The sequence below is a fragment of the Cryptomeria japonica genome, chromosome 4, assembly GCF_030272615.1.
Source record: "Cryptomeria japonica chromosome 4, Sugi_1.0, whole genome shotgun sequence".
Taxonomy (NCBI): Eukaryota; Viridiplantae; Streptophyta; class Pinopsida; order Cupressales; family Cupressaceae; genus Cryptomeria; species Cryptomeria japonica.
The window spans coordinates 250,073,865-250,218,043 of NC_081408.1; the positions used below are offsets into that span (position 1 = coordinate 250,073,865).

The 144,179-nt window shown below is 35.8% G+C and overlaps 1 protein-coding gene across 3 annotated transcripts; it reads right to left on the reverse strand.

The window, feature by feature from the left end:
- Positions 1-29,892: 29,892 nt before the first annotated feature.
- LOC131065537 (protein transport protein SEC24 A) lies at positions 29,893-86,218 on the reverse strand. 3 transcript variants are annotated; one of them, XM_058000059.2, is made up of 14 exons: positions 86,065-86,218; positions 85,541-85,643; positions 74,786-75,792; positions 74,527-74,665; positions 57,038-57,228; positions 48,952-49,059; positions 48,496-48,699; positions 48,141-48,372; positions 47,892-48,041; positions 47,581-47,737; positions 42,476-42,603; positions 41,931-42,253; positions 41,605-41,802; positions 29,893-30,533 (listed from the first exon to the last, which is right to left on the reverse strand). In XM_058000059.2, the coding sequence occupies exons 2-14, from the start codon at positions 85,608-85,610 to the stop codon at positions 30,297-30,299; spliced, it is 3,144 nt and encodes a 1,047-aa protein (XP_057856042.2). In that variant the 5' UTR covers positions 85,611-85,643; positions 86,065-86,218; the 3' UTR covers positions 29,893-30,296. The 3 variants fall into 3 exon arrangements, with proteins under 3 accessions (XP_057856042.2, XP_057856041.2, XP_057856040.2); XM_058000058.2 differs by lacking the exon at positions 86,065-86,218 and adding an exon at positions 85,758-86,064; XM_058000057.2 differs by lacking the exon at positions 86,065-86,218 and adding an exon at positions 85,735-86,058.
- Between the last annotated feature and the right edge of the window lie 57,961 nt (positions 86,219-144,179).

Here is a 144,179-nt window from a genome sequence, read left to right on the forward strand (position 1 = left end):
TTTGTGTCACCTATTCTTCTTTCTCAATTCTTATCAATAGTGAGCTTTTAAAATTATTTGGAGCCTCTAGGGGCCCTCTGCAAGGTAATCCCCTTTCTCCTTATTTGTTCATTTTAATGGTTGAATGATTAGAGATATTTGTTAGTGATTGCATGCAAAAAATATCAATTATATGCAGATAAATATTAAACATAGGAATGAAAAACACAGAAATAATAACAGCGAAGAGACAATATTTAACGTGGTTCATCCAATCTCGGGCTACATCCACCAAACAGAGATTCCAATATTGTTATCCAGTAAATCAAAACCGATTACAGCCAGCAATCCCTTGCAACTCAATACCGTTGCAAAATACTATAGAATTCTCTACAGAAAACCACTAACCCTTAGCCTTTTTATCAAGACTTATGTTGGCTACAAAATTAGGGTTACAACATGTCAGCCAATAGAAAAATAACACCTGATGCCTTTATAAAATAATATAAGTCTTTTTGGCCTCATGGGGCGCTGCCCCTCGACCCCGCCCTGTATCGCGACAGGGAGCGTGCAAGGGGCGATGCCCCTTGACCCCACCTTGGGGGCGCTACCCCCAAACCCCTGTCGAAAAATATGGGGAGAAACTATGTCAATAGAAGTAGGGAAAATTTAACCTCTAATTCTGATTACGCTCCATATAACAACGACATTTACTAGGTCTCATCTCAAACAAGGTATAATCAATGGATGGAGTTGGGGTAACAATTTGACTCCTTACTTTCATTTGCATTTTATGGATGACACTGCTCTAATGGGTTTAGCTAGAGTTAGTGAAGCATTAAATCTAAGAAAGACTTTGGACATTTACTTAGCTACTTTTGGGCAGAGGATTAATGAGGATAAATTATATTTTATTATTCATTACTTTGAGGCTTATCTAGATCAATATTGCTTAGATTCTAAGATATTAGATTGACTCCCTCCCATTTTTTATCTTGGTATTCCCCTTGATACAAGGCCTCTACCTAGGAAGTTGTGGCATGATGTGTTGGATTTGTTTCGTAAGAGGGTGAACCATTGGAGTTTTAGGTGGCTTTCAATTGCTAGGAGAGTTGTGCTCTTAGAATCTATGGTTTGATCTTTCCCTATCTATAAATGTTTTGTGTTAACTACTCCTTCAAGTTTCATTAAGGATTTTGAGGCTCTCTCTTGTCAATTCATATGGAATGGCAATTTTCTTTTGACAAAGTGGAGCTTAGTTAAGTGGGAGTCTACATGTGGGCCAAAGAAGGAGGGTATTCTAAGCATTTGTCAAGTTGGCCTCAATGCGCAAGGTTTGGTAGCCAAGTTCTACTAGAGGTGGTGCTCTGATCAAGATCAAGACCATGCTAGTATTTTTAAGGGTCTAGATGAGGTTGATAAAGAAGATGTTCTTGATACAACCTCATAGGTAAGGGTTTTATGATCTGAAACACCCTCAAGAAAGTTACTAAGTTAATTAAGTGTGGATTATTTTGGATCTATAATAGCAGCTCTAAGGCTCTCTTATGTTTTGATTCATGGGATGGCCATCCTCCTATCAATTCAATGTATCCTGATTTTTAGCCTCTTTGTGATAGATTTATTGAAGTTGGTTGGAGTAGAGTTGAGGACTTTGAAATAGTCTTGGTATTGAATCAAGTGGAGATATTCAAATAGAAAGAACTGCATGAGTAGCCTCTAGGAGGTTCAAAGGAGGTTTTTCTGGAGCTTTATAGGATCTTGGCTGAAAGAGTATGTAATTCATTGAAAGGAAAGGATGTTCTTGCCTAGGAGAAGCCAAATTCACAGTTGCCTCAAGGTATCAAGAGTTACACAAGAAAATTCATCAAAAAGTTGTTCCTTGGTGGAAACAAGTGTGGAACAAGTTTTCTTGTCCTAAATGTAGTTTCTTTATGTGGTTGGTCACACAAAATAGGTGCTCACCTAGGAGAATTTATGAAAGTAGATATTCTGAGGTCCTTTCCTATGTGTTCTTTGCAACATTAACAATGAATGTGTCTCACATATTTTCTTTTAGTGTTCCTTTGCTAGAGAGATTTATTACTTTTGGTAGGAGGCTTAGAAGCAGGTTTACGTTTATGTTTCTTCTTTAGTTAATTTTTGGATTAGTTTGGAGAGGTCCCCAGCTAAGACTCGATTCCTTCATGTTTCTTGGGATGTTGGTTCCACTTTCATTATTTGGCAACTTTGGCTAGAAAGGAATCATAGGATTTTGGGGAAATCCTGGACATGTTGGGATTGGAGGTATTAATAGAGATGGTTCTGGAGATGTCCAAATTTTCTTTTATATATATATATATATATATATATATATATAGAGAGAGAGAGAGAGAGAGAGAGAGAGAGAGGATAGGATAGGAAACTAATAATTCTATGGAGGCTCTTGCTAGTCTTTTTGTGTTGGAAAGCAGTTGTGCTTTGGGCAAGCATGGGATTGTCTATGAATCAGATTCTTAGATTTTAGTTGACATGTTAAATCTTCAAAGGTTAGATCCAAGTATATTGGTTGTTGGTCTTGTTGTTCAAACAAATCCTTAGAGTGGCTATTTGAAACATCTATCAATTTTTGTCACATTTCATAGGAATGGAGAAAAGTGGCTACTTTATACACCTAAAAATGGTCTGAAGATAGTTAATTAAATACGCAGTTATTTGATTAATTCTCCTTCCCAATTAATTGAATTCACAAGCAATTTAATTAATTTCTCTATTCATCTACTAGTAAATAAATCTAAATGATTTATTTATATAGTTCATCTCATATCCCCCTTTGATTAATTAATTCTAAATTAATTAATGTCTCCCCATATTAATCAATTCTTCTAATCCCTAATTAAGATTAACAAACTCAAGTTTTTTGAGATTAATTACCATTTTCTAATTATTTGAATTTCTAAATTCAAATGAGCACATGGCTCCTAACTTTTAACCACCTAACCTAACCATCCCCTAGCTAAACCCATTCAATCTAATCTTGGGTCTAACTAACCCTATCCTATCTTACACATTCTAACCTCCCATGGTGTGGATATTCTCTCCTTGAGACACATGGCACTTTTGCCATATGTCTCCTCCCTTGGACACTTTCCCTCTCATGAGCAAGGCTCCTTGACACTTGTCACCACAGAGATGACAAGTGTTCCTTCCTCCAACCTCTTCTCCAACTTCCTCAATCTTGGCCCTTGATATCTTCAAACTCAATCTTGACTGTTGATTCCTGCCACCTCACCCCTAGCCTTGGAAATCCTATAAATATCCCCCATTTTGGAGCACAAAGCACCCCATCTCATATAAATTTAGGCATCATTACTATAGGTAATTTACATTTCAATTATCTAGCATTTAGCTTTTGGATTTATCATAGCATGTTAATCTAGTTTCTTAAATCATGTATTTCATATCATCTCTATAGTCAATCATGATCAAATAGCTACTCAACTCTTGAGTTGTCACTTTGGAGGTCATTGCTCCGCTGAGAGCCCATCAATCCAACACCTTCAAGGTCCTCAAGAATAGAGGAAAATGGGACATTTCAAGGAAGGCTTATGGTTTGCATTTCTAATCTAGTTTTCAATCAATCTTTTCATTTACATTTTATTGACTCATTATATGTGTATGCCTCTTATATACCACATTTTTAGCATCACAGATGCATATTTCATTAAATGGGATCTTGATCAAATAGATGGTGGAATGTTAGTGAATGGAGTCAATTAACCCTAGAGTATTCACAAGATTTAGAGAAGTTAGTTTTGGAAGACATGTCAAGTTAATTGTTGGGCTGCCCTGAAGTCTCTTTGGGTGGGTGCTTTGTTATTGGTTGTAGGTTTTTTCAAATCTATTGTTCTTCATGTTTTGTGTTGGTTCTTTCTGATTAATAAATTTTTACACCTTTTTCAAAAAAAATGTATTTAAGGTAATATTTTACTAGAGTAAAAGTTCAAAACTATCACATTTTTCATAAAGAAATGGTTAACACAAATATAATTTTCTTATTTGAATTTTTAAAAGAGTAATATTAATGTTTTAGATTGTATAATGATTTAAATTAATGCAATTAAGAATTCTTAATTTTTATTAAATTTTTATTTTATGTAAATTAGTTGGATATTTTTTTTAATATATTTAATAGTTCAAAATTTTAATTATTCTAAATTTTGAAAAAAATGAGATCATGGAACATCACAAAAGAAAAAATCTTGGTTTTTTCGATAACTTAAAATTTAATGGATGAAAAAAAAATCAATAAATTCTTATTTCTTAATAATTTTTTAAAGTCGTACTTAATTCTCTCTACTAGTGCACCATTTTATTTTTTTTAAATTAAATTAAATATATTCTAATATTATACTAACCTACTTGTAACTTTTTTAAAAAAATTATAAACATCTAATTAAAATATATTAAAAAAAGGATAAAGCTATTTTCATAAAAGTGCCCTTGTTTGTAATAATCTAGTGTTGAAGTTTATTTTTAGTTGAGTTTGTCTCAAAAGAGGGGCTAAACTACCACATAAGAATCCACAAAGACAATTTCACGAATACTCTCACCTAGAAATGTTGTAGTTAAAATATTACATGCAAACTTAGCTTACTTTGAGTTTTAAAATTGAATTATATCTATTTAGTGGTTTTGGAGAGTATGTGTATCATGTAGATGTGAAGTATTTTAGACAAAATTATTTCATCTGAAATTGTTTAGGGCAAAATAGTTTCACTTGACATTGTTTACGTGAAATAATTGAAATTGTTTAGGGCAAAATAGTTTCACATGAAATTATTTAGAGTGAAAAGGTATCACCTAAAATTATTTAGAGTGAAATAGTTTTGTTGATGGAAAATGTGACACGGCGAGTCAAATTAAAACATATCAATCCATCCCAACACAAACTAAAATCAACTCCATTGATAATTTAAAGATAACTATTTTTAAGATTTTATTTTCATCATTCTATATATCATCCAAATTATTTAACTCTACGTAAGAACGATTGATATGGTTTCGGTTCAACATCATATTCATTAAAACTATATTAAATATGTTTTCTGATCTTAAAATTTTCTATGTAAAAACCAATAATGTTTTGTTTTCAAAATTTATTTTGCAAAAACTAATGAGATTAACTAAAATCAACTTCACTTGATGAGAATTGATATGGATTGAATTCAATATAACATAAACTAATTAAATAAAGAAATAAATGTTTATCCAACCCTAAATGAATTATATATTTAAAAATGTGCATGGTTGGATCTTGCATCACCTCAAACAAGCTATCAAAATCCGAACGGCTTAAATCACACACTAAGCTTTGACTTCTAGACTGAAAAGTGTTAAACACTCAGAATTGACTCACATTCTCTAGACTTAATATGTTACTTAATGTACGTAATTTAAGACTCGCCATCAAAATCTAACAATTGACTGATAATCATAGTTACTAATATCAACTTAAACTTAGCTTCAGGATGGTTTATTTGGAGCTGTGAGAGATTCAACCAAGCTCCATTACGTTTCAATTTTGTAAAGCTTCAACATCACTTAGGCAAATTCCAGAATGGACATCACATCCAGAGCCCCACAGATGTGAGATGATCCTTTCATCTCAAATCCAATGGGTCATCCTCACGGGCAATCAAGATTACTAGATTAGATTGTGGCTTCTCTGAGTGGCAGACAACTATCACAATCTCATGGCGACCCCATGTAACAACACATGGGTAGCTCACCCGCATTCAAAATTTGACTCAGACGATCCCAAAGCCTGGTCAATTCAAGGGAAGAGACTCTTAACAGCTTTAAGCCCAACGAAGAGGACGTATGCCCAACTCTGGTTTTGTCCCATCTCCATAACTCTAGCATCATTGATAACGTTTAGACTAGCTCCAAAACTTCAAGGATTTTACCAAGGCCTTACCATCTTATTCCCCTTTGAATTTCTAATCACATAATATGCTTTACAGACATTCATGAATATATAATTAAGGAAGATTTTATCTCTTAGGATAATATAAATTGGACCCTTTCCAATTTCATTTTTTGTTTATATATATGATTATGAAACATGGAGGAATCTCGACTCTTCAATTTATCTCACAATCTTTAACCTTCTTTTATTTACTCCATCCATTCTCATTTGCTTACGTCTCCTTCTATCTTGCATTTAAAGAAATCTCATTCATTCATCAAGCATATTTCACCTCCTATTTGGACCCTTTTCAAATCCAAAAAGAAAACAAATTTGGACCTTTTATTTTGACACATCCCTTCAAGTTATTTATCTTCACTCTTTGTTTATATATATGACTAGGGAACGTGGAGGAATCTTGACACTCCATTTCATCTCACAGTCTCCAACCTCCATTTATTTACTCCATTCATTTCCACTTGCTTACATCTCCTTCCATCTTGCATTTAAAAGAAATTTCATCGATTCATCAAGCATATTTCATCATCAAGCATATTTCACCTCTTGCCAGTTGTTAAGAAAGTAGGATGCAAACCCATGCAAAGCAATCCTAGCACATAATTTCGTCCTTCAATCTAAGCCCTTCACTTCCAACTTTGAAAGTCAAATTAAGAAGGCTTACCAAATGATAGTTGCATCCTTCATTCATAGTGCTTACATGCTATCAAAATGTGAATAAGATCAAAGCAAAGGAGGCCCACATTGCAATAATTCAACATATGGAGTACATTACAAATATTAGTGGAGGTATAATGATCTTTTTTATTGTCATTTTAACTTCAATTTTTGCTCTAATTTGAGTATATATGTCTTATATGAGTTTGAGTTTTATTGCATCTAACTCTCTCATTTTAGCTCAAAATTGAAGTCCATATTTTTAGCATGTCTGGAGGGTCCCAATACTGATATTTATTTTAGAGCCTCTTTTGTAATTTTTTAGATGGTTTTGATGTTCTTAGATGCATTCTAGGTCTACAACTTTTTCATCCTATCTCATTGTGTTTGTGCCTAATACTTATTTCGACCTTTCAACACAAACATGTTGCATGGTTCCCTTTCACAATTATAGCATCTACATGGACAATATACATGTGTGGCACCTATGCCCTAGCCTGTGGTGCATATGTAGTCTTAACATCCTTGTTTCTCTTAACCTTTTTTGGAAGGATTTCAATCTCCTAGGTTTCGCTATCATTTTTTTGGTTTCTTATACTTTTATTGGAGTATAGTAGCTATTGTTTATCATTTTGTCACTAATTCATTAGGCTTTGTAGATTCCCTTTTACAACCTTTCACTATCATTTGGTTGTATTTTATTTTGCACTAATCTTCATAACCTTTTTGCAATAATTGAAATGATTTTAAAAGCTACCTTTAGCATCGACAAATTTTGAGATATTTTAGGGTAGACAACATGTGTAAAACCTATACATTTACAATAAAGTTTGTCCTCCTCTATGGCACCTCTACATTTCCCATGGTGTTTATGTCATTCTATGATATTTAGTTTGTTTATATTCATCTTTGCATAATATTTCCTCTTGGCATGCTTTATTTCCTATATTTTATCCTTGATAATCTTTCTAACCTTTTTTTGTGGGATTTTAACTAGTTTTATAAGCAAACCTTCATGTTTAGAAGCTTGTGGACCTTTTAGTGCAAACATTTTATTGTGGTATCTATGCCTATCTTATGGTGTTTTTCATTCATTTGTGGCATTTGTGCTTATCATATGTTGTTTCTACAGCTTTCATGGTATCTATGCCTTTTCTAACTTTATTTTGAGTCTTTGTTCTTTGGTTTCTTGTTTCCATTTCAAAGTAGTGCATGTACCATGTGTATTTTATATTGATAAAATAGGGTTGAAAGGGCGTGATCCTTTGTATAATAGAACAATCAATTGATAAATTAAACAAGTACCATGACATATAGACAACCCAACAAGATAAAAAGTGAGACAAATCTACAACCAAGCTACCGTACACCACATCAACCAAAGAAGATATTAAATGGGGCCCTAAGGCTCCACTTAGACAATTTCAAACCCAACCCTATTCAATCTCACACTCTTCACACTAGTATGAGATTGTCAAATAGATTTAGAAAGACCTTTCTTCTATCTTGATGCAACGGTCCATGAAATACTATCATCGAAGTCCTCAAAACAAGAGGCAAGGTGATTCCTTTATAGAGGGACCATCTATGTGCATAGAGAAAACAAAAAAATAATGAGGTGGAGTAAAAAAATTACAAGCATCTACCACATGATAAAGTTGAATTTGAATCAATGTTGAACACATAACATTCTTGATTACCAAAGTAGGAGGTTGTTGGGACTCTCTAATGGGAGTTAATAGAATTTTAGAAGCATAACATTTTAGAATTGCACGGAACAAGAGAACTAACAATCTAAGAAGAATCATCATCCTAAATGGTGCTATCAACCAAATAATTAAAAGCATGAATAGGTGCCCTATGCAAGTGCCTATGTAATTTTACCATATTTTCTAGCATTAATCTTTACTATTTTAGCTGACCCCTTTTTCTATTGTGGATTCAACTATCATGAATATCTTACTATGAACTTGTAGGTTCAATTAGCAATAGTCTATGCCATTAAAACTACTAATAGGTGGCTTGTAGGTTCACTTGAAAAGAAGACTCGTTATCAAACCCCTTTCTTCTATTTTTGTCTAAACATTTCCTTTAAGGGTTAAACTTAACTTGTGTATTTGTACAAAGGTTTTTTTAGGTTTAAAATTAATTTATGTGGTGTGTCTTCAATCATTTCCCAAAGTGTGTTTTTTATTCTCTCTCCTCATGCCTTAAGCAAACTTAGAGATAAAAATGAAGCTTTAGTTCTTAACTTTCTTTTTAATTGGTTTGCCTTAGATTTCATCACCAAGTGGATATACTGAACCCTCAAAATCCACTGATGTTTTTAAGTTTGAGAGAATAAATAGATTCTCCCATCGAGAGGGCATTCATCATTATGAATAAACTTGCAAGAACTTTATACCTTGCAAAGTGAAGGTGGAGAGTGGGTTACCCTCTCACATCAAGTTGCTAGACATAACTTTTCATTTCGTGAACTTGGACCTCAGGTACCTTTGAGTTTATCAAGGATACCTTTAGAAAGCCATGATAATCCTAGATAGAACCTTTGATTGTGTTTAGTTTTAATACATTAGTAAGTAGTTAGCCACAAGAAGTTACTCACCATGTACCCATATAATTATGTGTTTAGGTCGTGTATGCTCTATTCCCATACAATTTAGCAATATTTAGTATAAAAAAATTGGCTAGTGCCTCATTGTGGGCCCTACATTCCATGCTTAGAATGGCCTAGACAAGGCATATTGGTGGGATTGTAATCACTCACAAGCCAATTACTTAAATTATCCAAATTATTTAAGTATTTACTTTGTTTACAATTGTGCTAAGAACATTCTTATCTTCAAAACTTATGAAAAAATATCATTTTAACATCACATCATAATCTTACCAACAAACATCCAAAACCAACTTTTCTAATCAACATTTGAATCCAAGGTCCTTAACAAATATCCAAATAAAATCCACTTTTCAAACCCTAATCCAAACTCAACTTCAATATGCAATTGTTCTTAAATCTATCATCATACTCCTAGTCTACCAATCAAATTAATTATATCCCTAAAGCCTTAGTCTATCTCCAACGTCAAAATATTGCATTTCAAATTGTCCATAGCCCTAGGTGACATCCTAATTAAAAACATCACTATCTTAAAACCCTTGGAAATTTGAAAATCACCTATATATCCTTAAAATCAAGACATCCAAACATCACATCTCTATCCTTAGGACCCTGCATCATTCATAGGACTCAAATATATCCTTAAAATGTTGCATTATCTCAGGTTCCGAACTAAATAAATTCAAAACCATACCAAGGATTAAATGTTTTAAACATCCTTAAAACCTAGCATTATCCTAGGTTCCAAGGATCCAAAGTTTGAAATATCCTTAAAAACTTGCATCATCTTAGGTCCCAAGGATCCAAAGTTTGAAACATCTACTCGATCAAGTCCCATAACTTGTCAACCCAATAAAATATTCAAATTACAACCATCAAATCCTATCCTTGGAGCCTTCAAAACCAACCATTAAACAAAACCACAACAATAAATATCTTCCTAGCCATTCATAGAATCCACCACCCTATTTGATAAAATCATCCAAACTATGCAAATCACTGAAAAATTATCCAAAATAGTTGTCTAAAATAAATCATCCCATTTTAGTCAATCTTCATATTCCTCACCCTTCTCAATCCAACCACCCAGCCATCGTCACTGCCTATTTGATTCAAACGAGACTCTCCGTCAAAACTCATTATCCAAATCCAAGATTTATTATCTAAAGATCATCTTTAACAAATTGAATTGCACCAACCACAAGAGAAATGTCTAGGCTTGGAATAATTGAAGAAAATACCTTTCCTATTCAATCTATAGTAGCCTAGATTGCCTTTTAAGGAGAACCATCTCACCCACATGATTGAAACAACAATGTGATGAGGCTTCTAATAAACCCAAATAACAAACATACAATACTTTGAAAATTAATTGGATTGGGGGCAAAGTTTAAAAATATTTATGACCTAACCAATCTTAATAATATAGTTCACTACAAGACCCCTAGCCACCATCATGACAATGGAGAAAATATAACCATTATCCATGAAACTCCAAATCACACCAATGATCATACCAACCTTCATCTTGATCATAACATGTGATCTCAATACAAAATACCCAATTTCATCAAAGGAAAAAAAATCCCCATGAGGACTCAACCCAACATACAACACAAAACCTCTCATAAAATCAGCCTTCTAAGCATTTCATCAACCCACCAACGAAACTCAAACTGGAGCTAAAAACTATTAAAATGTTTCAATTGGGGACAATACCAAAATTAGTAAAAATTTTAAGATTTGTTCGATCTTACATATCTCATTCCCCCCTTTATTTGAGATTCCAAAGTTCAATAAATACAAAGGTAAGAGTGACCCTGACAAGCATGTTATGGAATTTTTCAAGGATTGCCAATAGTGACCCACAAAGACACATACTTGCTTCACCTTTTCCCCAAATTCTAGAGAGAAAGAATTACAATGGTTTAACACCAACCTATAGGGTCTATTGCTACCTTCATCTATTCTATAGAAAAATAGTCTCAAACAATTTTAATATAATTTTGAGCATGAACTAACAATTATAGATATGTGTAATTTTCAACAACAATCAACAGAAGTATTAATATCCTTTCTTAAATATTGGAGAGCACTAGCAAGTTGATTCCCTTATCAAATATAAAAAATACAACTAGAACAAATTTTCATCACAAATCTTAATGTAGAGTTGGTATTCCATTACAATTAGATTATGTTTCCACCTTTGATAAAATCATTGAAAAAAAGTATTCACGTTGAAAATTCCCTCATTGCTAAAGGATTGATTAAAAATATACTCCAAAGACCAAAACTAAAATTCTTTATCAAAAATAAGATTCAAATAGTGATGGGATCACGAACTCTAAACACATGTAAATTCTATAACCTCCACCATCCCTCATTATTCCCTTCAAAAAACCTAAACAATAAAAGAAAAATACACAAACACATCATTGCGAGAACCCATCAAGGTGGTCTTCCACAAAATAATCAAGGCCAACAAAGTCTCTTTCTTTTTACAGAACCCTTCAATGAAATCCAACGCAAGCCCTCTTAATATAAGGAGGATTATTATTGTGATTATAATAAGAACAAATGTCATGCCACAAGAAAATTCATGAAATTGAAAAATTATATGCAAGAGCTCATTGATCGAGGTAAAAATTAAAGTTAAAGGACAATCTAACTCATTGCCTAATGAACAAATGGTAACATACCAAAATCCATTCTCTAAACATAATCAACAATACCCCACTCACAATATAAATAAATAATAAGATCCTGCCCCCATAACATCCATTAATATTGTAAAAAAAACCCTTAATTATGCTTCTATCCATTCAAAAATTGAGCAATCTAGTGGATGGGTTCACAAATAAAAAATCAAATATTTTTATTGTGTTGTCATTATACAAAAAAAAAATCATTATGTAAGGAACCCCTTCAATCAATTAAAAAGAAATATGATCTCATCAATTAGGTTGAGCAGGTTCCCACTCAAATATCAATCCTAGACCTCATCTGCACATCTCCCACTCATAGGGATGTCTTGAACCAAGTACTTCGAGAATCAAGAGTGCCTAATGTGATATACTCCTCGCACTTCCAAACCCGCATTGATCACTTCATTATTGACCAATGTATCACCTTCAATCTTAGTGATATGACTCCCTTTGACCCTTCACATAATTGTCCCTTCCATATTCAAATCATCACTCCAAATATAAAATAAAACACATGCTCATAGATAATCAGTCAAACCTAGATAAATGTACGTTCATATTGGTGGATTAACTTGGTTGTTATACAAAGTCTTTGCACCCAAAAACCATCACTATCAAATCCTATGATAATGTAGAAAGAGAATCAATTGGAGGCATTCACCTTCCTCTCAAGATAGGTCTCGTATTGTAGAAATTCTTATATCATGTGATAAACATGGAACTCCATATAACATCCTCTAGATCACCCATGGATTTATTCTATGAGGACCATTATTTCCACATACCATCAATGCCTATTTTTTCCCTATAATGTTGATAAATTCACCATGTTCCTACTAAGCCTCACCCCTTTTAGTACTACAAAATGTTAGAAGGCTAATTTCAAAAACCCCACAATTTTCCAATCTCTAGGATGAATCCCAACCCAACTTCCACTAAATCCACATCCTATATCAACACCTCCAATATCCCCTCCACTTTCTCCAATTTAACCCCCAAACAAGGAGCCCTCAAATCCTCCTCTAAAATTATCTTTAAAGGATATAGAGAACACTAAATCCACAAAATCTTTTGCATATCCAGGGTTCATGTATCCCCTCAGTCCTACAAGCAACCATGTCCAAAATTAAAGGATCCTTCCCCAACGATGCAACACAACCCTACTACCTTCATCAATGATGCAAAAGCATTTGGGAGCATGGGCAATCATGCACAACCAAAAGAAAATGTTTTCTTTATTTGATCTCTTATGTATTTTTTGTTTTGTCCTTGTAGCGAAGGTTTTCAAGCATCCTTTGCACTCAACCATCATATTGAGATTAAATTTGTAAGATTCAAAGGTTATATGGTTTAAAATTCTTTGAAGAAAATATTTTAATGTCTCTTATTTCTGAAGTTTTTTCTACCAAAAATGAATGGAATAAAACCCAATGCCCAAGAAAATAGTGGGCAATTTATTGCTTCTTTATGCTCAAAATCCAAATTCCAATGACCCTATTTTGGGAGATATTCTATCTCAAGCACCTAGAAATGACAAGAAAGTGGAGGAGTTGTAAATGAATTAGTGGGAGGAGTTACAAATAAAAGAATGTCAAAAATTATTAAGAAAAGTGGCCTAGTAGTTTCAATGCCTAGAAGGAGGAGGAGAAAGAGAGGGAAAATGTACAAATTTGAAGAAGTTATTGAATGCCCAGGAAGGAAGAAAAATATAGAGCTAGAAGTAGTGGATATGAAATATTGTTAAGAATGAATGAAGGTAGAAGAAAGCCAATGCGCAAATTGAAGAACTCGAATCAAAATAATGCATGGAATGAGATGTGTCTTAATTGTTGAGAGCATCATTATTATATTTGTAATGGTTTTTGGGTTGTTGAAAATGTTTTGAAAACAAAATTTGGTTTGAGGAAGCAATTTTTTATGTAATTTTTCCTTTAGCTTCTAAAGATTGGAGAGAGTTTTATTTGATTTTATGTCAATAAAATATTGTGTGTTGCTATTGTAGAAATGAGGTTTTCAAAAGGTTTCAGTTTGAATATTAGCTTAGTGGTGCTAGTAGAAAAAAATATAGTGAGCATGTATTTCTATAGATGAATATGGTAGATTTCATTGTACAGTTTTTTAAAAGAAAAGACTTTCATTTGCAAGTTTAAATTATTTTTCAAAGAGTGGTTAGTCACAATTTTTTGTACCCATTTTTAGAATTTTAATGAAGTTAAATTAATATTGTTGTCGATTCATTCTATTTTTTGAAAGTGTTCCTCTTACTTGAAAAATTTGAAGGATTTGTGTAGTGGTTGTGAATATCAACGCTCCTTTTTGGAGTTATTGATCTCTGATCTACATCAATCCATCATGGCTACTTAGCCAACAAGGATATTGAATGCTCCAATGACATATGGCTCTACAAAGAAGAATATGTTATTTTCTTTAAGGAAAATAAGTACCCCATTACATTGTGCATGTGTCAAAGGGAAGGATCTTATCATTCACAAGTTAAGAATTATTGATCTTTTACACCCAGCATCAAATGATAGCACTCATGGGTTAAGATATGAATCATGGGATGAGTACTATGATGCTATTAGTGACATACCTAATACCATAGAACATGTCTTTCCCAGTTTTGACAATGATGAAGAAATTTTCATTCCTAGTCCTTGTGAAGAGCTTGCCACCACAAACCTCTAACATTATTACCAACCACCTTGATCTTATTAACTAGGACCAATGAGATCTACCCTTCTTTGGCAAATTTCAAAATGATGAAGCAATTCTCAAGTTCATTCAACTTCATAATCATATGCCCCATGGAGACCACAACAAAGTATTTCAAAACCTATTAGACAAATTAAATACTTTAGAGAACAATAAGAGTTTCCCTATCCTAAGGAATCCCTCAAGACACATAATTAGAATGGAAAAAACCCCTTGATTTATCATCAAACTTTAACACTTCCAAAGACAATAGTATACCTAAATTGCACTCATTATGAATAAATCCATTTGCCTCTGGCACTTGCACCTCTTCAAGATAGGTTAGTCCACCTAATTGAGAATCCATTTACATCAACTTGGTAATAGAATATAAACCTAAAACTACACAAATAGGAGTTTCTCTATAACCCAATAAAGAGAAGGCATTCTCGATGTGCTTTGAGACTTCCTTGGTATAATGGCATGGTCCTTTTTTGATATGTCATGCTTAGATCCATCCTTATTCATCCATCATCCAATGATCCAACCAAATGCCAAACTAGTATGATAAAAGCTAAAAACTGCATCCCAAGGTTTCCCTTTTAGTCAAGGGAGAATTGCAAAATCTATTCGACATAGGGTTCATTTGGCTTATTATTATTATTCTCAATGCATTTTTGATGTGGTTCCAATAAACAAGAAAAAATGTATTTCCATCTATGTTGAGTTTTGAGACATTAACAAATCATCCCCCAAATAACTTTTCATTATCAATAGCAATATCATATTGGAATTGCTAGTTAGGCATGAAAATTTGTCCCTCATGGTTGGCTTCTCAAGATATAAACAGATCCATATATGCCTAACAATCAAAATAATAAACAATTCACTAGTCCATAGAAGCATTTTACTACAAGGTTATGCGTTTTGGGCTGAAAATGTAAATGCAACCTGGGCTGAAAATGTCAATGCAACCTCCTAACAATCCATGATTATCATCTTCATTAATATGCAACATGAATTCATTGAAGACTATGTGGATACATATTAGGAAATCCAAGGTACAAAGTGGTACACTAAACTATCTTATGCTATATATTTCAAAGAGTCAAGGAATATAAGGTTTGATTGAATGTTGAGAAGTGTGTCTTCAAAGTGACCTCAAGAAAATTTCTAGGTGTCATTATTTCTTGATGTGGCATAAAAGTAAAACTTGATAAAGCAAAATTCATTGCAAAAACTCCACCCTCAAAATAGATACACAACCTTCAATGGAAACTTTATTTTATTCAACGATTTATTGTCCAACTCATGGATAAATGCTAACCCTTTTCACATTTACTTAAGAAAAGTGTCAGCTTTGAATGGGATGAACAAAATCATCAAGTGATTGATCAAATCAAACAATATGTCACTAATCCATTACTCCTAGTGGTGCCCAATATAGATAAGCCCTTAATATTGTACGTTTCAGTAGCATGTCTTAAGTTCTCTAATAGTGTAACATGATTATCAAGAGCACAAAAGGACCATCTATTATCTCAAAAGACTCTAGTAAGATGTGAGGTTAACTACACTCTTATGAAGAAGGCATGCATATAAGATTCACCATTACATGATTAATGTTTCAACTCACCTTATTACCGAAATCATCCCCCTCAAGTATCTACTATCTAAAGAAACTCTTGCTAGTAGAATGGTAAAATGGGTCATGCTTCCTACTAAGATTGATATAGAGTATGCAAATCAAAAATAAATTAAAGGACGAATTATCATCATTGACCAATTGATAAAATCTCCAGTTCAAGATGGTCAACCATTAGCAATATGATTTCCAAGTGAATCCATTCTTGATATTGGGAAACAAAATTATTTACATTATACTTTAATGGTTCTTTCACTACCCATAGTTTCGGAGAAATCATCTTATTTATCACCCCCCAAGGAAATATCATCCTTTAATAATTTTGAATAGGGTTTGCACCAATAATATTACAAGATATGAAGCCTTTGTCTCTTGCTTAAATCTTGTAATACAATGAAATATTTAGTGTATATAGGTATTCAATGACTAATTTGTAATCAACTAGGCTACTCATTTATTCCTTATAAAAATAATAAATGTTGACTTATAAACATATGGTGGATATTTTAAAATAATACTTGCTATCCATATTGTCTGCATAAATCTCATGCACCAACAAGATTTTTTGATGACATGGCTATCATAGGATCCCTCTTGAACTTGAATACTAATGCACAAGAATACAAATTCCTTATAAATTAACTTTTAATCCCCACATATGATATCCTTTGAAGTAAAAATAGTTTGTGAATTAGTTAGTACCAATTTCTCTTGGTATATTAACATTTACACCTTTGTCCACAACCAATCCCTTCTACATAACTTTTCCTCCAACCAAAACAAATCCCTTATCCAACATAACTCTCGTTTCATCCTCCTATATGGAATTCTCTATTTTAGGTGTTATGATGGAACCTTTCTTAGATTTATCAACTCATAAAAGGTTAACCTAGCTCTTTAAGAGGTTCATAATAGTATATGGTAGACTCACAACAACATGGTCCTCGCCAAGAAGTTAGTCTACATAGGCTATTATTGACCCACCATGGGAAATGATGCATGTCAATATGTAAAAAATCGTATATCTTAGTAGAAGCATGGAGACATCTTTCATGCACTATCATAAGTTCTTTATATAATCACCATTGTGATTCCCTTTTCTACATGGAGCCACAATCTCATTGGCGAGATAAACCCATCATCCTCTAGCGGACAGAAATTTATTATCACTCACACAAAATAGATCAAATGTATTTCACTCACATATATTGCTAGACTACAAATATCCAAACTTGTCATCCATCACATCATTTGTCACTAGCATACACATTACCGTCATCATTAATAATAACAAATCCTTCCAACAAATATGAAGTGCAAACCATTTACCAATAATTCCATACTAAGCCCAAATGTTCCACACCATATTTCCTATAAGGAAAAGGCCAATCGAAGGATTCAAGAAAAAATGCTATATAAATCCTAAAAAATATTAATATTGATGTTGGTCATGACTAGCACCTCTAGGTCAATCTCACCCTATTGGCCTAGACAACAATAGCATCCACACCCCCACTAATATCATACCTTACTCCCTCGTCTTCAATGTCAAATCCATCTTTCCAATCAAGGTCAAGTTACCATCCATAGAAAATCGTATTTCAACTAAGGAATGTATAGTGGTAGGTTGAATGAGCTTAAACTCCTTGATGAGAGCCAACTCAATTCCCTAAACAATGTACAAGCATATTAAACATTTGATTACATCACAACTACAATAAGTTCATCCAAAACATGGATAGGCATCATGTGTAGAGCCATTTTTTACGATAGCTTGGGCAAGTAACATGATAAAAACCTAGAAAATAGGTGTTATATGTAGCGTCGTTTCATTATCTATAATAAAACCTCACATCTTCCCCTTCCTCATCATTCACCCACATTGTCACCATCCTCATATCCCAGCCCCATATTTCTACTTATTTCCCAATACCCTCCATCCTAAGTCATTTTCTCAAGACCACCATCCTCCCCCATTATATCTCATCCATGCCCCCTTATTCTAGCTTCCCACTACAACAAATAGCAGTTTATGCCCCCTTTCATTGGGATTTTCTTTTATACCCTCTCTATACATACCCCTCATTCATGTGTATGATTTTACTTATAGTTACCCACCACCTACTTTTCTTGTGCTCATCTTATCTTCCTCCACCAATGCATGTCCCTCTTTCCTTGATTTCTCTCTAGACTAGGGACATTCTCTTGCTAACTTATGTTTGGAATGGTTCTCATAGATATATCCCCTCTCTCATGGCATAACATTACATTCTTCCGCCATGTACCATCACCATATCTCTTTCAAGTTAGCCTACCCCCACCTCTCACTATTCCCTCGCCACTTAACCAAATGCAGTGGATTCCTCTCATCCACTCCCATTTGAAAACCACTATACTTTATATGTATCCCTTACCTCATCCCTAATGATTTTCTCTATCACTAGCATTTACACCAATTATTAGGTCATTATTTCTTGCATTTTTTTTATTTTTATTTTTTATCGGTATGTTTTTTTTATTATATGTATATATTTATTTCTTATAATTCAAGAGCTTCATTCAACAAACCATATATTCCCTCCTTTAGGTATCATTGACAATGTCCAAATGAAGTCTTGAACTTCAAAGATTTTACCTAATGTCTTACCATCTAATCCTCATTTTAATTGATACTCACAAAATTGTACACTTTGCAAAACATCGTGAATATATAATTAAGGAAAATTGTGTTCCTTTATATGATTATTGATGAGACTTACATAATTTATATCAACATAAATAAATAATTTCAAGAAACTATTTATTCTGTATATATATTAACAAAAAATGTAGAACATTAAAAATTGGCTTGCTAATAAAATTATGTGACCCAAAAGACACTAATAAAAATTTCAAAGCTTAATATTCAATAAATTATATCCCGACACCATAAATTATATCCTGACACCTAACTAATTTATCTCGATACTCAAATTACAAATGTTATTTTACTATTCCTTATGAATAGCAAACATTGATAATATGAATTATATAAGCCAAGGACATTATATAATACCATTTGAAATCCTATCCACTCATTATTAACTAAAATAAAGAATTATAGAACTTATGTTTTCAAGAATAGTTCCACAAAAGGGGACAAGTTATAATGACAAGTTAAAACTATGTATATTTTGAGTAGGTTGTGTGCCTATAGTTGCAATAAGTTGTTGTGGATCATTATAAGGATAGAATCTTGGACAAATTATTTTCAAGAGAAATTGTACTTAAATTTTTTTACATTTGAATTTTTCAAGTTTTTGTACTACTTGTTTCTAAATTTAGAGTAAGGATGTTTTTAAAATTGTTAGTTTATTGTCAACAAGTTCGAGTTATTAGTGCACAACTAATAAATTTTGATTGTGTGTGATTTGCTTGAATTAGTTGTTTAGCTTAGGCTTGATCTTGTTTGTATTAAGTGGTATTCAATTTGGTCAAGATCATTGGAATCATTGAAGGAGTCAAACACGAAAGCTTTGGGAATTTTGTTGACAATAAGACATGGCTTTTGGAATCGCTTAGATGGAAAATATGTTAAGTGCCATGGAAACAAGATTATAAGCATTGGAAATGGCACAAGGTAGAGGTGTCCATGTTGAGGACATAAGCACAAATCAAGAACCACTTGATTACGAAGAGAATATGAACAGGCTCTTTATAAAATTTGTCACTTATTGGAAATCAATCGTAAATGGGAACTTCATGTTACAATGGGAGTTTTAATGTTGAAGATCTCAAGGATAGATTTGCAATGATCGATAAATACTTCGATTATGAATCCATATAAGACTTCAAGAAGATGAATCTTGCTAGTACATTCAAGGGTCATGTATCCCTAAGGCATGATCATATACAACTAGATAGAAAAAGGATGGGAGAAGATAATTTGATTTTTGGATTGAATGGTGGCAATGCTAAAATTATTATTTTAACTACATATTATCCCTTGAACTCACTAAAGCAATTGCAAAATTTGAAGCAAAGAAAGCTAAGCACAAAGGCTTTCATAGAAGAGTTTTATTTGCTTAACATTTGATTTATCCATGCTGAAGGTGATGAAGGAAAAGTTGCACAATACATCAATGAGCTTCACATGATTGTTTATGAAAAATTTAGATTATCAAAGTGAAATCAATAGTATGTATTAATGCACCTTAAGAGTTGAATAAAAGATCGTCAAAAAGCAACAAATAAATCCCAAGGGAAGAGGATGACATAGTGAATAAAAGATAGGAGAATAGTAAGGAGGAGTCTAGCACTTCCAAAATGACGATTACAATCAAGATAGAAGAGGAAGAGAAAGTTTTAAAAAAGAAATGGGAAGAGGGTTCAATATTGTAAACAATTTGGTCATAAGACCTTTGAGTGTCAACAAGTGCAAGACTGCCAAAGAATGGGTGAAACACAAAACCACATTATAAAAGATAATGAAAAATATGTAGCACTACCTTACCATGTAGAAGAACTGAAAAAAGGAGAATCTCTCATGATGAAGAGTGAATTGTTGGTATCGGAGGAGCATGAGCTTGCACAAAGGAAAATTATTTTCAAGATTATATGCCAACCAGAGGGAAAATGTTGGAAGGTTATTGTTGACAATATGAGCATGGACAACTTAGTGTTCGGTGAGAGTGGAGAAAATTGAGCTAAAAAGGATCCCTCACTCTAGGTCATACAAGGTATCTCAATTACAAAGATAATACCAACTTCTCGTAAGTGAGCAATTCTTAGTTGATTGGTATATTGAAGCTATGGATACATTTCCCATCCTATTGAGTAGCCCATGACAAGATGTAAAGAAGGAAATGCATGATGGTAAGAAGAACATCTACACTATCACCAAGGATGGAAAAGAATACGCATTGAATTCATTGAGTGGAGAACTAGAAAATTATCCAGAGGTATGTTTAAATTTAGGAAAATAGTTTTAAACAATTGTAAAGAGGAAAAAAAGTGAAATGATCTTATTCCTAAGCTTACAAAAATTAGTCGACGCCATTTGTGGTGTTCTCATTGCATATATCTTTTCAATTACGTAATTTTTTTTCAAAAAACCAACTAGCTCACCAAATCAAAAGTTATGGCCTCCAAATGTTTGCATAGGAAATGTAAAAAATTATTAGATGTATAAAAAAGTTGTAAAAAGGCCTTGCACCTATTGACCAACTTATGGTGCATATTATGACACATAATAAAAAATGTTTAATTGGGAGATAATTTGGACAATTTTTTTGTGGTGTTAACTTATAGGTTATTAACTAACATTTGATTGTTCCAAGTTTTATATCTCCCCTATATTAGGCATTTGACATGGAGGTTGTGTGTACAGTTTTATAGAAATTGTAAGTTGTAAAAATTCTTCCAAATTTCTAGTTGGTGATACTCTTATAAGACCTCCTCTACAAGTGTATTATAATTATGATTTACTAAAACATGCATTAAGCTACTTTGGAGTGAGGGGTTTTCCTCTTGAAAATGATTTCCTCACATACACTTGTGTTATGGTATATATTATTTATTTATTGTTTAAATGTATTTCTTATTTTTATAATTATTAAAATATTAAAATTTGTACAACAATATCTTCAACAAATATTAGTGTGGGAAGTAATTTTGTGTACCCTACTTCCTTTTATTTGGTATCATAGCCTTATCACCTCATATTCTAAGTGTTGGATGTAGAGTTTTTGTACTAATCTTTATTTGAGTAGGAGCTTGCATAGAGAGAGTTTTGATCGTACTATAGAAAGAGATGGAAAGCACATAAAGGATAGAAATTCTCAAATACAAAATTTGAGTTGTGGAAGCTCAAGATAGAGGATGTGCTCATAGACCAAGATCTACGAATTATATTATTTGGATATAAACCTATATCTACATTATAAAAATACTTTGACAAGATGCATAGAAAAGCAAAGGGTCTTATTAGACTCAATTTATCTAATTCAATGTTGTTTAATTTACATTAAGAGAGTAACATAGAAAATCTTTCAAAGATGCTTGGACAAATTTATCAAGCTAAATCCCTAGTGAATAATCTTTTCTAGGAAATAAGTTGTGTACCCCTAGTATGGAGGGTGGTGGGCATGTGGTCAGACATATTAATGCTTCAGTAAGGTGGTTACTTATTTACACTATGGCAGTGAAAATGGATGAGGATCACTTACAAAGTTTCTATGTTATTTTCTAGATTTGCGAGACCACCTTATTATGACCATTAGGAGCACTACCACCAAGTTCAAGATGGACAAAGTGGTTGCATCTTTCCTTTTAGAATAAATGAGAAGGGAATATTTTTTAGTTGATTAAAGAGGCCCTAGCGATTCATGTAAGATCCAATTAAGGACAAGAAGAAGGAAAAGAAGCAAGATAATTCTCAATCCAAATCCCATGGGACATCCAAATCTCCTAGTAAGTTCAAGGGAAAATTGTGAAACTATAGCAAAACTAGACATATAATAAAATATTGTGAGGAGAAAAAGAAGAAGAACGTAGATTTTAATGATGAGCCTAAGAGACCTTCCTAGAATGAAGGTGTTTTTTCCATCGTCTTGGCTACTCATGCATCAAAAGGTGCATGGTTGATAGACTCTAATGCCTCTTTCCACATGACCTCACATCAAGGTTGGTTTATAAAATATGAGGAGAGGTGTACCTAAGAGATGATTCTCATTTGAAGATTATTAGTTGTGGTAAAGTCCTAATTCGATTCCATGATGGACAAGCGGGATCAACGGTGTGATGTGGATCCCTAGTTTGGCATGAAACCAACATTATATAAGTAAAATTAATGATGCAAGTGTACAATTTATTTTCTCAAGTGGTGGGTGCAAGATGGTCAAAGGAGCTACGATTCTTGCTAAGAGTGTTTAAATTGGCACTTTGTTTCAGCAAGATGCATGCACAAGTCAGTGTAATAGTTCTGCAATTCCTACAATGTAGAGATATACGATAATTAAGAGTTAGAGGGTGTTTTTGAATATAATTGTGTATGTATCAATGATTTGCATCATGCTCCATGATCCATCATCAATCAGAAAAAAGAATAAATGTTGATACAAAAATCACAAACATTGTTATTACCAGAAGGACCCTCTATCAGTTACATATCATCTTTTAATATTTAGGAGATTTACACCTATAGAGTGCAGTAACCTTGACTTCTGCAATAGTAAAAAAATCAAATCCTTATGTATCCAAAAATACGAGCCAAGGAAGGATGACAAAGTCTATAAATACCCATTGGCTTCAAAGATTTGTGCTTTATAAATTTCAAATTTATCTCAATATGCCCCCATAAGAACCATGCCACACATAAGTTGGCACAGCCCCATACATGACATGATAACTTCCACCTGGTCATGCATCAAGTATTCTGCAGAAATGCATGAACACACCACTCTTTGACACTACACTCTAACTAACAACAAACACACACTGTAGCTTTCTTAACTTTCTGGCACATTCTTGCTAGGTTGCTATCTGCACTACTTCCAAGCTTCCCTCACTTTGCTATCTTTACCCTCCCAAATTCCAAAAGCCCACATCTCTAATTTGGACTGAGTAATTATCTGCATGGTTCCCGTCCATTACTAGAGAGAAGAATAAGCATTGGTGATCTGGAAATTGAGGTCAAACCCAAGCCATACGAGCATAAATAAGATACATTTCCAATTTATAAATCTTCATGTTTCCAATAACCAACATGTGGCACCTCCTTGAGATACTCAAAATGGTCTCCCAAAGGAGTAATCAAATATGCAATTTCACAAAAAAGACATTCAATTTTGAGTCCGTATGAAAAGGTTGTGACCTCTGTATGTCATAGGTCTCTAACATGACTTAAACGAGTTCAAGATCTCAAAGTATAATCTGATAAGCATGGCATAATTTAAAGGAGTAACTTCAGGCAACGATCTTCAAAATGTCCACTGAGGTAGACAGCATATGACACTGGTTATTTTTCCAACTACAAAATGACAGTTGTAGATGCAAATATCTTAATCTGTTAACTCTATCATATGCAATGAATAATGGACTTTCAAGGTAACACATTATCCAAAGGAATAACTGGGGGAGCCAAACTTGTGTGCACACAAGGAATCCTTCATCAAATAAGCAAATTGCATGCATAGTTCTTTTTAATTCTCTATTGAGGAAAATTTGAAAGATACTCAGTTTCAACACAAGAAGTTGAACACGGAATGCCATATCTTGGCCTCACATTTCAGAAGTGGGAGTAGAACACAAGGAGCAATAGCTTCTATGGAGAGATAAAACTATTGATATATTGCAATTAATTTATTTTTGTATAAAATTGCGACATGCAAAAACACAAAAGAGCTTCTATCGATATACTCATTCAAAGCATAAAATATTTCAACCTTTGCATTCCAGCTATAGAAGACAATCCAAGAAAGACAATTTAATAATTATTTAAAATGAAATGCTCTATGATTGTGCAGGGCAATAACCTGTTCACCCCGGAAACATGTTTCCTCCCTCAAAACCTTGTTGGGCCCTACTTGTGAGGATGGCTAGGAAACATACCCTAGTGCTATATTTCGTATACCAAATTCTCGGGGAGACATTTCAAAACATCCCCCAAGTTTTCTACATTTTGGAAACCCCTAGCCATCTTTAAAACAGTCGGGTTATAAACTGTTTTAAAGTGGGTGGAAAATAGTAGGGCACAGCAAACTGTCCCTTAGCCATTTAGGCTGTATCCTACCATCCTCAACAGCAACACACCCCACAATCAAAAAGAAGAAAAAAAAAACGTATTTATGATAGTATTTTTGAGGTGTTCTTTTTATTTTATATTGAAATCTAGCTCATAATTAGGAATTTTTCTTTGCATCGTTTGAAGATATGTTGTTGTTTGGGAAGAAAAAGGCATGGACAACACTAGCAAAGAGGATGAGACATGGATTCCTATACCTACCGGTTCCCATCAAAACCGAGGGGAGCAAATTGAAAATGGGACTGAGAGTGGTGTGGATGAAGAGGGAAGTTCAATTGGGAAACAAAGCCAACTTGATTGTCCCTCCTGCTTAGTAAAGTCTATGCAAAAAGAACCTTCAATCACAAGAAATGTCCTTCCCAATTTGTTACTAAACAAAAAAAATCAGTGGCTCGAACACTACCTATGCCACATGCAATAAAAGTCTCAAGGGGAATTACAAAAAGATTAATACACATTTGCTAAATATACCTAAAAAAGAGATGAAGCTTGACTTTATCTCACACTTGACCAAGGAAATTAAGATGATTACAGATTCTGCATATCTACAGATCCTTTGGCTTTGCAATATCTACTCCTTTTTGTTATTCTAGCCAATATATTGATCGCGCTCTTAGTGTTGGCCAGAGAAGTCTCAATCAACCTCTGAATACTATACCTATAGGAAATCATCCCAGTGAAAATGAAAGCCTATTGGGGGACCTGATGCTATGATAAACAGCCAAACTAGAGAGATTGGGAATGATACCGTTAAAAAACTGTTTTTTGCCGATGGCATCTCATCCTATGCTGCCTAATCTCCTTACTGTCAGGAGGCATTGAGGAAAGCAACAGTTCAAGTGCCTCATATGTAAATCCAGGAGAGCGTAAGCTTATGACCTAACTTCTGCGCAAAATTATTCAAGGGTAAATATAATGATGGAGAATATGAGGGAAATGTGTAAAGACAAGGTTCTCAACCAACATTGATGAGTAGATGGTTATTAGGTACCAACCACTCATCAATGCCATCGTTTCATGTCAAGTTGTTCCATACTTCATGTGGGTTATTGATTGTTCAATAAATCATAAGGATGTTAATTTTCGATTCAACATTTTGAAAGATACCCTGGTTAAGATTGACAAAAATATTTTGAAGTTTTGTCATTTTTGTAAAAATAAAAAATTAATTTGTTTGTATATTTTGAGTTCTCATTATAATTCTGAAATTATTATTAAATTTCTTAAACTTTAAATATTTCTAATTGTTTTCTTTTTAGTAGGTAGTCACAAATGCAGCTCTAGCCTACGCACTACTTATGGGCATATATTTTAGAACACCTGTTTTCATGTATTCAGAGACATTGGCAATATTGATTGGGTCAAACAAATAGCACCTAACCATAGAATCAAAATTTTCAATTATATTCATTTTTTTGTGAATCGTTCTTGCAAACAGTATTTTTCCCCAAAATAAGCCATCTATCTAAAAAACTTTTGATTGTGACTTTCAACAATTTTTTTGTATTTAAATTGCATCTAAAACCTTGATCAATCCACTACCAATCCATGAAACCATCGAATCATACAAAATATTTTATGAGTAACGCAATTGTGCAATATTTTTAGGACATGACTACAAACAAGAGCTCATCGAGATGTAGAAGGTGCAACTAGTTTTAACTTGAAGGGAGTTGGGAGATGATGCATTTGAATCACAGATAGACTATTTTTTGAAGTAACATTGTTGCAAATACATTCCATAATTTCATGCCATACAAATAGTGTGGTTGTATTGTTGAGCAAAGTCTTTCAACTGCCCAAAGCTACCATATTTGAGGATTGAATGTATGTGTGCATTGAAACCATCATGAAAAGCCAAAGCATGCTACACTAGGCCAGGTTTATAAGTGACAACATACAAAGACAAATTATGAATTTTTAAGTGCAACATACATTTTACATGACATTGTACTTGGTATATTCATTTGCTGCAAGAGGAACATTTGTAGGACTTCAAAAGTGGGAACCCTAGGAGCCAGGCTTTGCGTGAAACATGGAATATGATTATTACTCTTAGTTAGAAGCCAAGAAATCTATAATCCATTATCAGACTAATGTTTATATGTAACTCAATATTGCACCAAGATGTCCAATCTTTGTAACATCAAAATCTTGGTCATTGTGATTTTGTAAGATTATTTTGCAAACATGCATATCTTATCCTAAAATGTGTTTTTGTGTCTATCTACTTCTACCATATATATGTCAGTACTTTGACAATTTTAAAGATTTGGTTTAATAGCAAAGCTTTTGAATGTGATTTGGTTTTGTTTCTTGAATCTTGGAAAATACATAACTCATGCCCATTTGACTCTTACCTTTTATGAGAAATGGTTTCTCTTTTATCAATTGATTAGATTTTTATTTGGAAAATATATTATTTGAAGTTTCTCAATGATAAAATGTTTATTTATGTTATCCTTCTAGGATGCAAACATGTTTATTATAGTTGTTTTGAGGTCTTACTACATTTTCAAATGTTTCAGAGTTTGAAATGATAGCACGATCTCTGTGATTAAACATTCTTTTAATATTAATATAATTTGGAATGCATTGTTGTCAGTAGCATTTTACCTTCCACTCACATCATACAAGGTTGAAGGATTACTCACATATCATTCAGTGAAATGTTTTTAGCAACAAAAAGTTCTCAAGTTTCAAGTTTGACTGGGTACCTTGATGGTTCAGGTGTCTTATGTTTTTTGCCATGTGTTGATTGGTTCAGCAAGGTAGATTTGTTCATGTTACCGCTTCTTTGCTGTCCATAGCCTTCATGTATTGGTTTTCATGTGTCTCATGTATTTAGCTGGATCAGCGGACTTGTTTTTACATTTGTATAGTGAGCTGGTGTATACATTGTAATCATCCCCTTTCTCTTCTCTGCAGTCACTTCTTGGACTGCTATTTAATTTTTTATTATTGTATTCTCTTTTGCTTTGTTCAATATAAAAAAAAAATGTTTTATAGTTAATGTAGCAAAAAAATTATCAACTTCATACAAAACTTAAAAAAGAATCATTTACTGGCAAAGCTTACATGCTACAGCGCATTCTACTATTTTAGACAAACTTTTCATTTAGACAATTCATGGACTGAACTCTCTATTTTAGACAATGCATGGTCTGAACTCTTTTACTTTTAGTTTGCCAATTTTTCCCCCAAAAGATTTTTCCTGCTATAATACTAGGGATGTGCAGTTGTTTATTTGCATCAACCACAACAGACGTTTATTTGATACAGCCACACATCATTGACCCTGTCCAAATCTTTTGTGAGGAAGGAAATTCCCAAACCAGCCAAGACATGTTTTGTTGGTTGCTGCATCCTGTTGGAGAGGATGATTGATTTCAAGAAGGCATTGTAGTTGATGATCATGCATCGGGAGTGGTATACATGGGAAGTGTCAAACACTAATATCGAGAGGAGGGTAAGAGTTTGATGGCTAGTAGTGATTTCTGTAAACAAGTCAAATATATTATTTCATTTCTTCCCCTGCAGTGGGTGCTTGTTAAGTGAACACGATGAGGAAAGTAGAGGAGCAGTTACCAACTTTAGCATTCTTTAATGACCATCTTCTCGTTCTTCATAATTGATCAGAGAAGATGAACTCTCCTATACATATGCTAGAATACGCACTAAATGCCAAGAGGTGAAAGTTAATACTATCAATGAAAAAGAGGAGAAGTAGGGGTTTATATGGACCTTACAAAATGTATATTCATGAGTGGCAGAGATTGTGAGAACTGCAGTTAAAGTTTGCTGATCTAAGTGATTTTTAATGGTCAGTAGAGAGGATAGGCATTCGTTTTCCCAGACATGAAAGGCCTACTATGCCCGTGCATGCTTAACACCCCCACAACCTATCACAAGTAACAAGTTTCTTTGCTGCTGAAATCGCCCACTTATAGTTTCATCTACCATATCAAGGAGGAATAGGCTAATGTGTCATAAAGAAAAGAAGCTAGTATCTTTACATGGTGCCTTGCATCTCTTGGATCACAAGATGATCAAGTCTAGAGAGACTTTTGTAGCACGATGGGATGTTTAACCCAAGGAACCTTCACAAATTGATGAGGATAATGGATAGCTGGGATTAGTTGGTGCTGCAATGGTATGAGTTATGTAGTTCAGCATCTGAAACTAATACTGATAATTACATTAACTGAGATTGGACTCGTTTTGGTCATGAGGTACAAGATATAAATTAAGTATCAAATTTTAATAATACATTGAGATAAAATGAAATATGGTCTAACGGATGGTGGAACAATAATTATGGTTCACAAAATAGTTACCACAGGATTACGATTGAAAAACAAATAGCACATGCACCACTTGTGGCAACCAATTTGAGATGGATAGTCCCAGTGTAGTCAGTTCATGATCATGCGCATTGTATGTACAGTGTATGCCAATGCAAAAGGATACTCAGTTATATAGATTTAAAGATAAGAAGCATCGGTTCATGTTGTGATTCAAGCTAGATTCCAAACCATAGAACTTTTCAGCCTATTAAATATTTATTAGTGAAGATAAAATTAACACAGTAAATGTGTCCTATTCTTACATAAATCACAATTACAACAGTTCAAAAGATTGATTTGCATAAGAGAAATAAATATTATTGTGAACAGTGGAACAAGCTATCAATCTTAAAAATACTAACTAATTAACTAGGCACCACACAAAATGTTAATGTATGCAAGACAGCCTACCTGACAGCTTGCTTTAATAGTTGACTAATTTAAACAATGCCACTTATAACTCTAAGAGTATCGTTGGAAGGCTTCAACAAGCAAATCGAACAAAACATGTACAAATAAATAATCATAAAGCATAAACAATCAAAATTTTCCAAGAAGTGTGGTAGTCCTTTTTCCAGGTACACTTTCTGCTCACTTGCACAGGATTCGTTAATATGAATTCCTAGTAATTAAACAGAGACTTGAGTTATAACCAAGAATAGACAGTGAAATTGTAAGAGAGTAACAAAAAGAACGACTAGACTCTAAACGGAAAATTAGAATGTTCGAAAAATTGCTTCTTGATGATTGCCTCCAAATCATAACTAATAATAAACTAAAACAATCAGCTCAATTGCCCAGATGGCTGAGTTACCCAGATTTGCAAGCTCCTTAGAGAAAAACTTGTACAGAAAATTTGAAAGCATAAGAGAACCGGCCACCTCAATGATGATTTTTATATCATTTTCCCTTTTGCTGCACCTGGCGATGTATCTGAAGAAGCCATTCTACGTATCCACTCGTTCCTGCAATCTGATCTTCTACTAGGTTGAATAATAGAAGTAAACTTTCTCTCGGTTGCTCACCTTGTCTCAATACATAACAATGCTGATAAAATGCAGGGTCTTTCTCTCTTAATATTTCCAAGGTGGCAAAGAATTTTCTTGAGAGTTCATTATTCTGCTCAATTACCGGAACCTGTTGAAATATTGCATCCAAATCCAAATGTCAGATATTGCATAATTATTAATATTACCATTACATACTTTTAAAAAGGCAAAAGCCTCACATTTTAGAATGATGACAAATTCCTTCCAAATCCAAATTTCAAAATAAGAAAATTATTTTAAGTCTCGTACATAAAAAAAAATTATGTCATCAATAAATTAAGGCTAAAAAAAATTTCTGAACATAAAAATAGCAGGAAAACCAAGTAAATAACCCCAATTACCACAACTATTATAGAAATCATAATATTTTATCTCCCAGAAAAATATCATTGTGAATCACCTAATTGGAAAACTAAGTATTTCCCTTGAAAACCAAAGGCCATGTAAATAATAGCTTAGCTTTTTGCTTTCTGAGACTTTTTGTCTTCCTTTAATTAACTCCGTTAAAGCATGATGCAAATAGCACTAATGATCTGATACTCATTAATACATTATTCCATACGTTGTGGACATTTGTGAAAATGCATCTTGATCTAACAATGGCAAAATATTTATATTCTGCTTGTTAAGGCAATTTACACCATGTAATAATAGCAGGATTGCTAGCATCAAATAAATAAAACAATTGAATACAATCTGTCAAAATCTAGTAAATGAAATTCTATACTTACTGGCAAATAAATAATATGCTTTGTACCATATAAAACAGTAAACTCTTTGTGATGGTTGAAATAAATAAAAAATTGTGGCCCTGAATAACTGTATTGATTGGCAAAATGACATATATCTATCATTATATCTACATTTCAAAAACATTCAAAAAAATAAAGTTAGAGCAAGCTGTCAACTGATTGAAAAGAGTGATAAAACTACCTTTTCAATTCAGGATAAGAGATGACTTTTATGGAACTCGAGGATCAAAAGATGGTATATGAATAAGATTACATGATGAGGTTTTGCATTTTGGGGCTGGTGCCCCTACTTCTTCCTACATTAATGTAGAGGCACCTTCTATAATCTTCAACTTGGCCATGAGAAGGGCATCATATGTCGGGATCTTTGTTTCTTTTTCGGTGACATGATTTTTGGGACTTCAAGCTTTGGCATAGATAACAAACACCCAAGTCCAATTTCAATGCTGGTCCAATGAGCAGCCATGGGGACTCTATGAATGCAGGACACCATTCTTATAGTATATGCAGAAACTTGAGAATAAACTTTCTCCAGCATATTTACAAACACCCACTTTGCTTAAAAGTGGGTTTCTTAAGCTTCAAGCAAGAAATATGAGATATACTGTCCAAATTAATATCAATTGCTCAATGAGACATGTAAATAATGGGACAAGAGTGAGATCAATATAAAAAAGCTTAAAATAGGATTGAAAATACGATAATAATGAAGAGGGAGTGCAAATTCTTAGAACAGGCCAGACACAATGACCAAGCCATACTCCTAGAGCAGATCAAACAACCTCGTTCATTGATAACATTGTTAATGGAACAAAACTATAAAAAACAGTATTGGATAGAAGAAATGAAATCATTAATTATAAGACAAATCAAAATGCAATGGGAAAACCTTCACAGCATGGGCAGGAAGTATCAGTATGGAGCAACCTGCACACCATTATGAAAAATTGACGTGCAAAGTAATATGATAGACGGGATGATTTCCAATGCCTATTAAAAACAAATACGGATGACACAAAACTGGGATGAAGTTCCTAGTTATAATAAGAGAAACAAGCTCCAACAATCCTTTCCATGGCATTCATATTCAATGAATGATTTTTGATGGTGTATGTTAAAATTAAGTATCATCGCAAACTACATGACTGATGATTCAGCACCCTGAAAAAGTTGTGTTTGGTCATCCCAATAATACAAGTAGGGAAAATATGCCATCCTCAACATGCATAGAATGCCTTCCACATTGTTAAATCTGCTGGAATTGGCTACCAATGAAATGTGTATTGCCCTTGTAGAGAATAGCATAATCATTTTTTCTTTCCAGTTCATCCTCACATAATCATTAGCTTCCAATGTAATCAAACCGGACAGGTCATTGCTCTTAACCGTTCTAAATATAACTTGAATGTACTTTTGAACATCAGTTGGGAAGAGGTTCAAATATCAAGCTGTGACAACACACAGAAATATGACTCGATTTGGCCTAAATCCACAATATTTATTGAATGTAGACCAGCATGTACAAAACATTAGTGTTGAAGATGAAATACTAAGATATGGCTTCAAAGTTTAAAACAGTAGTCAATTGCAAAAATCCTCAACAATGCAAAATGGAATGAGAAAGGTGGGAATGCAATCATCTAGTTTCCAGTAATTTAATAAACCATTTGCAAATGTTTATTAATTGAACACGGCTTTGAGATCAATTGATATGAACTGAGGAGAAGCAATATAGTAAATATTAAACACGCCTTATAACTTGCAAAAAAGGCACAAAAACCTTCATCAAAAAGACTTAAAAGACTAATCTTGGCTTTTTAATTGACACTGAGTATGTGATACAAAATAAAATGTTGAACTGCATCTGTTGAAAACTTTAACAACTGAAACAGATTCCATACTGAATTGTTAAACCCTAAATCCACCTGCGGGGGGTACTTGCAAACTTGAAGCATTCATTAAACCAAACCATTTTTTAAACTGCTTAAAACAATATCTCATTCATTGTTCATTGATTCTGGATATTCTTTGTTTAAGTATGAAATATCTTTTTGATTATAATGTGATTGGAATGCATTTTATCAGACAAAAAATAAAATTATAATAAACTAAACATGGTAACTTCTTCAATTACAGTTTCATTTCTTACACCAATATAAATCTTTGAATCTCTGTCCGTGTCCGTCACATTAATGTGTTCCTCTATATTTTAATGGTTATGGATTGTTAATTTATGCTAGTGTCTAACCGCAGCCTCTAATAGAATGTCAGCCTCCCCTAGAGTCGCCAGAACAGCATAAAGTGTAAACATAAGAACAAATGGTAATGCAACTGATCTTCTGGCATAAACACTCAAACCAGACGCACAGTTCTTCACTAGGCTTTTCTAAAAACAAAATGCATGTTACTAAACTAGTAATTCTTCAAGCTAACTATTGTCACAAAAGTTTGCACCCTTGCTGAGCTATCAACTCAGCAACCTTGTGAAACATGGAAACAACCCCAAAGTGTGGGACCTTGCGCAAGGGGGTTGAATCTCAGGAGAAGGCCGGTTTCCTTCTCAATCCAAATGCAAGTGTTGAACCAACTCAACACTCCAAATTCTACTTAACCTATCCTAACAGCTTGCAAAGGAAAAGGGAAGAAGGAAATGCTAAAATGAAAGGAGGTGATGCACCAAGATAAGAGATGTTTCTCTCCCTACCCAGAAATGACACAAATAATCAATCGAAATACCTAGAAGATGCACAAATTTTAGTTGCATAAATGACTCCGAACACATGTATGGGGATTAGAATTTACTGAATGTCAAAAGGGGAGAAAGTTTCCCACAAGTCACACTCAGAAACAAGTTAACACAACATATATGTAAGAAAAAGCCACAAAACATGCACTTACAATGAAGGTAAGAAAATATACACAACATGCATAAGTTGAAGGAAGGCAAAAATGATAATTTCAATTCATTCTAAGGTCAATGGCCAAACTTACAGTTGCAGAAATGCAAGAATATACAAATCTTCAAGAGAAGTGAAAGAGCAAAGAATAGCTCAAGCCAGCAGGGAGAGAACCCTTTACAATGAGGCCTAATGTAGTGCCCCTCCCTGATTTATCTTTTCCTTTTGTGCTTCGATAGACTATTTTGTCAAAGCATAGACATTCTTGTGATGCTTGGATTAGACTATTGTGGATTTATATGTGGTTTAGATGCTTTATCATGGATATTGGACATATTATACTGCATTTGACATTACTATTCCATGTGGATGATGACCTTATGGATTGTTATATGGGTTATTATGATGGTAAGTGCTCATTTGATGACTTATATGTACCCATTCTATGTGTTGTTTATACTCTCTTACGATGAGTTGATGATATTTTATGATGTACTAACCCTAATTCATGATGTAAGATCGATTATTATATTGCTTGATTGTTTGTGAATGTCTTCTACTGTCTTTGTGATAGGGACAATGTCACATCACTCATTGCGAGTGGGATGTGCCATTGCGATTCTCTATCACTTGTTTGTATTATATATTGTATATGTTGTATCGTGGCTTTGTGGATGCACAATTTGCAGGTACCAAACATCGACTCCACCTGGCTTCACAGGTCTAAGCGTGTCTTATCCCAATGGCAAGTTGATCAGAGTTGACATAGAATCCCACTCTACACTCTAGGTTTAAGATTGATTACCCTTGTCAGTCTTTGTGTGGGTAGTTGTTTAGTGTCAAGTGATCTCTTGAGTTGCCCTTTGTTATCTTGCATGGCGTATTGTGTTTATTGTTTGATTTAATTATTATTAATTAATTAATTAATTGAGTTATATAGTTTAATAATGTTAAATTAAATTAATAGACTTATATAGTTTATAATAAAATAAGTATACATAGTTGGTAATAATAAGATAAATAATTAATGGAAAAAGAGTAATATTGGATAAATGATTTTATATCATGTTATTTAATTATTGATTTGGAAATAATATTATCATTTAGTAAGAAAAGGCTTTGTTATTAATTAGAATATTTAATTATATAAATAGCCTTTGATTTATTATTGAGGCTTTAATTTATTATAGCTTTGGTTTATTTCTTTATTTATTGGGCTTTGTATAAATTGTGCCCATGGTTTAATCTACCCTTGGTTGCCTATATTATTTACCCTTTTATCTTTTTGGGTTAATTAATATATTCTTTCTACCTACCCTATTATACTATTGGCTGTGAGTTTGGGGTGAGTTGATAAAATAATATTTTATTATTCTTACCTTAGCGTTTGGGAAGGGTTGGTAAGAAATATATTTTAATTAATTTTAAGGCCGACGTGTTCTATAGTTTTATTTTTAGATTTCTATTTATTTTCCTTCCTATGAGATCACGGGGGTTGGCTTTTCAAATGCATTTTTGCTGGAATTGGATTTTGGATCTTTGAAGGAATTTGGATTGCCTGGCTTGTGGATTTTTTCTTCATCAAATTCTTCATTTCTGCTTATCACCAAGTTGGAGGTTCTTACTTCAGCATTCTCAATTTGGAAAAGAATGTCTTCTCCGTGTATTCTCGGGAATTTGGGGAAAATAATTCATTAATATAGTTTTGTATAGTTGGCTCATTAAATATTTCCTTGCATAAAATTTTATCCTATACTTCAACTTTAGAAAATGGGAAAAATAAATTGAGGATATGGTTGTTGTCGTGAATATACGGCTTTGTATTTTTGTCTGTAATGGAATCTTGTTCTTCTCTCTGAGATATTGGTTGGATTTGCATTCTCAATAGCATGGTATGATTTCAGCATTGATTCATAGGTGTTTGGGAATTCTCTGTGAGTTCTTCGGTTTGGCATTGTCGTAAGAAGAACTTCTCAAAGTTTTCTTTTCCCTTTTGCATCTATGTGTATATATTTGATTGGAATGTGTTTGGTTGTGGTTTTGATGGAGTATTGTCTTATCTTGAGTTCGCTATGGGTTGCGAGAGGCTTTCAATGACTCCATTTTTGTGAAGTTTGGGTTATTGTTGTGAAGTTTTAAATGGAGAATTTTTCCTATTTGATCTATGTTATTTTGATTTGATTACACCCTTACATTGGTATTTTTTGGGCATCATTGCTTTGCTTGGTTTTGGAACTTAATTATGTTTTAGTGATTTTAGATTTGAGATCGCATTTGAGTCCTTTTCCCATGACTTTTGAGTCTATGGTGTATGCACTAAAACTGTCAGTATATGCGCTGTAAGATTTGGTAAATGTGCTACAAAATGTAACATATGTGCCATTCTATTTTACTTATGCACTGCAGAACTGAATAAATGCGCTACAAGAATGAGTAAATGCACTTCAGAATCAATCAAATGCGTTGCAGGGTCACACAAATGCACTACTCTGCTAAACATATGCACTATTCTGTGCTGTTTGGATTTATTTGTTTTCTGGTTCAATTTTCCAAGTTTTAAAGTTTTAGTTTGATCTTTTTGGATTCTCAGCTTGTTTAGGAGGTCTGCCCAGACGCTGTGTTGTGTTCTTGAGTGCTCTTGGATGTCCGAAGTAGAGATTTGCTATATTATTTGTTCATTTGTATCGTTGCAAGATGTATAATACCCTGCTATGTTGATGGTTCTTTGCTTTGTGAGTTTGTATGATTTATGTAGACTATATGGATTATGTTGTTGGCTCATTATGCATTTATGAGACTTTATCTTGGATAACCGAATTGTGTTTTGTGAGCCTTCTTGTTTGAATTCATGTGTTGTTGAGGCCTAGGTGCATGGTTAGGGGGAGTGGGCTTCCATGAGTCTGCTGACGTCACGGGGAATAGACTACTAGGATTCTTGAGTAATAGAGTCGGGGTCTTGACCATTTGGATAGCTCATTGGAGGTTTTCTTGTAATCTAATAAGTGATAACAATTAATCTTAGGTGGGCTGGGTAGAGTAACTCATCTAAGCAAGATAATAAATGTGTTTTATAATACCCATCTCATGGAATGGAGACCGGAGAGAGATGGTAGATCTGGTAACCGAGTAAACGTACTACCTTGATTTCCTCAAAGGTTGAGACGGTTCCGCATGTGTATCCTATGTGGTAGCATGTGATAACACTCTTTACCTACATGTTGGTCCTAGTTCCTTATGTCTCGTTGTTGAGTTGCCTCTGGAGGTTTCTTGGTTGTTTGGTATGTTTTCCTTGGTTTGTGTTAGAGTTGTTTCCTCTTTGGTTGTTAGGTGTCAGCTTAAATCTAGAGTGTGTGTGGGATCTTATGCCATCTCCTAGCACGGGGGGTGGTTCCTTTGGTTCCACATGGTCGGATGGTTGGTGCCTTTCTTCCATTGGGATGCTTTTCTTGGATGCCTTGCGTGGATGTGGATCTCTTATCTCTTCAGCTCGTGGATGGATATTCGTAGCAGATTATTGTACATGATTCATTTGACATGCATATGTAATTGTATTTTAAAACTATGCTCATTGTTGTAAAAGACATTGTATTCATGTATCTAGTAGATGTTATTAGGGGAAACAATGATGTAACATGTGTATCTTGAGAATGATTAATAATGAGAATAAAGGATATTGAATCTATGGATGTGTACTTAGTGCTATGCTTGTGATGATGTAATTAGTTCATATTGCTATGGTTTAATAATGTGGTAATTGGTATTGAAATGGTTATTTGATGTTAAAAGAAATGAATGGTTGGGTTTAGGAACATCTTGTATTGGTGTTTTAAAATGAACCTCATGGGATGGTGTGAGTATTCATGGATGGATGTAATCATTCTAGGTTAAAGTAATGAACCATATGTGATGGTGTGAAAGGAATTAATGATAGTAAGTTAGTCTGCATTTGGATTATGGAAATAAATATGTTATCATGTTTAGGAATTGCTAAGTGATTAGCTTAAGTAATGGCGTTGAGATACCCTAGGGAGGATAGATGTTCTTGATGTAACTATGTTTATGTCCACTTGCGTATAATGTTGATGATCATGTTTATGTTGCATTAGTTTATGTGATGTTTTAAAAAAAAAAAGTTATCTTTGTTTCCCATGTTAGTTAGTGTATTTCTCTAGGGTATTTTGGCAGACATTACACCTAACAACCTATATATAGCAAACTGGTCGCAAAGGAGAGACCAATGGTCAAGGAGAGGAAGCCTTGATCATGGCGAGCAATCTAGCCATACCTTGACAAGGCAATCCCAAGAAGAAAAGTACTTCTTGAAGGTGGATTGTCTGACATTCCAAAGTCAAGGTAGGCAGACCTAACATTAAGGCCATCAAGTAACCATCAATAAGCATGGTCCTGGACTCCACTTGATGGCAACCATGCAAAAACATTAAATGTGCCCCTGTAGCTCCATGAATGAAAGCAGACAAGTCACAGGGATTCGTGGATCATTAGGAGCCTTGAGTGTTGATCACGCCATCTAGAAGTGTCGTAAGACATCGAAAGTCGGATGTCCAGCACAGCTGCAAGGGGAAAGGAAACGGGAACCCCAGAATTCCAGGATTCTAGAAGGAAAAAAGCTTGAGAACTTGAAATTTTGGGATTACGGGATTCCGATTTCAAAGAAGGAAAAAGGCTTGAGAACTTGGAATTTCGGGTTCAAGAAAAAGAAAGGCTTGAGAACTGGGAATTCAGTGATTCCAAGTTCATGGAGGAGAAAAGCTTGAGAACTGGGAATTCCAAGATTCCAAAATTCTAGGTTCAAGGAAGGGAAAAGGCTAGAACTAGGAATTCCGGGAGTGACTAGGAATTTGGAATAACATATCAAAGCCTAAGTTATGCAACCACAAAACATAACAAGCTAAGAAATTAATCCTAATCCATTCAATGAAAGAAGATAAGACAAGATTTCAAAACAAAAGCGCAAACCACATGTAAAAATCTCCTTCCTTGACCTCCATTGTTTCTTTTTTTCCTCCAAATGTGTTGTGGATATCACCTACAAAATGCAAGTGTGACAGTTGCAAGATAATAGCAAAATTGCCAACGTGAGGATACTTGAGATGTGGTTGTTGAAAATGAGCAATGAGAGCTCAATTTATAAAAAAAATCGGATTGATTGGATGGCCAAGATTGATTTGAGACTGAAAATAATCAATGGATGAAATTGAGTGTACAACAAAGCTGCCATTCGCGGAAGGATGAAGATAGAAGAAAGCAAATGAAAAGACATTATGAGAATAAATAATAAAATCTTTAATTATCTTCTCATAAATACCAAATTAGCAAGTTGAAAATATCAGAAAGATTTTAATAATTCAAAATTATTAAATATCTTCATTTGAAAAGATAAATAGAAGGAAAATAAATAAATAAAATATCCTCTTATAAGATAATTAATAAATAAGATTTATTAATTATCTCCTCACAAGAAAAGCAGATTTTTGAAGATGCATACCTCATTTTGGAATTTAAAATTAAGATTAATGAGATTATTTGAAAATCAAGGAAAGATATTAGTTTCCAAATTTGAAAATTAGGAGGATTTTATGAAAAGATTTAATAATTAAAAAATTATTAAATATCTCCATATAAGAGGATAAAACAGAAAAATAAAAAATTAAGAAAAACAAGAAATAAAGATGAATTAATAAATAAATATTAATTATCCTTATTTTGGAGGAAGATAAATATGATAAATTAATAAAAATGATTTATTAATTTATTGCTCATATTTCTGAATTAGTTAATTAAATGAAATGAATTTATTTAATTAATGGACGAAAGAGACAAATAAATAAATTATTTAATTTATTTATTTAGGACTTAGAAGAATTGTTAGTAAAAGGGGGGTTTAATTAAAAACTATGCACATGATATGTTAAAAAATAGGAGACACACTCGTTGACCATTTTTTAGTGTCTACACCGAGATTTCAGGATTTCGAGTTAAAGGAAGAAAAAAGGCTTGAGAACTGGGAATTCCGAGATTTCGAGTTCAAGAAAGGAAAAGACTTGGAACCTAGGGGTTCCGGGATTCCAAAGTCATGAAGGAAAAGGCTAGAACTGGGAATTCCGAGATTCCAAGATTTGGGGTTCAACGAAGAGAAAAGGCTTGAAAACTAGGAATTCTAGGATTCCGAGTTCAAAGAAGGAAAAGGCTTGGAACCTAGGGGTTCCGGAATTCCAAAGTCATGAAGGAAAAGACTTGGAACCTGGGTCCTGACAAGACAACACTTAACACTGCATGACCATTGGCTTTGTCCTTGATCAATTGGGCAGCACTGGTCCATGGAACATATCTCTGATCAATTCTCACTGATGGACCAAGGGTGTCATTAAATGACAACACTAACACAAACATAGTTCTCAATGTTTTGCTCATCCCAAAACCCCTATCTCTATTGCTACTCTATAATTTTTAATTTTAAAAGTTCTATTAAAAACATGCAATCAACGTCCCTTTCTTATGATTCTTTTTGCTTCTTGTTCAGGCTGCACACATCAAATTCACCAGAATGTTAGTTTTGTGATTGTCTCTAATCGGGTTGATTGGTACTCATTTTTGGTGCTTAATCTAGAGCTTTGGCTCTACGACACTGTGTCAAAAGGTAGAATGGCATCCATCATCATTAAAAACATTTTCTTGCTTCTTCAAGCAATGCTAACAATATTTTCATTATAACATTTTGTCTGTTGCTGCTAAGGAAATCGTCAATAGAAAACATGTAAAAATAAGCTCATTACATAATAAATTTTACACCTAGAATAAACATGGTAGAAGAGACATGAAAATGAGCTCACCATGTAACAAGTTTTACATGTGGAATGAACATACGAAAATTAATGCACAATATAAGAATGCAACCCCCCCACCCCAAAAAAAAAAAAAAAGCACAATCATTACTATAGAAAATTGAAATCAACAAATATTTCAGACATCCTAAAAATCAAGAACCTAACTTGGATAGATCCAAGGGACCAATCCAACATTTTCATCACAACGTTCTGTCTGTTGCTGCTAAGGAAACCAATGATAGAAAAGATGTAATAATAAGCTCAATATGTAACAAATTTTAAACATACAATAAACATGATAGAAGAAACAGGCAAATGATCTCCCAAACTAACAACTCTTACATGTGGAATAAAAGCAATCAATAAATATTATCACAGTAAAAAAATAAAGGCAATCAATCCTATAAAACATTTAAGTCAACAAATATGTTAATCCTCCTATAAACAAAGAAGCTGGTTTGGATAGATCCAAGGGATCAAACAATAGTAGCAAAGAAATTTAAACCGAGTACCTCGTCTTGCTAGCAAGTCTTGCAAGCAGAATGAGAAACGAAACCTTTAAAAATGATTTGAAATTTCTATACATCAATCTAAAAGAAAAACAACATCCCACCAAACATTGTATATAAACATTAAAATCCTTTTATAAAATCCATGAAAATTACCCTTGACAAATCACGGCTACTTGCTGCTTCAACTCCAAGCAAACTCAACACAAAGTCCACGGACAACACTTTTCCCAACCAAAGAACAAAACGAAAGCCATCATCATGCAGGAAAGCCCCCCTTGGGTCCAATTTATCAGCAGATGATGCCATAGGCTGAAGCAAATCTTTAATGTCAGCTCCATCCTTAATGGGACCCTGTCATTATGAAAAGTATGCATTGGTTTCTCATTTCAGGTGATCACTCAATGTTCAACAGAGTATGAAGATTCAAAGAAAGGAATTCAAAAGGGTTTGCACATAAATAAATACATAGAGAACTATACCTTTTGCAAATATTCATCTAGGCGGACTAAAGATGGATAAAGCAGCTTTAATAACCTTTTAACAGGTATAATCATCATATTGAAGCCAGCTGCACAGCGCTCATCAATCTGGACATCTGTGTATCCTCCTCGGAGAACTAAAGATTTACACAGAGCAAGTCCATACAAGGGCAAGAATTTCAATGATTCAGGATATATAAGCCGTCCAGCCAATCTGTGTTGGACAGCATATAGGTTACGATATTCTTGTAAACTTCTTACAATTCTCAACTGTACAACTTGTCGTGCATCTTCCAACTTATGAGATAAAGTCTTTTCAAATGCTGCAAAGCAGAAGATGAGAATCATATCAGAAATATATTTTCATGTTTCAACATTTCTGAATATAATTATCAATTTAATAGCAGAGTACTGTACTGCATTCATTACCATAAAATATTCAAAATTGAAAAAATTCCACTGTACCAGATATCTACATATCTTTTATAACACAATTGCCGATCAGTAAACAACAAAATTTGTCCTAATCATTAGGTGTTTCTTACCAAGTCTACTCAATAAACCCATTATGGCCCCTGTATCTGCATTACGATACATTTCACCAAGCTCTGCAACTACAGGGACAGCTATTGTATGCACTCTGATACGTCTTTCACCCAAGGATGATGTATATCTGTGATTTGTTAAGGACAAGTTTTTTATTTATTAAGTAACCAATCTTAATAAACCAACCAAAATCACAGCACCAGATAACGATAATACAACTTATGTTGATCACTAGAAGGCACAGACAATTAAATTAGCTTGGCAAGTCCAAATCCACATGTACAAGATGCATTTATTATCCACAGCTTAATAAACAGCCCAAAATGCAGATGTAGACAACGATTCAGACTGAAAATACACATGATTAAAGGTTGATAACAGTGCTGGAATTGTACATTTGCTTGTTGGTGCTCCAGCTTCTACATTCTTCCCTCTGTATTGAGCCTTGACAAGGGTATTGAGTATTCAAATCAGGGATTACAAGAATGCCTAATTTGTAGAAACTACATATAGGTCCTCTGTCTATAATAGTGTGGGCTTAAATCAAAGCTCTCAGTCAAGCCAGGAGCTCCCAAGTCACAAAGTATATTGCTAAACCCTTAAATCTCTCCTGGAACATGATCAATGTATTTATGCACATTTTCTGGAACAGGGATCTATTCACTTCCATAAATTGTTGTAATTCCTGCAATCAATCTCCTATTATCCTATCACATTATTCAATCATTCTTATTTGGTGTATAATACTGTCAAGACAAGTGCCAAAGTCTTCTCCCAGGTCCTATCACATTATTCAATCATTCTTATTTAGTGTATAATACTGTCAAAACAAGTGCCAAAGTCTTCTCCCAGCAAACCCCCTATAATGCGGTTTCAATCAAAGCTAGCTTCAGCAACAATCTAAACATTGAACCTAGCACAATGATTTTAGGGATAAGTGATTACTTATGTCAGAGGTGAACAAAAATGAGAATGACCTTCTAAACATCTGTGTGCTAAAAATAATCTTTTTTTTACAAATGATTTCATGGCAAACCAGCCACAATCTACAGAGAGTGCACAAGAAATTTTGTAAATGTCTCCATCATGAGTGCATTACAAGACACATCTAAACAACAGAAGGGTCACAAGCTGGGATTTATGTGTACAACAATAGAAGCCCTGACTTTAATATTATGTTAAACAGGGAACTCTGAATGAACAATGCAATCCCCAGGCCTTTCTAGGTGATTTAAGTCGAGTAAATTTGTTGCTCAAAGAGGAATTTTATCTCCATAAATATAACTAAATAGTCAACGGGACTGTATGGAGATACAAGTAAAAAGTAATACAAAAATAACTAATAAGACAATGCACATTGCACAATGCAAATAGAATTTATAAAATTCAAGGTTGTAACGAGTCTTGAGTGTGTTAACAATCAGAATAATCCATTTTCCAATGTTTCCATAGTAAGTTTAGCTGTCATCTACAGAGAATGAAAAGATATTTCAGTGAGCTGTCTCCATCATGAATGTGTAAATAAATACATCTAAAGTACGGGGGCTTAAGAAGATACGCTTTCTGTGCACAACAAAAGCTCTTTGTTTCCCTGTTTAATAACATGTTAAACTATATTAAAGCAGCAAGCTCTGTGATACCAGTGAGTTCCAAAAAAATAATATATGATTAAGACAAGTTACAGAAAATTTATCTCCACTAAAGACCAAAATGATCAATGGGAATGTATGGATATACAAATAAAAAGCATGACTAAAATAAGACAAGAAACGTGTCTAAAACATTGACAATGCAAATAGAAATTATTTAAAAAAAGGATTACAGCACGTTTTCTGGAACAGTGGGTGTGTAAAACAGGAGAACTGGTTTTCGGAACAGTCAAGAAATCCTCCCAAAAAACATCAACAAGAAGAAAAATTTCAAGAATGACCTCAAGAAGGAAACGCGTTTGTTCATGAATGACCTCAAATTCACCCCCGTTGGTGTTTGTTACTGCAAGGGTGTCAAAGATATCTCCCACTATAGTTTTTCTATCCATTGCCTCTCGACCCATATTCTGGATGCAATTGTTCATGCCATTGATAAGAGAGAGAACTATCCCAATATTTTCATGATTATGATATTTAATTGTAGAGGGACATAAACAGATTCTGCACAAGGCCCTTAAAAAGGTCCACAATTTGGACATTATTGTGGAGCTTCTTAGAGGGTCTCAAATTGATATGGTCAACTTTCTTCTTGTCTTTGTTAGCCACCAAAACCAAAGGGGTGCTCCAGAAAGAGTTTGTTACCATGATATCAGTGCCCAATATGATGCACCCCAATTATCTTCTTTGGCTCAAAGCAAACTAGAAAATGTGTATAACTTATCCAACACTTACCCACCCTGCATTAAAGCAAACATATATGAAAAGAAAATTTATAAAGCTTAGCTATGATTTTTTTTAAATTGAAATCTATATTTTTTCTTTGAAGAGTGTTTGTTTTTTCTTTTGCCACAAGGACTCCCTGCTATGCCCAAGATGGTCAAGGCATCCCTTGGTTATACCATGGACAAGAAAGAGTCCCCAAACCTCCCTTTCTGGGGGACCATCCCATGGAATGAAAGGAGGATGTCTCGACCCCAACCCCTTCATCCCTAAGAAACCCCCAAAATGCAAGTTATTTTTAAAAAAAATTTGGGGGCGGGGAGCACATTCCTGTGGAACAACAACGCTCTATCCAAGAACCAAAAGGTAATCCCTTACCATTAAATATTGGTGAAGATTTATTCAAGTGTTATTATTTCCTTGATTCTCTTCCCTTCTTCCTAGTGGTTACTCATTATTGCTTTTGCAATGTTTTGGGTGAAGCTCTAGATGGAGTCTCCAACACTTGCATCACAGAGCCCTACAATCTTGCAAATGAGCAATAGGTGCACATACTCAAATCAATCAGCTTCGATCCTCCTTTGAATATGCCCTAAACTTCCTATCCTATCTAGGAAAGCAACTTCTCTTTACATCCTTTGCCATGGAAAAAAGGCTCTCTTTTCATCCTTTGCTAAGGAAAATAAGCTCCTACTATAGTTGCTTCTCTTGCAGCTAGCACAAGGACCAATATTCTAGCATTCTTGTGCAACATCTCCTTGATTCAAGCAGATTTCCCATACACCAACTTGCTTCCGAGTCCAAGCTAATGGTGAAGTGGAGCATAATCTCCCCATTTATTCTCTGCATGTATTGGAAAGGCGAGAATTTCCTATACTCTTCCATTTCTAACGATGTCTCTGTCTTTGAGTCCTAATTGTTTCCTTCCTTAGTAGAGTGTTGCTCCCGTCTACTAGCTTTGACTGTTGTTCATGTTTCACACACAACCTAGAAATCATGTTGATGCTTCACAAAATACAAGAGGAATTTTTATCTTCTATAGATTATCCTTGGTTTGTCTATGGTGCATACACATCCTTCACACATTCACCAATCTCCATGCTCATATATCCAAGTCTCCATGCTCATATATCCAAGGCCCTCATAGTGAGGCCTTTCCTCAACCATGATGGCTTTGAGTATTCTTTGCCAGTTGACCTTTCTTTCCAAGTCAGAACGCATCCCTAGGCCTTTTTTGGGTGTCCTCATCAACATGCCATTTTGTGGACATAGGGACAACTCAAAATTGTCCCTAGAGCCATTCTTGACTCCCAAGCCAAACTAGGTATATCCCCAAAATAGATTAGAAAAAGATAAAAAAGCCAAGGATGTCACCCTTAGGAGGATCAAGAATGGTTGATCATCTCTAGAAGAGTTGGTGGCAAAAATAATGATCTTGGTGGTGCACACATACCTTATGGCTCGTAGTTTGCAAATATAATAAGAATGAACTTAAGGATAGAAAATGAGACTTAAAACAACTAGTCAGCTTACATGTTTACAAGAGGCAGAAGAGGCATGAAGACTAAAGGGCGAGGATGGAAACAATTTCAGGGTAAAACTATCATTGGTTTCACCTGATCATAAAAAATCAATATGTTTAGAAATGTTTATTATTCCTACAACATTTACATTAGGTTTTTGCAGTGTTCCACGGGGACGCGTCCCCCCCCCTTTTGGGCGCGTCCCCCCGTCAGAAACGTCTCGGCGACGGGGGGACGAGGACGCGATGTCCCCCACCGTCCCGCCACCGCCACCCAAGCGCCGCCGGGACGCAGAGACATCCCCGCATCTCCCAGGGAGACGTGGAGACGTCTCCTTGGGAGACGTGGAGGCGTCTCCCAGAGAGACATGGAGACGCCTCCACATCTCCTTGGGAGACGTTTGGGCATCTCCCCGTCCTTCGAGAGACGTGCAGGGAGACGTGGAGACGTCTCCTTGGGAGACGTCTAGGCGTCTCCCAGAGAGACATGGAGACGCCTCCACATCTCCTTGGGAGACGTTTGGGCATCTCCCCGTCCTTCGAGAGACGTGCAGACGTCTCTCCAAGGACGGGGAGACGCCCAGACATCTCCTGTCGCCCCCACTTATGGAACGCACAAGGGGCGCTGCCCCTTGACCCCAACTTGGGGGCGCTGCCCCCAAACCCCCGTTGAAAAATATAGGGGGAAACCGCGCCAATAGAAGTAGGGAAAATCTAACCTCCGAGTTTGATTAGGCTACAATCTAAATATTTCAAATTTCCTATAGTCTCATTTGAAATGTAATTCTTACACTGTAATACTATCATACATCTTTTCAAAACTAGTTTTTCAAGTACTATATGTATATGTATAAGTATATGAGCACCACCACCCCGCCACCCCCCCCCCCCCCCCCCCGCCACCGTCCCCCCGCCGTCCCCAAATTTAGGCCCTTGGTCCCCCCATCCCAGAAACGCGTCCCCACCATCCCCCCGTCCCCCCATCCCCAACGCCCGTGGAACACTGGGCTTTTGCTACAAAGACATTATATTTTCCAATAACATTGGAATCACCTAAGTTTAAAAGAATGTTTTAAGCTTTAGCTACTTTTAATATAATATCATATTACACTAATTCATATAGTGAAACGTCAACTCATAATTCTTTCTGATTTATTTAACTGCAGCATTATGTCTATGTCATTCTTCCCCACTGTTCTTTAAACAAGGATACAGAAGAGCAACTTGAAAATAGACTGTCTGGGTTGTCAATAAAGTGTCCTCCAGTGATAATTGCATTGCAAAAGCTTTGTCACAATCGACAGCCGGAAGTGCCAGCAAATCTGAGGATCGTAACATAAAATGTCCATGGTATGTTGTAAATCGTATACCTGCAAAATCATTAAATAATAACTTATTAAGGGATGTGTTACTATCATAAAACTCAATGAGTCAATCATCTGAAATTCAAGTTCACCTTACCATCAAAATAGAATTTTTAAAAAAGTAGCCCTCAATTCGGTAGACAGAAAAACAAGTTTATACCTTTTCCACACCGTATGCGCATGACAGCTTCCCATGCGGTCTCTCTAGTCAAGTCTCTAGCAAGTTCATGCCTGAACTTTTCCTTGTAAAGTGTGGCATTAAATGATGGGTAATAGTACACCTGCCCCCCTGTATATTTTGATAGAGTACCTGCAAATCAGGTTAGACAATATTAATGAATCAGTCCACTAATTTTACAGTGGCAACACAGAAAAATGCCCCTATAGGATATTCTCATAAGGTTAATACCTAATGAAGCTATATCTGTATATTTATCGCTAAATGCATATAGATTCACCCCAACTTGATATTTTGTGAGATCTGCAGCCATCTGTTTATAAAACGGATCCTCTGCATTGCGAATTGTGTGCTCTTTATCAGTGCCATATATGCGTGGATCATCACCCCGTAGCTTTAAACGCCCAACCCCAAGTGAAGGTAAAGTGCTCTGAAAGATAAGTAGCTTCCCTCCAAGTTGGCTCTGCTCAAATTCCAAATTTTCAAGCATATTCAAAAAGGCTCTTAAAAACATCTAAGAGAAAGAAAGCATGCAAGATCATTGACCATAGAAAACATTGTAAATAATAAAGGAATATAAGCATACCATAACCATGAAAGCTGCTTTTAGAGCAGGTCCAAAAGCAGACTCGACATTGATATTCTCCGCAAACATGGACGGAAGACTATCAAGCAGAGCTTCTACTACATGTCGAGACTCAGACAAGTTGACAAGCAGATCATCAGGCAAGGGGACAAAGGGGTCATCCAGATCTGCCACAACCATCATTTGAGGCTGTGTCAATGAAGACTGTCACACACAAGGAACTATATTTTAGTACCTAGATAGGAATCTAGTCCTTTCATATATTCTACATCACATACATTTCTGCTTGCAGGTTGGAATTACGGCATATCAAGAAGGTTTAACCTTCTGCAGAAACAAAATTGCATAGAAATATTGATATAGATACAGGATATAGTGTAAAATTTTGTGTTACCTTAGATCCAATTAAAAGAACTATGGAATGAAACAAATATCATCATATCAATAATCACTTGCCTTTAGATTATAAAAATGCAAAGCACTGTCAAATGTAAGAAATCCAATCTGTGTTCTAGGGAAACCAGGAAGCTTATCCAAACAGGATTTTATAGTCTCTGCTGCCACCTGAAAAGTACATAAAAAGAACACCAATTTACAGTTAAATGTAAAATAAACTTAGAAAAGCCAACAATATGGTTGAAATAAAAAAGCACTTGTTTAGTAACAGAGACATAAATCTTACCAAATAAAAAATTATAACATGGGATTTTATCATTTAAAAGATATCCTTTATTCATTTTATCCTGTGTTACCGAGTTCCTCTAAACCCCCCTGCCAATACCCATGTGGGTACAGTTCAGGTTTGGGTCTTATGCTGGTTTCCCTTGGGTTCACCCAGGATCACTCCCAAGATCCTGGGGTGCTCAAGAGAGACCCTGGGCCAAACCCAAGTGAATACAGGGACCCAAGGGACTGCCCGAAAAAAAAATTTATTTTTTATAAACATATAAAATGCCTACATTTTGCCCCTATGCGATAAAATTGTGAAAATGGCTGCCCCTCAACCCTGTAGGGGGCATTGCTCCAAAACCCCCATCAGAAGTGCTGCCCCTCAACCCCATTGGGGTCTCCACTGCCAAACCCCCTCTAGTTATTAGGATCTCGTCACATAACAAACTTAATCACAATGAGGGGGTGATGAGGAATTGGGATCTAACTCTTAGTGTATTGACTTAAACGTTATTGTTGCACAACTTGCCAGAAAATATCTAGTACATGGCTAGTGGAAGTGGCATTGTAATTCACAGTAGTTCAAGTAAATTGAACCAAATGTTAGACTTTGATGCTTCTGATGAAGAGCAATATGAAGATTATTAAATAGTGATTGTGATTTTCATTGTGTATTGACATTTGACAAATCACTGAATTATGAATTTGAGAATTATTTTTTTTGGCAAATTATGTGGTAATTAAATTTTTTTTATTGGCAATTATGAATATCATTGTTTTATATTATATAATCAAAAAAATAATAATAGATACATACATATACATTCACACACGTGTGTGTGTATTTTCTGTAATGCCATACCAGGTTCTGGTACAGACACCAGAACCAGTATATTAGATTTATCTTAATAATTGGTATGCCAAAACCCAAATATTTACCAGATAGGTATCTATTTCAACTCTACTCATTGCCTCTAATTAGTTGCCAATCTGTTTATTGTAGCTAGCGAGATTCAAGAATAAAGCAAGTGCATCTCTAATCTGTGGAGTGAATAAGGTTCAATAATTTGCATTCCATATTAATAAACTAATAAATAAACACTCATGATTTATGCTAACCAAGAAAGAAGTTCACTAAAAAGGAAGACAATCCCAATGTATTTTGTTATGATATTCCTTGCAAATATTTGCAAAAATCAGAAATATAGCAGACCACTTCGAGAGGATAACGTCCAATTATCAGATGATAGCATATGAATTCAAGAATAGATGATATGATGCCTTATAAGAAACATCTCCACCTTTATTTATAAGCTTAACTATGTAAGGACATACCCCTTCATCCTAATTAAGAGTATTTAAGGTACTAACCATAGTTGAAAAACTCGGACTCGGCAATGACTCGGCAAGCCCAAAAAATTTTAAAATCTCGGGAAAAAACTCGGCAATAACTCAGTAACTTTATCGAACAACTGAAAATACAGTCATATAATCATATTACATTTTAACTAGTTATTCAGTCATATAATCATATTACATTTTTATTCGCGCTTAAAAACCAGATGAAAACCTTGGTGCATCTTGTCTCATGGCCAAAAAATAGAAGTTGTGAATCAAATTTGTAATTCCTGACGAGTTTTTCTCGAGAAATAGGGTTTAACCCACGAGATTTCGCGAGTATTTCCTCAAAAATGCTGCATGTTTTTATAGAAACTCGGAGCCAAGTTTAATGGTGAGTGACTCGGCTAGGGTTTTGCCCTGCGAGTACTCTCGAGTTTTTGAAAAACCTGCAGAGTTTTTCATCTATGGTAGAAGCTCTACTAACTATAATAATTATTAAGGTTAAGCATGCCACAAGTGCTCAACATAAATACTTAGGAATATATGATTTTAGTGTCATGTCATTAGCTATAACATTAGGGACCTAACATATTTTTCTTAATCGTGATATTGTAACCATTGCCATGAAAGTTCAAGATTGGCTAAAAAACTTCATTGACTTGAGAAATATTTAAAGATTCAAAGCAAAAAATGCTAATAAAAAGACATTATTTATAGCATGTCATGACAAAGATGTACGTTTCAAGTTGACAAAGGATACACAAGTGGTCTAGAGCATGTTGAACAAATAGAATGCCATACTCAAAAGTCAAAAGACATCCAGGTGCTTGGGTGCAGCCTAGAGAGAGCAAATAACATTTTTGTCGAGATATTCACTTAAGTGTGAAAAGTGTATTCACTTTCAACATCAATGACAAATTAGTTCACTTAAGTTAACTGACAGCACCTTTCCATTTAAGTGGCAAATGTCAAAATAAAATTTCAAAAAGAAGTGATTTTCCACTAAAGTTGGAAAACTCAACTTTTGAGCTAGAACAAAACGTGAAATTGTAAGTGAAAAAACTGCAATGCCAATGACAAATAATACATGAAATCACTAATGCAACCCAAAAAGGTGCTCTTTCACTCTAATGAAAAAACACAACATCAAAATAGGCCAAAACGCGACAATCCATTTAGCACCTACATTGCCACTTAAATGTCAAATTGTCACTTGAAAAACATGACAAAGAGTATCACATCGTTTAGGGGCACCTAAATCACTTAAGTGTCATAATTAACAGCACCTTTTCATTTAAGCGGCAAATGTCAAAATAATCGGCTAGTTATGTCATGTTGACACTTCTGTCTGATTAGCAAGAGTGGAGGGGTTTTATATCTCACTTTTTCTTCTTACACACGCAGCATTAATAATAAGTACGGGCGATATCTATCTAGTCTGCCAAAATTTCTAACAAACCAAGAAAGCACCTCTATAATAGTGGAGATTTTTTAGCCTTCCTCTCTAGCCATGGTCATTGATTATTTGGCGGACAATTATTCCATTTTCTTTTCTTCCCTTCTTTCAAGTCAATATGCATTTAATGCAGTAGGTCTTATTGCAGATGACAGATTGCTTTTAATGTGATCTTTCATATCATGTCCAATCCTATCTTGGAAGTTGCCCACATTTTCTTCTCCCGTCTTGGCTGAGTCTATTCTTCAGTAGTTTGTTTGCCTGCGAGAGAGCGGATATTCACCTGCTTTTGACAGTTGAGAATGGCTCCTTCTACAAAATTGATATTATGGGCACATCCGGATCCTGTTTCATGTTTTGGAGTGGATACCCTGGTATCCCTATCAAGTAAATAGACAGGCATCCTTCAAAGAAATTTCTGATCAAAGATTGAAGAGAATTCTGCATTCCACAGATGAATTAGTTATCTTGGCAGTCAAAATGGTTGTGGGTAAGGGCCATATTGAAAGAAGTGAATATTATAGGGACAACACACAAATCTCTTCAAGATTTGTGGCATCTCTGTTCGACATTCAAGTGCCCAAGGTTGAAGTCGGAGACTTGGCTAACCGCCTCTTTCGTCCCAAGCTCTTGGTTGGTCTAGGTAAAGTGTTGGGTTATGCCTTACTTGAAGTTGGTCTTCCACAGCCCAGAGACCTTGCTGCAGTCAAAGACTCGGAGGAAGCTCTAACCTTTTATCCTTTCCTTCTTGACATGAAGGGTCCGGCTTTAATGAGACATAGAGCTTTTTCTGCTATGGTGTACTCTTATCTAAAATGGAAATTTCTCACTGATCAGTCAGAGGACCCGGTAGGACCCAGACAAGGAAGAAGAACTAAGGGATTTTGCTATCCTGAATTGCCTTCTCCCGAAGGAAGAGGATAATGTTCCTAACAATAATGCCAATAATTCAGCCCATTCGCAGGATGTTCAAGGCAGTTGTTCGAGGGCAGGGGTCTCAAGGTGGCAGTCGTGGTCACAAACATGGGAGAGGCCGGTCTAGAGTGAAAGGTAGTGGTCGCAGAGGCCGTGGCGGTAATGCTGCAGAACAAACTTGCTCTCTCCCTGGCTCTTCAGCCCAGGGGGCTTCCTCAAGCTTGAAAGAGATATGAATTTGCAGACTTTTTTTGTTAAATCTTTCTGAATTTCTGTAAACTAGATGAAGTGTTCATATCATAAGTTTCTTTTTGATGCCCTCGATGAACTCTTCAAGCTTTTGTTGCTCGACATTAGACATACTCTGGAAATCTTTCTCGGCTAAGATAGATTTAGCTGCTTATTCAGACTGATAATTTTTGTATTTCTGTATATAAATCTTTAATATAAATTTTATGGCCTTTGCCGTTTGCTGATCAGAAAAAAAAAAAAAAATTCAAAAAGGAGTGATTGTTCACTTAAGTTGGAAAACTAACTTTTGAGAACCATGAAAAACTGTATCACACCATGTAGGGGCACCTAAATCACTTGAGTGTCATAATTGACAGCACCTTATCATTAAGTGTCAAATGTTAAAATAAAATTTCAAAAAGAAGTGATTTTTCGCTTTAGTTGAAAAATTCAACTTTTGAGAAACATGAAAAAGTGTATCACACGATTTAGGGGCACCTAAATCACTCAAGTGTCATAAGTGACAGCACCTTTTCGTATAAAGGGAAAATGTTAAAATAAAATTTCAAAAATAAGTGATTTTCACTTTAGTTGGAAGACTCAACTATTGAGCTAGAACAAAAAGTTAGTTTTTTAGTGAAAAAACTGCACTGCAATGCAATGACAAATAAAACATAAAATATTAATGTAACCCAAAAGGTGGTCTTTCATTCTAATGAAAAAATCCAAAATCAAAATAGGCCAAAAAGCAACAATCCATTTAACACCTACCTTGCCACTTTACTGTCAAAATGTCACTTGAAAAAAATGACAAAACGTATCATGCTGTTTTGGGGCACCTAAATCACTTAAGTGTCATAATTCAAACTGTAAACATGAAAAAGTGCATTAATACAGCTAGGTATGCCAAATTCACTTGTGTCGAAAATGCCAAAGTGAAAACATGAAAAAAGTCTTCTCAAGTGCTCAAGCATGCCCTAAAAAGGTTGGATAAGAGAAGTAAAAGGAAAAAACATAAGTAAAAATTGTTCTTGCTGACTCCAAAACACACTTGAAGAGAGAAAGTCACTTAAATGAAACAATAAGCATCAAATTAGAACATAAAGTACATGGAATCAAAAGCACAATCTCTACATGAAAAATTCCAAGTTTCACCTTCAAAATACACAAGGATCCCATAACGATAAAATTTTGCCAACATCTTGTGGTTCATCAATGGCAAACTCTTCAAGTTTCACCTAGTTGTCTAAGGATCAACACCTATTGTCATCCTTATAGCATAAAAAAAATATTACCATGGGGAATCTTATCGTTTCTTTCACTCTTTATTGAAAGCACTTCAGGATGGTGATTTGTCAAATAAAAACTCTTTATCTCAAACAAGGTCAAGGGTGTTGGACAATGAATTTCACAAGTTTGTGAGGAAGAAAAGTTCTTTAGAGAATTTGCCATATAGTCAGAATGAAGAAGCTTCAATAGAAGCTCTATTAGAAGCCAACAATCAAACTAGCTATTTTTAGGCATCACTATTTTTAGTCATTGCTATTTTGAGGATATAGTTATTTCAAGATGATATCCTAGAATATCTATTTACAAACCTTCAAAGTTTTGACAACCTTCTAGAAAACCTATTTTTAAAGATATTTGTTCTTATCAGAAATCTCTGTAAATATTGATTTTGATATTGAATTTGTGGACATAGTTATTTAACAATGATTTTCTGGAACATCTATCGATGATTGTTTCATTTTTTGACAACCTTCTAGAAGGCTTATTTATAGAGATATTTGTTCTAATCAAAAGCAAGCCTCTTTGAAGATCCCTTGATTTAGTTATTGAATTCAAAGACCAAATTGTGCATTGAATTTGTCTTGTGCACAAGCAAAGTACTTATAGTTAAGGACCTTCAATTGGCTTTTTAGTTATTTTTATGCAAAACTTTGCAAACTATTATAGATAGGTGCCTTTTACAATTAGATTTTCAATGGCAATTTTTATGCTCATTTTCAATTGAAACTACCTTTCAAGCTTCTATGTGATCTTGTGTATGTGTTGTAGTCAATATTTCATTGAAAGTACAGGATTTTTTACTGGAGTTTTCATCAATGGAATAATTGTAGCTTTGCATCTGATTCCTTCCTTTCAATTTGCTTAATAATGTCTGTGTAATCCAATTATAGGTTTTGTGTTTTACTCATGCTCTTTATTTTCTACTTTTAACTAGATGGCACTAGAGTATGTTAGCTATTGGAAATATTTACTATCAACAAAAGATCGAAAAATCTCTCATCCTGGGCAGAAATGCACATAAGCCTTATGCCCCTACTTGGGAACAAAAATATAGGCAATTTTTTTAGTTTGTTTGTTATGTCTATACAAAACACTGGGATTTATCTTGTACATATTGTAAGAAGCTAGATGTTATTTCCTTAGGTTCTAGGGTTTTGTTTTGTTTCTGTTAGAAAGGAGCTTCCACATAACATTTTGTGTTGAACGAAAGGTACAAGTCAAAATGCTTGAAAATAACAAGCTTTTCTTAAGAAACATTTTCCTATGATTAAGGAAACAATTTTTGAACTTGGGAATTCACTCCTCTGAAGTAAGGCCTATTATTCTAAATGCTCTTTTAACAATAAATAACTTTTCTGCCCAATGCATAGTTAATTATAATGACACAATCTCTTCACACCATATGCACTAATAATTGCAATTTCAAAGGAAAATAGGTGTTGTACTAAAAACTACATATCTAATACCAATCTGATTTCCTTTCAAAAAATGTTGTGCATTGCATGTAACAAATCTGATTCTCATGTCTAGAAAGTCCACGCTTTATTTATTTACAATTTTACCTCCTGCATATAACCTTTTGGTTGTTGCCAATAACATAATGATAATTGTATACATCCTGAACATCATTTTAGTGCATACAAAATGAACATAGTATACCTTGCTTCTTCAGAAATGGGAACCACAGCCTATCAAAAATATGGCTAAATTCCATTCCACCAACAATAACCATCTGCCTCAAGACTAAATTCAACTGGGAAAATTTCAGATTGGTATGAACACCTTAACCCTAATACTCTTGAATCTGATAGAATTTGATTGTTTTGATATTTGGAAACAACCATACTTCATATTCGGCTTTCCTCTATGTTGGTAATTTGAATCCTAGGATGTTACCTACAGATTCTCCCTTGGCGTGTCCCTCTTTCCTTTCCCTGCCACCATAAAAACAGATTTCTAAAGCAATTCTTTAAAATTTCCATTTTTTTAAATTTTGGTGAAGTACCCATGTTTTAGGGACTGAAACACTGTACTCCACACCTGTACTTGACATTCCCCCATACCATCATGGCTGTGTCTATTCTGGCTCCAAAATGAACCTTTCGTACAGCGTGTTAGCGACAGGTTAGTCAATCGTAGCTGTTAATTGCAAAATCAACGGTGTAAAACGCGCGACTAACACACGTGTTAGTCAATCCGTACTGTCGTTTTGGAGCCAGAATAGACGCGTCCTACTATCATACCCATGCAAAGTTTGCACTTATGTTGAAGAGACTTTGAAGTTCCCTAATGCTTTACATATTTAATAATTTTATTCTGATGTCTCATTTATCTCTTTTGTTATCTGTGGTCATCATTGCAATAAATTATTTAATAATTTATTGCCCCATACTATACAAGAAATTGAAACCAAGATGAACAAACTGCATAAATCACCTATTACATGAAATGTTTACTATGATGGTATTACCATTAATCAAAAGCTTCTAGTAGCCACTCCACTAAGGTATGCATGTCTATGAATTATTCAGTGATTCATATAAGCATCATCAATTAAAAAACAAAACTAGCCTTCAGGCAAAAGTAAGAAAGGTGGAATGATGTAGGGTGAGGTAGCACAGAAGATGGTTGGTTTAATACCTGAAGCATCCCACTTCTAACTGCTGATATTGAAACATCAATGAGGAAAAAATACAATGGCGGCATTGGTGGCCGCACCATATATTCAGTCGGTGCAACAAATTCAACACTGCCCTGCGTAAGTTCAGGACGTTTATCAGCATCTTGTCGTCTTCCATTCATATCCAATGGTGCAAAGTAATCTCCAGCAACTGATCATGGTACATCCAAAAGTGCAGTTATTTAATAACTGAAAATTTGATATTCAAAAGGAAAACCAAGTTGCCATAAACACAAGAAAACTTAAAAACTAATTTATGTTGCAAGAAAACAATGACATATAGCTTGTTACTTTACCAAATTTATTCCACCATAAATGAAGACATACAAATGAAATCATACTTAAAGAGCCAGAACATTCAGATAACGAAATAAAATCACCATGCGTTGTTTTTCTAACTCTGCATCGTATGAAAACAACCAACAATGTGGTAATTTTCCAGTGTTTCTCCAAGTTTCCAGTATGAGGCAATTCAGGGACAAGTATGAGTTTCTAGGGCAGCAAAAAATTCCAAATTTTGATATACATATATGTATAGATATATAGATATATGTACAGTATAGATATACACATATATGTATACGTATGTGTATATATATCTTTGCCCACGAAAGGAGACAATGTTGGCCATGGTTTAATTGTATCAAGTGCAATCAAGGTGACAGGAATCCCAACTATCAACAAAGGTCCAAAATGCCATAATGTTGAAGGTATAGGTGGTGAAGTTTCCAAAGACAACTCTATGTTAAAGGCACAGACAGAAGTCGCAATAAGAACTGATCAAGCGGAATCTAAAGCCACAGAATCAATAATGACAAACATTGTGAATACAATGTCATGGAATTTTTCACTCTCAAAAAGAAAGACAAACAGAACAAGAATTGCAGCAAGCTACAGGGTTTCCAACTGTGGAACATATGGAATCCCTAGAAATAGCGAGTAAGATTTTGGGTCAAAAAGCAACAACATCTCAGCTCAATTCTAAATCACAAGCACTGGAATTGGAAATCAAAATGTCTGGTATATCAACTATCAAATATGCCAGATACAACCATTGTGACAAAGGACTCAACCTCTCATGAAACTGACAGCATAAGAATCACTATTCAACATTCTGAAGTCCAACTATCAAATGAAGTCCTTACTTCCAAGATAGACAGTGATACCAATCCAACGATTCATAAGGTTAAAACATCAGCAAACAGTAATAACTTTCAACGAGGCAAAAGTAAATATCTGCATGTTCAAGGCAATGAAGCTTCCGGTCAAGATAAAGCATCAAGCAAAGATGCAGTTGTTATGACACATATTTCCGACACAACAGAATTATAGTTTCTAGTCAGAGGGCATGATGTACTAGTAATACAGAGCATTGAAGAAGCAGAAACAAATCAAGATAGAGAAATGAAGTTCAATCAGATCACAGATGGTTCCAAAGTTTGGGAAAAATCTGAATGATGGATATTAGGACATCATGAGGCCAAAGTTACAAGACTCACTAGGACTCACCCAGACAGCAAGTCACAAGGTGAGCAATGCAAACCAAGGCCTAGAGACTTAAGACCTGGGTACTCAGCAAGTCCTATCACTAAGACTTGGACAAGTGAAGAATAAAAGTCCGAAATAAAAAAAAGAATAAAATTTGAAAACACTCGAAGTAACTGCAGCAAACATGATTAAGGCCTAATTACTGCTCTACGGCTTCAACACTCACATTGCCTTAAGGGATTGGAGGACTCTTGGAACTTGGTTAAAATCAATAAAATTATGAAAAACAGCATGCACCATGAAAGTCTGTGGTCTCAAAGGCACTGCCCCTCCATCCACTCAAGACTGCCTCCCCCAGACCACTCCTGTAATTTTAAAAAGCAAAAATTAAAAATCATTTTGGGCCATGCTGACTGGAAAAACAATATTTTTTTATTCTTTTGACATTTTCACAATCAATTCCCAAGCATGAATTACATTTACCTTCGGTTTGCCGAGTCGATCCCTATCCTATATAATGCTCCCATGGTTGTAGCAGCATTGTAAACTTGTCCAAAATACAAGCACAAGACTCCACATAGAGCTAGTGATGTTGGGATGAGTGGTACAACCTCCTCTCTACCATAGTTCATGACTCAACATAGTTCATGACCTAATTGATAACTTTATTAAATCATTAAAGTTGAACTATTCAAAGGTGCATTGTAACAGTTTTGAATCATCTCTATATTCTAGGGTTTTCTATTTGCCATGTCCCAACGAAGTCTAACAGCCAAGTCCAGGTAAGAATCAAAAACCAGCTTGCCAAGTCCAAGTCTTGTAACTATGATGGAGACAGCCCAGCATCCCCTTTGGGTTCCCCTATGAGGGACATTCCCAAGAGGCATCCCCCATGTGAGGGGGCACCCTTGGGATGTCCCCATAAGAATAAAAATTAAAATAAATGATGGGGTGGAGGGGGCAAGCTTCTGTCCCCAAACCCGTCCCCCTTTCAAGAAATGCTAGAAAACCCTGAGGATGCATCCCCAAGGAATAGTGCAATTTTCTAAAATATCACCCATCCTCCAATCCCAATAGTTACGCCAATTGCATGTTTCAAGCTAAATTGTTTAACTAACAGCACTAGAAACCCCATCATTTTCACAAAGCCATAGACTGAATTCAAATGACCAAAATCGCTATTTGCTGCTTAAATGAACTAGCAGCACATGATTTCCTAGGAGACCTGCAATTATAAATTTACTTGTCACACCATCTTTAGTATTATGTTAGTTTCTCCATTGAACACAATACATCAACATTTTAATTTCTTTTCAATACAATTGTTAATGATGCAAAAACAAGTCATCCCTTGACCCACCACTTCATGTGGAATAGAAGTTTTTGTTCCTCCAAAGTGCTGGCTGTCGTGAGACCAGTGTTAAAGAACTACTCTTTTGATTAGTATCCTTGAAAAACACAAAAATCTATGAGGCTTGCGCAAATAGGGAATGTCACACATAACAATAATTGTCACTATAAGGGTTGGTGCAATTAGGATGACACCATATATCACCTTGTTGCAATATCCTACCCCTTGTTCTTGCCCAGTTAAGACAATGAGAAGACACTAAGGGGAGACATAGCATTATTACTACGATGTGATAGAGGGGGAGACATCGAAGGGAAATAAAATAAAAGCGGTGGTTGGTAAGTGGTGCTGCCAACGGTATGTCTATTCTATAATTATTACAGAATTTATGCTTCTCTCTATAAACTGTTCTACAGTTATATACAATTATAATAATGTCTGAATATATATATATAATAAAATTATTAAACTAAAATAAATGTTTGATCAGTTAAATAATAATATTAGAATCTGAATCAGAAAGAACTCTTGAGTTAATAAAAGTAAGAAGATTATGTTCGTATATAATGTTGTTTTTGATTAATTAAAAACAGGTTTTAAGGGACCCGAAACCCAGTTACATAAGAAAGATATTCAGGAAAGAAACAAATACAACAGCGGCAAAAAAACCAGCAAAAAGACCAGCAACATAGGGAAGGACAGCAAGAGGCCAGCAAGAAATTGGCCCCAAGCCCAGCAAAAATAAAAATTAGAAGTTCTTCATGGTTTCTTCTGCATCCTGCATCAAAAGCATCATTGCCTTGGCCGCTTCCCTCAAGTTGGTATTTTCCTGAGCAGTTTGGCTTTCTTTCATCTTCATATCCTTCTCCGCCGTAGTCTGCCTGGTTCTACGCCTAGGGGTCTGGTGGCTTAGGCTGGAAGTAGGAGCATCTTCAATAACACCCAGGTTCTTCTCCTGGTTTTTCTTTTCCAGATGATTCACCAGTGCGTTCATGTTCTGAGAGGAGACTTTTAGAACCTGGAGGCTATGGTCCATAAGGCTTTTCAAGGCTTTCTCATTTCTAGCCATCCGGGCATTGACATTGTCCTTATCCTCCTCCACCTGTTCCTTCAATATTTTGATGACGTCCTCCAGATGTTTCAGGTTGCCTTTTATCAAGTCTTTCTCCAGCCAATCTTCCATTTCCATTTCTTCCTCCGCTTCACTATTCTCCGTCTCCTCGTGTTGCTTCCCAGAGTCGGACATGTTGATCAGCTTGTTGATCTTAACTTCCAACTCCCTTTGTTTACCTTGCATGTTGATAATGTTTTCCACCACCCACTTCTGAAAATTGAAGAATTCAAGGGTGCAATTGCGGGCGGTATCCAGAATGGTGTCCGCAGAATCCTTGCTCTGTTCCGTCTCCTCCACATTAGGGTTTTCACCTTCCTTAGGCTTCAGAGCCTCTTTCTCAGTTTCCGAGCCTTCAAGATTAGGTTGACGATTCTCAAAATTGCCCCCTTCCTCTCCTTCCCTGTAATTCTCCTCCTTGTTAATCTCCATTTCAGAAATGTCTTCCTTATTCTTTCCCTCTTCTTCCTCACAACGCACATCCTTTTCTTCCTGCACAATATCAACCTTCCTTCTTTATGGGTAGGGGTGCTGGTCTCCCCAGTCGAAACAAAGTCTATGCCTTTCTCAGAAATCTGAGCATTGAGGATTAAAGGGTCATCCTTGGTAGCCCTAGTCTTATCCTTCATATATTCATAAATCAGCAGAATGAGGCCCTGGGGCGCAAGAGGGTAGGAACTGGGTTTTTTTAATATGGTCGGCCAAGCTCTCGTAAAGAGAAGAGGCTAAATAGAAGGGCAAAGATATTTTAGCCCCATGGCAGAAGTGGTTCAGGATGGCGAAGTGGTAATTGTAAATTTTCGTAAACCTACCATCCACAGTTAGATATTCCATTAAAGCCCTAAGAATTTTTTGCCAGAAAGGTTTTACCTGTTGGGGGTGAAGTATGATATATTGTCCTTCTTCGCCAGGTTGCCCTTCTCGTCCTCCGTCTTAGGGAAATTTTTTAAGGCCTCAGCGACATACTTTCTATCCCTATAGAATTGGGTCCCCTCCATCTTGAGTCCCGTTACCTCCGAGATCAAACTTTCATCGATGTGCCAGATTTCCCCAAACAGGGTAGCCCTGTTATTACTCCAGCTTTTTGCGAACCCATGAGAAACAAAGTTTCTACTACCATGGAGCTTCTCCATATAATTCATGAAACCGTGTCGGTGGAGCCTTCTCCACACCTTTCTTTCACTCTTCCAGTGCTCACAACCTGACGGTTCATTCCTGTTAAGGTTGCCTCCCATTCTGCTTTCCAGGTCATAATCTCCTCTGTTACAACTCTCGGCCCGCGGGTAAAACTCTGAGTTTCTGGTTTCTCCTTGTAGAGAGTCTTTCACAATTTTGAGATTGCCACTCATGTTCATACAAACCTGGCTATTATTACAATTACCTCTCGCACACATATGATCTTGGTTATGATGCCGAGAAACACTCATCATCTGGCAGTTCATCCGCCCCCACTGTCATTGGTACTCGTTCCCCAGAATTCAATCATAATATTAGCTTGTTCCATTAAGGCGATCAAAATATAATTGTTCCTTAATCTCCCACTTGATGTGATCTTCCCCTATATATTTGACTCCCTTTTCCAAATTAACCCCTTCATTAGCAAGGATATCCGCTACCTTGTTACCCTCTCTAAAGGTATGGGTTAGAATAATGCTAACATAGTTATTAAGGATAGCTTTAGCATTTTTAATAATATTGGCAATATTCCAGGAGACTGAACTAATACCTTTGAGGGATTGTATAATATTTAAGGAGTCCCCTTCGAGCCAGATTTTTTTAAAATTGAATTCCTGGGCTAACTGGAGGCTCTTAAGCATGGCCATAGCTTCAGCCACATGGTTGTTTTGGGTTCCGAAAGGGGAAGCAAAAGCAGCAATACACCTTCCTTGAGCATTTCTGATAACTCCACCTCCACCAGCCTTTCCAGGGTTCCCTTTGACTGCCCCATCAAAATTAACCTTTATCCAGTCATAATCAGGGAACCTCCAAACAATGTTATCTCTCTTCTTCTTGTTGTCCAATCTGTAGACCTTATGAATTAGGTTCCATTAAGTAAGAATGTCTTTTTCCATATCATTCATATCAATAATAGCCCATTGCTGATTATTCTTGTGAGGGATGTTGATGTTCTCCTTTATAGCCCTACATATTTTTTCAAAGACAACCTGAATGTTACACTTTTCTTCCCTGAATATCCTATTATTCCTTTCTTTCCAAATGCCCTAGCATATCATGGGGAGGGTCAAAGACCACAGGTTTTTAATAATTTGACATTTGGTAGGATAATTCCATTGCCACATTATATCCTTGATGCTTTTGTTCATGACCCAATTAATTTTCCATTTTTCCCACATTTTACACTAGATTTCCCTAGTGAAGGAACAATGAAAAAATAGGTGATCAACTGATTCCCCCTCCTTCTCACAGAGCTCACATCTATTAGGGAATTTGAATCCCCTTCGAATTAAATTATCAATAGTAAGGGTACTATTATGAGAAGCAAGCCAAAAGAAAATGTTGACTTTAAGGATCAAGATGTTGTTCCAGACTTTACTCCAAATGGGATTGCTGATTTGAGAGAAAGTGTTTTTATAGGCAGAAGAAACTGTGAATTCACCTTTAGGATCACTTTTCCAGAGGAAAACATCATCATAGTTGTTGTTAGGGGAAAAGGACAGCAACTCTTTCTGAAGAGAGGAAAAACCAGGATGGATGTCCTCAAGTTTGACCCACTTATTCTCCTTCCAATAGTCACAAACCATCAGCCCAAACCTCCTTTTACATTCTTCAATAGCTTGATTGTTGTTTTGATCAGATAGGGCTTCATTCTTCATCCAGGGGTCTTCCCAAAACCTTATTCTGTCACCTTTTCCAAGGACCCATCCAACTCCAGCTTTTGCAACTTTTATGGATTTGGTTATACTATTCCAGATGAAGGATCCAGCCGGGATATCTTCAAAATTGAGGATTCCTTGGATAGTCTGATTCTTAATGTATTTGTCAAACCAAATTTGGTTCCAGTCTTTCTTAGTGTCATAGGCTCTCCATAACTGCTTGGCAAGAAGAGCTTTGTTAAAAGTTTTAATAATTTTAATCCCCAACCCTCCTTTGTTCTTTGGTCTACACACCTTGTCCCAGGCAATCAAAGGTATTCTCTTCTTTTCTTCCACTTCTGACCATAAGAATCTCTTCTGAATTCTTTCCATAGCTTCAGCAATTTTGGCCGGAATACCAAACAGACTGAGGGCATAAACAGGGAGGTTTTGAAGAGTAGCTTGGAGGAGCTGCATTTTCCCAACCTGAGATAACATTGAGCCTTTCCATCCTGCAAGTCTCTTATTAATTTTATCAATGATCATATTCCAAAAGGAATTTGGGGGAGCCAACCCTAAAGGAAAACCCAGGTAGGTGGAAGGCAGCAATTCCACTTTGCATCCAATAATATTGGCAATTTTCTGTTGTCTTATGACTGGAGTATTGAGAAAGTACATAGCTGATTTGTCCCAATTAACTTGCTGACCAATTGCCAAAGCATAGGAGTTGAGAGCTGTTTTGAAGGCTTCAGCCTCTTTGACTGAGGAATATCCCATGATGATAGTATCATCAACAAACTGTTGATGAGTGCAAAACACATTGGCAGAGGAAGGTTGAAGACCTTTGATAGTTTTGCTTTGTTTCAATTTATGAATCATTCTACTCATACTTTCAGCCAGAATGGTAAAAAGGATAGGAGATATGGGGTCTCCTTGTCTTAGCCCTCTAGAGTTTTTAAAAAAAATTGTAGGAGATCCATTAACCAAAATAGAGAACATAGGAGTAGTGATTAGTTCTCTAATTATTTTGATAACCTTATCATCAAAACCAAAAGCCCCCATGATTTTAAATAGAACATCCCATTCAACTCTATCATAAGCCTTTGCCAAATCCAACTTTATCAAGAAACCTTCTTTCTTTGCAGCACTGAGGGAGTGAATGTTCTCATGAACAAGAATGATTGAATCAAGAATCTGTCTACCAGGAACAAAGCCTTTTTGCTCTTCAGATATGATTAAGGGAAGAACCACCAAAATTCTAGTAGTCAACACTTTGGATATTATTTTATAGAATGAGTTGTATAAGCTAATAGGCCTAAATTTGCCCATAGAATCCGCCCCAGCAGCTTTGGGGATTAAGGCAATAAAAGTGCAGTTCAATTCCTTAAGGATTCTTCTGGATCCAAAAAATTCTTTCACCGCATTAACCGTATCCTTCCCCACAATATTCCAAAATTCTTGAAAGAAAACATTGGGAATCCATCAAGGCCCGGAGCTTTATCCCCTTGAAAAGAGAAGACAGCTTTTTTGATTTCTTCAACAGACGGGATGGCAGCAAGGGTCTTATTCTAAATAGAGTTTATAATTTTAGGAATATTATTAACCAGATTGAGTTGATGGGTCTGATCAAGATCCTCGTTACTAGATAGAAGTTGCTTGAAGAATCTAACAGCTTCATCCCTGATATCATCTTTATTAAGCAGAGTGTTGTTCTCAACAGTTAGCTTTGTAATTCTATTTGCTGCCTTATGTTTTAGGGAAGTCATATGGAAGAACTTAGTGTTTCTGTCCCCTGCCTTCAGCCATATAGCCCTGGATCTCTGTCTCCAATATATTTCTTCCCTAGAGATAATGGTGTGAATGTTGTCAAGGACCTTATCTTCCATGGCTTTGGAATACTTTTTGTAGCCTTCTTTCTGGATGGAAATTTGAATCTGGTCCAGTTCCTCCTTTTATTTTTTCTTTGAATCAAAATTATCACCAAAGACCTTCTTGTTCCAAGCCTTAATATTGGTTTTGACATATTTTAGTTTTTTGGCAACTTTATACATGGCTGTTCCATTAATATCAAGATTCCACCATTCAGCAATGGAATTTTCAAGATTGGGGTGGGATATCCACATCTTTTCGAAGCGAAAAGGGAATCTCTAATTATGCTTAGAGTTCTCAGCAACAAAGGAAATGGGATAATGATCTGACCCAATTCTATTAATAACAGAAAGGGAACAACTATGAGAAATAATCCAATCATTAGAGAGAAGAGCTCTATCAAGTCTTACCTGGATAAGATCATCACCATCTCTTCGGTTTGACCAAGTATAGGAGGCTCCATTGAGATCCAAGTCAATGAGAGCATTGTCATTGATAAAGTCCATCAGGTCGGATCTGCTTTCTGGTTGAGCTTGACTACCTCCAAATTTTTCTCTGTCTTGCAGAGGAGTATTGAAATCTCCCATGACAACCCAACTATTCATAGAGAATTTTTTCCTTTTTTGCTGAACTTTTTCCCAGAATTTACTTCTAGCATATTTGGAATTAAGGGCATAGATATTAGTTATAACAAATTCCTTTTCATCGAAAATATTTCTAGCTTTTAGGGATAGAATATTGCCATCCTCATCTATCATATCTCTAAAGGTTGTGCTTTTATTCCAGAATATTGCAACCCCTCCAAAGGCTCCATTCGAGCTACTGCCACAGACTACCCCATTTTTAAAAAACTTTAGTTTCTCCACTTTCTCTTTTACTCGTTTTAGTTTCCTGAATCAGGATAATATCCGGATTTTGATCTCGAATAAGATTCCTTAATATATCCTGTTTATTGAGACCATTTAGGCCTCTGATATTCCATGATATTACTTTCATTTAGAAGCCTGGGGGCAGGACTCCTTGATAGTTCTCTGCCTTCCATCAGCTATGCTTTGTTTACTCTCTTGGTCCCTATGCCATTTCATGGTTTTGCGTCCTGGTGGGGATCTTGAGGCCCCAAAATCTGCCTTAGATCTGGTTCTGGTTTTTACTCCATTAGGACCTCCTGTCTTCTTGGTCTTAATTTTCTTTCCATTTTCTGTTGTGTTTTCTTCTTGTTGTTCTGCCCTGGATTCATCTTGTATGTTGCTCCATAGCTTTTCTCTTTTTTGGGGTGAAGTGGTCATATTTACTTCTATGTTCTAGAATAAAGCATTTAAGTTTGCTTGTGGCGATTCAAACTTATTGCTCCTTCTCATATCTATTTCCTGTTCTTGAAGCTCTTTCCCTAAACAGGGTTCTTCTTTCTCTGATATGGGTTCATATAGTTCCTCATGATGAGAGTCAGTGATATCCTCAAGTGTCTCTATACTGATTTCATTCTCCTTCTCTTGCAACTGAAGGGCTTCAAAGGTATTGCCTATTTTGATCTCAAATTCCTTGGTTTCATTCTTCTTGTTCCCCTTCATGGCAAGGTCTTTAATAAGGTCATCATTTTCCTGATTTACTGGAACCAGATTTCCACTTTTTTCTTCTAACTTATTGCAGACTTTGTTGTTATTTTTTTCTTTCCAAACCGGTTTATTAATATTTTTTTCTTTAACCATAGGTCTTTTAGGGTTGTTGGGGCAAGCCTTAGCCCAGTGACCTGCTTTTTTGCAAGAAAAACACACAAAAGGGAGAGATTCAAATTCAATGGCTTGTTCCCATAACCCAAGTTTGGAGTTTATATCAATAGTACTTGGGAGATCCATATTCTGTGATATGTTGACGCAGATGCATGCATACACTAGTCTCTTGCGAGCTGCAATCATTGGGTCTATCGCAATAAGCTCCCCAAAGGAATTAGCAATTCCTGAGAAAACATCCTCCACCCAGTATTCCAATGGTAATCCGGGCAATCTAACCCACACCGGAGCAAATTCAAAAAAGGAGTCATTTAGTTCCATGTTAGGGGTCCATTTTCTAACAGAAAGAGATGATTTACCAAACATCCAGGGGCCTCCACTTAGAACTGCTTCCAAATCTTCCCCGCATGAAAAAGAGAACACAAAAAAACCCCGTGGCAGGGCAGAAACTTCAGCCTGTCCTTTCATTCTCCATTTTCTTTTAACAAAGGATCTAACATCCTCAATATTAGGTCGGGGTCCGACAAATTTCCCCACCAGAGAAAGAGTCATTAAAGAGATGCTATGGTCAATAACCAAATCAGGAACCTCAATCGCAAGTTTACCTATTCTATTGTCTGATATATCCTTCACAAAGGGGAGAGAAGATTTACCAATCGGTTTACCAAAGGCATGTCTAGCAAAGAGGCTATTCCATGGTTTAGGTATTCGCCCCTCCTTGGTATTTCCGATATCAACCTGCACCGCCTCGGGGCAAGAATCTTGCATATTTTTTAATTTTTTAGGATCGGGAGGAGGGTCCCATGTTCGTGGGTCCCCATCCTGTCTTCCATCCTCATCATCAGATGTTTGTCCTCGAGCTGCAATGGATTCAGACCCAGAGGAACCAGCATTGCTGTTCCCTCCATTTCTCGAATTCAAATTTCCCCCTGCAAACGCGGTTCCCTCCATTTCCGTTCAAGATTGTTGTTGTAGTTCGTATATAATGTTGTTACTATTGTCAGTATTGGATGATTCCCAGGATAGGGTAGGGATCCGTAAACTTTGAAGAGCCTACTGTATTTTGGGTCTCGAGCGCTTTGGTAACTTAGACATCCTCTTCTTCTTTAGAACTGAATAAGTAACAAAGGTTGACACTTGCAATAAGAATCATGGATGATAGAATTAATTATCTAGTCTGATAGAATTAATCATCTAGTATGGTGGATGAACAATTCACTTATTAATAATTGATGAGTCAATTGAACTATAGAATATCACAGATTTGAATCATGTTAAGATAGATTTGTCTCCCAATCAATTAGTTTAAGTCATAAGTATATTGAAATAGATTAATTGTGGTTAAAACTGACCTAAACCTAGTGCAGAAGAGAACATGAGATATAAAAGGGAGAAGAGAACCTCATTTGAGGGAGGACAATTTGGGAATCAGAAGTGCAGATCTGATTTAAATAAGAAGTGCAGATCTGATGAAAGGCCGTGTCCCTTTCAAAGGGCAGAAATAATGAAGAGTTGCACTCTTTCAAAGGGTGCTAATGGTGAAAGGGTGTGTCTCTTGCCAAAGGGCATACATGATGAAGGGGTGTGACCTCTCCCTCACATTGAAAGATATTAAGGAAAGGAATCAAAAGCATCCAGTGACATCACCATGCATCAGATCAGATCAGAACTGTTATAAGTTACAGGCAGTAACATCCTTGTTCTTGGTGGTATGCATGGGATGTGCTTAATATGTATGATTAATATATGAAGCTTGATAATGTTCTTATGCAGAATTTAATAGTAATATTAATATAGACTGCAATATGTATGACAGTAATACTTAATTTCATATACATTCATAGTGCAACAAGATATTGACATTTTTACAGTGCCAAGCTCTTAACCAAAGTTCCCAGACTCGGACTTGGCTCGAACTCGGCAATGACTCGGCAAAATAAAAAAACCCTTGAAATTTAGAGATTTTTAACGATTTAAAACTTTTTTCATGCACCCATTATTGAATAAAGCTTAAAGACACTATAACATCATCAAATAGAAGCCCTAGCTCATCCTCAGCCTCAACCTCAGAGTATTTTGTCTGCCTCCTACAAAGGCGTCTAAGGTAGGTCCCGGATGATTGAGTAGCCATAGTCTCCGCCTATGAGGTGCCACAATGATCAACATCAGTTGTGCATGTGTCGGATCATGCTCTATCCTCCTCCTCTGCAATAACCACAGCCTCAGCCTCTCTGTCTGCCATGTCTGACATGTCGCGGCGCGAGTCTTGGAGCTCGGACTCAGCGAGTTTTACCATAACTCGCCTTACTCGCCCAAGTCAGGCGAGTTATGAGCAAAACTCGCCGAGTCTGAGTCACGAGTTGTCAAAACTTGCCGAGCTTGGCTCGACTCGCCAACTCGGCAAACTCGCCTAACTCACGGCGAGTTTGGGAACTCTACTCTTAACTAGTTCTAATTCCTTTTTCCTCAGGAGTGGTGTGATGTTGTTAGGGAGAGGAGGAGTAAAACCATCTCATGATAGATGAGCCTCAAGGGTGAAAGAACTCATGCTCCTGAAATCTGGGTTGTGGGCCCCAAGGGTGAATGGACTGAGCTTCCAGTAATCTGGGCTGCATTAGGGAGATGGTATCATTGCGCCCTAGACAAGCAAATCTCCCATCCAAGATTAGAAATTAGAGGGGGATTAAGATTAGCCATGAATAAGGACAATGCCTAACTGTTCTATGAGCAATCATAGTCATTAATTCATAACTATTGTAACATGGTAGGTAGTAATGTATGTTTCCCTTTGGATATTGACAGCCTATAAATAGGGGGCTTTACAAATGGTATCAGAGCTTTGATCCTGCCATCCTGCAAGATAAACATTAATCAATGAATCATTCTAGTCAATAAGAAGGAATCCAACAATACATGTAGTTGTGTGTATGCTCCGTGTTTGCATATATCCATGTGTATGCTCTGTGTTTGGTTCATTGATATGTTTCTAGCATGTTTATTCTATGTGTTTCCAAAGCCATTTCATATTGGAAGACATTTTGAACAATCCATGATCATTGCATCAGGACAAGCAATCTTAGGTGGGGCGGTAATAATAAAATTAAATACAAAAGAATGAAAATTAAAATATAATTAAATTTGATTAAAGTTAATGAATAGTCAAAAGGTATGAAATGTAAAGTTGTAACTCCCCCAAATATGAGGTATAAAAGGGAGAAGAGAACTCATTTGAAGGGGGCATAATTTGGGAATCAGAAGTGCAGATCTGATTTAAATAAGAAATGCAAATCTGATTGTAAAAGGTTGTGTCCTTTTCAAAGGGCAGAAATAATGAAGAGTTGCACTCTTTCAAAGGATGCCAATGGTGAAAGGGTGCGTCTCTTGCCAAAGGCATACATGATAAAGAGGTGTGACCTCTCCCTCACACAGAGAGATATAAAGGAAAGGAATCAAAAGCATCCACTGACATTACCATCGATCAGATCAAATCAGAACTATTATTAAGTTACAGGCAGTAACATCCTTGTTCTTGGTGGTATGCATGGGGATGTGCTTAATATGTATGCTTAATATATGAAGCCTGATAATGTTTTATGCAGAATTTAATAGTAATATTAATACAGACTGCAATATGTATGACAGTCATATTTAATTTCATATATATTCATAATACATGAGAACTTAGGATACTCATAGCCTAATCTTTAATCTTTCCTATTGCCCCTAAGAAGGATTGAATGTGGGAATGTTAGGGAGAGGCGGTATTAATAAATAATACCTTGCAAGATAGGTAAGTCCTGCGGTGGAATGGACCGTGCTACATCATACAAGGGCAATGGATAAGACCTGCGGTGGAATGGGCATGTGTTACATCATACAAAGGCCCTCTTTGTGAAGGATTGTTTCTAGCATCCTAACATAGTTATTCCCCATCCTTCGTAGGGTTGAGGATTAGGTTAAAGGCAGGGATTGGGCCTTAAATATGATAGTTATCAAATGTACTATGAAGCCAAGTGTTCATTAGTTGCAATAATTGAATCTAAGCATAATAGTTATGTTGAAATATGTTGATCTTCCTAGTAAGAAGTATCAAAAACCTTACTAGTTAAGAGTAACCCTAATGCTAAATTGATATAATTATAATTCTAAGAGAAAAATTGGAAGGGGCCATTATACCATTCCCATCTCCCATGTTGAAATATGTTGATCTTCCTAGTAAGAAGTATCAGAAACCTTACTAGTTAAGAGTGACCCTAATGCTAAATTGATACAATTATAATTCTAAGACAAAAATTGGAAGGGGACATTATACCATTCCCATCTCCCATCAAACTCTACTTCTATTGTTACTGTTTCCTCCTTTTTTAAAAGCACATTAAGTTTTATGTTTCATTTCCTTTGAAAAGATTTCAATTTAGTATAGATTTCATTTCAATTTACTGTTGTCACTATCAGGATTCATGTAGAAAAAAAACACAAATAGGCTGACCAAGGCAACTTCCCCTTTGATCGAACCATTTTGGAGGGCTTTCCCACAGTGGATTACAAAAAAAATGGTGAAGATTGGGAGCTTGGAGTTTGGACCACTTATATGAAATGATTAGAAGATCAAGGTAAGCAAACCCTGAAATTTTCAAGAACTTCTAAGATAAGACTGTAGTGCCCCAACTGTCCCCCTCTAGCATCCCCTTGGGGCAGTACACTAGTGTCCCTATACTAGCAAGGGTGCATTTGTTCTTGCAGAAATATCAGTCATGCAGTCACCAAATTTATCAAGTATTCTGACAAGCCAGTACACTATGTTGCTTTCTGTTTTTTTATCAAATTTAGGATTTCAAATTTCAGACTTCCCTTCCTTTTTGCAAGCATTTTCTTCTATCTTTTTACACTAGGGATTTTTGCTCTTCTTCCCTGAAATTTCTCATGTTTCTGACACCTATAAGTACCTAGACTAAATGTATCTGCTGTTCTTGCTTTTGCATCTGACAGGTCTGAAAGTTTGAGCTAATTAATTGCCAGTACAGTAAACCAGAACCCCTACACTGGCACCAGCACTACTATTTTATGTCACTTGTGCCGCTACTTTGACAAGGACACATCTGTCCTGCCTTCTTTTGGACCAAAACTTGGCCAGGAGGTTTCAATCAGTACTCAAGTTGAAAGTGGTGTTCGTCATTGATGAGGTTTAAGAATATATTGTCATAACCCAAACTGAAAACTTATATATATATATATATATATATTCTTCAAAACAATACATAAGCAAATAGATATTCATCAATATAATGCAGACTAATAAACATGCACACATGCAGAGCTAGACACTACTCGTATTCCAGATGTAAGTCTGCCAATCTGCTGCTTAAAGGTTTCTATCCTCAGGAAACTTGATCTCAGCACCTGATAAGATTTGTCTCCAAGCCATTCCTGCTGAAACACAACATTCAGCCCAGAAAAAATTTATTGTTTTATCAAATTTCAAGAGTATCCCTTCTCCTCTGCCCAGCGCATTATATCACTCGAGCTGTTCTTTCCCAGCACACCTCAATCAAAGGCATGACATCCCTCAAATGTTGGCAATAGCAGAGCAAAATTAACTGACAAATCTAGTGCCTTAAACTGGCCAGTAAACTAACAAATTAAGGCAACTCCAAACAGTTGACCACCTTGTTTCCAGCCAACTACAATCCTATCTAACCACACACACTCATTATTCCAGTCCTAGCAAAATGAAAGTAACTACAGTTCCAACTATGCTACTCCTATGCTAACAAACCAATCACTAAATAATTATGGATTTAGAGAAAGCGTTACTCAGTTACCTTATTCAATTATTCACTCCTATCTAATTGCTAACAGAACATTCACTTCCTAGCTAATTGCTAACAGAACACTCTAGAACACTCGTACAGTGCAGCTGTTTAAAAGGGGACATTGCATGTATCATGCAAGTGCTAAAAACAGAGGAGGCCAAAAGGCAATGGCAGAGTGGCAAGTAGCTTTCTGGTTTGGATTGATGAAGAAAATCTCTTTAGGGGAAAGATGTGGAAGCAGTTTATAAGAAGCTATCAGATGATATTCATGAAATGCAGTTTGATAATCAAATTCTAGAAGTGTTCTGCCAAGATCTTGAGACGGCAGTTTGACATATTGTTATATCATTTCACAATGGAATGTTGCAACTAACTAGTGGTCATACAATGCCACTGCTGGAGGATGGTATGCTGAAAAGGGCTCTAGCCACAAATCATTCATAGCATTAACTGCGACAATGAAGCATCAGTAATGGTACTTTTGCACCTTCTGTGGAAATTATTCTCCTCTGGGAATCATATTTATAATAGGGTTTAGGTACTTTTTGTGGTACAATTTCTTTTTTGTCTGTTGTTTCCTTGGTGTAGGATTTAGTAGTATTCTTCTCTTTTTGGATCAGATACCTGTATGCTACCAGTTTTTGGCATGAATATATTAGTTTTATGTGGCTGGTGATACTGGGTTTATGATATCTACTGTTTAAGTTTGATAGGCTTTGAAGTTGGATGGTAATTTTATAAACTCTCTGCAGTCTCTGAAGCTGGTATTGTTGATTTTAAAGTAATTGCGGTCTCTTCTACTATTGATGGGCTAGGGCCCCATATATAGATCCCCAATAATATATCTAAAAACAAAAACATTACGATACCCTCCTTTACAGGAATACGTTATATTAAAAAAGTTTCACAGAAGCATTGTCCAGATATTTTGGTAGAGTTAAGGGTAGCTTTACTAGCTCACCACCAAGCAAGACACCAGTTTGAGATATGAAAGCCCCATTGTAGAAGCCCAAATGCAGAATTTTTTTAATTTCTATCTACCTTGTATATTGTTCGTATTGAGGGTACAAACATAATATCCCTCCACATTCAAACTAGTGCCTCATTTATTAAGACCTTACTATCAAAGCAGAAGAAATATAAGTGCTACCTTTCACCTTCATTCAGCAAAGCACAGACTGAGAAAAAATTGATGAACCTAGCAAAGCAAAAGAGTACAAAACAGAAAGTCATAAAAATACACCTGGCACAAGTGAAACATAAATGTTCCTACTTACCTTCATTCAGCAACGTACACACATTACACCTCCACCGCCTACCACTATCTGTGAAAGTGACATAGGGATTGATGTAAGTACGACATCTTCTGCACCTTACAATTCCAGATGGTCCAAAATCAACAACAGGTATTTCTTCCTGTAAAAGAGACAAAAGAAAACATTTGTACTTGTAAGACAAAATCAAGAACACTTAAAACTCAATCATTGAAATTATTGTAGGAACATAAATAGCAACAGAAGGGATATTTTCACTAACCCCATCTGGTGGTTCAGCAAGTGGATGAACCACAGCCCCAAGAGGCAAATGCCACCGAGCCATCAACGACTGGGAATTTGGTAATGCATGAGTTGTAAACCGAAGATACCTCGGATGACAATTTGAAACAAAAATTGAACTTGAAGATGTTACATCCATGTCTGCTTCACTCAGAGGTCGTGGAAGTGAAATGGGATCAAGTCCTGCCTCTACTGATCCAGGAACAGAGCTCACCGAGAGTGACTGAAACTCCTCAATCAATCCCTGGATGCTTCCTGTAGGAGGTCCTGCTGTTGGATAAGATGGCAGTACTCTGGCTTGCTGACCATCCATATAGGAAGGTTGTACTGGTGGCTGGAATGCAGCACCTGGAAATGCCGGAGGACCTGCTAACCGTGGAAAACTCTGTTGCTGTCCAGGAATTCCAGGCTGAGGGATAGGAAATGGACGTGGACCAAATGAAGGAATCTGTGGACCTTGCCCACTTGAATATGGTCTTGAAAATGATTGCTGCATAGGTGGTCCCGAAGTAGGAACCGAAGGAGGTCCGCCTTGAGGATATTGTGGTGAATACTGAATTGGAGGCTGAGGAACATTCCCTCCAGTGGGCATATAATTTGCTGCCTGTGATGGAGGACCTAATGGCACAGATGGAGATGGGACCACAGAAGGTGTGCGTGGACCAAGAGAAGGTATAAACTGCTGACTTGTCGATGAACCCGGTGGAGGTGGTGTCGGCTGACTAGTCATGAAGCTGCCAGTTGGAGGACGAACAAAAGGTGGAGGAGGCCCTACAACAGAAGGTGGTAAATGCTGTGATGGTTGAAATGGTACAGCAGGACCATTCGGCCTTACTGGCTGTGTTACTCTTTGTTCTGGTCCCTGTGGAGTAATTGTGGGTGGGAAGGACACAGAAGAACCTTGAAAAGAAGTTCCTGTAGAATTGACAGGTTGACCAGGAAATTTAGGATTTTGAACCTGTTCAGGCCTCATTGCTTGCGTTGAACCTGGAAGATAAGATCAAAAAGTCATCCCTGCTGCTAAATCTGAAAATTTTGATTTACCATTAAAAAGACAAGAGCACTGTAATAAAAATGAAATAAGAGTGTGTTTTGCCATCAAACTATAAAAAATTAAATATAAAAACAAGAAAAAAGCAGCATGTTAACTCCTGCCTTCCTTAGGCAGAAGTATTCTGAATTTTTTTGGTACATATGATTGAAAATTGATCATCCAGACTATTGTTGTTCCTTTACTTTTGTTGTTTGCTGGCTCACTGGTGATTGTATTATAGTTAACTATAAGCGTTTCGAAGAGTTAGGCATTCAACTCTTGTTCTTTAATTGCTTTATCCTTTGACTCATACTCATGACTAATGACCTTTCATTACAACCATCTTTGTTCTTCTACCATCATACTCTTTTCTATATACAAGAAAATTAATATTCATAAAATGTATGGTGCTTTTAGTTTTTCCATCAATTAATCAAGACTGGTTCTTGCAAAGGCTTAGTTACTTTACCATGGATTATGATGAAAATCTGTGTTACCGATTTGTCTGCATCAGACCCCGGGTCCTGGACCGGTCTGACCCACATTCAGTGTTTGGATCCAGTCCCCTATGGATTTGGGCAAGGTCCCACCCACAGCTTGTGGATCCATCCCAAACAAATCCAGGCAGAATTTTGACAGCTAACGCATCCATCCAGCAGTTTTCACCACTTTCTAGTTTTAATTTCTTTTACTTTTTATTTACTTTGTTTTGACAATGATGTAAAACATCTATTTATGCAAATTTTCACATGATGATCTGAGTTGTTGATTTCACTTACTTTCCATTCAAGGTGGATTTTTGCTCTCTACAGGTTCTCCATTAGGGAGACCTTGTTGACATTCTCATCTGTCATTTGTTACAAAGATGTCTTGTATGACATTGTTGCTGTATATCAGAATTTGTCAGTGTTTTAGCCATAGTTCGTTGGTGCCCTTACTTTGCACATTTTGCAGATGACTTGTTGACATGTTGTGATTTGTGATTTTACAATCATGTTTTGAATGCACCGGATGAAAACACTTGATACTGTGGTGCATTTGATGATGTATGTAACATGTTGGTTGTGGATGTTATTGGTGGACAGTTGATTTGTATATGTTCTTCCTTACTGTATCAATTGCAATTGATGAGTGCTTGTGTCTACTGTGAGCAATATGCTACAGTTGATTGGATATCAGCTTGGTAACTGACATATTTCAATTATTATTTTTTTTTTTTTTTTTTTAAATTTTTATTGAGCTGTTGAGGATATGGATGGTGATGATGATATTTTGGTGACTCGTATTTTGATCAATGATGTCTGATTGTTGACACTTGAAATTATTAATTTTTAACTTTAATGTATATCATGACATTCAGGTTTGACTAATATTTTACTATTAATATAATAGTGTATTTTGAACTTGATTACTGCTGCAAATACATATATACTTCTGAATTTTATATGTTTTTGTATGGACAAAGCCAAAACAAACCCAACCCCAACCCACAAACCGAACCCTTGAACTTGAACCCAACCCACTACAAGGAGCGGTAACCTAGGCATGCTTCGATGGCTTTAGTATTGATGCCCTTCATGACAAATTTAAGGTCAATGCTCACACCTGGTGGTACTTCTATGGCATTTCATTCACACAGCTACACCTCTTTGCTATCAAAATTTTATAGCAATTTTTATGAAAAAAAATCTTTTATCTTTTAAGTTTCATTTATAATTTAAAATCTCTCATTTTATAACTCTTAACACTCAAATTTTGCTTACAAGGCTGCTAGCTCATCTGCATCTAAGAGGAATTGGAGCACATAATCCTTCATCCATTTAGTAAAGTGTTCTAAGAGGAATTGAAGCACATAAGCCATTAATTGAATAAAGTGGAATCAATTGCACTCAAATTATGCAAAAGGATTTAGTGTATGTGCATTCCACCTTAAGTATCATTTCACACACAAAGTGGCTACAAAGAAGTGGACACAAGGAAGTAGGATATCAAACCAAAGCATACTCTCACCTTGCTGCACTTGATGTTGAAGACAAGCCAACTACTGAGAATGACAGTGCCAGTGACACTATTTGTATTTCTTCTAATATACCAGCACCTACATCATCTAAGATGGATGATGATGATATTTTTGAAGACCCATATGACATGATGTTTGATTGGTGAAGGCTAAATTTTGACAGTAGAGATTATTATTTTTTAATTTAATAGATATCATGACATTCGAGTTTGACTAATTGACATTGTAATTTTTTTAATTTTTATGGTGGTTTTGTTTATTATGCAATGTCCCTTTTGGGATATTCCTGAAATGCCTTAAAACAATAATATTTACTCAAAATTGATGAAAGTTTTATCAAAGATTAAGAATTTATGATAATTCTCCGATTAATAAATCATAGCGCAACACCCAAAGTTCATCAAATCGTGAATTCTCTGGAAATACTTTACAAATCTGCTAAATTGGAGGATTTCATCCCTAACTCAACAGTGAAAATACCAAGGGTTCCGTCCTTAGCTTGCCAAATAGCATGAAAGGATTGTCATCCTTCCAACTCTTAGCCCACCTTGAAGGGTTTTCGTCCTCCTCAACCAAGTTTTGGGTTTCTGTCCAAACTCGGCAAGCAAGTGCATGAAAGGTTTTTTGTCCTTCCAATTCTTGTGAGCCCGGAAGGAAATTTCATCCTTCTAATTTGCAAATATCACCTAGAATTCAAAACTGATAACTTGATGTATTTGCTAAACTATTGCTGATTTGCCTTTGCTGAATAATATTTCTTGATGGATTGACAAGTCAATCTTTTAATAATACTTGAATGCTTTATAAATAATTGTTGCTTGAATTGGTTTTCTGAATTATATTTATTGCTGAATGTATTTTTGAATTGATGATCTCCCAAATGATGTGTTCTCTCTCTTATATCTTCAAATGAGAGAAAGTCACACCTCTTCACTAACATCATAGCCTTTGCAAAGGATGCATCCTTTCATAATTAAGCGCTGCTATGGAGCGTGTTTGTTTCAGTTATCACTGTTCAAAATATTTGTTTTAATCTTAGTCAACCCTCCTTCCATTTAATCTCTATCCTCTTTTAATTTCATCGCCCAAGTTATTCGTGATAAAAGCTGGGATTCTATTTTAAAAGCTACGATCTCTAGGCAAAAGCATGATAGTCCACCCTTCCCAAGATTGCATGTCCACAAGCAATTTTAAATTAGGATGATGAAAAAATTTGCTTCTTCCAAGTGAAGTCCCCCATAAGCAAATTCTTCCATTTAACCAAATATTCTAAAATAACCTTATTTCTTAAAAAAAAAATTCTCTCATGTCAATGATGGCCTCAGGTTCCAAAATTATTTTTCCCTCATCATCAAGCAGGGTAACTGCAGACATGGTCAAACATGTTGATCTAGCACCTTCTTGAGGCTTGAGGCAAGATAAAGGGAAGACATTATGAATTTGACAATTTGTTGATAATTCCAATTCATAGCAATCTCGCCGATCCTTCTTATAGTCTTATATGGCCCATAGAGTCGTAGCTTGAGTTTCTCAACACCACTTACCTTGATAAAAGATTGTTTATAAGGTTGAAACCTTAGAAAAACAAAGTCTTCAACTTCAAATGTTCTTCTAGATCTACAATCAACATATAACGTTTACTGATTTTAAGCATGTTGCAAGTTTTCCTTGAGGATGTTTAAAAATCCATACTTTGTTGTACCATGTCTCTTGCTCCAAGGACTCTGCTGTACCATAATCTCCAAATGATACTACCTCATATCCATATAATGCCTTGAAAGGACTCATTCCCATCGACATATGATGAGTCGAATTGTAATAATATTCTCTGAGATATAGCCATTTGACAAAATGTTTTCTGTTCTGAGACATAACTCTACAGATATCCTTCAATCCACTTATTTACAATTTCGGTTTGCCCATCCATTTGTTCTTGATAGCTAATGCTTGGGGTAAGTTTTGTTCTGGCCAACTTAAGTTCTTGCCAAAATAAACTGCAAAATCTACTATCTCTGTCACTAACGATGTTTTTGGGTAGCACATGTAGTTTGATGATTTCTCTAAAGAAGAAATTACATGAAAATGAGCATACTTATTTAGCCTATCCACCACCACAAATTTACAATCTTCTCCTTGTACTTTCAGAAGTCCTGTAATGAAGTCCATTGAAATGCTCTCCCATTTTTGACTTGGTATTAGCAAAGGTTGTGACAAACCGGCTAGAAATGTTTGCACTACCTTGTTTCTTCAACAAACCATACATTCCCTGATATGCTTCAAAATATCCCCTTTAGGGCCTTCCCAAGAAAATCTTTCCCTCGCTTGTATGTTTTGTAGTACCCTAATGACTCACTAATGGAGTATCATGGTATGCCCTCCTAATCTTTTCTTTTATTATCAATGTTGGGATGAAGAATATTCTACCTTTGTAGAGAATGAGTTCCTCCACCACCTTGTACTTATCATCTTGTAGTTTCCCTTCCAGTATATCATTTGCAAATGCATCCTTAACATATTTAGCAAAAATTGAATTTTTCCAATCTGCAAAAATGCCTGTCATAGAACATAGGTGAGGTCATCGTGATAAAGCATCAGCCACATCATTAATTTTCCCCTTCATGTATTCAAGATTAAAGTAAGCTTGCAACTTGCTAACCCACTTCTATTGTCTATCATTTAGATCCTTTTGGTTCAAAAAGAATGTTAGACTATTATGGTTAATTTTGACAATAAATCTTCCACAAACTAGGTATTGTATAAACTTAGCTAAAGCATGCAACATAGCTACTGTTTCTCTGTAAAATTTCATCCATTCCAAATTCACATTGGATGCCTTCACAAATAGTGATTGTTGCTCAAGTATCCTCAATACTTCATCAATATGTCATAAGTGAATTTCCCAAATTTTACAATAGATCAATATATCATCAAAGAACACCAAAAAAAATCCTTAACTGTTTGCTGAATATGTGGTTCATGCAGGATTGAAATGTGGCAGGAGCATTAGTTAGTGCAAATGGTAGGACTATAAATTCAAAATGTCCAAAATCACACTTAACATCCTCTCTCCTCATTCTTATTTGATGGTATCCAAAACATAAATCAATCTTAGAGAAGTATATTGCACCATGAAGTTTATTTATTAGTTCATCAACCCTAGGGTTGGCATATCGGTTCTTGATAGTTTTTTATAAAGAGCCCTATAATTCACACACATCCTCATAGTGCCATCTTTCTTTTTCACCAGTGCCACAGAAAAGGCAAAAAGGATAGAGCTAGGTAGTATATGCCAAATCTCAAGTAATTCCCTAATTGTTCTCTTAATTTCTTCCTTATATCTCTTTGGGTGGCAGTAAGGTGTGATAATGACAGGTTTTGCTCCTTCCAATTCAATAGTATGCTCAAAACCCCTCTTATGAGGTGGTCAAGGTGGAATATTGCTAAAAATTCCCTTACTCTTGTCTAAGATAGATTGAATATCAATATGTGTAGTTGTCCCTCCTTTTAAATGAAGATTAATCAAGGATCGTACATTGTGCTGCCCATTCTACTAGCCTATGTCTTAAAGCTTTCTCGATCCTTTTTGATGACACCACTCTTAGAGATCCATCCGATAGACCTTGTGGAATTTACTTCCTTGCCATTGAATTTCCATCTTTTGAAATTTTGATAATACCTCCCTAAAAATGTAACCATAGAATGCCAAAACCACATTCATATCGCTCGTGATTACTACATGGAAATCCTCACTTATTTTGTGTCTCTCCCAAGTAATGCTTAGTTGTTGAATTCTTTGTGTGCAAGGAGTAGTGAATCCATCTGCCATGACTACCTTGAAACCTTCAAATCTTTCAGCTTTTGATTTCATCTTCATTACTAGACCTTCATCAATGAAGTTATCTGTAGAGCCGTTATCTGCTAACACAGTCACCTTTGTCCTTGTAAAACATTGTGAATTTAAAGGGGTAATACTTCAGTGTCTCTAAAAGTGTGGCCAATGTACCACTTGCAAACTCTTCTTCATCTTGTTTGGTCTTGTTCTTTTCATGTGTAAATTCTCCCTCCTCAAATTCATCATCTGTTATTGCTTCTCTGTGATGAACTTGTCCCTTCTTCAAGCATCAATGGCTCGGCTTCCATAGTTCTCTAAAATTTAAAACATAATTTCTTCTTTCAAAGATCGCTCAAGCATTCTTCCTCCTTGTTGGATTGAGAAGGTAATGCTTTTGGTTACCAATTATCCTCGGCAAAGGATTTCTTGTGTGACCCTATGGTATATTCTTGGGATAGATCTTGTTTTTAGGTGGAGTATTCCAAATTTAAAGCCCTTCAAAAAGCATCTTGTAGAGATGATGGTTCAAAAGCTCGGACAAATCTGCTAACTGATTCAAAGAATCCTTTAATAAATAAAGGCTTGAGTTTACATTCAGTAATTTTAGGCACCATGATTAGAGATTCTTTGAAATATTGTTGCACATTCTTCCAAGATACCTTAATGCCTTAGTAATGTTAACTCCTTAAAATGCATCTCTAGTTTCTTCTTGTCAAACCTTTCTATGAGTTTTTGTGTAAAGTCATCGTACGTGGCAATGAGATGACATTCCTATGTTGATTAGTCCATGATGCCACCATTCATGTGATATTCCCTCTTAGTGAAGAATGGCAAATTTAATAGCTTTGTCTTCCGTCATAGCACTAAGAGAAAGATAGGTATCTAGTTTTTGGATCCATGCTCTTGCAGTGCTCTTTCCCAAACCATTAAAAGCAGGAAGAGTCGTCTTACTTATTCTTTGTCATAAATCTTTGTTGAGTTGCTTTCCTTCTCCTCTAGAGGTATTGCTTGACCTTGCATTATAATATTCTCTAAATGGAATATGTCTTCTAGGGTCAAGATCAATTCTTGATTATGCTTCCACAAATTCATCAATGGCATTTGCTACCATGTTGGGCTCCTCTTTATTGCTCCTCTCTAGGTAAGAATGTAGGCCATGTTACTCTAGATCAAGATCTTAATAGATTCCTATTGTTATTCTCGAAGAGATTTGAATTAACATCTCTTTCATTGGTTTGGTTAGGCCTAACGGCACTTATTGTATTATTCATGATTTGAAGTGTTTGGAAAAGCAATTGTCTTGTTTGCTCTTGTCACTCAATATAAGCCTTCAATTCATTTACTTGGTCTACCTCATCACCCATTTGATCACCCTGAATTAGGTCGCTACTTGCCTCTAGTCTTCTCCTCTCTCTTTCCAAGGCTTGTTGAGCTCTTTGGCTCAATTGCACATGCTTATTTGTTTTATCGTTAGGGTGGCAAGATCAAAGCTTTGATGCCAATTGTAATGTCCCTTTTTTGGATATTCTTGATTTTGCCTTGAAACAATAATATTTACTCAAATTTGACGATAGTTTTATCAAAGGATGAGAAATTATAATAATATCCAAATCAGTAAGTCATAGCACAATACCCAAAGTTGATCAAATCATGAATTCTCCAAAAATACTTTGCAAATCTGATGTAATAGAGGGTTTTATCCCTACACTCAACAATGACAATACCAAGGGTTTTCTCCTTAGATTGCCAAAGAGCGTAAAAGAGTGGATGTCCTTCCAACTCTTAGCCCACCTTGGAAGGTTCTTGTCCTCGACGATAAGAGCATGAGAGGGTTTTTGTCCTTCATATTCTCGTGAGCCCGAAAGGGATTTCGTCCTTCCAATTTGCAAATACTACCTAGAACTCAAAATAACTTGAGGTATTTGCTGGATTATTGCTGATTTGCCTTTGTTGATTAATATTTCCTGATGGATTGACAAGTCAATCTTTTAATAGTACTTGAATGCTTTAAAAATAATTGTTGCTTGAATTGATTTTCTCAATAATATTTATTGTTGATTGTATTTCTGAATTGATGCTCTCCCAAATGATTTCTTCTCCCTCTCATATCTTCAGATGAGAGGGAGTCACACCTCTTCATTAACATCATAGCCTTTGCAAAGGATACATCCCTTCATAATTAAAAGCTGCTTTTGGAATGTGTTTGTTTTAGTAATCACTGATCATAATATTACTTTTGATCTTTATCGACCCTCCTTCCATTTAACCTCTATCCTCTTTTAATTTCATCACCCACGTTATTGGTGATAAAAGCTGCAGTTTATTTGTACAAGCTGTGATCTCTAGGTGAGGGCATGACAATTATGTTATGTTTTGTGAAATTAAAAGCTGCTTTGGAATGTGTTTGTTTTAGTAATCATTGATCATAATATTACTTTTGATCTTTATCGACCCTCCTTCCATTTAACCTCTATCCTCTTTTAATCTCATCACCCACGTTATTGGTGATAAAAGCTACAGTTTATTTGTACAAGCTGTGATCTCTAGGTGAGGGCATGACAATTATATACTAATTACTACTGAAAATATGTATATAATTCTGATTTTAATATGTTTTGTATGTACGAACACAACTCCCAATAATTTTTTGACCAAATACAAACCTAGGACTGGTAACTTAGCTGAGCAGCATTCCAAATTTACCATGCAAATTCTGATATGCAGAAATCACTATTGCTATTTTGTTGCTGAATATATTATTCTGCTACATAGTTATTAAACTCTTCCCAAGAGGCCATGTACTCTCAAGTTTACTCCTGCTCGAACAAAACAAACTATAAAGTTCCTACTTAGTTTGGGTGAGGAGGTTTAAATTGCCACCGAGCAACCATCTAACTGAATCAAATCTCATTCTTTGACTTGTTGAGTCATTCCACAATCTGAATTGTGCGACTATGAACTGCTCATTTCTATCCCCCATTACACTATACCACATAGAACACCCATTTATCTCTGCTTGTATCACATTTTCTTCTTGTCACTAGGTTGCATAAAGGAAGGCAAATGGCATCCTCTAGCTGCACCTTTTGGATACAATCCACTCCAGTGATCTCCAGTATTCAATATATAGATTCTAGAATAATGGGATGACATTAACTACACTGTATAGGTTCTTATGGCTGCCTAACCCAAAAAAAAAGTCCAGGAATCCAGAATAATTTATGCCTGATGATCAATGTAACCTGTTTACTTGGGATTAGAATGGACAATTGACGAGCATTACGGTCTCTCGTGAACACTTTACATACACATAAACAATACTTACAGGTTCTAATTTAAAAATCTCCTATTCACGCTAATCTAACAATTTATTTAAAAGGTGAAGATGATTTATCAGGTCGAATCCTAACCAACATGCTGACTTGGCATATGAGAGACACCTCGTGTTAATAGGAAGACCTTTCTCTTTGCTCTTAAATACTATTCAAACTTGTATCCCTTAAGTTTCAGCATCGTAACAAAGATTAGGAATGAACTGGACCTTGTTAAATGATCTACACTAGAGTTTTCCATGGAAGCTTTCCAGCTTGTCTGACAACAAATTGCAAGTGATAATTGTGTTATTGAAATCAACTCCATAAAGATTTCTTTCTTCTTCCAAAAACTTCAGGAATCCGATTATCTTTGTTCAAGGTATATTTCCCGATTTACATTAAATTTCACTTAAAATGAAGCTGCTAAGTTTGATCCAATATACTCAAGGAAGTGGACAATATGCCCTTCATTTTTACAATATGGGAAAAAACAGAAGAAATTTATATTTTAAAATTAGGGTTCCGAGCCACCGTACCTGGAGCTGAAAAGGGCGAATAGTGCTGAGCTGGCGGCCTGCTCGGCACGCCGGGCCTGTTTGGTTGCATCGCGATTGATTTTAACACAGGTTTTCAACGCATCTGCACATAAATCCGCTGACAGAATAAGGCTTCTCGGTGTTATTGAAATTTCAATTAGATCTTAAAACATGATGAACCGATCTTCAATTACATTAGCAGGGCTTAGTAAACTACGTAATCGATGGAAATTCTGGCTCGGAACAAGCCTTCGACTGAAATCAAAGGCCTGAAATCAGATCGCCCGGCAGAAGGGTCGAATATACTGCAGAAAATGTTCTAGAATATACTACAAACTATTAAAAAGAAGAACTCTCTCTGTTGTGTTAATGGAGGCTCCACAGGAGAGAATATATCAAGGGCCCTCGCGTGCAGGCCCAGACGGACGGCAGCTCACATAGGGCAAAGGGAAAGTAATAAATTGGGGACGGAAAAAATTAAGAACAGAAAAACATATGTAGGTGTACAGAGTGGATAGTCGTACAGAAATTTACGATTGTCTCCCGTAAGAGAAATTCAATGTCCGTCAAAATTCACAGCAACTGACCAGATGTCAAAATTCACAGCAACTGACCGAATCTGGATTTGGCGTTTAGTAACCGTAGGTCGCCGCTCAATAATAATAACAGGGATGTATGCGAATGCTTTACTGGTAATTAGTTTCTGGTTAAGAAGGTTTTCCTGGTATTTTTAAATACAAAGTGTGTTAGTTAAGGAAAATGCTTGAGGGTTATTTTAATTACATTATAAATTATGTTAATTAAGGGAAGGGATTTAGGGTTATTAGTTCTGATCATAGGCATATAATTATTATTGTACGTGATGTTCTTTAATTATTGTAAGTGTTGTTTTTTAATTCGTTATTAATAAAAAAATTAACAAATTAAAATTCTTAATCTTTCTTAAAGTATAATGCAAATATTTTAATTAAAAATATTAAGAAAATTAATTATCTTATATTTAATCACTTCTTAAACTTAAGGCAATATGGAAGAATTTTCTATTTTGAATCTTTTTCAAAGATTGTAGAATCTATGCTTTCTTCCCTCACTCAAATGGCTAAATTGAATAATTTCTAAATTTAATTAAGAAAATTGATTTTTTTATAAGAATACTAAAATAATGAGTTTTAATTTTTTTGGAAAACTTATTTTCAATATTTAAATACTTATATTTTTTTTATTATTTCAAACCCTCTTTAATATCACCATAACCATAACATAACAATTTTTTACCTTTCTATTGGCTTTTGCATTTTAAAAACCAAGACATAGAGGCAATGCATGCAAACTTTGTGACATTTATGTTGTAAACTCTACCCACATCTTTACCAATGTATAGCATGTTGCTTATACATATCTCTATAATTATTAGGTATCCTATATTATTATAACAAAATAGTCGCTAACATTTGGCAAGAACTTTTTTGCATTGCAACCTTGCTTTAATTAGATTTTGAATTAAAAAATCATAAGGATTTTGTATTAGGGAGTAGTCCTCCATTTTAATTTAGTGTCATTCATTTTAAACTTGTAAATTTATATTTTTTTAAATTTATATAAAAAATGTGGATAGATATCAGTATTAAAGCAATTGAAAACAAATCAAATCTAGTTTTTGTTTTATATGATGGATCTAAAACAAATCAAGTTCAAATTATGCTTTTTAAAACAAATCAAATTCATTTTTTGTTTTATACAGTGGGTTTGTTTGTTTTTTCTTATACGGATTGTGTTGACCTCCTATAGCCATTGTTGTCATTGTAGAATGCCTATTGGCATAATAATAATTAGTGGCTCTTTTATAAGGTTTTTATTTTTTCATGTATTGGTTATTGTAAAGGTATTAATTGGAGGGCTAGGTGCACAAAGGCTATTAGTACATGGATTGTCTCTCTTGGTAGTATAAGGAGGTATAATAAATGGACAATAGGTATTGTTAGGGTTTAAAGCAGACTAGAACAATATTAAATATTAAATATAATGCAGAAAAAAAGAGACAAAAATAACAAAGCACGATAACATAGAGATTTAATGTGGTTCATGCCTAATACGGCTACATCCACTAGAGAAACAGTTGTCCACTTCTTCTATATTGTCTAGTGAAGAGCAAATTACAATATGATAATTTCACATTACATAGCCACTTATTTATCAAGCCTTTTGGTAGTTTACAAAGGTCGAATTACATTCCAAAATAATAGTCGACTCTTTTATTAAATAATGGGCAATTTCCACTTCGAGGGCGCTACCCCTATTATGGGCTCTGCTCTTAGACCCTCGTCAAGGGGATGAGCCCTCGAGCCCTGCAAGAGGGGCTATACCCCCCCTGAACTCCCCCATTAATTGATTTGGGGGGGGAGGGGGGAAGACAATTGACAAAGTCACCAAAATTTAAGCTTGGCAGCGTGATCAATCACCACATACCAACAAGCCCCCACTTGGAAATTGATTATGGACAAACACAGTTGCACCTATAGCTCCCATTGGATTCACGCACATGGACTTTCCTTGTTTCTCATTCCCACTATTATCAAGATTAAAGGCCAGTAGAAACTAAGCAGGAAGTTAGTCTCTCTCAAATTATTGTCTTGGTCAACATATCTACAGGATTTTGGCTCATGTGTGTCTTTTCCAGCTTTAACTTTCCATCCTCTAAAATTGAGTGTATAAAATGGTACTTGAGTTTTATATGTTTCATCTTAGAGTGAAGGGACGAGTTGTATGCAAGATGATTAATGCTTTGATTATCACTATACAACTTGTTGTTATCCTATTGCCTACCTGATTCCTCTGTAAACCTTTCTAACCAAATCATCTCCTTACTAGCCTACTTATGTGGTGGAGAGTGCAACAACCTTTTGCAATCATGAAATTTGACTATAGTAAACACATACCCTATTGTGCTCCTCCTATTATCAATATCTTCTGCTAGATTTGAGTCATCCATAAAGATTGGAATTAAAAACTCCAAAACATAATGATTGAGTAATAGTGCCTCTAAAATACCTGAGAATCCACTTTAGTGCATTCCAATGCTCTTTTTTAGGATTGTTCATATACCCACTCCCAACTCCTACTGCATGTGCAATATTTGGCCTTGTACACACCATGACATACATCAAGCTGCCAACTATTGAAGAGTATGAAACCTTTGACATGTCGTCCATATCGAATTTGTTAATTTCTACTTAAGCTCATTTATATGTTGCATATTAAATCCGGCAACAAGCATGTCATCAACATATAATAACAGGATAATATAGTTACCATTATCCAATCTCTTAAAATAGACACAATGATCAAAATGACATTCCTTGTTTAGCCATAAAACTATCAAATTTTAAATACCATTGTCAAGATGCTTGCTTTAGGCCATATGAGCTTTTCTTTAACTTGCACACTAAGTCCTCCCTACCTTTGACCTCATATCTCTATGGTTGTCACATATGAATTTTTTCCTCCAAATCTCCATGGAGAAAGTTTGTCTTTACATCTAGTTGTTCAAGATGCAAATCTTGTGTAACCAAAAGACTTAGAATCATTCGAATTGAAGTCATCTTAACAACATGAGAAAATATTTCATCAAAATCAATGCCTTTTTTTGTGCAAAATCTTTTACTACAAGTCTAGCCTTATATCTTTTCTTGCCTCCGTGTTCTTCCTTTAGCTTGTAAACCTATTTGTTTGGCAATGCTCTTTTATCTCCAAGTTATTCAAACAAGTCCCAAGTCTGGTTTTGTATTGAAAAGAGTTCATCTCATCTTTCATGCATTGCTCCCACTTCTTTATGATTTCAACTTGCATTGTTTCTACATAACTTTCTGGTTCACCAGAATTAGTCAATAATACATCGTATAATGAGGGAGAGTATCATTTATGGGGTCTACTTATCTTGGTAGATCTCCTTGCAGAAGTTTGAGGAACTTATTGTTGTTCTAGTTGCTCAATATTTTTTGGCACTGATGGTAGTATATTTTCTAGGATTTCATCAAGCACGATATATTTTGTGTGTTCCTTTTTGTTGGTGTAAATTATGTCTCATAATTACACTTTACTTAAGTTGACTTAGGGTAATGCATTTCATAGTAGTTTGGATATGAGACACTTTGGGAAGTGTGCACATAGGGATGTTGCTTGTAGGAGAAATTTCACCCTTTGTGGTCTTACCTTGTTGTTACATTCCACCTTCGGTGGGTGATCCACCTCTTGTGGAATATTTTATTATTTCTCCTACCTACCCTCACCCACCCTTGTTTCTCATTGAGCCACATGTCATGATTGTGTGCTCGCATAGTCATATGGCCTTGCCTTTATAAGCAAGCTCATCTTACATTGTATGTAATGATCCAGTTGATCTTATTTTGCATCTTGACTAGAATATTTTTTATTCTTATCAATATCTTGTGTCTCCTTTATGCTATTCATTGTGCTCTAGATCTAGGCTATATTTGACAAATTCTTACATGGTATCAGAGTCATTGGGGCTTTATTGAGTAGTCTTTGGAGCATTCATTTTTTGGATTTGAGGAGAATCATATTTTGGGGGTTTCCTACATCAATTTTGTCCTCTCCATTGTGTCTGTGAGGCCGATTCCATGAATTTTGACTACAAATTTTCCTATATTTGGGTAAAATTGTTTTTGTAGCAAAAAAAAAAGTTGTTAAAAGACCTTTAGGCCCCATCCCCAACAGTAGTTTGTAGAATTTTTTTTTCAATAATTATTCTATTTGTACATATTTTATAAGATCTTAGCAAATTGATCAAATCTGGACATATTTTGTCAATTTATTGTGTGTTCTGTACTTATTGATCAAATCCTCATAGTCCATATTTAGCCAACATATCTCATCTCAGATCTAGCAAGTTGGCACATTTTCTTTGTTGATGAAAGGCACATTGGACTTTATCTATTATTGTTTGGTCCCTGTACTTTGGTTTCTAGCTAATCTTTATACATGTGTAGAAGCATTGTTGGCACAATACCTGTTGCAGCATGCACCTTTATCAGCCCCATTGATCGGCTACTCATCTTGGCTCAGCGACATATTCTTTATATTTTCTTCTGAGTTCAGTTGTTTCAGCTTCTCTTTGGATGAGATGCTCTTTCATTGCATCAAAGCCTAATGCTCTTATTTGGCCAACAAATTCAAAGTGATCCATATGCATTGGTAGATCCATACTTGGTAGCAAATAGGGTTTTGTTTGTAGGTATTTTTTTTGTTGGTTGATCAATATTTGTTGCAGATCGCTCCTCATTGCTCTAGAGATTTACCGTTGAGTTTGATACTTGATCAAGATTTATTGTGATCAATAATATCCAACTCCCTATTCATACACTATGGTGGCCGACAGTTACCTGCGATAGCATCGTGACTTGGGAGGGTAGGTTTATTTGTAATTCAATCTAGAACCCACGATTGTGGTGTAGCTCTCATTAATCAACCTCTATCCATTTTGGCCTGTATAAGGGAGGTGTGTTAGTTTTTTAAATAAATTTGCAGCCTATTAATAGGTCTGTGAACTCTGAAGGGAGCCTCATATGTGTGGGTGAGGCCCCATGTGACCCCCACATATTCTCTTTTTTAAACTTTTCTTAAAAGTTTTTTTTTGAGAAAAATGAAACTTTTGAAAATTAAAGAGATTTTTTTATTAGCAAAAGTAATATGTTGAAAAATCAAAAAATATTTTCTATTGATATAATGTTGACGTCAGCATATGCGAGAGGTTTTTTGGCCCCCTCTCCATTTGGATTTGCAGTATGATAAGCAATTTTGAAAGCTTGAGACCTCATCTTTCAGTGCAATTTTTTTTATTTGGGCTAATTTTTCATGCTCTTCACAGTGGTTGTGGTGGTGTTTTCTGATTTTGGTGGACAAATTTTTCACAAGTTTTAGTTTTTCACAATTGTACATGTCCAATCCTTGATTTTGTAACTTCAAAGGCTTCGTTAGGGCTCATATGACCTCCTTTTCAAGTGTCATTTTTTATTAAGTGCATAATTTTTCGTCTACTTTCACATGGTACTATCAGTTTTTCACCATTTTGAGTAGAAATTATACTTTAAGTATTTGATCATTTTTGGTCTATTTGGTACTTGCACTTTGCTTGCATCTTAGTCTAGATCACTTGAAGTATTTGTTGGAGTCTCTTATGTCCTATTTAAGGCAGTTATAAAGTTGAAGTCCACTTTGCCATTTTTTGCAAGTGGCCCATTATACATGCACTAAGTATAAAGTGCCAAATCATCATTTTTTTTCTTTTTTTTTTTGGGGGGGGGGTCTTTGATTGAGTGAATTTGGGGGGTGTCTTGTATGATTGTGGTTCTCTCTATCTTGTGTTTTTTCATTTTGGTGCTATGGGTTCTCCTAAATTTCCCCTTTTAACTCTACATAATTATGCATCATGGAAAATTAAAGCATGGAGTAAGTTAATGGAAAAAGGACTCATTCATTATGTAAATGGAACAATAACAACATCATGTGATCCTAAGGTTGATCTTAATGCTCAAATTGAATGCCTCACTAAAAATTCTATGGCACTTGGAACCTTGAGAAAGTATGTATCAGATGACCTCATTTTTCACATTGAGAAATGTAATACAGTTAAAGAGGCTTGGGATATTTATGAGAAATTGTATGGTCAAGTTGATGAGATTAAGGGCTATAAGCTTGATGGAAAACTCTTAACATTGGATCCCAAGGATTGTGATAAAATCCAAGATTATGTCGTGAAGGCCAATGAGCTAAGAACAAAGCTTAAGGATTGTGGCATTGACGAGAAGGATGCTCAATCGGTTTACAACTTGTTCCGACAAGCTTCCATCAGAGTATGAAACCTTTGTTTCTAGCTTTCACACCCATCGATTGGCTCAAGGTGCCTCATACACTCCACCATCATTTGATGCATCCATGGAGATGTTGATACTTGAGCAGTATAAGTTGACCAAGATGGGGATTCTCAAATATTCAAAGTCACAAGCTTTGGTGGCTAATAAAGGGAATCAAAGCAATCAAGGAAAAAGCAAGAACCAAAAGTAGTCTAAACCAGAGCCACAACAAGATGGAGCACAATCATCCTCTCCACAACATGGTGATTCTACATCCTCACCTAAGAGGAAATTATATAAGGAGAAGCTTTTTTATGCATATTGCAAGAAGTCAAGACATGATGAACACCATTGTTACAAGAAGGATATTGATAAATTAAAACATCTTCTTGAGAAGAATGAAATCAATTTGCCTTCTAGAATGCCTACTACGGCTTCTTCTTCCAAAGAAAAGGATCACTCTTTTGGGACAAGTAAAGGACAACCTCTTTGTGCTACTACAAGACATGATTCAAGGAGATGGCTTCTAGATTCATGAGCTTCTCATCATATGGCATCTTCATAGTCTATGTTCTCTTCATTTGAGCCTTGCAGCATGCCACCAATTTTGATGGGTAATCATACATATATTAATGTGATTGGGAAAGGATCCATTTTTATTAGGGATAACTCCTTCAATGATATGTTGTTTGTACCCAATTTGATAAACAATCTTCTTTCCATCTATTAGATCACTCATGGGGCAACAAGGAAAATTGTGGAGTTCACACCTAAATCAGTTATCATTAGAGACTTGGAGAGTAGAGCTATCATTGCAATTGGGTTGGTTGATCATGCATCTCGGTTGTACTCCTTTGCACATGTTGGTCCTATCAATGAGGTTGATTCTTCATACTATGATCACACTTCTTGTGTTGATTCAGATATCGAGGAGAACTTTGGGTATTTGAACTTGGGTGTTCTCACATGTGACCCCATTCTTGAGCCTTGCATTTCATCTCCTCCCTTTGATATCACATCTCCTATTGCACTTGATGATGTGGATATTGCAACAGTTGTATCTTCTTGTGATTAAATGCATTAGGATACACCTTGTCTTCGAACTTCAGTTCATTAGGATGACTACTTGATAGACATTGCAGGTTTGTTTGTGGAGTCCTACATTGGAGATTTGGGAGACATCATTGATGATATTTATCATCTCTTTGATGAATATGATCCTTCTTCAATTATTGTAAGGGAACACTCTGACCCTCTTGTTCACTCGCTACATGAGCATTATTTCGAGGTTGACATGATTGTGGATTCTTATGTACAACATTTGGAAGAGGTCTCTTTATTCTTAGAGGAGACATGTGAGTATTTGGATCATGTTCTACATTCATATCCACTAGATCTTGGATTGCCCTTTTCAGCAGTGTGGATCACTACACTTGATTAGGAGGCAGCAACTTTTAGTATCAACATGGGGATACTTGAGCAATTTTTAGAGACTCCATACATCTTGAGTTTTTTTCCTACATCTTCCCTTCATGATTGGGGAGACTTCATGGATACACCTTTGGTTTTGTTTCTTCCTAAGGGGAGGAATGTTGTTCGACGATAATGGAGTATTTTCTTCATTCAGTTTCAAGCTTCTACCATTGGTGCAAATTCTACATTGAGGGGGGCATACTTGGTCTCTCTTCTTCTCTCTTATGGTGGGGACTTTTTCCTCGTATGGGGTTTTGTCCTTCTCTTACTTCTTTGAGAGTTCTTTTGTATAGTTTTCATCTCTTTTGGGGGGGAGTCTTTTCCCATTGGGTTTTTCTCTCTTTCTTCATTTGTGAGAGATTACATTGGTTTGTGTGCATTTGCATTTGTACATGGGTACCTAACATGGCCTAGTATCCAAGACCCATCTTGCATTGTTAGCTTGAGTCTACATTCCCCTTATTTGCACTTAAGGGGGGTTGTTGGTGTAAATTATGTCTCATAATTACACTTTACTTAAGTTGACTTAGGGTTATGAATTTCATAGTAGTTTGGATATGAGACACTTAGGGAAGTGTGCACGTAGGGATGATGCTTGTAGTAGAAATTCCACCTTTGTGGTCTTATCTTGCTGTTACATTCCACCTTCAATGGATGATCCACCTCTTGTGGAATCTTTTATTATTTCTCATACCTACCCTCACCTACCCTTGTTTCTCATTGAGCCACATGTCATGATTGTGTGCTCACATATCCATATGGCCTTGCCTTTATAAGTAGTCTCTTCTTACATTATATGTAATGATCTAGTTGATCTTATTTTGCATCTTGATTAGAATACAGTTTATTCTTATCAATATCTTGTCTCTCCTTTGTGTTATTCATTGTGCTCTAAATCTTGGCTATATTTGACAAATTCTTACACTTTTCTTCTGTCTTTCCCTACAAATAATCTGTATACATGACTTCCTCATTAAATATGGCATCTCTACTCCTAATGATTTTGTGTTTTTCATAATCTTATAAATGATAACCAAAATTGTTAACTCTATATCCAATATAAGTGCACTTCTTGGATTTTTCCTCAGTCTTTGTTTTATTTTGTATGCCTATATGGGTATGTAGTGTCATAAATTGTAACCATACACAATTTACACCTCCTTTTGTGCCCCTAATTTAGTGTGTCACATCTTACTTCTCCCCTAGGTTCATTTTGGACCATTTTACTCCAAATTTGATGTCACCTGGCTCCATGGATGAGTGGAACCCACCCTGGGACTGTGCCTTCTTGGTTGCCTCCTTGTTTTCTCTATTTTGGGAGGACAAGGGCACTTGGGAAACCCCATTCCAGACCAAGGCACCATGGTCCCCCTTTAACAAGCCCCAATTTAAATAGGCCAGGTCACTTTCCTTCCCCGATGATTTTTGGTCCCCGTGCCTCAATATGACCATTGGAGGTCGCGCTAATTGGTAATTTACCTAGGGAACCCTATATAAAAACATCTTGTCAATTCATTTTTGATCTAAGACTCTAAGAAGCATTCCTTTTATAATTGAGATTATTACAAACATTAATCATCGAGTATTCTCAAGCATTCAAGGCAACATTTCATCCCACCATATCCCTCAATCATCATGGAGAAATTCACATCTAATTTCATGCAAGAATATTTTTGTGTTTGAATCTTCTATGTGTCATCATGTTATTGAATCAATATTAGTGATCACATATAAATAGCATTGCATCATCAATCTTCAATCAACCATTGCAAATTTGAGTTATATCATCCAACATTTACTTTAGAATTTACATTTCCTATTTCAATTCAATTCAAGGTTAACTCCTAAACTGGGGTTAGACCTAATGCAAAGCCCCGTTAACAACCCTATTTCCTTCATTTCGTGTGCAGGAAATTATCTTAGGAGCTACGAGTGAGGAATTCAATAAATTAGACAACAACAATTAGACTCAACTTTTGAAGGCACGGAAAGTGGAGGACTAGGGTGATTGGCTCCCCTCGCTCCCAAAAAAATTGGATGATCTTCTGACAATGGATTGTGTATGTCATCCTGATCTAGAAAACATTAGGTTTAGCTACCCCCGATATTCAGGGGACCATGGTGACCTACTCCCCCCAGTACCTAACAATTCTACCCAAACTTTCCATTATAAGTTTTGATCTTTTTTTCATCCTCGGATCTAAGTTTACAGGTCTCCATGATATCTAGAACATTCTATTACTATTATTTTATGTGAATTCCTCATTGTTCACCCTAGATCTAGCATTGCAATTTAACCCTAATTTAAATTCAAATTCAACTCAAACAAGGAGGATTAATTTGATTTGTATTTAGTCCTTTTAGGGTTGGATCAATCAAATTCAATTCCCTTAATGTAAGGTTGGTCCCAAGTGAATTTAGTGATTTTATCCATCAAGGTACCTTATAGGAGAAATGCTTTGAACACAACCAAACTTTTTTCAAAAATGAGTAGTTTACCTATTTACTTGTCCATGCCTCCTCTAGAATACCACTATATAAGGAACTCGAAGGCCCTCTATTTATTAAGTAAACAATAATGTCCACAACATCTACCCAAAATTGTAAGGGCAATCCTACATGGAATCTCATAATCTTTGCATAATCCATGATTGTTCTATTCATCCTTTTTGATACACCATTTTCTTGTGGTGTTCTTGGAACCGTTTTCTATCTATGAATCCCATGGTATGAATAGTAACCATCAAACCCTTTGCTACAATATTCACCTCCATTATTTGATCCGAGACACTTCATTCTCAACCAAAGCATTCCATTTCTTAAAATTATTTGATATATCTGTATTTTGGGAAATGAAATAAATCCAAGTTTTTCTAGTTGCATCATCAATGAAAGTAACATAAATAAGAGCCACAAAAATATGATGCTCGAGCTTGTCCTCATACATCTGAATGCACAAGCTCTAATTTTTCATTCTTTCTTTCCTTTCCAACTCTAATAAATTTGACTCGTTTTTGTTTTACATAAATATAACTTTTTGCAATAAATTCCTGGAATGGAGAATCTTCATTCTATTGTCACTCATGTGCCCAGGTCTATTATGTCATAAAGTTGTATCTATTCTTGTAGGAGTTAGGGAAATAAAATAATCAAAATCACTAGTACATAAACACAATGTACCTACCTTTTCCCCTTTTGCTATTATCAATGAGCCTTTAGTGACCTTCCACAAATTGTTTGTAAATGTAATTGTGTAACCTTCACTTTTAATTTGTCTTGATATTAAATTTATTCTCAAATTAGGAACATGTCTCACCTCTTTCAGCAACCGTTGATTTCCATTTGGTAATTTTATCTATATGTTGCATTTTCCAACAATTTTGCATGGTTCATCATCACCTGAATAAATCTGTCCAAAATAACCTTGAACATGGTCTATAAAATATTTGCTATGGTGTGTGGCATGAAATGAAGCCCCTAAATCTAACACCCAAGGTTTAGTAATATTATATATAAAAAAGAATTAAAGCATCTTGTAATACATCACTTGCTACATTTGCTTCCTTATTATTTTCTTGTTGTCCATCCGCTTATTTTCCTTTTCAAGAACAACAATCTTTATTTAGACATCCTTTCTTCCCATAATGTCAGCGCTCTAGCCTTGCCCTAGATTTGGATACGCCCCTCCTAGATTTTCCATGGTTTTTTGGGCTATTTCCTCTTTCCCTTCATCTTCTCGTATTCTCAACAGTCAAAGCATTATTGGATGTCTCACCTGTGTTTTTTCTATCACATTTCCTCACTAAGGATAACACTAGAAACATCATAAAAATTTATAGTGTTTGAACCAAATATAGAATTACTTACAACCATGACCAGGCTATTCCAACTTTTTGGCAGTGAGCACAAAATCAAGAGAACCCTAACCTCATCATCAAAAGTTACTTAAATAGAATTATCCAACTAGTGACCATGTTAAACTCATTCAAATGATCGACAATAAACACACCTTCTAACATCTTTTTATTAAATAAATGTTTCATAAGAAATACATTACTAGAGGCCAAGGGTTCCTCATATAGTTTATCTGACACCACCATAAATCCACAATGGTTTTTTATTTTTCTATATTGAAAACCATCGATGATGCAAGACACAACTATATTGTTCATAGTGCTTTCCTATCAAGAACCTCCCATTGTGGATCTATCATAGTCACCGACATCTTTGCTTGTCCACCCAACCGTAAATAAAATTACTTCTTATATAGATAATCTTCCATTTGCATCTTCCATAGATGATAGTTTTGGCAGTTGAACTTCTCAATCTTAAGCTTGCCTTCTTCTGCCATTTCTCCCACTTGAATATGAAATATTTTGTCAAATGAATGACAAATACATAGAGCTCTGATACTAATTGTTATTAAAAGTGACAACGAGTGCAAAAAAGCGAATTTAATTAAGGCAAAGTAGTGTACCAAAGCAATAAGGGAGGAAGTAGCAATGCAAATAAACACCATGATGAATCCCCGCTTAGAAGCCTACTCTTTGAAGCAGGTTGAAAGATGAATCAAGGAGTGAATTTGGGGAGGTGCGCTAGCTTTAGAGTTAAAAATGTCAACATCTCAAATGTGAAGGATGTCCAATATATTGAAATCCCATTAAAAAATACCTCAAATCTAAGGTGGAAAATTTGAAGAAGAATGTAGTAATTGTCAAGTTCATTGGGATTTTCACCTTCAATGGAGCAAATTAAATTGTGGATCAACCAAGATTGGATAGAGATTGCACCTAAGATCAATTGTTTTTCTTTAGAGTTCCTACAAATTATCTTTCACTCAAATTTTGAGATGGATAACATATTAAGGGGTGGACCATGGATCATGGGGAACATAGGATTTTATATAAGGGCTTGGACTCTTGATTTTAATCCTCATGTGAAGCTCATCGCAAAGGCATCACTTTGGATAAAATTATTTAAACTCCCATAAGAACTTCAAACAAAGGAAATTATAGATTAATTAACAATTTATTGGATATTTATATTCGATGTGAACATGCTTTTGGAAATGGTATGCTCGTGGTTGCTGCTAGAATTTGTGTTTTGATAGACTTGAGCAAACTTCTCATGCATACCCTAAGGTGTTGAAATGTGGCGACTGATCAGCAAAGTACTGTACACTCAGCACATATCCTTGTCGGGGTCCGGGGCCGGGCCAGGCCCCGGGCAAGGGTTCAGGGGCGGCAACCCCCGAGAAAAAATAAATTTTGGGTTTTTTTTTTATGAAAATCAACATTGTAATAAAACCCTAAAAAGGCCGACTTTGTTTTTACCCTAAAAACGCATGTTATAAGCGGCTGGGATGCTTAAGGCATTGTAAGGTTGATGTACTATTTTTGCTAGATAATAAGAAAGATTGGACGGCTGTGTATGGTGGACGTAACCCATTCTGGGTGAACCACGTTAAATCTCTGTGTTATCTGTATCCTGTTTTATTTCTTTATCTTTTGTATTTAAATCTGCATATAATTGTTAGTTCATATTTGCTTCGGATTTGTTTGAAACCCTAACAATTGGTATCAGAGCGAGGTTTTCTGTAAAGTGGCAGGACTTTCAGATTTGAGTGGGAGCAATGGAGGATTCCAAATTCAAGGTCGAAAAGTTTAACGACCAGAATTATCAGTTATGGAAAATGCAGATGGAAGATTACCTGTATCAAAAGGATTTGTGGCGGCCATTAGAAGGAAAGGCAAAGAAAGCGACCACAATGTCAGATGAAGAATGGGACATTTTAGATAGAAAGGCACTGGGATCCATTCGATTGTGTCTTGCACCATCTGTAGCTTTCAATATAACAGAAGCAAAAATGGCTGTAGATTTGATGGAGACATTGGCTAAGTTGTACGAGTAACCCTCGGCTTCAAATAAGGTATTTCTTATGAAGTGTTTGTTTAATTTGAAAATGAGTGAGGGAGGATCTGTAGCGGAGCACTTAAATGAATTTAATACAATTACCAGTCAATTGTCTTTAGTAAAAATTACCTTTGCAGAAGAGGTTAGGGCTCTCTTGATTTTATGTTCTTTGTCAGAAAGCTAGAATAGCTTGGTTATGGCTGTAAGTAACTCTGTCTCTGGTAAAAATACTTCGGTATTTGATGATATTGTTGGTGTTATCCTAAGCGAGGAAATGCAAAGGAAAAGCACAGGTGAGACTCCAACATCATCGGGTAGTGTTTTGAATGTGGAGAACAGAGGAAGATCAAAGGAAAGAGGAAAAGGCCCTTGGAATGAGAAGTCACGAGGGAAGTCAAAGAAAGGACACTCTCAATCTAGAGGAAAGAAAGATTGCTGGTACTACGGAAAGCCTGGTCATCTGAAGAAAGACTGTTGGTCTCGGAAAAACAAAGAAGGAGACAAAAATGAAAATGACAGTAAGGAAGCTAATATTGCAAGTAATACTTTACGAGATGCTTTAATCTTATATTTGGATAATGTTAATGATTCCTGGGTAATAGATTCTGGGGCTTCATTTCATGCTACACCCCATAGAAAATATTTTCTAGATTATGTTCAAGGTGATTTTGGATAGGTATATTTGGATGATGATGAGCCCTGTCAAATTGTTGGAAAATGAAAGATAAAGATCAAGTTGCAGAATGGTAATGACTGGTTTCTGCAGGAAGTAAGACATGTTCCTAACTTAAGAAGAAATTTAATTTCTGCAGGGCAACTAGGTAGTGAAGGTTGCATAGTTACCTTCCCAGACAGTATCTGGAAGGTCAGTAAAGGATCATTAGTAGTAGCTAAAGGTGCGAAGGTAGGCACATTATATTTGTGTACTGGTAACACTTACTCTACCTTAGCTGCTATAGATAAAGTTACTGTAGGGACAACAACAATAGATGTTGCAAGAATAGATTCGATAATGTGGCACCATAGGCTTGGGCACATAAGTGAGAAAGGGATGAAAATCCTTCACTCCAAAAATCTATTGCTAGGACTAAAGAAGATTGATTTAGAGTTATGTGAAAACTGTGTTTATGACAAACAGAAAAGAGTCAGATTTCTCAAGGTTGGGAAAGAGAAGAAGAGTGAGAAGTTAGAGCTTGTGCATTCAGATGTATGGGGACCGACTTAGGTATCATCTCTTGGTGGCTCTTGTTATTATGTTATTTTTATTGATGACTCAACCAGAAAAACATGGGTATATTTCCTAAAGCAAAAATCAAATGTTTTTGAAACTTTTAAGAAATGGAAAGCTTTGGTTGAGAATGAGACAGGAAAAAGGTTGAAGTGTCTCAGATCGGATAATGGAGGTGAGTATTGCAGCAAGGCATTTGAAGATTACTGCTCCTTAAATGGAATTAGAAAGCAGAAGACAGTTCCAGGAACTCCACAGGAAAATGGTGTGTCAGAGAGAATGAATAGGACTATCATGGAATGCGCGAGGAGCATGAGATTGCATGCTAGATTGCCCTTACATTTTTGGGCAGATGCTATGCATACTGCTGTCTATTTGATAAATAGAGGACCTTCAACCCTTTTGGATGGTGGTATTCTAGAGGAGGCATGGACTGGTAAAAAGGTAAATTATTCTTTTCTGAAAACCTTTCGTTGTGAAGCTTTTGTCCATGTTGATAAAGAAAACAGAACCAAGCTTGATGCTAAATCTCATAAATGTACTTTCATTGGATATGGGATAGATGAATATGGCTATCGGTTATGGGATTTTGAAAATAAGAAAATAGCTAGAAGTAGAGAGATGTTATATTCAATGAGAAGGTTATGTATAAAGAACAGATGCAGGAAAAGAAGCATGAACAGGACAAGCAAGAATATGTGGTGTTGGATGAGATTCCTAAAAATGAAATGCCACAGGTACCTGATGCTCAGCAACAACAGAATGTCCCACAAACTCCTGCAAGTGTTAGACGTTCTACGAGGTCAAGTAGACCCCCTGAAAGATTTTCTCCTTCTTTGTATTCTATATTATTAACTGATTCTAGTGAACCAGAAGAATATGAAGAAGCAATGCAGGTGGATGCCAAACAATAGTGGGAGCTAGGCATGAAAGAGGAGATGGACTCCTTGATGAAAAATAAGACTTGGGACTTAGTCCCTTTACCTGCAGAAAAAAGAACCTTGCCTAACAAATGGGTTTATTGGCTGAAGGAGGAGGAAGGAGGTCCGAAAAGATATAAGGCCAAACTTGTGGTAAAAGGTTTTGCACAGAAAAAGGGTATAGATTATGATGAAATATTTTCTCCAGTTGTAAAAATGACTTCAACTAGAACTGTACTTAGTCTTGTGGTTGTAGATGATTTACATCTTGAACAATTAGATGTGAAAACATGAGATCTCCATGGAGATTTGGAGGAGGAAATTTATATGTTGCAACCACAGGGATATGAGGTCAAAGGTAAGGAGAACTTGGTGTGCAGGTTGAAGAAAAGTCTGTATGGCCTAAAGCAAGCACCCCAACAATGATATTTAAAATTTGATAGTTTCATGGCTGAACACGGTTATCATAGATGTCATTCTGATCATTGTGTATATTTTAAGAGATTTGATAATGGCAGTTATATTATTATGTTGCTTTATGTTGATGACATGCTTGTTGTTGGGTCTAACATGCAACATATAAATGATCTTAAACATAAATTAGCCAGGTCATTTGCTATGAAGGATTTGGGTGCAACTAAGCAAATTCTCAGTATGAGGATTACACAGGACAGGAAAAATAGAACCTTGAATCTGTCCCAAAGTGAGTATATAAAGAAGGTGTTGAAAAGATTTAACATGCAGGATGCAAAAGCAGTTAGTACACCTTTGGCTAGTCATTTCAAATTGACTAAGGAGATGTGCCCAAAGGCACAGGAAGACGTTAATAAAATGTCTAACATCCCATATTCATCAGCTGTTGGCAGTCTGATGTATGCAATGGTATGCACAAGGCCAGGTATTGCACATGCAGTGGGAGTTGTGAGCAGATTTATGAGTAATCCGGGTATGGAACATTGGAATGCTGTGAAATGGATTCTTCGATATTTGAAAGGAACTACTATGAAGGCATTATGTTTCAAAGGATCTAATGTTGCTCTGAGTGGATTTGTTGACTCTGATCTGGCGGGTGATATTGATTCACGGAGGAGTACTATAGGGCATGTTTTTACTATAGGGGGAATTGCAGTCAGTTGGATTTCTAGGCTGCAAAAGGTTGTTGCACTTTCAACCATTGAAGCTGAGTATGTTGCTGCTACAGAAGCCAACAAGGAGATGATTTGGTTACAATGTTTTCTAGAGGAATTGGGTCAGACACAAGAGGATAGCCTATTGTATACTGATAACTAGAGTGCCATTCATCTTGCGAAGAACTCTGCTTTTCATTCAAGGACAAAGCACATTCAGCTCAGGTACCACTTCATCCGGACTGTTTTGGAGGAGGGTCAGTTACAGCTTGAGAAGATTCACACAAGTGAGAATCCTGCCGATATGTTCATGAAGGCAGTTCCACAAGAGAAGCTGATTTCTTCATCAGTTTCTGTTGGTCTTCTTGATTGATAATTGTGGAATTTATACCAGTCGAGTCCTAGTGTTTTATCCAGCGGATGTTGCATGTATAGTAGTGTTGTGTAGTATCACACTCCAAGTGGGAGATTGTTCGGTGTGGAGCCTGACCAGTCTCCAAGTGGGAGATTGTTGAAATGTGGCGACTGATCAACAAAGTACTGTACACAGCACGTATCCTCGCCGGTATTTTTTTTGATGAAAATCGACATCGTAATAAAACCCTAAAAAGGCCGACTTTGTTTTTACCCTAAAAACGCATGTTATAAGCGGCTGGGATGCTTAAGGCATTGTAAGGTTGATGTACTATTTTTGCTAGATAATAAGAAAGATTGGACGACTGTGTATGGTGGACGTAACCCATTCTGGGTGAACCACGTTAAATCTCCGTGTTATCCGTGTCCTATTTTATTTCTTTATCTTTTGTATTTAAATCTGCATATAATTGTTAGTTAATATTTGCTTTGGATCTGCTTGAAACCCTAACATAAGGATATATTTGATCCTAGGTAATTGGATGAAGGATCTTGAATACAAATGTTTGTCAATTAGGTGCAATATGTGCAGGAAGATCAAACATATGGCCAAGGCTTGCGATTTCAAGGGTATAACCAAGGTGAAAGATCACAAGAAAGAGTCTCCTCCTTCAGATTAGGTCTGCAATAAGGTGTCAATTGGGAAGACAGAATAAGAGATGAATGGTTTCTAGAAGCCCCTTTGGAGGATAAATCCAAGGATTCTCTAGGGAGGGATAAAATCAATAGTGGTGAGGGTAGGAAGTGCAAGGCTAGGGACAATGTAATGCTAAACCTATATCAATAAGAGAATAGGAGAAAGCTCAAGAGCTCCGAGAGAAGGTCACTCACAATTTTGGTTCAAAGAGAAGTTCTTCATATTAATTGGAAATGGTCCCCTTAGTCCTTATGAAAAAGGAAAACTTTTGAGAAATAATGAAAAAAATATTTAAACAAAAAATATAATAAGGAGGTGGGAGTGGGCGATAGGTTTTAAATCTATTAGAAGCCAACAAGGAGGAAGAAAGTGGTATGGACATGGGTTTGACTGATGATAAATAAAATTAATAGAATATTGCTACAAGGAGGACAAAGAATTTTGGAGGAAGGAATAACCTTTTATTAGACATGGGGGAGCTAATAACAAAGTGAAATCAAAGGCTCACAAAACCAAAAACAAGACTTTAGAAGATATGGAGAATGGAAGGGGGTTAAAATAGAGATTAGTTTTTTGGCTTTAGTGTTCTTACAGATTGTCATCCACTCAAAGTTTGAGAGGGATAACATATTGGGGGGTGGAGCATGGTTCATAAGGAAAGAGAGACTTTATATGCAAGCTTGGACTCATGGTTTCAATCCTTATATGAAAACCATCAAAGAGGCACCACTATGGATAAGAGTGTTCAAACTCTTGCAAGAACTTTGGATAGGTGAAATTTAAAGAATAATTGACAATTCCTTGGGTGCCTATATTTAGTGTGAGAATGATTTTGAGAGTGGGAGGCTTCTGGCTAGTGGAAAAAGTTGTGTTTTGATAACTTGAGCAAACCTCGTGCATACCATAAGGTTGTATTCAATCCCAGGTGATTGGATGCAAGAGCCTAACTACAAAATTTTTTTATTAGGTGTTATAGGTGTGGGAAGATTAGATGTATATGTCCAAGCCTTGCAATTTTGAGAGTATAACCAAAGAGAAAGATCACGAGGAAGAGTCTCCTTCTTTAGATTATGTTGACAATAAGGTGTCAACTGGGAAAGTAGAAGAGGATATCAATGATGTGCAAATGGTCATTTTGGAGGGTAAAGGTAAGGCTTCTCTAGGGAAGGTAGGAATGAATACTGGTGAGATCGGGAAGTACAAAGTTGGGGAAAATGTAATGTCAAACCTTGTATCAACAAGGGATTAGGAGAAAGATCAAGAGTTCCAATAGAAGGTCACTCACAATTTTGGCAAAGAGGAGTTGTACAAATCGGTTTGAAATGGTCTCGTAGTCCTCAATGGGAAGGAATATTTTTTAGGAATATTTAAAATGTTATCCAATCAACAAAAGATAATAAGGACGTGGGAGTGGGCAATAGGTTTTAGATCTATTAGAGGCCAACAAGGATGGGGAAACTGATATGGACATGGGTTTGACTAATGATAAAAAAATTGGATGGAAAAATTGGATTGAATATTTATAGAAGGAGAACAAAGAATTTTAGAGGAAGGAATAACCTTGCATTAGACATGGGGGGAGCTAACAATAAACGGATGAAATTAGAGGATCACAAAGCCAAAACTAAGGTTTGGAAGATCTGGAGAATGGATCATAGGTATCAATGAGTTCCCTATTAGATATGTATACTTTAAGTATAAATCTAAAAATGGAATATGAGAGGAATCTATGTTTGCAATTTCAGATAGAAATTGTTGGACTTTGTGGCTAGGCGACTTATTACTAAAGGTGTTTGATGCAGATATTCAAAAACTCTACTACAAAATTAGTGTTGTTGTGTGCACCAAAAAACAACAAGGAGGCCACACATATGCCCTCCCCCCAACTTAAGATGTTAATATAGCTTCATATTGATATCTTAAGTAAGAAACATAAACAAACTACAAGTCTAATCACCTTCACCACCAAGGAGGTATACTTTAAGAAAAAATGCATATACACTCCAAGCTAGACATAGGATGCAAGGATGAAAGTCTTTTAAGCAAGGAATAAATAGTTGTAAAAGAGATATCTTGAAACAAGCGTAAAGGGATCCTTTTCAAATATACAAAGCTAACAAAGTAGGAAGAAGAGATCTTTGCCCAAAGATATATACTTCCAAGAGGAGATCACTAACAAAGATAACATATTCTACTCCAAGGAAAGGGAAACAGACCAAGGATGCACATCTTCCCTATTGCTCGGTAAGGCAATTATCGATGAATAATTGCATACTTTCAATCACCAAAGATGGATCACTTATAAAAGACATAGACTTTCAAGCAAGGAAGAGGTCATAATCAAGGATGCACACCTCCAAGAAAGGATAAAATCCTCATGATGTACTGTTGGGCCCATATAAAATTTCCATTCCATATGTGTCCTTGTTTGAAGTAATGCCCGTCTAATATGTTGGTCAAGTCATTTGCTTAATTTTCCTCATGTAACTCGGCCATTGTTTAAGTTTCACTGCGTTGAACTTGAACCTTTTGGTTCAAGGTTCAAAGTTCAACGGGCGTTGTTTTGAATGTCTTGTTCTTCCGTGCAGTTTTAAGTCTTTACTAGTCCTTGTCGGCATTTTGCATTCTTTGAACCTTGAACTTGAACCTTTTAGGTTCAAAGTTCAAGGTTCAAGATTTGTCATGTTAATGTTGTGTCGCGATTGTTTCACAAAGTTCAGAGTTTGATGTATAGGCTTCTTGGAAGACATGTGACTTGCCATGAGGTGATGGTGCGGACTTTTAGGATATGATAAACGCCCGCAGAGGGGAGGAATGTTCTTTCTTCAATGATTTGAAATCTGTCATTTATAGCAAGTATGTGTGAAGATCCGTAGTGTTAGAAGTGAAGCGACTTAGCATTTAAAGCATGCTCTAGCGCAATCATTTCAAAGTAAGGTCACACGAACAAAGAGTAATGAAGACAGTTTTTGGTAATGATGGGGAAGATTTTCTCGGCTTTAAAACTAAGTAGTTGTCACGTCAAGATTATCATTTTCTTTGGAAAGTTTTGAGAAGAAGTTTTTGGAGTGGGATAAATAGACTATGATAGGGATTTGCAGATGTCAGAGGAAGGTATGTTCAACAACTTTCTCAATTGTTGCAGTTTGCTTTAAAAGATCTGGGTATTTTGTTATCTATTTGTTTCCATTTTCCCTTTCCTTCTTTGCCTGGGGTAAATAGGAAAAATCATGAGCTAAGCATGAGGTCTACTTTGCCCAAATTCGTGAACTCATCTTCCCTTGTAAGCTCTTTACCGGAACTAGGTGACACAACATTAGTTCAACTGGATTTAGATGTTTTTCTAGAAAGAGTAAGGAACCCAGCCGCAAATCCTATGATGAGAGATATTGCACAGAGCGGATTATTAGAAGCAGCCGCATTTCCCACAACTGCTCCTTGCCTTGAATTAGTTTTTAAATGTATGAATCATTATGATAAGGGTAATAGATGCATAAGGAAAAACAATGGTGAGGTTTTGTTATCCATTGATAGACAGACAGTAATGGCAGCCATGGGTATCCCACACCGGGAACCCTATGAAGATTGGACGATTGGGAAATCCTACGGAATTTTCTCTGAGAAAAAGCAATATTACAAAACTGTTATTGCACGGAATTGGCTTATAAGATTCCAAAAAGGAGGCTCAAGGCTGCCGAGACCTCTAACCCACGAGCATTTAATTCCCGCAATTCGAGACTTGGTAATATTGTTAAGCAGAGTAAAGGGTAATTCCCACTCTTTCGTTTGGGAGGACTGGATGTATTTCTTCATCCAAGTCGCTCTGGATAAAAATCGGTTAATCGACTGGGGAACTATTATCACGGAAAGGTTACACGAAGGTTTGAGTAATTATCTTGGAATGCCTAACTTTTACATGTCTTCCTACCTGTTATATATGCTTTCCTATGTGAGAGAATGGTCTGGATTGTCCCATGCAAAATGGGTTCAAGGCATAAGAATTTATGAGTATCATCCTAATTTGACTTTAAAAGGGCATGATGATGATTATCTCTGTTGGAATGATATTTTTGTTGGGAGGTTGACCTTTGAATTACAAGGTAACTTGCATAGAAGGATGTCTGCAGAAGTTGTTGAACTTGTTAATATCTACGACAGTTTCTTTACACAGTTTAGTCACTTCACTTACCTAAGGGTTGGAGGATTTAAAGGTGAACCCTTTAGGCTACCCAGGTATGTTTCAGACTCCTGTATTTTGATCGAAATTTCCAGGCAGCTTGCCTATGTCGCAAAGGATTATGGTGAGGACTCCGACACAAGTGGGATTTTCCCCATTGATTTAGGCCATTACAGCTGCAGGTCTGTCTCTGATGCGCTAAATCTTCAGCTAGAATTTAAAAGGTTTCATTTGAAGACCTTTGTGAAAAGAGATAATTTTGATAATAAAGGTTTCATTGCTCAATATATGAAGAAGATGGTGCCTGATCAGCATGTTCCTCAGTTGGAGGATTATTGGGAGGGTTGCCAGGATGAATTTGAAGTAAGGAAAAGGAGTTGGTCCAAGTTAACCTTGAAACAAATTAATGACATGAAATTGTCGTTGGATACTTCAGGTGTCACCACTGATGATGAAGATATACTTGATTATGAGTTTATGAAGCGGGTACATGAGGAACCTCTTCCAGAGGTGGATTGGAGCAAAAAGATGGAAGATAGTATTCAGACACGCACCTTCAACGTAATTCGCAGGACAAAAAATTGGCTTACGAGTTGCCGATTTCATCCGACACGAGCAACCAATTCAAGAAGCAAAAGTGGGAAGAGGAATACCGCAAGCAAAACTTCTATTTTAACTAACACTCCCATTTCTGTTGCAGGAAAAAGGCAGGCAAAGATTAAAGAAGAGAAAATTGACATTGAGGCTGAACTTTCTATTGGTGGTCGGGTTACCAGGTCAAGGTCCAAGAAGAGTTTTCAGCTGTCAGCTCCTCATCTCATTCTTGATTTGGACGTAGAGGAAACACTGTGCAATATGGCATCCCCTGTTTCTGATACAGACAAGGTTTCAATTGGCGTAGATGCTGCCTTCCAGGAATCACGGACGCTTGATATCTGGTCTCATGTAGACAGTGCCACACCGCCACCCTCAGCAGGATCTCCACCCATGCCATCTAAGAAACTGACTTTGGCACCCAAGTGGTTGAGTGAATTAATTACCAGGAAAAGGAACGTGGTCCCTATTTCGATATCAATGGAGGATGCTGTGAGTAAATGTCTGGGAAAGTCCACGAAGCCCAAAAAGCTAAAAATGGAGGCTATGATTGGTTTCGATGAAAATACGAAGCATTGGACTGCATACATTGCCAAACCCACGACCGACAAAGATGTTGTTACTGTTTCAGAAGAAGACTATGCTATTGAATGAGTTGATTTGGGGGTTGGAACCAGAACCGTGGATGTGAAACACCTGGAGACTTCAACAAAACGAATTATCTCTCGTACTTAGAAGGACAAAAGAGACAAGGCTGAGTTAAAGCCAAATTTAATGCAAATGGCTCAGTATATTCATGCACTGCAAAACAACCCATTACCGTTGTCCCAAAGTTCAGGGCCATTTACCCCGAAATCACCTAGTAATCAAAAATTCTTTGATGAAGTTCAGCGAAACAGGATGATCGTTGACGTCTTCTTAGAATGGCTCACCTCGATCATGCATCAAGGGACCAATTGCATAACAGATTTAGTCCAAATTTTTAAAGATGCTAATGCAGTCACCAAAGAATTGGATTCTGATTTAATCTCGTGGCAGAAAGAGAAGGCTAAATGGGCAGTGATTTCAAAATAGATGCGCGACATTCAACGTTATGGCCTGATGAATTTTCTTGCTGAAAGGCGAGTGCCAGGGTTAAATGAAGACGTAATGTTTATTTGCAAAGAGAGCATTGAGTGGCGTAATTAGATTATTGAATAGGGCCATAGTGAATCAGCTAGTTTGTGTGGTGAATTAACAGCCTTAAGGACGACCATGCAGAAGGATCTCCGCTGCATGGATGTCCAATTGCTTAAAGAAGACAACCAAACTCTAGAAGATACTACAGAGACGATTAACCATTTTAGCAACCACATTAAACAAATCAAGGTGGAAAAATCCTTGGCCATGGGAGATTTTACGAGGATTTCCAAAGAAGAATCAATGCTCACAGTTTGACTTGATCACCTGGACTCACACAGGGACAAAGTGCAGATGGTAAAGAGAAAGAAGGAGCTTTGGAAGCAGAGAGTAATTCACATCAGTTTGCCACATGTAACTGTAATTCAAGAATTTTCAAAGGTGCATCGAGAGTGGAGTGCAGCAAAGGCGGTGATGGTGTCTATCCAAAACACCAACCCAAGCGATCACACCGAGATGGAGCAAACGACATGACTAGTACTGCTGGCAGTTCTTTGCCAGCGAGTCTAATCCATTTAAATTTTGGTTATGCAGTTAGGGTAGTTTTCTATTAACTCATTCGAGTTAATTTTACTTTGGTTTAAAAACTATTGGTCTGGCGACCTATATATATGTTTCGCAATGACTTTATTGAGGTTCACTAAGTTTTTGAAAAGACTATCTTTAAAATTGGCTAAACACTTTGTGTATGTAGAAAGTGGATGATCATTAATGAATGAAAATCTTGTTAACAGTTATCTTCGATTTCAAATCTGTGTGTTTGATATTTGAAGTTTGGTTTATGTGAAAATCTGTTTCAAAGAAGGGGTTGTTATACTTTCTATATGTGCAAAAAACTATTGGCAAATTTCATCTTTAAGAGCTTTCATTTTGTTTTAGTGTACATGTGAAGTCTGTCGGCTTTATGTAAAGAGTTTTATATAAATCAGTGCTTGCATTCATTTTGTATTGACTGGTGGATGCAATTACCTTTTATTGCTTTCTGGTGAAAAGAATTTTATTGATTGTGTGTAATTTGGAGCTGATTGAATATTTATTAGAGGGAGCTGTAGCTTAATTCAGAGGTTAATCAATATAATGATTTTCCAACTGTTTGGTAGAAAATTTGTTTTTCTTTTCTCAACCCATAATGCATAAAGATTAAACAAATAAATAGAGACAAATCTGTTTACCAATAAGTACAAACAATTATATGCGAGAATTGATGTCCTTAGAAAAGATACAATTAAAAAAAGAAAAAGTGAATCCTTATAAAGGAAAAAAAGGTGAACTAGGATATTATGTTTCTAGTCAAGTATGATTGCACATGAAAGGATACCACCATGAATAACAAAGATCCCCAAAAAGGTAAACTACTAGTGTCACATAGTGAGCAACAACATAATGGGCCCAAGGAGTGTTGAGCTACTACTTGGAGGTTTGGATTGAGAAAATCATAAGGATCAAGTGTAATATGAATACGAGCCCTGTTGTGTAAATCTTGAACAAATTGTTTAAATGTTATACAATTAGCAAGAGAGTGAGTAGCATACACACAATGAAAGAGATAAAAAGTATTAGCATTTCTTGATTTAGAAATACAATTATGTCTCATGAAAGGAAACATAGCATTTCTATCATATTGAAGTCTCAAAAACTTTCTTTCTACTAGATTCAAATGAGTGTCCGCATAGATAGGCCTTGTTTCTTGTCAGATGAGAGGATTAGGCTTTGGTAAAAGTATAGGTAAGGAAGGAGGAGAACATCCTACACTTTCTCTAGTGCATTGTGATAGATATTATATAAGGACTTTAATTCCTTGTTCTATTTTTCCAAGACCTTGTCCACCATATCCTTGCTTGGAAATCATGTCATAGCCAACCTCATAATGTGTTTGCAAATGTGAAGAAGAAGAAATTTCAATATAGACCTCATTGAAGTTTGTTTTGTGAGTATGATTTGGAGGACCAAAGGGATGAATACATGAAGGGGGATCGATCCTTTCAGGGAGGTTCTCATTTATATCCTCATTATTCATATCCACTTTTTTAGGTTGGGAACATATGTTCTCATCATATAAAGCTTTATCTATACTCATTGTTATATTTGATGATATATCATTAAGGAAATGCATCATGCCATCTTGTCTCAAAACATATTGGCTTAGATAAGCTCTTGGAAAATGAGGAGGATCTAGGCTAAAATATGTGTTAAGATTTGGATTAGCAATGTGTGAAGCATGTCCCTCTTGTGCCAAGATAAACTTGTGAAAAGAGGATTCATCATTACTCTTCAATGCTACATCTCCATTGGAGAGATCATTAATAAAAGTATTAACTCTTTCCTCATGATTAAATATCATCCCTAGGAGGATCATCAAAGGTACCACTCGTAACATCCACTAAATCTTTAATGAAATCCAAACATTTCATGAAATTCTATTAAAAAAATCATCATATAGCAACATGAAACATATAGAAAAACTTTTAGAAATCAAGTGAATGTAGGAAAAAATCTTAGAAACCCTTATTATAAAATACATTAGAGTGTAATGGATGAATGCAAGCAATATGAAGTGAAAGAAGCCACCATTCAACATATGATTTTGATAAATATAGCTGATAACAATGCAATTACACGTGAAAGTGAAAACCAATCAGATTTTGTAAATTCAATTGTGAAAATCAAATCTAAAAATACTCAATTAGAAATATACAAAATGTAAGCAATGTTAGGTTCACAAAAATGTAATATTTGGTGAACTAGACATCTAAATGCATGTAATGTTAGTGAATACATGATATATTTCATAAATGATTGCAAATATGAGCCAATCAGATGCATACAAATTAAATTCTAAAGTGAAAATCATAAGTTAATACAAGCATAAGACACATTGGGTTCACCAAAATTTAATGTGAGTAAACGAGATTCAATAGTCCAATTATATAAACTATGAATCAAACTCATTTACCACATCAATAAATTCAAGAATAATCAATAGGCCCAAATGCAAACTGTCGTATGCTAGAATTCATTAATCAAATCAACTAGGAATGAAAGGGAAATCATGAATCCCTATCCTAATTGGAATTCAAACAAACAGACAATGGAATAATGCAAAACAAGCAAGAAATAGGAATATAAAGTTTATCAATCAAAATCCCCTATTCCAAGACTGCATATAGCTTCCATTGCTCTTCTCCTCTTTGTGGTATGGTGGCTCTCAGACATCACGTTGGCAACCTGCAAATGACACAAAAATTCAAAGTTCGTGATTGTTGAAAATGGATATTGAATGCTCAATTTATAGATTATTGGATATGATTGATTGAAAGGTGGAACAAATTGATCAAGAGGTGGAACTCAGGTGAGCTCACATGTTGATTAATAGTTGAACTACTGAATTGGAGGTGAAACAAAATAGATTGAATAGATTAAATGAGTCAACTGATTTAGAAAAAGCTGACTGAAGGATGAAAAAGAATGATTGGAGGAAATAAAGAGTAGCAGATAGTTAACTGATTGAAAGCTGATTGAGAGCTTTATTTAGAAAAACCTAACTAAAAGATAGAAATAGAGTTTGAAAAGATAATTGAATTAATTAATTAATTGATTGAATTAATTAATTTAGCATGTGTTTGAACTTTAACTTAGATTTTCAATTTAATCTTTGCATGAGATTTAATTCAAATATTGATTTTTTCTAAATGCAATTTGTTATTTGAGTATATTAGAACTTGACTTTGATTTTCAATTTGGTTTTTGAAATCATGCACATGTATTAGAAATTAGAAGAATTTGGAGAATTAATGAAATTAAATGAAATTATAAGAATATGAAATTAAATGAAATTAGATGAAATTAGAATTTGGGAATTTGGGACTTGAATTAGAAGAATTAATTAGTTGATTAAATAATTTAAAGAAACTATTTAATTATTTAGAAATTGAATTTAATTAAATAGTAAAGATTATTTAAATTAAAGCAATTAAAATCACAATTAATTAAATAATAAATATTTAATTAATATTTAGAAAAAGGGTTAAATGATTAATTGATTGGAAATAGAAATAGAAATTGAAAATGGAATTAATTTATTTAAATAATAAAGATTATTTAAATTGAGGGATTAAAAATCACAATTAATTAAATAATAAATATTTAATTAATATTAGAAAATGGTTTAAATGATTAAGCAATGATAGATTTGGAAATGAAATAATTAGTAAGATGATGAGGAAACATGAATTATAAGAATAAGATTAATTAACTGAATTAAATAATCAAAGAATTATTTAATCAATCAGAGGAATAATTAGTACATGATCAATGAGACATTTTTAGGTGTCTACATTTGCCCCTCTTTGAGACAAAGTCAGAATGATGTTGTTTCAAAGAAAACAATTTTTTTTTTGCCCCAGTATGCCTTGGTAACTCTTTATAGTGTAAATATGCCCCCTTAGAAAAGATGGTCGAAAAATTTAGAAATGGAGACAATATTTTCGATATGAGTATAATGAGCAATTGTGTGAAGTTTCGTGCATTTTCGAGATCGTTTGAGTAGCCTACAAGTTGTTTGAAGTTGACACGGACCACGAGCGTTGGAGTGGAAAAAACCCTAATTTTGAGCTAGAAATAGAGAATTTAGCTTTTCATTTGCTCATTTGCATTGTTTTGAGTTCTTGGATATCCTTGTGAGTCTTTTGCTTTCCTACGAGTATTTGATCAACATGGCTGGCTATAGGGCACGAGTGCACTTGTCTGACTGAGTACGTTCTTATCAGAGACCTCCGGGGACTGGCAACACGGTATGTTTCTAAATTCTTGCCTGTTTTTGCAAATTTTTCAATTTTTTTCCAGAGATCTAGGTTTTATTCATCACGCATATGCTTGTCGATTTTCACGCATTAGTATTAAGTGTCACACAAACGCTTCAAATGTATCGCAAAAGCTTAAGTGTCACGCATAGATGCTTAATGTTACACATTCGTTTATCTATTTACGCATTAGTGTTAAATACTACACATTCATTGCAATTGTTATGCATAAGCTTTAATTGTACCGCAATAGTGTTAAATGTTACGCATAAGTATTTAACTTTACGTATTCATTGTAAATTGAAGATTTTGTCATGCGTATGATAATTTTTTCAATCGCGTTATCCGATATTTGACATTTTTAATTTTTTCTCTATGCAAGAAAATATTGGAGTGTTATACTGTTGACAAAGTAGACCCAGTGGACTTGATCTTCGAGCCGATTTACTTGATGAGGAGATTGCACATATCCGACATCTAGGATTATATCATGTTTTACACTTGCCAGAGGTTACGACCAACATGGCCTTGATTACAACATTAGTAGAGTGGTGGCATTCCGAGACATGTACCTTTTATCTCCCTACTGGTGAGGTGTCCATTACCTTAGAGGATGTTTGGCGTATACTGCATATTCCCATCCATGGTGCGAGAGTTGTATATGATCATGACGATGGCGTCGCTGGACTGTGTGCCCTTTTTGAGTGTGAGGAGCAGGATTTACAGATCAGTGGTCATTATGATATCCCTTGAGCTCGATTGGACTATGATGATCTTACTATAGTATTATGTAGTATCGTAGGTGGTTTGTTGATTCTTGACATACGAGGCCATGGCTTTCCAATTGGATGGGGCAGAGTGCTCCATGATATGATTGTTCATCGTTGAGTATATGCTTGGGGTCCTTGTCTATTAGCCATGATTTATTATCAGATGCACAACATTGTATACCTAGGATACCGATCAATCAGTTGTGGTGTGACATTGCTCTAGACTTGGGCTTGGGAGCACATTTCTATCTCAAGGCCAGTTATTCATGTTGACTTACAGCCTGATGAGCCCTATGCATACAGATACACGCCTGGTATTAGACATAGGGGTTCGGGTAATTCCTTGTACTGGTGACATCAACTTGATATCTTGGAGCATTTCATTTGGAGACCATATTTAGATTGCCTCAGTTGGGTAGATGATGCACAACACTTGTCTTTCTGTAGACAACAAAGGTATCTTATTGGGAGGACCGTTGAGATCTAGAGGATTATTGAGATGTCTCTTCCAGGATTGGTACTCAGACAGTTTGAGGAGGTACAAGTGACACCTGTTGTTACAACGTACTTTGCTTGTGTTTCTCGTGAGGTTTCTGATTGGGGTGTATGCATACAACCACATGTGGCAGCTGCCGAGTTTGATGCTCTTTAGGCATTACCATGGGGTTGGAGTGCAGGTGCAGCAGATCCAGGGACTACTCCTCAGTTTAATGCATGGTGGGCCAGACATAGGCCTATTCCACTAACTGATCTGACTGTCCCGATCAAAACGTAGCAAATACGACATCCTAGACAACGACTAAGAATCGACATGGGAGAGAGGAGGGGAGATGACAAAGGAGAGGAGAGTGGAGCAGGAGAGGAGGGAGGAGAGGAGAACATAGACATTGGTGGAGACACTGAGTCTATGAGCAGCGGGGATGGTGATGATTCTTCAGAGTCATCGAGCAGTGAGGACAGGGATGATGAGGATATGCCAGAGCTAGAGGACGTGCCTGTGGTAGAGGAGGGAGGAGGAGGACAGGGTGGTGATGGAGATGATGATGATCCATAGATTCTTAGAGCGCGGATTCAGAGTCTAGAGGACGAGGTCGCCAGATGAGATGTTGAGCGAGAGACATACCGTAGAGACTATGGTGCACTAGAGACCAAGAGAGATCATCTCCAGAGGGAGAGAGATGAGGCAGTCAAGAGAGCTTAGATCAACATGGATACATATGATCAGTTATTTGGATTGGTGACAGAGGCATGTAGCCAGGCAGATAGATATTTTGTTGCTACACATGAGGCTATTTATTATCGGCAGGCTTATGAGAGAGCTATTCCTGAGGGTCAGAGGGAGCCTAGTTTTAGTGCTTTTATGGGGAGAAGATCGAGTCGATCTACCTCTCGACGGACTAGCAGTGGAGGAGTGATGGGTCCACCTCGACATCCTGGGGCAGGATCCACCTGTTGACAGAAGCAGTGTCGGTTGAGACATTGAGATCATGTTATCTGAGCCTTTGGGCTTGTTTATGATTATTGTATTTGGACACATTACCATTTTTGAGTTATATATATGGTATGCAGTTTTTTGGCGGCGGTCTATTATGCTTCGTTTTCCATGTATGTTGTATGATGCTATGTGTTATGTAATGCATGTCTATATGATTTATAAATGATGTTTATGAATGCAATGGTTTTACATGATCTGTGATGTAATGACAAATGAATGGTTTAATGCTTTCTATATGATTTATGAATGAGTTTTAAATGCAGTTACCATTTATACAAAAGCAATTTAAACTAGATGAATGCAACTTAAAACTATATGGATGCAATTTAAAAGTATATGAATGCAACTTAAACTATATGGATGCAATTTTAAACTATATGGATGCAAGCTAAATTATATGGATGCAACTTAAACTATATGGATGCAATTTTGTTTTTGTATGATAATGCCAAAACACTCTTTTAACTCAGATGGACCTGGAAGAAATGTTAGTAAGATGAAAGAAAGAAGAGATTGATGAAAGAATAATGTTAGATGATAGAAAATGATTTAGAAAGAGATGATGAGAAAAGAATCAACAAACTATCAATAAATAGATGAGATGAGAATGAGAATGAATGATTCACGAACCTGTGTCATTATTTATTGTGCAATATATATTCATCATTGAGCCTTATTATTGAACAATGGAGCTTAGCACATCAGGGTATAAGGAACCAAGATGTAAAGATATCACATTGAAGAAATAAACACGTAGCAGGCAAGGAGTGAAACCCTCCATTCTGGGAAATACACTAAGGGTCGAGGTATGTGTGGCATTCACTATCTTAATGCTCCTATCATAGACACCCACTAGAGAAATTTCCCTAGAACTTCATTGGTTCACACCACAAACAACAAACAAAGAAAAAGATAATGCCCATCATGGCTCCTCTAGTCACTTGTGGACATCCTTGAGTAGCATAGGAACATGATCTGTCACCAACTGATAAAAGATAAAGATCGACCTGGACAAAATTGAATAGCTATACTGACCTTGTGCCTTCGTTCTCAGTTGCTTGTTGTGATAGTTGATAATGTCTGATCTCAGAAAGTTGCGGACCCCATTTAAGACTGACCTGTTTGATTTCGAGTGTATCCTCTTTTCTTTAAGACAAGATAATGATCACTTGATATGGATATGATACAATTGATAAGACAGTTTGATCAGTTCATTGCAGATGTTTGACTGAATAGTCGTATCCTTTGTTAACTTCGTGCAAAGTGTTTGCTGGATATCTGCTAGGGTGTTTGATTCTCGCTAGACATTTTATTGCAAGTTTTTTTAATTGATTTTTGATTGTTTTTGGGTTGATTTTGTGGATTGATATTTGAATGTTTTTGATTGATTTGTTCAAGATCTTATATGGATGTTTTTGGCTGATTTTTTCAGGACATTATATGGATGTTTTTGGTTGATTTTTTCAGGACATTATATGGTTGTTTTGTATTTTTTCAGGACATTTTCTGAATGTTTTTGGATTTTTGCTTTTCACTGTTTTTGGATTTTATGTTTTTTCATTGTTTTTGGATTTTTAAAAGATTTTCCAATGTTTTTGGATTTTATGGATTATATCTTAATGTTTTTGGATTGATTTTTTCTAGTTATGCCCCCAGTGTGCAGACCTGTATGACATGATAATCTGCATAATGCCTATGGGGACAATGAATTTTTGACATGACCTACGTTAATGCAATATGCATGATGAGGATGCATTTCCTATTCGAACAAGGATGACCATGTTTGTTTAGCATTTTGTAATACACCAATTGAATTGGAGGTACAAAACATTTCATAGATAAGCAGTCAATCGATCCTTTAGGTCCCTTGGAACATCGAAATTAACACACTTAGTGACTAGGATTTACAAATGGAGATGCGGAAAACTTCCCCATTAGTTCTTGAAAATTTGATCTTCTTTTTCCCATGTGTATGCAAATGAGTTAATTCCTACTCTTGTGTTCACTAAAGATCCTTAGCATCCTATATGACTAGCTACGTAGATTATCCTAACTTCTAAAGCATCCCGAATAGAGCCTCATTGCCAGCAAGCTTTTAGAGCTCTGACGAGGTTATAGACTGTAATTTCTCAAATATTGCTCCATTGCCAGCAGGTGTTTATAGCCTTGATGGAGTTACTTACATGTTCTCATAGTCAAGCTTTTTGTCGCACTTTATATGTGTGATATTTCAGTTGTATAGCATTGATCTTTTGCATTGAAATGGATATTTGGCATAGCACTTTTTCTTTTATATTTTCTTGCCTTGACTTGTAAGTAATGAAACCTACTTGGGTGTGACAATTATAGCGGCGCTGAAGTAGCATTTTAGATTTTTCACTAGTCATATGATCAACTAGGTGTCTCAAATGAATTAGAGATTTTGTTAATGTGTTTGAGATATAGCGATTGATAGATTTTGGGTTAACAAGTCTCAAATAGTGAAATCACTACCCAACCATAAGTAAAGCGTCGTCACAGGGTAATGTTGAAAATGAATGAATGACCTTAGGACCTCAAAGACTTCATGTCTGAATATCTAAGAAAGGAGACGACCCTTATTTCTCTTGAATGTAAACGGATGATAAACTTGGACAATTGCCTTGTTTTATTGATGTTGCTATATGTAAATGCAGAAATTTTGCGAATGCGATATATTTGAAAAGGAAACTATATGTGATGCAGTGCTTTGAATAAAATGATATGCAATGCGGAAAGTAAAATCTAAACTAACCCAACCCTTGGATATAATATCATTTAAGGTGCATGTTGTTCATAGGGTCAGGAAGTGGATCTCCCTCCATGGTAGCCAAATCGTATGCTCCATTTCCTATAACCCTTGTTATGACAAGAGGGCCTAGCCAGTTAGGTTCAAACTTCCTTGGATTTTCTCATTCCGCTAGGTTTCTTTGGTTCTCCTTGAGAACTAGATCTCCCACTTAAAAATTTCTTGGACGTACTCGTTTATCGTAAATCCTTCTCAATCTGTTTTGGTAAGCTTGCAAATGATTTAAAGAAGTTTGTCTCTTTTCATCGAGTGTTTCAAGCTCTTGTAATCTTGGAACCTGATAGTCTTCCTCTAATATGATGTTTTTTAAGGAGATTCTTAAAGACGGTAGTTCTATTTCAATAGGTAGTATTGCTTCTGTACCATAGACCAATGAATATTGTGTTGCTCCTATAGGGGTGCGTACTCCTATTCTATAAGCCCAAAGAGCATGATTTAACTAGAGATGCCAGTCCCGTCCTGCGTCAGTGACAACTTTCTTTAGGATCTTCAATATTGTCTTGTTTGTTGCCTCTTCTTGTCCATTGCTTTGCGGATAATATGGTGTTGCAAATCTCTATTGTATTTGAATTTTTTCACACAATTCTCTCATTTCTTGATTTTTGAATGGATGTCCATTGTCTGTCACTATGCACATTGGAATCCCGTACCGATAGATAATGTAATTAAGCATGAAATTTGCTATTTTCTTACCAGTGGTGTATGTAAGGGGAATTGCCTCGACCCATTTAGTAAAATACTCAGTAGCTGTTAAGATGAATTTGTGCCCATTGGAAGAAGTAGGATTAACTTTACCAACTAGATCTAACCCCCATTGTGAAAATGGCCATGGTGATGTAATAGGTTGAAGATCCTGTGCCAGTGCATGAATAAGATTTCCATGCATTTGACATTGTTTACATTTTTGTACATATTTATTGGAATCCTTTTCCATAGTTGGCCAATAGTATCCAGTTCTTAACAATTTCTTTGATAATGGCGGGACACTTTGATGCGCCCCACAAATTCCATCATGTACCTCCTTTAAGGCAAGTTGTGCTTCATTTTCATCAAGACATCAGAGAAGGGTTCCATCAAAGCCCTTTTTATACAATGTGTCAGCAATAATAGTGTGTCTGGATGCCTGACGAATAAGAGTTTTCTTTTGATTTCTAGACAAATCAGGAGACATATACTGAGTATGTAAGTATGCATATATCTAAGAGGATTCAGGACCCATAATTACACATACATATTCTGATGAGGGAATCTCATATGCTGATATCATCAATTGTTCTACAGTAAACTCAAACTGAGTTTCATTATTAGGCATATTTAGTAGAGACCCTACTATAGCCATGGCGTCGGCTGCCTTGTTCTGTATCGTTGGAATCCGTTCAAAAGTGATGTTACTAAAATGTTCTTTGTATTCTTCTACAATTTGTTTATAAGGCAACAATTTATCATCTTTTATGTTATAGTCATCATTGACTTGATTGACAAATAGTTGTGAGTTACTGTAGACATAATTCTTTTATTCTCCATTGTACAATAGTACGAAGTCCTATGATGAGAGCTTCATATTCAACTATATTATTCATTTAGGGAAAATTTATTCTGAATGACTTAGGGATAGAATCACCTTGAGGGGTGATGAAAAGAATCCTAGCTCCAGCTCCATGATTTGTATAGGACCCATCAAAGTATAATTTCCACATGGTAGATGCTATCAATGTAAACACAAATTCATCAGGAAAGTCTATTAGTAGTAGGTGATTGTCTTGCAAGGGAGCCTCTGCTAGCTGATCTGCTATAATCTTCCCTTTAATTGCCTTTCTGTCCACATACTCTATATCAAACTCACTTAAAATCATGACCCACTTAGCCAATCTTCTAGTCAATGTTGCTCTACTTAACAAATATTCGAGTGGATCAAAATGTGTGATGAGTTGGACTTTGTGACTCAGCATATAATGTCTAAGTTTCTGAGATGCGAAGGTCACTACTAGACATGCTCGTTCTATAGGAGTGTAATTAAGCTCATATCCAATTAAGGTTCTTCTTACATAGTAGATTGCTCTTTCCTTTCCTTGATCATCATGTTGTGCCAACAAGGCTCCTAAAGATGAGTTTGTTGCTGATATATATAGTAATAGGGGCTTTCCTTGAGTAGGTGGAACTAATAATGGAGTATTTAAAAGATAATATTTTAAAGCTTGAAAAGCTTCTTGGCACTCTTCTATCCATTTGAAGGTAACTTCTTTTCTGAGTAAATACTGTAATGTATGTCATTTATCTACTAGTTGTGCTATGAACCTTCTTATAAACTGTAGTCTTCCTTGTAACCCTCTTAACTGCTTAAGTGTTGATGGAGGTTGCATATCCATGATTGCTTTGACCTTTGCAGGATCTACTTCAATTCATCTGTTAGACACAATAAATCCTAAAAGTTTGCCCGTCGTTACACCAAACACACACTTTTAGGGGTTTAGCCTGACATTGTACTGCTCTAATCAATCAAATATCTTTGCAAGGACTTCAAGGTGACCTTCTCTTGTCTGTGATTTAGCTAGTAGATCGTCCACATAATATTCCATGATATTGTGGATCATGTCATGAAATAGTGTTGTCATAGCCCTTTGATATGTTGCTCCTGCATTCTTAAGACCAACCGTCGTGACGTTCCCGCAGTATGTTCCCCATGGACAGGTAAATGCCATCTTGTGTTGATCTTTTGGTGCAATTCTGATATGGTTATTGTAGACACCTAAAAATGTCTCATTGATCATGTACTAATTATTCCTCTAATTGATTAAATAATCTTTATTATTTAATTAATTTAATTAATCTATTTCTTCTAATTTCATATTTCCTCATCATCTTATTAATTATTCTATTTTCCTATTCTATCATCATTTAATCATTTTAATCATTTCCTAAATATTAATTAAATATTAATTATTTAATTAATTATGATTAATTCTCCAATTTAAATAATCTTTATTATTTAAATAAATTACTAATTATTCAATTTCTATCTCTAATCATTCAACCCTCTTCTAAATATTAATTAAATATTTATTATTTAATTAATTGTGATTTAATCCTTTAATTTAAATAATCTTTATTATTTAATTAAATTCCATTTCTAAATAATTAAATAGTTTCTTTAAATTATTTAATTAACTAATTAATTCTTCCATTTCCAAATCCCCAAATTCCAATTTCGTTCAATTTCATATTCTTCTAATTTCTTCCAAATTCGAATACATGTGCATGATTTCAAAAACCAAATTGAAAATCAAAGTCAAGTTCTAAATATATTCAAATACTAAATTGAATTAATAAATTCAATTATTTGAATTAAAATCTCATGCAAAGATTAAATTAAAAATCTAAATCTAAATGCAAGCACATGCTAAATTAATTAATTCAATCAATCAATTAATTAAATCATTTATCTCTCCAATCTCTATTTCTATCTTTCAGTTAGCTTTTTCTAAATTAAGCTTTCTTTGTCATCCTCTTTATTTCCTCCAATCATTCTTTTTCTTTCCTCAATCAACTTTTTCTCAACTAGTTAACTCAATTAATCTATTCAATCTATTGAGTTTCACTCCTACAATCAACAGTTCAACTATCAATTTTCATTTGAGCTCACCTGAGTTCACAGCTCTTGATCAATCTATTCCACCTTTCAATCAATCTTCTCCAATTTTCTATAAATTGAGCATCCAATCTCCATTTTCAACAATCACGAACTTTGAATCTTTGTGTCACTTGCAAGTTACCAATGCAAAATCTGAGAGCCATCATACCACGAAGAGGAGAAGACCAATGGAAGTTCTACACAGTCACAAAATAGGGAGTTTTTATTGATTTCATTCATAATTCCTATTTTGCTTGGTTGTATCATTTCATTGTTAGTTTGTTAAATTCTTTGGTTAGGAGGGATTCGTGATTTCCCTTTTTGCTTCTAATTGATTACTTGTTTTTATAAGATGAATTTTACATGCACACATTTTGGTGAACCCGACGTGAACTAACAATTTAACCTTTTTCTGTGTTCTGTGTGATTTTTGCAGATTGTGCGATTTTTTCATTTTTTTTGCAGGTTGTAGAAATTTCATGAAAAGATATTTCCGTCACGCAATCGAGCTTACATTGTCACGCAATCAAATAGACAGAATCACGCATTCGACCCTTCGGGGTCACACATTGATTCTGACAGGGTCACACAATCGCCTTGTCCCGATCACACAATCGCCCCTTTTTGGATCACGCATTCGCAAGAAGCTTTGTTGTTTAATTTCTTATTCTATCTGTTATCTGTTCTGTTTAATTCTGTCTTAAATTTAGTTAATCTGGGATCAAATTACTTTTTATTTCATGATTTGATTAACAAAATTTATGGCAAGAAAAGTTCAGTTCAAGATTTCAAGTGCAAGAAGGACGAACCAACAAAGGAGAGAAGCCAAACACTATCAAAAGGTTCTCTAGGCAGAAAAATTGATACATGATTCAGAAGAACAATTGGCCTTAGATAGATATAATAGCCTAGTTCTTTCTTATACAGTTAAATATGATCTAATCAATATTAAATGGATGATGAGGGATTTGGCTAGGGCTTCACAATTGGTTTTGCAGGTTCTTGATCGAGTTTAGTTTTCTTATTTTTTTTTAGTTTTAAACTTTTTTTGTTGTCTGCATTCTGTCACGCAATCGACCTGTTAGTGCTACACAATCGACCAGATATAGTCACGCATTCAGTCTGTCAGATTTACGCATTCGGTCTGTAAGTATCACGCATTCGGTCAGGTATTATTACACAATCGCCTTTGTCAAGTTTTGAGTTTATGTTTTCTGTTGGTTTAATTTTACTACTAATCTTCTGTTTACAGCTTGTGGCGGATTCACAGGGAGGATTAGATTAGTAATTTTGCATGCACATCTCACACTTCAATTTTTAGTGCTTAAAATCAACAACAGTTAAAAAGGACATGCATGGATAATCTCACACTTCGTTGTTGGTGTTTAAAATAAACATGGGCTAAAATGGACATGCGTGTATCTCACACTTGGTTTTTGGTGCTTAAAAATAAAAAATGGTTAAAATGGACATGTATGCCTTCATAATTGGATTTGGTGTTTAAAATTGACATGCACATGCGTATCTAACACCTAAATTTGGGCTATAAAATGAATGTGAATCAGGCTGCATTAGATTAAATTATTTTTTCATTTTCTTAAGGAAAATAACTTTTTATTGTGTCTAGGGTGGACCTACTGTTGCACTAACTGACTTTCTACCCACCATTGGGCTCTTGGGAGAAAGAAGGAAGGTGACAACGACATCCAAATTTTCTTTTATTCTATGTAGTGAGGGGTATCTTTGACTAGGGATTTCATCACCCATAGAGGTACTTTGAATTGGGATGCATTGGGGATATCATCTCTCCTAGCGTACTCTCAAGCGGGATTTTCGAGCCACTATATAAATATATTGGTCAGGCGGCTAGAGTGTTGAGTGAATTCGATGTATGTGGGGGCCTTCCCTGCATCGATAAGCTCAACTAAAGTCTTAAGTGGCTTGCTTTGAGAATCCATCGTTGGATCGAGACCCCTCGAACCTAATACTAAGAACCAATTTAGTTGCCAAAAATCCTACATTCAGTGGTTCCGGGAGTGCGGATCGTACCCCATAGATACCCTTCATATACCTTACACTATGATACATGAATCCCTCGGCTATAAGATCCTTGGATATTTGGGGTAAGAGAGACTGGCATGCCCAAGAAGTGTGTGGCGTGGAGTGGAGCCAGTGCTCCTAGACTCTCTATCTGTTCATTTTGTCTTGGTATTTCGTAAGGGCCTCACTGAATGGTGTCCACTATCCAGCTTAAGATTGTATTCCGTGCTTTTTTATGTATCATTGTGATAGACCAGTATTGAGTCAGTCCTTTGGGCTATTTCAGGCCCTATCCCACGTATCTTTGAATTTTCCGAGATTGTATAAAAATTGAGTCAGTCAGCTATACATACCTACCAGCAATTGTTCTCAGATTTGGAAAACTACAAAACATTGTCCTACACACAAAGTTACCAATAACAAAGTCTATTTTAAAACTGATTCTCAAAAGTCCTTACATACTTGTGACCATAGGCAGTCCCTTACATAGTCTTTTGCATAGTCCCAAACACATCCTCATTATCATCCTACGTCTTTTGCATAGTCACACTTACATCCTCATTATCACCCTACATATTTTTCATGGTCCCACTTACGTCCTCATTATCGTCCTAAGTCTTTTGCATTATCATCCATATTAGTTGCATAGTCCTACATTATCATATACATCTTCATCTAGACCTCATATACGTCTAAGTCCATTTTCAATTATAGGTTCATAGCATGTGCCTTCATGGGTCTCCCAGGTGATGGTTTGCTCCCCTTTGAGCAACCTAATCTAGTTCCAAATGGCAGTCAACAAGAAATCATTGATGGTCTAGATAACTTAGCTTGGGATTTAAGAAGAAGCACACCTCAATATATAGGAGTCATACACGAGATAAACATTGAGTCTAGGATTTCCCGTATAATTGATAGAGAGATTGAGGCTGAACAACTTCGTCAACAAATGGAAAGACTTGCATTAGAGAAATCTAGAAATGCTAAAAAGGTCTCACATCAAAATCCTCAATAGAGTTTAGTATAGTCTTGCATACCTCATATTTATGTCTATAGTCTAGTGTTAGGCCATCGTCTTGCATAGAACCACCTTCATATAAGCAATTTTAGATGCCCGTCACAAGGTCGCAGAAAGCCAAAGGAATAATGGACCCGAACAACACACAGTCTATAAACCCTACTTGGAACATGGACATGTCAATAGGTCAAAAATCAGGTACACAGACAATGTCCACCATAAATGAATTACAACAACATTTGACAAAGGAAGAAATTGAGTCTGCACAGCAAGACCCACATATCCTCATGATCCTAGATGCACTTATACATAGCCATAGGGACAAGTATCTTTCGCTGTTAATACAAAATGGGGCAAAACTACCTAAGGATTTTGATGTCACAAAGATTTTACCACCAAGAAAAACTTTAGGTCAAGAAAATAGTCAAACACCACCCTTGACACAAATACAAGCAACGACCTCCAGTTTTCCTCAAAACGTACCTATCCAAACAAATGTCAACACAAATGCAAACTTTCAAACAAGTGTGTCATCCCCAGCGATCAATGCTAGTATACCATCATAGAGCATACCGATAATATCAAGTATCTCACCACCTATTCAAACATAGGCAACAAGTGCAACCCAACCTCCAGTTTCCTATTCCATGGGATCCACATATAGTTATCAAAATACAAATCTAGGTCTTGCCAATACAACAAGTACAACTCAACCAAACATGGGTTCGCATATCACCTATTCCATAGTACCTAGTGGAACGCACAACACACAAGGTTATAATCTTGGTACCTTCCAACAACCTCCTAGTTATGCAACCATGAATCCTTTTGTGGGACATACACAAACACAAGGTATACCTTTGACACAAACATATATTCTGACACAACAAATACATAATTTGCAACAACAAATGACGACCATGCAAACTAGTAACGATAAAAAGAGCTACACAATGCAGGACTTACGTCCTTATCCATTCGATCACACATTATACATGCCACCTTTCCCACAATATTTTGAAATATCCAAATTTGATAGATATCGAGGGAAAGGTGATCCTAGAGATCATATCAAAGAATTTTTTACAGCATGTATAGAGGTTGCCTCAGAAGATACTTATCTAATGAGACTATTTCCTAAAAGTCTGGGAGGTTCGGCTTTAGAATGGTTTTCACATTTACCACCAACTATCACATCATGGGGAGAATTAGCTGAACAATTTATTGCAAACTTCTCGCACAATATTGACACCCCGATTACTTTGATGGACTTATGTGCCACTAAAAAATATGAGAATGAAACATTTGCATCCTTCATACAATGATGGAGGGCTCTCTATAGGAGGTGCAAGATAGTTATCCCAGAAACAGAGCAAGTGGATATGTTTACAGAAAATTTGATTCTTAAGATTAAATATTTGATACAAATGCAATGTTTAACCACATTCAAACAAATCACATAAAAGGCTCTCAAATGTGAGAAGGGATTAGTATAACAAGGTCTTATTAAGTATGGCAACACCAACAACAATGACAAATCTAAGTTTTGGTCGAAAAACAAAAATGTGACCAATGATGGTATTGTAGACGCTATAACGATAAACAAAACTCAACCTGTTTTATCTTTGGGAATGACTCAGTCAACAAATCCACATATAGGGAATAACATAACATCAGCAAATGTAAATGCTATGCAAAACACGAACACAAGATACCCCAGGGTAAACATTCCAAGAAGAAATTACACACCTTTAGGAGAACCTATTGAGTCAGTGCTCAAAAAGTTAATACAGGCAAACATGATCACTTTACTTGAAGTAAGAGTATATGAACCAAGTCCTTTCAAACCCACATGGTGTAACGACAATGAATTCTATGATTATCATAGGACTAAAGGTCATAAAACAACAAGTCGCTACAAATTGAAAAACTTGGTCCAAGATATGATAGACCAAGGGGACATCACAATTGATACCGATAAGACCTCAACAAACACAAATCATACAATTTTTAAGGATCCTTTTGTTAAGCATGACAAGGGAAAAGCTACCACATCAGGTACCCAAGACAATACGACTAACTACATAAAGGTCTCATACGACTACACTATTCATGCTATTAGCTCAGGAGATACAACAAATAATGATTCACAAGAAACACCTGATCAAGAGGACCACTATCAAGACACTCATAGAGATGATAACCAAATTTGCATGATATCTGAAGCACCAAAGTACGATGATGATACAAATATTTATCTCAGAGACTGGGGACATGATCAACCATCTCACTCAGGTTGGTTTGAAGATGAACTCATATAACATATTATGGATGTCAAACATACACATAAAGGCTATGAAGAGGGATTTAACATAAATCTTGATAAAACAACCTATGATACAAATGATACAATTTCTACAATCACAATTACTCCCAGAGACAAAGACTGTGCAGTGGTTACTCGTAGATCAAAGGTAACTTTACAAGGGATACCACAAAATCAACCACCAACAGTAGGGACTTACAATGTAGTTGAGAAACTTAAGAAAACTCTGGCACAGATATTATTATTCGAACTATTGCATATTTCACCCAATCATAGAGCTATACTGGATAAAGCACTTCAAGATTCAGTAGTGGACAGATATATAGATGAACATGCCTTCCAGTCTATGGTAGGAAATCTGACACAAGATACACGTCTTGCATTCATAGAACAAGATATTCCTAGTGATAAATTGCTTCATAATGACCCACTACACCTAGAAGCTTACATTCATAAGAAAAGAATCAGAAGAGTACTCATAGATGGGGGAGCTGGTCTCAACATTTGTACTTTAAAGCTGGTCAAAGCATTGGGATATTCAGAACTTCACATTGATTCTTCCAAAAGGATAAATATCAAGGCTTATGATGACAAAGAACGTTCATCTAAAGGCATTGTAACATTACCTGTACAAATAGGACCAATAATGACAAAGGTCACTTTTCAAGTCCTGGATAGAGAGCTGGGATATAACATGTTATTGGGCTGCCCATGGATCCACACCATGCAACCAGTACCATCCACATTTCATCAGTGTGTCAAATTCCCATACAATGGAATTGAAATCACCATAAAAGGTGATCCAAATTCGTTCCAACATTGCAATTATCTGAAAGATAGTGTTGATAATCAGGTACCTATCAATCAGGCTGCACCTCTCACTATGCAGCTGGAAACATTAAAGATCACAAAAACAAAAAAAGATATGCCTACAACATCCTCCTTACAAATAAAGGATATGGGTTGTGGATAGTACTCTATTGCAAATACTTTAAGTGGGAAACAATTATCTCTTTCTCCTAAGTCCTTTGGGAAACCTCACATTACAGTGCAAAAGCGAGACAAAGGAAAAGAAATTATCAGATACACAGATTCATGCTCTTTCATTAGATGGGGTGACTTATAGGAAGAATCCTTGAAAGAAGATGTTAACCATTAGATATATAGAGAAGAAGATCATATGACAATACCCAAAATACACACAGATCGGTATGGCAATGGATTCAAAATACTCCAAAGACATGGATATGATGGTACCACAGGCCTTGGGTTACATAAACAAGGAAGACTAGAACCTGTTGTTCCTAATGATAATCCAGGAAATCAAGGATTGGGATACAATCATGTACAACATATCACTGAGGCAAGATAGCGTACTCTTGATATACTAAGCAAACCATCATATTACATGTCACTAAAGAATTTGTCCACACAAGCACTTCCATCTTCATCTCAAACAAGTAATCAGGTACCTACATCACCACACACAGAATTAGATGGAGAAGACATGAGACAACTCTTGCAAGAACCTATCACCGAGGTACAAAATGATGTAGTTATTGACACAACAGTATAGGCTAATGTGGCAATAGATGCAGGATTACCCCCACCACCTGAATCCCACCCATGGTTATTGTCACTACTTCTACCACGAGAAGCAACTTAGGCCCAACCTAATGAAACAGATGAAGAAAGATTGCAAAGGATTATACCAGGCTTAAGAAGGGTAACTAATGTCCAACGAAGACCGGACAATCTACAACAGAATCAGGCACATGAACAAGAAGAAATAAGTGATGATAGCTCATATGATGAAACATATATTGAAAGTAAGACAAACTCTCATGACTACGAATTCTTATCACTTCATGATTCTAGCCCATCAGAAAGTATAATATTAAGGAATCAAATAAGGCTTATACATGATGAATATGCTCAAAGTCAGTCAAACAATCAAGTCCTCATGTTATCAAAGTCTACTAAAGAAAGGAGTAATGATTTACCCCTAGTACATTCACACTTGATTGATTGGGGGCAAGAAGGCAGACCAACACTGGATTGGTTTGAAAACGATGAAGCAATTTCAGAATTTCTAGGAGTTAGAGAGGGATTTCCGCAAGGTGATCATAAAGCAGGGTTTGCTATAGACCTAAATAGAACAACATACTTTGGAGAAGAAAGTACTTCTCCAACAGAAGATAAGGATAAAACTACCCATAATGACAAAAGTGACTTGGGTAATCTTCCTATGGAAAGAGAAAGTTCAACATTACTTACAGAGGAAACAAATGAAGTAAACATAGCAGAAGGGGAGGTTGTACATAACATCCATTTGGCAAAATCACTAAGCAAAGAAGAAAAAGACAGATTCATTCATTTTTTCAAGCAACGACCTATCAACTTTGCTTGGTCCTATTCAGACATGCCATGCTTAGACTCTGAATTAGTGTTGCATCACTTACCATTGATACCAGGAGTTAAACCTTACAAGCAAAAATTGAGAAAAGTGCATCCAAGTATCGCATTACTGGTTAAAATAGAACTACAAAAGTTGTTGGATGTAGGTTTTATTAGACCTATTGACTACGCAGAATGGATATCCAACCTGGTACTTGTGACTAAGCCCACGGGAGGCATAAGAATCTGTACTGATTTTTGAGATCTAAATAAAACTTGTCCTAAGGATGACTTCCCGCTACCCAATATCGACATGATAGTTGACCTAACAACTGGAAATGAGATGTTATCCTTAATGGATGGTTTTCAGGATACAACCAGATTAAAATTGCACCAGAAGATCAACATAAAATGACCTTTACATGCTCGTGGGGAATGTACTACTGGAATGTGATGCCATTTGGTCTCAAAAACGCCGGAACAACATATCAAAGAGCCATGACAACTTTGTTTCATGACATGATCCATAACATAATGGAAGATTACGTGGATGACATATTGGCTAAATCACAAACCAGGGAAAGTCACCTTGCAGTTCTTACATAGATATTTGATCGGTTGGAACAGTATAATGTCAGATTAAACCCAAAGAAATGTGTGTTTGGTGTAACAACAGGTAAACTGTTAGGGTTTATAGTATCAAACAGAGGAATTGAAATAGACCCTGCCAAGGTCAAGGAAATCATTGATATGCAACCTCCGTCAACACTTAAACAACTCAGAGGATTAAAAGGAAGATTGCAATCCATAAGGAGATTCATAGCACAGTTGGCAGATAAGTGTCACCCATTCCAATATTTACTCAGGAAAGGAGTTACTTTTAAATGGACAGAACAATGCCAGGAAGCTTTCCAAGCTCTAAAAGATTATCTTTTGAACACAACAGTGTTAATATCTCCTATTCCAGGACAACCTCTATTGTTATACATATCAACAACGAACTCAGCTCTAGGAGCTCTATTGGCACAAAATGACAAAAATGGAAAAGAAAGAGCCATTTATTATATAAGTAGGACTCTGATCGGCTATGAACTTAATTATACCCCCATAGAGCGAGCATGCTTAGCAGTAATCTTTGCATCTCAAAAGCTCAGACATTACATGTTGAGTCATAAGGTGTAACTCATTGCATGCTTTGACCCACTCAAGTACCTATTGAGCAGAGCAACATTGACCAGGCGATTGGCTAAGTGGGTTATGATCTTGAGTGAGTTTGATATAGAATATATAGACAGAAAAGCCATCAAAGGACAAACCATAGCTGATCAATTAGCAAAGGCTCCTATACAGGACAGTCATCCGTTGTTGATAGACTTTCCAGACGAATCCGTGTTTACATTAACTGCCTCAGTAATGTGGAAGTTATACTTTGATGGGTCATATACAAGTCACAGATCTGGAGCAGGCATTCTCTTCATTACTCCTCAAGGGGATGTTATACCTAAGTCATTTAGGATCAATTTCCCATGTACCAACAATATGGCTGAATATGAAGCTCTCCTCATAGGGCTTCGTACAGCTATAAAATGTAAAATACAAGAGTTACAGGTCTATGGTGATTCACAACTGATTGTAAAATAGGTCAATGATGATTACAACATGAAGGATGACAAACTCATGCCTTATAAGAAGTTGGTCAAAGATTACAAGGAACACTTCAACAAAATTACCTTCGAACAAATACCAAGAATACAAAACAAAGCAACAGATGCAATGGCAACCATAGGATCTCTTCTAAATATGTTTGCTAACGAAACTCAGTTTGAGTTCATCATAGAACAGTTGATACTACCTGCATATGAGACTCCCCTATCAAAATATGTATGTGCAATCGTGGGTCCAGAATCACCTTGGTACAATGAAATATACACATATTTACATACTCAATACATGTCACCAGATCTGTCCAGAAATCAAAAGAAGACCTTTATTCGTCAGGCATCTAGATACACCATTATAGCTGATACTTTGTATAGAAAGGGTTTCGATGGAATTCTTCTCCGATGTTTGGATGAGAATGAAGCACACCTTGCTTTAAAAGAAGTCCATGATGGAATTTGTGGGGCTCACCAAAGCGGTCCGCCATTGTCAAAGAAATTGCTGAGAATAGCGTATTACTTGTCAACCATGGAAAAGGATGCTTACAAGTATGTACAGAAGTGTAAACAATGCCAAATGCATGGAGACCTTATTCATACACCAACACAAGATCTTCAACCCACCACATCACCATGGCCATTTTCACAATGGGGATTAGATCTAGTGGGCAAAATCAACCCTACTTCTTCCAATGGGCACAAGTTTATCTTGACAGCCACTGAATACTTTACCAAATGGGTTGAGGCAATTCCTTTAACATACATTACTGGAAAGCAGATAGCAAAATTCATGCTCAACTACATTATATGTAGATACGGAGTTCCAATGTGTTTTGTTATAGATAACGGACATCCATTTAAAATCCAGGAAGTGAAAGAATTGTGTGACAAATTTCACATACAACAGAGATTTGCCATGCCATATTATCCACAAAGTAATGGACAAGCAGAGGCTACAAATAAAATGATATTGAAAATTCTTAAGAAAGTAGTCACTGACACAGGATAGGATTGGCATCTCCAGTTAAATCCTGCTCTCTGGGCTTACAGAACAGGAGTACGCACACCTACAGGAGCAACACCATATTCCTTGGTCTATGGTACATAAGCGATACTCCCCATTGAAATAGAAATACCGTCTCTAAGAGTCTCCTTACAGAACATCATATCAGAGGAAGACTACAGGGTAGCAAGGTTACAAGAACTCGAAACCCTTGATGAAAAAAGACAAACAACGTTTAACCATCTACAAGGATATCAAAATAGACTGAGATGAAGTTATAATAAACGAGTCTGCCCATGAAATTTTCAAGTGGGGATCTAGTACTTAAAGAGAATCAAAGGAACCTAGCGGAATGAGAAAGGCCAGGAAAATTCGAACCTAACTGGCTAGGTCCTTTCATTATAACAAGGGTCATAGGCAATGGAGCATATAATTTGGCTACCATGGAGGGAGATCCACTCTCTGACCCTATGAACAACATGCACCTTAAGCGATATTATACCTAAGGGCTATGTAGTTTAGGTTTTACTTTCCGCATTGCATATCATATCATTTAAAACACTACATCACCTATAGTTTCTTTTTAAAATGCATCACATTCTTAAACTTTCCACATTTTCATATAGAAGCATCAATAAAACAAGGCAACTGTTCGAATTTATCATTCGTTTGCATCTAAGGAAAACAAGGGTCATTTCCTTTCTTAGATATTCGGACATGAAGTCTTTGAGGTTCTAAAGTCATTCATTCTCAACATTACCCTGTGACAACGCTTTACTAATGGTTGGGTAGTGATTTCACTATTTGAGACTTGTTAACCCATAATCTATCAATTGCTATATCTCACACATTAAGAAGACCTCTAATTCATTCTAGACACCTAGTTATGACTAAGTGAAAAATCTAAAATTCTACTTCAGCACCGTTGTAATTGTCACACCCAAGTAGGTTTCATTACTTACAAGTCAAGGCAAGAAAAGAAAAAAGAGAAAAAGAGCTATGCCAAATATCCATCTAAAGGCAAATAGAGAAATGATATATAACTGAAATATCATGGATACAAATGTGATAAAAAGCTTGACTATGGGAACATGCAAGTAACTCCATCAGGGCTATGGACGCCTCCTGGCAATGGAGCAATATTTGAGAAATTACAGTCTATAACCTCGTCGGAGCTCTCAAGGCTTGCTGGCAGCGACGCTCTATTCGAGATGCTTTTGAAGTTAGAAAAATCATGTAGCTAGTCATATAGGATGCTAAGGATCTTTAGTGAACACAAGAGTGGGAATTAACACATTTGCACACACATGGGCAAAAGAAGATCACAGTTTCAAGAACCAATGGGGAAGTTTTCCGTGTCTCCATTTGTATATCCTAGTCACTAAGTGTGTTGAGATGAATGTTCCGAGGGGTCTTAGAGATCGATTGACCGCTTATCTATGAGATGTTTTGCACCTCCATTTCTATTGGTGTATTACCAATACAAAAATAAAAACAGTCAACCTTGTTCGAATAGGAAATGCATCTTCATCCTGCATATTGCATTCACATAGGTCATGTCCAAAATTAATTTGTCTCCATATACATTCTGCAGATCATCATCTTATATAGGTCTGCACACTGGGGGCATAATTGAAAAAATCCCCAAAATCATAAAAAGTCCTGAAAAAATCCAAAAAATAATATAAAGTCCTGAAAAAATCCTAAAAATCATATAACGTCCTGAAAAAATATCCAAAAATAGTGAAAAACTCAAAATCCAAAAAATTCGAAAACCACAAAATCCAAAAAGATTGAAAATTTTTAAAATACCAAAAACATTCAAATACAATCCTGAAAAGATCAACCAAAAACATTCAAATATCGATCTACATAATCCCAAAACATCACAAAAGCTCTTGGAAAAGAACTAAAAATCGAAAATCAATCAATCAGAAAAACTTGTAATAAAATGTCTTGTGAGAAATAAATACCCTAGCAGATATCCAGCAAACACTTTGCACGAAGTTAACAAAGGATACGACTATCCAGTCAAACATCTACAATCAACTGATCAAACTGTCTTATCAATCGTATCATATCCATATCAACGTGATCATTATCTTGTCTTAAACAGAAGAGGATACACTCGAAATCAGATAGGTCAGTCTTAAACGAGGTCCGTAACTTTCTGAGATTAGACATTATCAACCATCACAACAAACAACTGAGAACGAAGGCACAAGATCAGTATAGCTGCTAAATTTTGTCCGGGTCAGTCTTTATCTTTTTATCATTTGGCGACAGATATTGTTCCTATGCTACTCAAGGATGTTCACAAGTGACTAGAGGAGCTATGATGAGCATTATCTTTTTCTTTGTTTGCTGTTTGTGGTGTGAATCGATGAAATTCTAGGAAAATTGCTCTAGTGGGTGTCTGTGATAAGAGCCTTCACATCAAGATGAAATCGCCACACATACCTCGACCCCTAACACAATTCCCAGAATGGAGGGTTCAATCCTTGTCTGCTACGTGTTTGTTTCTTCAATGAGATATCTTTGCATCTTGGTTCCTTATACCCTAATGCACTAAAGCTTCATTGTTCAATAATAAGGCTTAGTGATGAATATATATTGACGCAATAAAATATGTGACACAGGTTTGTGATTCATTCAATTTCATTATCATTTTCATCTCATTTGCTTATTGATAGTTTGTTGATTTCTCACCTTCTGTCTAAATCGTATTCTTTCTAACATTCTTTCTACCATCCATTTTTCTTTCTATCATTTAACTAACATTTCTTCAAGATGTATCTGAGTTAAAATTGGTTCAATCATTATCATACAAAAAAGCATTCATTAATAGAGTTCATTTGCATTTTATTATAGAGTTCATTAGTATAACATTCATTATAGATTCCATTAGTATTCATTATAGAGTCATTTGCATTCATTTTAAAATCCATTTACATCATTAATACATACATGTACTACCATTGCATTCATAATCATATAGAATTGAATAGATATACATCATAACACTCATAGCATCATATAAGCATACAGGAGAAGAAAAACATACATAGATCACTATCAAAACCCGCATGTCATATATATATAACTCAAAAATGATAATGTGTGTGAATACAATAAATAAAGCCTGAAGGCTCAGATAACATGATCAACCAACACTGCCTCTGTCAACAGGTGGATCCTGTCCACTAGATCATGCCCCAAGATGTCGAGGTGGTCCCATAATGCCACCACTGCTAGTCTGTTGTGAAGTAGATCTACTTGATCTCCTCCCCATAAATGCACTGAATCTAGGCTCTCTCTGACCTTCAAGGATGGCTCTCTCATATGCCTGCCGATAATAAATAGACTCTTGCGCAGCAGTGAAATACCTATCTGTTTGGTCGCGCACATCTGTACCTGCTCTAAAAAGCTGATTAAAGGCATCCATGGTAATCTAACATCTCCGCACTGCCTCATCTCTCTCCCTTTGGAGATGATCTTTCTCAGCCTCAAGAGCACCATAATCTGCACGGTAGGTCTCTCGCTCGATATCTCGTTTGGCGACCTCATCCTCCAAACTCTGGACCCACGCTCTAAGAGTCTCCAGCTCATCATCAACATGTCCTCTCCCATCCTCAGCACCAGGCACATCCTCTAGCTCCGACATATCCCTATCCTCACCTCCATCCTCGTTGCTTGATGACTCAGAAGAATCATCGTTGTCCTCATTGCTAATAGACTTGGTGTCCCCACCAATGTCTACATCCTCATCTCCCTCATCTTCCCCATCTCCTCCCTCATCTCCACCATCTCCTCCCCCAGCTCCACCCTCTCCTCCTCCATCGGCTCTCTCCCCTTCATCTATCCTCAACCGCTATCTAGGATGGCGGATCTGTTGTGCTGTAATCGGAACAATAGGATCGGTCAAAGGCATTGGCCCGTGCCTAGCAAACCACACACCGTACTCTGTTGTCGTCCTTGGATCTACTCCACCTCTACCCCAACCCCAGAGTAATGGCTGCAGAGAATCAAACTCAGCAGAAGAAACATGTGGCTGTATGCACACACCCCAATTAGATACCTCTCGCGATACACGAGCAAAATATGCAGTAACCATAGGTGTCACCTGTACCTCACCAAACTGTTTGAGAACCCACCCTGGAAGATACATCTCGATAATCCACTGGGTCTCAAAGGTCCTCCCAATAAGATATCTCTGTTGTCAACAGAAAGACAAGTGCACTACATCATCAGGCCAACCGGGGAAATCTATGTAAGGTCTCCAAATAAAATGTTGCAATATGTCAAACCGATGTCTCCAGTACAAGGTGTTCCGCGAACCCCTGTGTCTGATACCTGCTGTATACCGGAAGGCATAAGGCTCACCAGGCTACAAGTCTACATGAATAATAGGCCTCAAAATAGAAATGTGCTCCCATGCCCATGTCTGAAGCAAAGTAACACCACAACTGATAGAACAGTATCCAAGATACACAATACCATGCATCTGATAATATAACATGGCAAGTAGACAAGGACCCCAAGCATACAATCGATGATGCACAATCATATCATGGAGCACTCTGCCCCATTCAACTGGAAACCCATGACCTCATTTGTCAGGTATCAGTAAACCACCGACAATACCGCATAATACAATGGTCAGGTCATCATAGTCTAATCGGGCCCAAGGGATCTCATAACGGCCACTGATCTGCAAGTCTTGAATCTCACACTCAAAAAGTGCACATAGTCCAACAATGCCATCACCATGGTCATATACAACTCTCTCACCATGAATGGGAATACGTAGTAGACGCCATACATCCTCTAACGTAATGGATACCTCACCAGTTAGAAGATGAAAAGAACAGGTCTCGGAATGCCACCGCTATATCAAAGCTGTAATCATGGCCCTGTTGGTCGTAACCTCTGGCAAATGTAAAACATGGTATAGACCAACCTGTCGGATATGCTCAATCTCCTCATCCGGTAAGTCAGCTCGAAGATCAAGTCCACTAGGTTTGCTCTGTCGGCAATATAACACTCCAATGTTCTCCTGCAATGAGAAAATGATCAAAATATAAGATATCGGATCCCGAAAAACTTAAATATTTTCAAACACATGACAAAAAATTACATATACTACGAATGCATGATAGTTATGACTTATGCGGTACAAATATGACTCTTGCGTAATGATTAAAGCTAATGTGTAATGAAATGGGTGCATGCGTAACGATAAACACTTATGCGTAATGATATACACGAATGCGGCATGTTAACACTAATGCGTAACACTTAGGACGCATGCATAGCATTTGAAGCATTTGCGGTACAATTAACACTGATGCATGAAAATCGACATGTGATTGCGTAACACAAAGCGAAAATTGATCTTGGAATTTTTTTGAAAAAACAGGCATAAAACAGGCATAATCAGGAAAAAAATTGGAAAAATACCATGCCGCTGGTCCCAGGCGGTCTCTGATATGAGCGTACTCATTCAGACATGTGCAATCAAGCTCTATAAGCAACCATGATGATCAAATACTCAGAAAAAAGCACACAAATTGCAGAGAAAACCAAGGAATTACCAAAGTGCAAATGAGCAAATGAAAACCTAAAAATCTCTATTTATAGCTCAAAATTAAGGTTTTTTTGACACCTCGATGCTCGTGGTCCCCATCAGGTTCAAACACCTTGTAGCCTACTCAAACGATCTCGAAATCACATGAAATTTCACACGCTTTCTCATTACACTGATATCGAAAACATGGTCTCAATTTTGGAATTTTTCGACCACCTTTTTCGAGGGGGCATATTTACACTATACAACAGTACCAAGGCATACTGGGGCAGAATTTTTCGTTTTCTTTGAAACAATATCGTTCCGACTTTGTCTCAAATAGGGGCAAATGTAGACACCTAAAAATAATGTACTAATTATTCCTCTAATTGATCATGTACTAATTATTCCTCTAATTGATTAAATAATCTGTATTATTTAATTAATTTAATTAATCTATTTCTTCTAATTTCATATTTCCTCATCATCTTATTAATTATTCTATTTTCCTATTCTATCATCATTTCATTTTAATCATTCCTAAATATTAATTAAATATTTATTATTTAATTAATTATGATTAATTCTCCAATTTAAATAATCTTTATTATTTAAATAAATTACTAATTATTCAATTTCTATCTCTAGTCATCTAATCATTCAACCCTCTTCTAAATATTAATTAAATATTTATTATTTAATTAATTGTGATTTAATCCTTTAATTTAAATAATCTTTATTATTTAATTAAATTCCATTTCTAAATAATTAAATAGTTTCTTTAAATTATTTGATTAACTAATTAATTCTCCCATTTCCAAATCCCCAAATTCTAATTTCATTCAATTTCATATTCTTCTAATTTCTTCCAAATTCAAATACATGTGCATGATTTCAAAAACCAAATTGAAAATCAAAGTCAAGTTCTAAATATATTCAAATACTAAATTGAATTAATAAATTCAATTATTTGAATTAAAATCTCATGCAAAGATTAAATTAAAAATCTAAATCTAAATGCAAGCACATGCTAAATTAATTAATTCAATCAATCAATTAATTAAATCATTTATCTCTCCAATCTCTATTTCTATCTTTCAGTTAGCTTTTTCTAAATTAAGCTTTCTTTGTCATCCTCTTTATTTCCTCCAATCATTCTTTTTCTTCCCTCAATTAGCTTTTTTCTCAATCAGTTAACTCAATTGATCTATTCAATCTATTGAGTTTCACTCCTACAATCAGCAGTTCAACTATCAATTTTCATTTGAGCTCACCTGAGTTCACACCTCTTGATCAAGTTGTTCCACCTTTCAGTCAATCTTCTCCAATTTTCTATAAATTGAGCATCCAATCTTCATTTTCAACAATCACGAACTTTGAATCTTTGTGTCACTTGCAGGTTACCAGCGCAATATCTAAGAGCCATCATACCATGAAGAGGAGAAGAGCAATGGAAGTTCTATGCAGTCACCTAATAGGGAGTTTTTATTCGTATTTTGCTTGGTTGTATCATTTCATTGTTAGTTTGTTAAATTCTTTGGTTAGGAGGGATTCGTGATTTCCCTTTTTGCTTCTAATTGTTTACTTGTTTTTATAAGATGAATTTTACATGCGCACAGTTATATCCCGAGAAACCATCCATTAATGAAAGCATTTCATTCCCAATAGTTAAGTCAACTATCATCTCTATGTTAGGTAATGGGAAATCATCCTTAGGACATGCTTTTTTTAGATCTTGAAAGTCGGTACAAATTCTTATGCCCCCAGAGGGCTTAGTCACAGGTACCAAATTGGATATCCATTCTGTATAGTCAATAGGTCGAATGAAGCCCACATCCAGAAGCTTTTGGAGTTCTATTTTGACCAATAATGCAATATGTGGATGCATCTTTCTTAGCTTTTGTTTGTACAGTTTAATTCCTGGTAGCAATGGTAAATGATGTAACACCAATTCTGGATCTAGGCCTCGCATATCCACATAGGACCAAGCAAAATTGATAGGACATTGTTTGAAAAAATGTATGAATTTGTCCTTTTCTTCCTTGTTTAATGATTTTGCTAAGTGGATATTATGTACAACTTCTCCTTCTGCTATATTGAATTCTTTAGTTTCTTCCATGAGTAATGTTGAATTCTCCTTTTCAATAGGGAGGTTGTCTAACTCACTCTTTCCATTACGGTCGCTTTGATCCATATCTTGTCACAGAGGCACTTGCCTCTCCAAAGTATGTTGTTCTATCCAGGTCTACAACAAATCATGCCTTGTGATCACTTTGTGAAAACCCTTCTCTGACACCAAGGAATTCTGCAATAGCTTCATCGATCTCAAACCAATCTAGAGTTGGTTTTCCTTCTCATCCCTAATCAATAAAATGTGAGTGTACAAGGGGCAATTCATTGCTCACTTCTATTGTAACAGGTTCTGATAACATGCATACCTAGTTATTTGAGTGACCGGGTATATTTTCATCATCTATAGGCGATTTGTGATACTCTATCATGTCAATTGTTCATGGAATGGAATCATGATCAGATAGGAATTCATAGTCTGGAGAATCTATCTCACTTTCTATGTATGTTTCAGCTTCTGAGGTTGTATCACTTATCTTCTCTTGTTATTGCATCTGATTTGGTTGTAGATTTGTGGGCCTCCTTTGTATGTGGGTCACCCTTCTTAAACCTGGTTTATGTCGTAGTATTTCTTCATTTGATTCATTGGGTTGGGCTTGAGTTGTTTCCCTTGGAAAAAGTATTGACAACAACCAAGGATTAGGCTCATTTACTGGTGCTAAGCCTGTGTCTGTTACCATATTTGCTTGTGTGGATGTTTCAAATGTTGTATTGTTGGGTGAATTAGTGTTGGGTCTTGTATAAGTTGTCTCATATCTTCACCATATGATTCTGTACTAGGCAATGTTGGTACTTTCTTGCTTGTTTGAGATGAAGAGGGAAATACTCGTGTTGACAACTAACTTTGAGATATGTACTTTGACGGTAGCCTAGGTTTGTTCAGTATATCTAGTGTACGTTGTCTTGATTCTGTTATATTTGGTACATGTTTATATCCTAATCCTTGATTCTTTGGATTTTTGTTCAGTACAACAGGTTCTAATCTTCCTTGCTTTTGTAATCCCAAGCCTATGGTACCATCATACCCATGTTTTTGTAGCATCTTGAATCCGTTTCCATACTGATCTAAAGGTAACCTGGGTATTGTCATGACATCTTCTTCTCTGTATATCCAATGATTGACATCTTTATTCAGAGATTCTTCTTGTAAATCTCCCCACCTAATGAAAGAGCGTGAATCTGAGTATTTGACTATTTATTTTCCTTTGTCTTGTTTCATTACTGTGTTTTGAGGTTTCCCAAAAGACCTAGGAGAAAGAGATATTTGTTTTCCATTTGAGGTACTTGAAATAGAGTGTTCCCCACAACCAATATCTTTAATATGCAAAGAAGATGTTGTAGGTGCATTCTTCTATATTTATGTGTTCGTTAATGACTCTATTTTTGTAGTGAGGGGTGCTGCTTGATTAATGGGTACCTGGTTATCTACACTTGACTTTAAGTGATTACAATGTTGGAATGGATTTGGATCACCCTTAATGGTGATTTCAATGCCATTATATGAGAATTTAACACATTGATGAAATGTTGGTGGTACAACTTGCATGGTATGAATCCATGGGCGGCCCAACAACATGTTGTACCCTAGTTCTCTATCCAACACTTGAAAAGTAACCTCTGTTGTTATAGGTCCTACTTGCACTGGTAGCGTACTATACCTTTTGAAGGACACTCTTCATCATCATATGCTTTGATGTTTATTCTTTTTGAAGGATCAATATGAAGCTTAGAATATACCAATGCCTTAACCAACTTTAATGTACAAATGTTGAGACCGACTCCTCCATCTATAAGTACTCTTATGATTCTTCTCTTATGTATGTAAGCTTCTAGATGTAGCGGGTCATTATGGAGAAATCTATCACTGGGAATATCCTATTATGTGAATGCAATACGGGTACTCTGTGCCAAATTCCCCACCATGAATTGGAAGGCATTTTCATCTATATCTCCGTCAACTACTGAATCTTGAAGTGCTTTGTCCAGGATAGCTTTATGAGTTGGTGATATACATAATAGTTCAAAGAGTGATATCCGTGCCGGGGTTTTCTTGAGTTGCTCAACAACATTATAGGTCCCTATTGTTGGTGGTGGGTTTGATGGTACTCCTTTTAAAGTTACTTTAGATCTGCGAGTAACTAATGCACAGTCTCTGTCTCTGGGAGTTATCGTGATTGTTGCCATTGTATCATCTCTTGTGAAGGAATTGTCTATATTATATGTTGTGTTATCAAGGTTTATTTCATATCACTTCCTATAGTCATCATGTGCAAGTCTGACATCCATGATATGTGCTATAAGTTCATCTTCAAACCATCCCGAATGAAACGGTTCTTCATGCCCCTAGTCCATAAGACAAAGATTCTTGTCTTCATCATATTTCAATGCTTCTAACAGCATGCAAATTTGGTTATCATCATTGTAAGCCTCTTGATATTGCTCATCATTATC

Bases quoted from the DNA above. Each gene is read 5' to 3' on its own strand.
- LOC131065537 (XM_058000059.2), bottom strand. From the start codon at position 85,610: ATGCAACCAAACAGGCCCGGCGTGCCGAGCAGGCCGCCAGCTCAGCAC. The intron at 42,254-42,475 runs GTAAGAAACACC...TCTGCTTTGCAG, and splicing joins GGGTTTATTGAGTAGACTTG to CATTTGAAAAGACTTTATCT. The intron at 41,803-41,930 runs GTATAGTTCTCT...TCATAATGACAG, and splicing joins TAGATGAATATTTGCAAAAG to GGTCCCATTAAGGATGGAGC.